The sequence below is a fragment of the Nilaparvata lugens genome, chromosome 5 (assembly GCF_014356525.2).
Source record: "Nilaparvata lugens isolate BPH chromosome 5, ASM1435652v1, whole genome shotgun sequence".
Lineage (NCBI taxonomy): Eukaryota > Metazoa > Arthropoda > Insecta > Hemiptera > Delphacidae > Nilaparvata > Nilaparvata lugens.
The window spans coordinates 43,554,829-43,673,045 of record NC_052508.1 but is presented as its reverse complement, the minus strand read 5'-3'; the positions used below and the strand labels follow the sequence as shown (position 1 = coordinate 43,673,045).

General features: G+C 34.5%; 1 protein-coding gene across 1 annotated transcript; it reads right to left on the bottom strand.

Moving 5' to 3' along the window:
- Nucleotides 1–14,918: 14,918 nt before the first annotated feature.
- Nucleotides 14,919–117,984, bottom strand: LOC111048917 (protein expanded). Its single transcript, XM_039429501.1, has 15 exons — nucleotides 117,441–117,984; nucleotides 80,519–80,677; nucleotides 57,357–57,456; nucleotides 53,874–53,953; nucleotides 52,379–52,458; nucleotides 41,072–41,282; nucleotides 39,017–39,313; nucleotides 37,691–37,862; nucleotides 26,150–26,344; nucleotides 25,469–25,665; nucleotides 23,713–23,971; nucleotides 22,538–22,887; nucleotides 20,342–21,144; nucleotides 19,564–19,708; nucleotides 14,919–18,689 (listed from the first exon to the last, which is right to left on the bottom strand). The coding sequence occupies exons 2-15, from the start codon at nucleotides 80,639–80,641 to the stop codon at nucleotides 17,985–17,987; spliced, it is 3,717 nt and encodes a 1,238-aa protein (XP_039285435.1). The 5' UTR covers nucleotides 80,642–80,677; nucleotides 117,441–117,984; the 3' UTR covers nucleotides 14,919–17,984.
- Nucleotides 117,985–118,217: the final 233 nt, after the last annotated feature.

The following is a 118,217-nucleotide window of genomic DNA, read 5'->3' as shown; positions in this document are numbered from 1 at the left end:
TAACTGTCATAAATGGAGTAAACAGTCAGTTAAAAGAGGTAGAATATGGAGTTATCCAGGGTAGCACCTTGGGTCCATTATTATTTTTAATCTATGTAAATAACCTTGCAAAAGTGAACTTAAATAGTAGGATCTACCTTTTTGCGGATGATGCTGCTGTCCTTGTTAGGGGACCTGATTGGGAAACTGTACTGCATAGAGCAAAATGTGATTTAGCCACTTTGAAGTCATGGTTTGACCATAATGTTCTAACACTAAATGTTAGCAAGACAAAGATAATGCCGATTTCCCTTCGGGACTCAAGTGACACATCAGTTGAAGGAATCAAACTCCATACATGTGGGAACATTGAAAATGACTCTTGTGCCTGTGCATCGGTTGGAAGGGTGAACTCTTACAAGTATTTGGGTGTCATTCTGGACAACAGACTTAATTGGACTGCACATGTTGCTTATCAGAACAGTAGACTGAGAAAAATGATTTATGTTTTTTGGCAACTCAGAGAATATCTGAATAGGAATGAACTCCAAACAATCTACTATGCGTTTGTACAGTCCATTATTGAAGGGGGAATTCTAGCTTATGGAGGAGGATACAGATCTATTTTGAACCCACTATTCACCACCCAGAAACTTATAATAAAATCTGCACTTGGAAGGCGTCGAGATTACCCATCCAACGCAGTGTTTGAGGATATGAAGGTGCTTGATGTCAGACAATTATATGTTAGAACCTTGGCATCGTACATATTCAGGAATCATGCTAGCATATTCAATACCATTACACATAGTCATGCAACTAGGAGAGCAGTACAGTATAATATTCAAATGCCTAGAGTAAATAGAACTATATTTACTACCAACTCCTACTATATAGCTCACGTTTTGGTGAAACATCTTCCAATAGCTCCAGCGGATTTCGCCAACTATACGATATCTTCATTTAAAATAGCTGTCAAAAGGTGGATTTCGAGTATTGGAAGAGATGAGTGCTGTGAGAGATTGATCACTTCGGAGTACAGATTCTAGATTGTAATCTAGATGAATTCAGTTTACTCTTAAAAATAATAATTGTTATTAAACAATCTTAAAAAATATTAAATTTTTTTTTTTTTATTCAAAATAATCCTATTGAGGCTTCATGTGTGTGTGTGTGTGTGTGTGTGTGTGTGTGTGTGTGTGTGTGTGTGTGTGGTGTGTGTGTGTGTGTGTGTTGTGTGTGTGTGTGTGTGTGTGTGTGTGTTGTGTGTGTGTGTGTGTGTGTGTGTGTGTTTGTGTGAATGTGTTTCGCCGAATTTTTTCTGTGTTTCTTCTTCTGCAATTGGGGTCGGGGTTTGGGGGGTTAATCGGGGACTGGGATAGAGTGGGCAGGTGATTCATTTTTAGTACAGCTTAAATATGAATAATCATTTTATTTATTAATACATATATAATATAATAATTACTGTACCATTTTATATATATTTATATATGTAAAATTACTACATATTTACGAATACAATTTTTGATAGGGAACGGTTGGGGATTGGGGCTTATTTCTTCCTTCATTTAATTTTTTATCATTTTTGTAGTTATTAGTAAATGAGTAAAAATAATAAGTTGATAAGTTAATAAGTATATATTGTACAAGAGTAACCAATAAAGATACCTACCTTGGACTCATTTTCGCACACAGGCAGCAATGCCTATGCGAAAATTTTATTTCCTATTCATATTAATTTGTATTTAATTTAAGACTCTTTTCAGTGTACCTTATTCATTGTCAAGTGTATGATTGTTTTGTACAGCTGGAATTTGTTTTTTATTATGTTTCTTTGAAATAAAATCTTTTTTGAATTGAATTGAATTGAATTGCTTTACCTGTGCGTTTGCGTTGCGAGTTCAATAGTTGACAAAACACAATCAGTCGAAATGGAATTGGTCAAGGAAATCGTAACGCTCCGCAATACTACATTATACCACAGAATTACTATAGTAATATCAATTACATATAACATAATTACATACTTAATTACTATACTTACATCAAAAGAGGAAACAAGTTCTTAACTTCTTATTGACATACCGGTATGTCTGAAAATGCTTAGTTACCAAGTCATACAGAGTGAAAGATTTCGTCTGAATTTCAGTTCTACTGCCCTACGGGTATTTGTTGGCTGTCAATTAAGACGTTAAATTCAGCGTACTTTATGTAAAATGAACTGAGAAATTGAATGAAACCGTTCCCAGACCGTTAGCTACAGTATTTTTTAAGATATGTAACGAAATACGCGAAACTTGATCTAGAAAAACAAGTTCCTTCAAGGTTTGAAGCAGATTTACCATGTTTAATGTACAATCAACACAAAATATTTTCTCACAGAAATTGTAGAACATCTAATTTCAAAGAGGAAGATATAGGATAAGTCTATGATAGACAAATGCAACCTTGAAAAAATAATCCTTAATTACATACATAACCCATAATGATAAAATAGGTGTTCAATGAATAAATTAAACCTGACAACTTGAAATATATTTCAAATTATTTAAGATTAAATTGATTCTACCTCGGTGCTAGTCAGCTTTACATTTGTACATTGTCACGCGGTATTTTATCACCACAAAATACTTTTTAAATGAACTATTGAGCTTGAATAGAATTATAAAATAGAAAGAATAGATAGCCTAGTCAAGTTACCGCTCAAGTAAAATCGAATGTTATTCATGATAAAGAGAAATCAAGTTATCTATTAAGCGATAAGAGAATCATGCAAAATTGCAATTCAACAATAATGAAAATGAAAAATTATAAAGCGGCTTATTTATTATTGGCAGATCATAAAAAATAAAAGTTTGCATGTACATTTTGAGGTTAGAATTCTTTGTTTTGTTCTAAATGAATCAATCGATCTAGGATCAATTGACAGTTCTTTGAATCGATACCTAACGAATCAGCTGATTGCTCGATCAACCAGTATGAATTGAATTATAAGTTTTACTCACAAAATAAGATATTATATACACTAGAGAAGGTTTATGTAAATAGATAAGGACAACTATTATTGTTACACAATTATTTATTGCAATCTAAAAAGGTATGAAAACCAAGATTACACAAAGCTCACATAAAAAATTAAATGTATATCATTTTATAGCATCATATATCGAGATTTAATTATTAAAATACTCTTAGTCTATCACTTAATTTATTTGTATAAAAACTTTTTATTTATCTTTGTATAACAAAGTTAGGAAAACCCTGAATTTTAAAGAACCAATTACATTGAGTCTTACTAAGATTAGAAAGCCAATCAGAAGGAAGCTTATAAATCGTTCAAGGAAGAGATGAAACTTTTCTAGAAATCACTCTCTCTGGCTTGTGATCTCGATCTGTGAGGAGCACATGGAGATTAGGGTTCTTTCTTCCTATTAAATTTTAAAATCATCAAGCCAAGCCCTTTTTAAATATGAAGTATATGTAATTAATGTTTGATTATTTGTGAACTCAGTGTTGCTAAAGAGTTCTTAATTGTAATTTATTCCCATAAATATTTTTTTTAATACTGAAAGAAATTTATGAGAAATCTGGACCATGCGCAAGCCCAGCAGAGATGGAAAGGACCTGCCTAATTAATTATTGGAAATAATTAATTTGCTCTACAAGACCTTCAAGAACATCATTATAGTGAGTGTGCAAAATTTTGTCTTAAATGAGCTCATTTTAAGAAGGCCTTTAACAGAGAATTGGGGAATTGATCAAAGCGCTATATAAATTTATTCAAGTTTAAGAAATTCGCAACGTGTTGACTATTATCATATAAGTTATAAAAACTCTTTTATGAATTTATTGATTTATGTAGGAAGCTTATTTCCATGCATGGCACGAACTCATAAACCCTGAGATTTTTAAATTGTTATTTTTATTAATTATTATTTTGTTCATTGATCAAAGTGTGTCTTGTTAAATCTACAGACCGAACAGGTATGAAGTTGTAGAATTCTGAATTGACTTGAAGTCCATGTATCAATACTAAATACACATATATATTTTTAAAGCTCACAACTGTGAATGCTAATAAACCTTGTGAGAATTGTTAAATATTAAAGAATTTATTTGTATTGAAATTATAGATATAACAATATTTTATATATATTATTTTATGGGAATATATTTTATGTTTTATGTCAGCATACAAAATCTTAGAAGTTTTTATCATATCCTAACTCATCTCGTGATATACAGTTTGAGCTGTCTTAGTACCAGGAAAAAATCTTCTGCAATATATAAAATCAATGGATTAATTAATATTGATCTTATTCAGAGCATTTACTACTTATCATCCTTTGATGATAGTAATACTATTCCGCCAGAAAAATCATACTGATAATTATATAATTAAGTCTACAGTATATCATATAAGGATCCAGAGAGCTTCAAGAACTGGCGTTGTAAGTTCCAAGGAATTTAAGAAGGGTAAATTGGTGAATACCTGTATTCATGACAAGCGTTTTAAAGATCAACTGGAAAAAACCATAGTTGGTCTTCATTATTCTTGATTGGATACATGGTTACTGATAATCAGTCACCAACTATATTTTTGACTTCCTTATTGGTATTCTTCAAGAACTTCACAGAAGCAGCAGTAAGAATTATTAATCACCAATCATTGAACCTTGTGGTGATTGATTATATTTGGAAAATTCATGTATCTACCACTGAGCTAGAGCTGTGGTCTGAACCCAGCATATTTGCAAGCTGGACGGCCTTAACTTTTTGCAAATTTATTTGCAAAATAGGGATTTTAGCAACCGCTCTTATAAATATCAAAAATACCACACCACATATGAATGGTTGGCAATTCACACCATTACATAATGGCGCCCAACATGGGGCATGATGAAAAGCTTACCTACTCAACTTTACTATCAATGCTAAATAAAACTGTTAATTAAACTGAAAGCTGCAAGAAGCACAATCTGAAGTTGATTCAACAAGGTATATCTGATGATCTATTGTAAGTTTCTGGCTAAAATAAGTGAGTTGCTCTTCAAGTTGAAATTTTTCAAGCTGCATAAATATGGACAAACTGTATCACACAAGTTTGATAACGTAATTCTCAATAATAGAGAAAAACGGGAGTTGTGATAGAGCAGTCAAAGAAAACGGTCGCAAGATTCGGTGCTCCCTTATCGCTCAACGATGATAGATTTAGCAAGTTACCGTGCGCAAATAGGCTTGTTTCGTAATATTCGGTGTTATATTGTGAATAACATAGTGTTGTATAAATTAGAACAGTGCTGCTTTTCATGGTTTATTGTACTTGCATCGTTACTAATTATTGGAGGTGTTGAGTTGAATCCTGGTCCCGAGAATGTTACCCTGGAAAATGTGTGTAAAAAGCTCGAAAAACTCGAGAATTTGGATGTTATGATGAAGGATTTGAGTGAGCTAAAAGATTCGTTTACTCAAATGTCGCGTAAAATTTATGAAGTTCAGAAAGATGCTGAGTTACAAAGTGATAAAATTGCAAACCTTGAAGTCGAGAACAGTTTCTTGCGTTATAAAGTGGACAGTCTTGAAAATCATTCCCGGCGTTCTAATTTGTTATTCTTCAACATCAAAGAAGATTATAGGGAGTCACCCACGCAAACAGAGACAATTATTACAAAAATTATTATGGAAGCGATGAGAGTTAAAATTCACCCTATGGACATTGAAAGAGTGCACAGGCTAGGCAGAAATAAAGGTAGAGATCGTCCTATTATTGTCAAATTTTTGAGCTTCAAGAAAAAGTTGGAGGTCCTTCAGGCAAAGGAAAAATTTATTTCAAACAAAAATCAGTATATCGGAGGACTATTCACAGAGAGTGAGGGAGATAAGAGAGAAGCTGAAAAAGTATGAGGAGCGGATGAGAAGAGATGGTCACTCTTCCACTATCAGATTTGATAAATTAGTGATTGACGGAAGATATTATACACTCGAAGAAACTGAAGAGATTGATCGAAAAAACGGTTTAGAGATACCTGCATTTTCCAATAGGGATTATCCAGCATCGCGTCGCCAAAGAATTCGCAATAGTTCACGTTCCAAAATCCAAGAAGCTGATAACATTGATGCAGATGCGAAAAATTCAAGTCGGCTCCCGGGCAGCTCTGGACCACGGGGATTTTCTCAGGAAAGCCAATTGCAGGAGGTTATCGCTGAGTCGAGTTCGTTGTTTTCTCAAGGCGATGAGGGCCAGTCTCAACACGAAGTTTGCACTGATGATGGCCGTTTCCAGCATGGTAATGACGATAACGGCTCCAGTGTGGTGGCATGCGCCGCGCCACCCGCGGAAAGCTGCTCACCCGATGATGAAGTTCAGCCGAGGAAAACAAAAAAGTGAGCAGCAAGCAATGCTTCACCCAATGATGACGGTCAGCTGAGAAAAACTTCGAAGCGAGCGGCAAGCAACGTATCGGGCCCGTTGGCGGGTTGGCTGGAGAGTGGCAGATTACCCAGGCAAGCAGTTTCCAATGAGAAGAATCAGTCCTAGGGGGGTGAGTTGCGGCAATCCTAGCAATCACGTCAAAGATCTCAGAACTTTATTAACTCTAATTCAAGTGATTGTATAAACTTTTTTAATGTTATCTATTGGAACAGTCATGGATTTGGAAATTTCTATAATATGCACAAATCTCAAATTAATCTGTTTAATAATTACTCTGTGATATGCATTAGTGAAACATGGCTTTTAAACTCATTACAATACATAAGAGGTTTTGATGATTATAATATTTTATCAGTTCCGGCTTTAAAATGCGATATTAGAGGTAGGCCAAGTGGAGGACTTGTAATGTTGATAAAGAATAGCTTTAAAACAAAATTGATTACTGCTACTGATTCTCTACTGCTTGTTGAGTTATCTAATGATATGCTTAGCTGTATAGCTGGTCTAATTTACATAAGGCCAAATGAGATTGAAAAATTATTGAAAGGTTTGCAGGATTGTTTCTATGAAAACGAACAATTATTCTCCACTCTACCGGTTCTAATAGGAGGAGACTTTAATTTACGTATAGGTTCTCTCAATCAACATGTAGATAGCGAAGTATTTGATAATTACTCACTGTGGGCGCGAAGAGTTGTATTAGATGAATGCTTATCACGCTATGCAGGTAGGCTTGTAGATATTATGGAAGAGAATCTGTTTATAATAGTTAACGGTAGGAGTGATAGTGATAGGCCAGCAAAATTCATTTTTCAGAACTCGAATGGCAGTAGTACTATCGATCAGATTTGGGTTAATATTCAGGGGCTCGAATGGCTGGAGGATATGATAGTGTCTGATTCTGTCTTGTCTTCCGATCATTTGCCGTTGTTTTTAAAAACTAATCGAAGAATAGCCAAGTCGTTCTTATCAACTGATAACTGTCAGTGGACGAGAGGGTATCGATGGAGAGAGGAATCTGGTGGAGTGTACTCGGCTTCCCTCTCTCTCTCTCTGAGAGAGTACATTTCCGTAGTGACTGCCCTAGCAGATTGGCTGGTAATTTAATGCAAGCCATCAAAGAAGAGACCGAATTTTCGCGAATGATTGTTTCTAAATCAAATGCTACGAATTTCAAAAATAAACCTTGGTTTGACCTATACTGTAATAATCTGAAGAGAAACCTACGTGCTGCTTACAGAACTGCAAAGGCCAAAAATGTCGATAGGGTTTCATTAAATGTATATATAGCAGCTAAGAATGAATATAAGAGTATGATTAGACAGAAAAAGGTAGATTATTACAAAAATTTGGAAAACAGATTCAGGAATATTAAAAATGGTAATGAATTTTGGAGTGCAGTTCGTTATTTTAGAAAGAAAAATACACAATTAAATATGATTTACATGGAGGATTATTTCAGAAAGAAGGGGCTCTCTGGACTTAGAATTGGCAGTGATAACGATATCATTATGCTTCAGTACGCTGATGATGTGATCCTGGCGGATAGTGTACCGGAACGCAATAAATTAAAATGTCTAGTCGAGTACAGTGAGGAATTGGGTTTGAGGTTGAATTCGGAAAAGACCAAAGTATTACCATTTCACAGGGGCAGATTGAGAGCACTTAGGCCCTTTTTTGTCAATGAATATTGTATAGAGATATGTAAAGAATATAATTATTTAGGAGTCACTTTCCAGTCATCAGGCAAATTTACAGCAATGTGTAGAAATTCCATGAATAAAGCTAAAACTGAGACAGGTGCAATGATGGCGGTTCTAGCAAAGGTGAAATCGGATGATTGGTTAGGAAAAATTAAACTATTCGATTCTGTAATTCTACCATCTGCATTGTATGGAGCTGAAGTCTGGTCCCTAGGTAGAGAGGAGGCTGTCGAGCGTGTTCAATTATTTTTTCTCAAGCGTACTCTTTTATTAAATCGCGCCGCTCCCGGGTGGGCAGTCAGGATAGAGACAAACCACTCCAGTTTGAAACTGTATCTTTTTGAGAGGCAGTTGAACTGGCTGTTGAAAATTCTAAATATGAGTGAATCAAGAATACCTTATGTATGTTACAGGGTTCTTTGCCAATCTAAATATGACAGGAGGGATAATTGGGTGCACTGTATTAGGAGACAGCTGAGGGATATTGGAGTGGAAAGACCAGGGTTTTCAGATGAGTTCGGCAATTTAAGCAACTCTTATGCTGCTATATTGAATAAATACTCATGGCTGTTGAGAGAGGTGGATAGGCAGAACGCACTGGGTTCTCTTACTTGTCAACGATATTCAAAACTGAATCCAAATTTCATAATAGCAGAGCAATTGACTGTCCCAATGCCAATAAATAGAGTGAGATGTGTTACGCAGTTGCACATACCAACGATAACTGGTGTGCATTAATTTGTTCTTTAATAATTGTAGAAAGACTAATCTCAATCCGGAGAATGGGTGCTTGGCGTGTGGCTCCGGCTTGGAGACATTGGAGCATTTTTTCATTAATTGTAGAAGATATCATAAATTGAGAATCAAGTATCTGATGAAACACATAAAAAATATTGTTAGTCCTTCAGATCAAGTGTTAGTTTCATTATCAAACCTAAATAGCAAAAAAATAAAAAACGTCTACATGTTCTGTATTGAGGCTATCGAAAAAAGATATAAGGCTATAGATAGTAATTTTATCATCTGCTTGAATATACAGGGTGATTCATAATTATGGTAAAATAATTTAATACGTGATAGTAGAGGTAAAAATAAGAAAAAAAGTTCTTATAAACATATATCCATAAACGCTTCATTAGCGATACAGGGTGAAAGATTTCGCTCGGAATTCAGTTCCTCTGGTGAAATACACCGATGCTGAATTGTTTGGGCACTAGTTTTTGAAGAACTTATGCTGGATTCATATGGTAAAATATCTGAAAAATTGAATAAAACTAGTCTGGAAGCTGCAGTGAGAGTAGTTTTTTGAGAAAAAAGTTAAAATATGCAAAAAAATCTAAGTAGAAAAACACAGACTCCTACGTTTGATGTCCAATAACTTTCTTTAATGACCAGTAAACAAATAATTTTTCGCAATGAAAATTGTAGAGAATTTAATTCTGAAAAGAATGAAGTAAGCTGTGTAAACTAAATTTAAATAAAAGTTTAATAAAATGTGTTCTTATGTAGAACATTACACCACAGAAATTTTGCTGTTTTATGAGGAGAGAACTAATAACTTATAGGTTGTAGCTGATTGCAAATAAAACATGGATTTTAATAACAGCAGTTCCAAAACAGCTGATTTATTTTGTTTTAAATAAGAAAATATTTAAAAGAAATTATTTTCAGAAATATTTTAGCTCACTGTTGAACAAAAAAACAAACTGTAAGCTGGACCTACTGTAACCGCACTGTGTTTTTTGTTTAATCTATTAACCAGTTATTTGTAACCATTTCACTTTGCTTTTGTGTTCAGTGTTAACTTTTTAGAAAATAGCAGGTAATTTTAGACATTATTCATACTCCGAATTAGCTGACATGCATTTAATGTATGGAATGGGACACTACTGTAATAGTACTGAAGCAAGACGTTTGTATCAAGAGAACTTTCCTAACTGAGTATGTCCAAGTTCAAGGTTTTTTGCCACTATTCATCAACGTCTGTCTGAAACAGATTCTTTGATATCCAAAGAGCACATTTATGCAGGCACACCTCGATCTACTATGACTGTTGAGTTAGAAGAACAAGTTCTTAATGAAATTTATGAACATTCAGAGAAGAGCACGAGAGAATTGTCAGTGCAGTTTAATGTCAATCAATCTATTTTTTGGAGGATACTAAAAGAGCAACAATTGCATCCATACCACCTCCAGAAAGTTCATACTCTATTGCCACGAGACACTATTCCCCGTGCTGGTATTGAGTAAAACTTGTTTACCCAAACTTTTTAACAACCGATTTATTTACCGACGAGGCACACTTTACAAGAACAGCTATCGTTAACGTCCACAACCAACATATTTGAGCAGCTAAGAATCCTCATGCAATCAATCCTAATCTTCCACAACATCAGTTTTCAGTAAACATTTGGGCAGGAATCATAGGAGATCATTTACTTCTGTTCGAGCTTCCTCCCAGGCTTAATGGGAGTCTACTAGTCTTTTGGTATAAGTTTAATGTCATTTAGATATGCTACTTTCATATAAAGAAAAACTTTTCATAAAAAACCGAATATTTTATTTGCAATCAGCTACAACTTATGAGTTATTAGTTCTCTCCTCATAAAACAGCAAATTTTTGTGGTGTAATGTACTACATAAGAATACATTTTATTCAACTTTTATTCAAATTTAGTGGGCATCAAACGTAGAAGTCTGTGTTTTTCTACTTAGATTTTTTGTATATTTCAATTTTTTTCTCAAAAACTACTCACACTACAGCTTCCAGAATAGTTTTATTCAATTTTTCAGATATTTTTCCATATGAATCCAGCATAAGTTTTCAAAAAGCTAGTCCCCAAACAATTCAGCATCGGTGTATTTCACCAGAGGAACTGAATTCCGGGCGAAATCTTTCATCCTGTATAGCTCGCTAATGAAGCGTTTATGGATATATGTTTATAAGAACTTTTTTCTTATTTTTACCTCTACTATCACGTATTAAATTATTTTACCATAATTATGAATCACTCTGTATATATATAGTAGGATAAGGATGCTCTGGTGTTTCCGGGCCGGGGTTGCTGGCCGCGTTCGCCTATATCAAATTACTTTTGGCAAAGTATATATCATTGTTTTAAGTTATGTTGCTTGAGTTGTTTTTGGAAAGTGATAGTCATTGATAGCCGAATTATTATTGTACTAATATAAAAAAGTTAAATTAAAAAAGTTACAAAATATATTATCATTGTGTGTAAATGATAGGTTTAATTTTTCTAGTCAATATTCACTGTTTCTGGAACAAACGAGCTTTCAATGGTGCTTGAAAACTTGTTTATATAGATTTGAACTTCTTACCTTTTTTATGTAAATTTATTGCTTCTTGTCATTATGTTATCGTACGTTTTTACAGTTTAAACTAATTGAATTAGTTACGTTAACTGAAATTGTTAAGCTTTTTGAGTTTAGTGGATTTGTTGAATGTATAAAACTTATTGGATTTGTTGAACTTATTGAATGTATTTAAGTTACTCAGTTATTTGAATGTGTGGAATCTATTTAATTTATTGATTAGAAATTACCTTGTACCTTCTAATGTGAGCTTGTTGAATGTTAGAGATTCATAGTAATAATGTTTATTGATTGTAACGTGGGTACTTTCATTGTTCGCGGTTGAATGCAAATTTATAATTGGATCTTGTTATTAGTTTGATCTATTGCCAAACATTTTGTTCATGTGGTTTAATTTAGTCATTGTTAGAATTTGTTATACTCAACTCATTTGTATGGTTATACCGTGTACAAATAAAATGATTTATTATTATTATAATAGAGAAAAACTTGGATGGAAATTTCCATGAAATTTATTGCAAAATTTTTGATCTTGATCTTTAAATCTAAATATTGTATGCTGACCAGGGTCATAGGCTATTTTAGATATAAGATTATTATTGATATTAAGGAAGATAAGACCCTATTTAAAGACTTAAGAGCTATATTAGTAGGTAGTAATTCTCTCCATGTTTACTGTCATACCTGGATCACTTTGATGATATTTGTGTATTATATGTACATGACACTTGAAACTCTTAACACCACACAATTTTATCCGAAATAGGCACTGTCAATACGTTCAGTTTAATATTCCTGAAATTTGGTAGTACACTTGGCAACTTATTCGAAGTATTCCATATATATCGTCACCATGAACCAGTCTCCAGCTAACTCACAAATTTCCTACTTTAGTGAGCATCCCCAAAACCCTACAAACATGACACCAGCTGATCAACAGCCACAGGACAATGCAGCGGAGACCCCACGGGAGAGAGAGGGAGGCAGCGTATTGCATGCAATTAAAAATCCACTCAACAGCTGAATTATTATGGATGATTCTATTCTGATTTTTACTGTAATATTGGCGTTCGAAGGAGACTTTACCTTAAAATGCAAAATTTCCAAAAACCTTGTATATACGTTGAGGCACAATTTAAAAAGAAATATACCTGTCAAATTTCATGGTAATCTATTGCTGTGTTTTGCCGTAATTGCGGAACATATAAACATAAAGAGAAATGCAAAGCCGTCGACTTGAATCTTAGAACTCACTGCGCTCGGTCAATAAATCGAAATTCTAAGAAACCACAAATATCCTGGATGAAAAGGGGAATCAATTGCCATGTGGATTTGAATCTTAATGTCTAGGATACACTAAACAGTCCACTAAATTCATCATTTTTTCTCCACAGGAGAAACGTTTAAAGCTGGCATCAAATGATGTCACCACATTATTTACATATGTAAATTATATATTTATATAGTATGTCACGTGGATTGAAGGAGCGTTGTTTGTCACGTTGTTTGTTGATTGAAGGATGATTCTATTTTACTATTTAAATAATCATGATGTAATTAAATTACGTAAATTTTACTTTTAAAGTAAATTTTACTTATCCACTTCGAGATTTACATAGTGATAATAAGTAGGAAATGAAATGTATAGCAAACACTTCAGTTGCTATGTAGGCCTACTGTATTGTATTCTGTAGTGTCTTATTTTTTACTAAAGTGATTAAGTATCAGAAAATACTATTATTCAGCATTGTTATGTATTTTTTTCAAAGTCATTTTTTTCTCTTTCTTTTCAATAATATTTGAAATTTGTTATTATTTTAAATAAGTAGATAACTTAACTATTGTTTGTTTTTAATCATATTATTTGTATTATTTTTTGTATTGTTATACTACTTGATAGAGAGTTGAGTGTAAGAGAGGGTCGACTGCGCCCTAACTTCGCTTTCTAAGAAAAATAAAGGCAGTCATTCTATTCTATTCATGTCACCATAATATATATGTATATATATTAAAAAACAGATGACATCCAATTTATTAGAGCAAATGGAATGCCTTCATCTTCATGTGTAGGCAACACACCACACCAACCTTGTTCCTGTGAGACTGACCTTGTCTCTGTGACACTCCACTTGTTCGAATGGGACTATACCCCTCTTCTTGTTCCAGTGAGACTGACCTTGTCTCTGTGAGACTGACCTTGTCTCTGTGGGAACTTGTTCCTGTGAGACTGCCATTTATAGAAATAATTTATTGTTCCTATGAAACTTGTCTCTGTGACACTAATATCGTTCAAAGACACTACTTCTGTGTGATACGGACCCATGTGTACCATATTCCTCATCTTAATAGGTAGATTTCTGTACACCATTTGGGCTTGGTAGAAAGGTGTTCTCATCTCAAATCCATGGACCATTTGAAACGCAAAGCCATTGTTCATCCTGTAACTTGGATATGTATGAATAAGTTCTGGCGAAATAATGGTTAACTCGTTCTAGAATTTCACAGTTACAGACAGAAGATGTTGAGTCCTGACATGAGTAAAATTTCAATTCTCTTGTCCCTGGATCTTATTGATTGCGGGTGACTATGGGCATGTATTTGGACTTACATCCAAACTTACATTATTTTGAACCTCATCCCAATCTTTCCCAGCCAAACCAAAATATTTCTTCAGCTATTTTTGTTCACCACCTGCTCTAGTACATGGGTTTGTTTCCCAATGTAGGTCAACTTCCGAAAAATTAAATTTATTTATATTTGTAGTAAATTTCATATATTGTATTTTTGAATATTATATACATTTTATTGATTGGATTGATTGTTTGCATATTAATGGAAATGAAATTTTTTATTTATCATCGAATGAAGCTGTCTATTATAATATTGTCAGTTTCCGTTGTAGAAAAGCCGGTTGAATTTTAATCGTGAATAATATCACGAGAATCAATCAGAGAACCGAGAGGCTCGTTGGAGTAAGTGATAACTCACCGGTCTAATAATCAAGAGAACCCGAGTTCGAAACTCGACCGGGGCATATGTATTTGACCACAGCACAGTCACAGTAGATACGGCTACCCCGTCATTCGGAGGAGACGATCATCCCTCTCACTCATTACCCACTACAAGTCCAAGAGCTTATGTGGGCATCACCCTCATTAGTATTATTATTATTAAATCACGATTAAAATTTAACCGGCTTTTGTGCAACCGGGCCTAGACATCAAAACTACGTCATCAGCATATAACAGCGTTTTGATCAGCTTCTCACAAACATAATATAGACATCCAGTTTATTCTAGACGAGCAGCTTGTGATTATGATGTTTCTCAGTCTCAATCGACTACTAATAATCTTTAATTTGAATAGCGAACCCTTCCACAAGCGGTTCTTCATCTCATAGACAATGAAAAAATATTTTTGTATAATATTAATAGGTTGACTGAATAAGGATATGATGGAAATACTGAGAACTCTATTGTATCATCGTTTATTCAACCATTCATTCTATTAAGATGACACTAGAAATCATGATATGCGAATTTTGTTTACTATTTATATACACAAGAATCTATCTCAAATTCGATTTCATTTGTAATAAATCATTTGATAACTTGGCATGATATTACTACTAAATTGTTTAAAACTATAATATTTATTACTTTTGAGTTTGCAGAGGAAGAGTGCTTAAAAAATCTGAAGATACCAGTATTACATTATGGATTTGTTTGCATGAAATGCACTATAAAGAATGAAGATGACTGTTTATCATACACTGCAATGGAATAATAATGGACCATGTTACGTGATTGATTATAATTGAATTGTAGTAAATTATAGGGCTAGAAGTGAGTTTGCTATCTAGTTGTAGATAACCTTCACAGCCTTTTAAATATGTATTGGTTTCCGGTGTTTGCAAGATAAATAGTTATTATATTTTATGGCAGACATTTTTCTTGAATAAGCATTTTGAAGGTTCTAGAAAACAACAAAGATTGGCTGACCTATTACATAACTACGGTGATGTTTAGATTTGGTCTGATAATGTGATTATATTTTTATTTACAATTTTGTGATTGCATCACTGGAATTTGATGGATAGAATATGCATTTTTTAACCAGCAATAAGATTTGTATGTGAAGGTATAGATCATGAAAGATGATTCATTCGCAACTAAATTCGATTCAAAACGAATAATTATTTTTATCTGCAATTAAAAATATACTAGAAAATCTAATAAGAAATCCTAAAAAAATCGCTTCAATAGTAATTTCTGTCCTCTTCTGACATAAATCTCATTACAAAAATGTACAATAGTGAATCAAGAGATAAATGTAATTGAAAATTCTTGAGCAAATTACCCTACAACACAATAAAGTGATAAATAAAATTGCACTTCCACTTCTGTATGCTCTGTTCTCTAACAAAATGGCATCAAAATTATTTTACATTAATTACGATAAGACAGAAATGTACAACTTATGATATCAATCTATGTATATATTTTATATTTATACTATGCTCACTTTGTAGGAAACAGAGCTTACTTCCAAACTTCTTGATAAATAAACTAGCAAATTAAACATCTAAATACACCAAAGTAGTTCATATAATATAACAACTACTCATATTATGGTTTAACAGAAACATATTTCCTTTTATGTATTATGTATAATATTAATATCTATTTAAAAAGTACAGTATATAATATATTAATGGCACCCTGAGTTGACAAAGAAATTTTCACATTAGTGAAAATTTCCAAATAAACAATATTAATATAAAATAATGTTATTTTGAGCGTTTTTGTACAAGAATAAGACCAGTACAACTACTCGAAACATTTTGAATTTTTGTCAATATTCAACTTATAAATAAATTAAAGAAGCCCAATCAATATTGTTATAGTGGTAAACACAAAACAAGTCACTGATGGGTAAATTATCTACACTAACACTTTTTAATATAGACTTGAGAGTCTACAAGTATTTTAAAAATACAATTTCCAAGTCAGAAATAGATAGATACAGGGAATTTTCTAATTGAATTCCAAGATGTGTTTGAAGGGTTGAAATTAACACAATCTACAAAATTATCTTAACTATCTTATCTAATTGAGCGTAAAAAAGTTAACAGTTGTGTTGTACAATAAGTATAATTTTGAATGAGCACCACTTTATGATAAAGTGAAACATATTGTTTTCAAATTATTTCTTCTCACAAGAATTTAACGGCTTAGCACCATTGATAATAGCAGATTTCCAATCAATCTAACTTTTTTTAAATAATCCCATGATACGAAGTTGCAGTAAGAGCTAATGCAACTTCTGATTAATTAAAATTATTTTTGCTATAAATATTTTGCCTATCTTTGATATTTGATTTTTCATCCCATAAATATAGCACCGTTACCATAATTATTTGAGTTTTCTTTATTAATATGGCAATGTAGAATGTTTCTTCATGCATTTGGCACTTCTGTAGTTTTAATAGGTTGAAAAGTATTTAGAGTTACAGAATTTATAAGAGAATCATATTATTAACGATCATTGAGCAACTCCCTTAATGTTTAAAAGTGAAGTACGGCTATAAAAGTTAATCACGGTACGAGAGAAAATGAGATAACTTCATGAAGTGGAATGTAGATGACAAATAAGGTAAGGTTATCCAAGGTACCTTGGATAAGAAATAATATGGATAATGCGAGTTCCAGTGCACTCAAATCTCTAAAGATGATATCCTCAATATAAAGATTAGAAAAGTTTGTATAAAATTATTTAAAATTAAAGCAAGGCACATCATTAGCTTGGAATGGAAGACCAATCTTTTGTCAATTCTAAAATAGAATATTTCAGTGTTCAGTTATCTTAACAAACGCTAGATAATTATTATGCTCTTGTACATAGAGTTTCTCAACACTAATAATTATTATTCTCAAATGAACTGAAACATGTTAAAACACATGTTTTCAAGTGAATTAGTTTTAAAACAGACAACAAAAGAATCATAATAAAGCATCCCTCTGATTTTAATTCGCCTAATTGATGTAAAAGTAATTTCCGTTACCCCTACAGGCACGTAACAAGTACCTGTCTTCTTTGATGTCGGAATTACTGTTAAAAATTCTTATCGACTGAAGAATTTGAAGCTGAGTAAGGATTAACGATTCATTCTTCATTATTATCATTCTTCTTAAAGTTTTCAACGTTAAGTAGAAGAAATGAGGAAGCGAAATAAATACCTCAAGTGAAACTTTCTTGAAATGAGTGCGTTAAGACTTTAATAGAAGTATGTATGAGATACAAGCGATCAGACAAAGCCTGCAAGAGCTTATACGGCAAATTGAATGATCTAAGATAACAGTTCATTAATAATTGACCAATGAATATTGGTCAAATATTATCAAATAATTGTTCAAGGAGATTCATCATAACTTACTCGTTAATTTGTACCTCATACGAATCCTCACGATTATATTCATATAATAAGTCTAAACATTGAATTAAAAACTATTCCTCGCTAGAAGGGAAAAATTGTATCAGGATAGTTTGGTGTGTGCATGGTGTTTGGAATCGGATGGATGAGTATGACAACTAGTGGCTGTTTTTCGACTGGACTTGACAATCTGATTGGTCGACAACCCAGAGACGGGGTACTTGAGTTTGCTATTGGAGGTGGTGGCGTACTTGAGAGGAACTGCAGGAACGGAGGAGGGGGACGATTTGGCCGACAGGAAGGAGGCGAACAGAGTGTTCTTTTTGGGCGAAGGATCGGTGGAGGTGCCGACACTTTCCGTGGACACGATGGCTGCCGCCTCCGATGAGCATTTCTTGGGGGATTTGACGTGCCACGACTTGGGGCGGTCGTCGCGGGGGGTGGAGGTGGAGGCGGTGGAGGCGGAAGGGTGTTTGGGCATGACGAAGGCGTTGGTCTGTTTGAGCAGTGATTTGTCGTTGCACAGTGCCGATATCAGCGGCAGATCCAGGTTTTTACTTTTCTCACGAAGGGTGCTGATGTCGAGCAATCCATCCGCTCCCGCTGCCGCTCCCGCTCCTATTCCCTTTGCCACATTGCCGTTGTTGAGTTTGCGTTGTTCTTCCAGCACTGTCTTCGATAAAGACGGCGGAAAAACAGGCTTGCTGTGAACTGCAGCTGCAGCTGAAGACAGGGATGACGTGTGCCGCACAGGCGTCGGAGGCAGAAGCGTCTTCCTCAGCTCTTCCGCTTCACACACATATTGGTTCTGTCAAATTAAATCACCATTATTAGTTTGCTAATCATTATTTGGTCATTTCTCCCTCATTACCAAAAGTTTTTAAACCAGGTCACTTTCGTCTTATCGGATGGACACAAATTGTCGGTCCCGGCTGAAGTATGACAGTCGTAAGGCCCATTGACGGTTTTAATTATATATTCAGGCGAGGTGGGGCCTTCCCGCAAGGGACTCCCCACCAAAAAAATCCATATAAATTTACTTTACTACCATTATTAGTTTACTTTTTCTTGCAACCACCTTCAAGTAGTTAGCTATGTTCCCAATTAATCTAAACTAGAATTTCTAGATTTCACCAAATAAATTACGTTAATCATTAAGATCACAAAATATGACTTATGAGATGATGTGAGCATCACAGAAAGATCGAATGAATGACTCCTAGACCATTTCATAACAAATAACAATATAGCTAAATATTTAAGGAATTCTACTAGGTATGAACTAGACAATTATTGAACGGAACGTTATGAAGATGAAATGTAGTTTGAATTATCATTATGTTATATTGTGCTGTATCAAGTAAGGGGAATGACAATTCTGATTTAGATTTGGTTTACAAAGTTTCAGTTCACCAATTCAAGATGATGAATCAATAGCATTAGATGAAATCCGATGATTTTTCTTTGTAAAAAACATTCATCATACTGAATTTTAAAGAATGTGATGTATTGTTAGGTGATAGAGATATAAAAATTATTCTTTCGGTTAAAACTGCTTATATAATTATATCAGCGTGTTTATCCCCAAATTGAAATACCAACTTGCTGTTCAAAAATATCAGGAAAAATAATCGCAAGTGATAAGAAGTTATAAGCAATAGGGAGTGAGTAGTAAGCATTACCTGCAGTTCATAAGGCGGAGGTGGAGGAGGACGCCTGAATTTTGGTTTATCGTAAACACAGTTGAGAATGTTGTCATCAGACTGTGTTCTCGTGAAACCACTACTTAATACTGAAGGCATCATCTGGAGGGTAAGAGGATCATACCTGCAAAATGGAAAATCAACCATTTCAGAATAAAAATTTAATACGTTTTTGGGGAAATTAAACAAAAAGCTTGATTATTCAAAGTCCGGAAAATTAAATTTGTACAAATTCAATCTAACATATCTATAAGTGGCTTTTATGAGAATAAGCACCTGGTTGGAAACCTAAAAGTTGAATCTTATGTTGAGCTCTAAGTTTAGAATTTCATCTCAACTTCAACAGTGGAACCTTATACCTAAAATGATACGATATAATCCCACTAGTAGCTAATGAAAAATTGCATTTCAAGAAACACATAGTTACATTTAATAATTTTCAACTCCATAATTTTTCAACTCCAAGCTAGAATATTATTTATCCTGCAAATAGAATGATGGTAGGCATATGATATTACGTCTATGTTATATTAGTGTAGCTGTGCTTTGTTAGCTTAGCTCTGTAATGACAATATTATGACAATGTCATCTATAATATAGGCTATTGTCACTCATTAACATCATTATAATCAGCATAATAATTTTCATATTGTTCTGGAATAAGAATAGACCTACTCGTTTAGTGAAAAAATTACTGAAATAGGTATTATTATTATAGGTTTAGAATGAAGCGGATTTGAATTAGAATGTGAATTACCTGAGACTATGCGTTGATGATGAAGAATAGGAGGCAGCGGCAGAGTAGGGCGAAGAAGGGTGATGAGTGGAAACGAAGGAGAGTGAGTCGGCGGTGGTGAGGTTCTGGTTGGAGGCGTAGTGATGGATGGGGGTGGTAGTGGGGGTGGGGAGGGGCAGGTAGGCGGCCACGTTCGGAGTCGACCGGTAGAGCAGGCGCGACTTGTGCGGGTAGGGCGGGGGCGGGGGGTGCTGGTAGTGGCCCAGAGCCAGCTTAGAGTCCATGTACTCCTGTTTGCTGATGGCCGGGTCCTGCATCGGGTAGATAACGTAGTCCACGTCCGAGTACAACTGCTGTTTGAACTGTTCAATCTGACCGCTGGTCACCTGACTGGTGTAGACCGTCGCCAGGGTCGGTCTGGGGGGCGGCGGAGGCGGTGGAGGCGGCGGTTGCCGAGGATGCGGCGGAGGGGGGAACTTCTGGTGATAGTGTTGCAGGAAGGCCGCACCACTACCTCTCACATCCAGATAGTTGTTACTCGTAACAATGGGAATGAGGTTTTGGGTTGTGTTAGCAGCTGCTTTCATCCTGGAGGCGGGGTCGACGGGGTACTTGCGGTGTTCAGGTAGGTGCGAGTAGGCCGACGGCAGCAGAGCGTGGTGTCTGGTGTCCGGTGGAAGGTGGAGGGGGATGCTGGCCGGGGCGGAGTTGACGAGGATGTGGTCCAGGAAGGACTGTGCCTTTGGTAACACGAGTTGTGGCGAGTACGGCGAGGCCAGGTGCTGGAATTGAATCTGCTGCTGTAGCATCTGCTCCTCCATTACCTTCACACAAATACATAAAAATCAGTCTCATCATCTCTAGAAGAAGTATAAGTTACTTTCTTGTTTCAGGTTTTTAACAAAGGCAGCTAAACATAAATCAATTATCTATTTATTGGATAGAGCAAATAATACAATAGCCAGAAAAGGAAACTGGATATTGCCCAAAACGTCTATTTCTTTAAACTTCTACTTCTAAAAAACATGAAAATTTGTTTCATCATCCCTAAAAATACAGTATAAGTTACTTTTTTGTTTCAGAATCATCTATTTATTGGATGAAGCAAACAATACAATAGTCAGAAAAGAAAAAACAGGCCATTGCCCAAAAGTTATTCTATTTCTCAATTTTGTCTCAAATCGTCCAAATATTATTAATTATGTCCATATTATTTTTCATACCAAATCATCAATCTTCAGATTACAAATCAAATAATATAGTATTATTATACTACAGTTGTCGGATGGGCATTTTAAACAGTCGGTCACTGCTAAGGCCCATTGATTAAACCCATAATCAATAAATGTTCGTATTAATTATAATGTGTTTCAATTGAGTCATCTGGAGGTTTAAACTAGAATTTCAGTTGAACTTTTTTAGAGAAAGTGGCCCTAAGTATATTAGGAGATTAGGAACCATGTTATAACAGAAATGTGAGTTGCATGTCTATTTTATATTGTAGGGATAACCATGTTTTTATTATCTTTGTGAATCCAATAAGAATTTCGTATCAAGTAAAGAATCTACATACAGTCAAGATATTAAGAAAAACTGAATCCTATTCTAGGATACCCTAAAAAGGTTAGGTTTTTTTAATAACCTTTGCTGAGGTAAAATTCTTCTAACTTACAAAATAATTCGTCACGAAGTAAACTTAATTGCACATAAGCTATCATGGATATGGATATCTTGACATTTTCAATTCTATAGCATTATTTACATTTACTTATTTTCGAAAAAAAATATCTATTTCCAAAATAATCTTATGTACTCAGTTTCAATACAAAAAAAAAAAAAACAATCTCATGAATACACTAAGCCAAATAATTTTTTAGAAAATGGTTTGACTAGGCAAATGCCTGTGTGCAAACCAGAGTTGCATACTCAGATGTTTACAAAGAGGAAGAAAACACTATAATAATTGCATTCGGAAGCTTACAATAAAATTATATTCATTAAACTATTGGATAGCTCAAAAAAAGATTAATTAGTGTAATGGTGCATACGGAATATACATATTTTAAAATACCTATTACATTATACATTGTTTGTTTATGGTTTAGCAATTTCTTCAAGGTTTTCTTAAGGTAGTTTTTTGTCTCAAAAAACGTTTTTCTATTCTATAAGTTCTTGGAACTAGTTAATGTGCGGAGAATGAATGATTTAGTAATTTACCTTGCGCGAATTAATCAAACTGTCCTCATGATACAAGGGCGACAGATGGGACTGCGGGGGTTCGGAGTCCAGGGTGCTGTAGCTGCGACTGAGGGCCTCGGAGTCGGAGCGCGGGGGCGGGAGGGGCGGAGGCGGCAGGGTGACATAGTCGGAGTCAGAGTCGAGGGTGGAGCTGACTGTGGCCCGTGACGGGTACACGCCCCGTCGCGGCTTCGGGCTGCGACCCACAATCAGGTCGGAGAGCTCTTCTGCGGTCAGCAGTGTCCCCCGACCCGCGTCCGACGGGTCGCTCCCGTCCCCGTGGAAGCTGCCCGACGCACTCACCAGCGAGCCACTTCTCGTTCTGTGACCTGCAAGTTCAAATTATTAAAATAATGACAGATGTGATTAGTCATCTAAAAACTTATGACAAATTACATATGAATGATATAATTTAAGCAGTAATTCATTTATTTGTTCTTGAATTCTTCAGTTCAAACTGTTAAATAGACTGTTACAGCCTATCGAGATTTTCACAGTTTTACACGATGAAATGAATTAATAAATAAATAGGATCTAGATGAATAATAAAAAAATAAATTAAAGATATAAGACTAAAGCTTTAACATTTCATCAATTTTTTTAAAATCAGGTGAAAAAACAAATTATTATCTGGATTATTATTTTGAATGTCAAATATGAAATAGAACCTCAAAAGATTATAGTACAATCATTTAAATACAACAACGAACTACGAAAAGAGAATTCGTATAAATATATTCGTTTTATTTGTAATACCTCGCCCATCAACATAAAACTGTCCAGAGAATTTCCAATTAAATATTAACTATAGATACATACTAGATAGAATAGTAAATATTATTTTCATGAAGAGTTGTATTTTTTCGCAATTATTATTCAATAGATGCTAAACTATCCCATAAACTTGCCATCCAATAATCGTGTATCATACACAACATCCAAATAAGAGATAATATAATCAGATGCAGTGATAATTATTTGTGAATCATGGATTGAAAATAGAAAAAAAAATAGTTCAATAAGGCACCAAGAAGCTGATTAACGAGACAATTCATTCCATTTCCGATTTGTAATTACTTGATAGGAAAGACCAGCATGAAGCCAGTGAGAATGCTACAAAAATTAATAGAATGAGAGCATAGCATGTTGGTTACCATCGCTTTCGTCGACACCAATGCCACTGGTCTCGGACGAGCAGGCCACTGTGTCTGTGTTGGTGGCGTGCGTACTGCTGCGGAGGGTGTAGACGCCCGAACTGGTGTGCGCCGACTGCACCGAGTAGTCTAACTCCAGGCAGGTCGACGTCGAATCCGAGATCACAGAGTTCTGAGCCGTGTGACTGAATCCCAGCTCCAATTCCAGACTCGATGTTGTACTGCCTCGCCTCTCAGTCATGCCGTTCCGTTCTTCCCTCTAAAACATACAATCAATATTGTTTTCCACAAAATAATAAAACATTTTATCAACTGGAATGCAAATTTGAAATTTTCAATTTATTGCAAAGTAAAAATAATCTAACAACGTAAAATGGATCGTGAACGAGCAAGATGAACTATACATTATGAGAAAAATTATGCGATACACAAAACTAATTATTTGTCTTTCTGAACTACAGCTATTAGAAGAGAGCCTTGTGTGCAAGCAGTGAGGTTCAGAATTACTCTCTTAACTAGATCGCATACAACTACAATTTTACCACAAATAGAACCGGAAATTCTATATTTAATTTTTATTTTCCTATGGCCATCTATAAAGGTATTTGGCATTTTTTTATAAATATTGTAAATACATTTTTGCAATGGTTAAGAATATGAAAAATTATACATTTATGAATATACGAGAAGATCACAAACACTAATGCCCCGTTTCACCAACCTTGATCAAATATAGCCTAGCCATGGTCAATTAGACCATAGTCAAAATTTGATCACTCGTTCAAACATACAACTGTTCCACCAACCTCGGGATTGATCAAAATTCCGTCGGTCAAATCTGAACATGGTCAACTCTTGTAGCTGTAGGCTACTTTTCTGAAGTTGGCCAACATGTTTGCTGGCTTGCTATTGGCTACATCTGATTTTTATGGATGGAAATTACTGAGATATTGCAATCTTTCAAATTCTAATGAATTAATAATTATTATTATTATTAAACGAAAATTCAAATTAAATTTTGTAATATAGTAAATATAGTAACACCTCATGATACTTAATATCAGTTTTGCTGTCAGTTTAATATCAGTCAGAGGGTGATTTGCGAAAAATTTTCAACTACTTTTTAATTATATCAGCTGAAGTTTTAGATGAATATTGCTGAGTTTGTCTGCGCTCAATGTTGAGTTGAATTTTGTTTGAGCCTGAAGTCATACACACACAGCAACAGTCGGACGGATGCAGACAGACGGAGAACAACTTCCTCCCTGCATCTTAAAACACACACAGACGTCTGTATATATGTCTGCTCACGTCTGCATGCAGACGTTTGATTTTTTTCTCCGTCTGTCTTTTGCTGTGTGCGTTTGCCTCAAGGCACTTGTGGATATCATCCACAGCTACACACTTGAATTCATATTAGTGATTCAATTGATTTATATAAGTGATATTGTGAGTTGTTTAGTTTGTTTTATAGTTTTATTTCCTATTTCATTGCGTTGCGCTCCAGGCAGTATGTTATGAAACAGTAATGTGGAGTAGATTCAAAATATGTTGTGTTTACTTAACTGGATAGTGGCACACTGGCCACGCTGTATGTAGTGGTCAGTTAATTTCCGAAAAGAATGTTTATGAAATCTATAATTGTTTTTTGTGGTGGAAATAAATTGATTATTCATTCATTGTTCAGTCGAGTGATTTTACTGCTACAAAGCGACATATATCAGCTACGGATTAGTATTTATATTGTTGAACGTACAGGTTCGGGCGCACAGCTGGCGACAACAACGGTTGAACAGGAGCTGGAGCATTGGCTGCCGTCAGTGGTGGCCGGAGTGGTAGCTCCACCAATCAGAGACGACCTCGTCTTCATCGAGTTGACGGTCAGCGCACTGCCACTAGCGCCACCACCACCACCACCACCACCACCGCCGCCGCTGTTCGTATGGCTAACATCTGCAAAAATTGCAAAAGCTTGTGAATTTCACTTGATAGATTGTACCTCAATACTCGAATCAAAAGTGAAAAGTGATATTGAACATTATTGGGCTACAATGAATATGGATCCACTATGAACACCTTTGTGTTTTTTGTTTCAAGATAAAAAACACAAATGGTTCATGTCCTTGACCAATAGCGGTACTCGACTACTAGTATAAATTCTTATGCTTTTGTATTATTTAGTTTTAGTTAAACAGAGTTTGATAATGGTGTAACAACCGAGACTGGTCCACCTACTTTTAATAAAATCTGTGTTTTTGACAGTTCAATTTTTTAGTCTTTTCATTTAAAACACAAAATGCTGTCTTTCCTACTAACATAAGCAGAAACAACAAAATCTAGTGTTTTTATTTCATTATGGATAAATTCTAAATCTTTGATAACAGTGTTCAATATTTCAATGCCCTTCAATTGATTAGTGAGGCAGATAGTTACTCACCTTGAGAAGGAAGATCAGTTTGAGGACAGGAATGTGGATGCGAGAGTGTGTGAGTGAGGGAATGTGACAGATGGGAGAAGTGGTCGCAAGTAGCTGATCTTTCTGACGTTCTCTGCGCATCACAAGCGTGTGGCAGGGACTCGACTGACGCCACTGCTGGAGGCGAATTGATCATTACTTCCAAGTCCAGATCATCTGTGCAGAACAAACCGTTATTTAAAATTACAAAATATATTATGCTTTCATTGAAAATCTTTCAATGCTATATTTTGTGGGTTATGTAGAAGAGAGATAGCCTCAAATTTACTTATAACACTTATAATGAATAATGATGAAATAATTTATTTCAATTAGTTATTCATTATCAATATTTGGGAATAGAATAGTTTTAGGCCATGCCTGTTGTTCTTTCCCGATCATATTTTTATGTTTTGTTATTATTTATCCACAAATGAAAAATAAATAATAGTGTTGATAATTTGAAGGAATTTTTAAGATAGAACCTCATGCTAATATAACAGCTGTTTAATAATAGGGGTATTTGAAGCACGATTTAGATGTAGAGTTAAGACACAAGTGAGCGAGCGTAGCGAGCGTGTTGGCAGAGCACTTGCCAACTAATATTTTTGCTTTTCAAATTTAAAAGATATTAAAAATAGATATTATTTAGATAATAATAATCTATTGAAACATTGAAATAGATTTGAATAAGATAATGGTATTACTACTGATTTATAGGTTAGAATAGATTATGTAATTGATTCGATGAGATGATATCAAAAGTTTTTGTGGATAATCCTGCATTGTGATTGGTCGACAACCCATTGCATAATGTTACAAACCGTGGCTTAATGGGAAGATTAAAGCATTGTTTTGAAAATCCATTGCGAAGAAAATTAAATATGGAATTGATTGTAATGTTCACATTATAACAATGGTCATAGATAATGTCACGATATCCTTCTTTTTAAGGAACTAAAATTGACAAATAAATTGTAGGAAAATCAAATTATAGAAAATAGAAATATTTCTATCATGAGAAGTTCTTGTAAAACAATACAAGACCTAGCTAATATAACTACTGCTATTATCTCACCTTATTATAATGTTTCACTATGTATCTTATCCTGTATGTCATTTATATATAATAATGAATTTATTGTGCACTCTTTTCCATATAAAATTATTGTTATGAATAGGAATTATTAGAAAACTAACCTTATTTAGTCAACATGTTTTTAAAATATGTCAAAGGAGCACAGCCTCATAAATTATTTACCTGTCAATAAGACGAGAAGAATGTTCTTTATTTTTCATATTTGAATTTATAAAATATCTTGAAGATGTTGAATTAGAAAATATTGAAAGACAACATGCAATAAAATAGATAAATTGAAGTTGTGTTTACTCACCGGTTGTAAATACCACATAGTTGAATTGTGGTTATAAACAGACAATCACCTGTCAAGCGCTTATCTTTGTACCGTTATTATCAAAATTAGCCTCCCTTGCTGTTGCTTTATTTTCTTTCGTAGAATTAAAATTTATTTATTGTAATTATTTTTTATTTCCTCGCACTTCACATCACTGTATCACATGGCTTGTGCCAATGTTATCGTAGGTCAGTGATTCTTGTAATCACCACGTGAATATGATGTCTGATAAGGGAGAAGCTAGCTTCATACGGTATGTTCTAGTGATAAGAGGTTCGACTTTTGTTTGTAATAAAAAATATCCCGGTTTCAAATTTATGTAAATTGCTGATTTTGAATCACTACATCTGGGAACTACTTTCTTTATTTGCAAACGTCATTGTGACGAAAGCCATTTTGAATTAGATCAACCTATCAGAAGCCCGGATTTATTTATTCAAGGGTGTATGAACTTAAGTATTTTCATGAATAACCACTTCCCAGATGATAATCTAGCGGTACACAACCATGGTTGAATGTTCCCCATTCAACTGTTTTAAATGTTAAAGTACTATATTCTTGGCTGTGGGAGTCAGCCGGAAGTGTTGAGCTTATTGATATATTCGCAAACGCCACGTTACACCACATTCCATCATTTGTGATTGGATATTATCTTTATATATATTTTTTTGAGTTCTATGAAGACGGTGTAATCGAGTTGAAAGGAGAGAATATCTACCTCCCAGACCGATTACTCCGGACTCATTCCACTCTTTCTTTGTATTGGCCTTCCTGCTCCCGGGCGGAGGTGAACCTCAAACAACGTGGAGATCATTACAAGAGGTAACCACCCAGGAAGCCCATTACAATAAATAAATGATTGATAACTGATATGTAATTCCCGTGACAGAATAAAATCTAATATGCAAAAAACATTCAAGGGAAGAGCTTTTTTGTGCAATAGCTGATAGGGTAGAAACTTCAAAGCAGCATAGAATTGATTAATTATTGATAATATCCTCACAAATATAGAAGGTTGTAATGTCAGGTTAGGTAGCTCAGATCTATCAGATCATAACTATCAAATTTTAGATGTTAAGTTGCAGGGCCAGAATCCAAGCAGAAAAAAAACTTTTGTGAAAGAAATTCAGCAATATGAGCTAGGAAATATAAATTGTTTGAAGCAGGAACTGCTTCAAGAAAATTGGAGTAGTGTTTATAACAGTTGTAACCTAAATTACAAATATAAGCAATTCATTGATACTCTAAGATTTCACATTAGTGTATGCTGTCCGATAAAAAAAGTCAAAGTAAAAAGTAAATTAAACAAAGTAGATGAATGGATAACTGAAGATATTCTTACTCAAAGAAATATTGTTAGGGAAGCTTATGAGGAATTTAAATTAGTGAGGGATGTTCCGAGTGAGGTCAAATACAAATGTCTAAAGAAAAACTATGCAAAAGAAGTGAGGAAAGCTAAGTGTAAGAAAACAGCTGAAATATTAACAACTAGTACCAATTTTAACTCTGCTGTTTGGGAGGTAATTAATAGAAATAGGAGAGCAGCTCAAAAAGATACAGTTACTAATGTCCCTAGGATAATCGATGAACATGGAAATTATATGGATGATAGTATAGACATTGTAACTTTTTCAATAAATATTATCAACAGGTTGCATATAATCTCCAAAAGTCACTGAACACTAATACTTATAATACAACTACATTAAATGCTGAGCCAATTGAAAAGGTATTTAAATTTCATACATTATCAAGAGATGAGTTGTCAAGAATAATAAAAAATTTGAATAACAAAAAAACAGTAGGATTGGATGGGGTCTCAAGCAAAATTTTAAAAGAATGTGAAAATGAATTACTGGACCCTTTATTGCATCTCCTTAATACTTCACTAGAGCAGGGTATTTTCCCTGATGATCTGAAACATCGCCTATGATCTGAAGCATGAGGAAGCCTATTTGAATTATGAAACTGATAAAGATGTATCTCTTGATTTAAACTTGTAAACAGTGACAAAAATGATAATTTGGCTAATTTTTCAACTAATGTAAGGAATCACTCTAATGTTTCAATTTATCATGCAAGTAGTATTAAACCTCTAGATAGCGTGAGATATCAGGATTCTGATGTGAATCTACTCTCCTGGAATGTTCAGGGACTAGGTAATAAAATTGATTACCTGGAAACTATTTTGCATGAGAATAATACTGAAATTGTATTGTTGAGCGAGCATTGGCTGAAAAAGGATGATATAATCTATGTAAGTGTTGATAGATTCAAGTTAGGTTCATATTTTGTTAGAAACAATAGAATTCATGGAGGGGCTGCTATCTTTTTGAGAAATGAGCTTGAATTCAGGAAAATAAGGGATTTGTCAGTGGAAATGATATGTGAAGCATGCGCTATTAGAATACCGGAATTGAATATTATTGTTGTATCTGTTTATAGGCCATATAGTGTTTCAACGAGCAATTTTAGAAAATTCCTAGAGGTGCTTAATGAAATTTTGAGTTATTTGTTTAATTTTAATTGTAATGTTATTTTGGGAGCTGATTTTAATGTCGATTTCAATGTTGAATCAGAGAACAGAGATGAACTATGTACCTTGTTGGCTAGTTTTAATATGTCTATTACAACTAAGGAAATAACCAGACCAAACATTAATAATATTAATTCACAAGGATCGTGTATAGACAACATTGCCACTGATTTACATTTCAGCCGATGGGAGAGTAAAGTATTACATACAATTTTTTCAGATCATTATGCCTTGAGTCTAAAAGTTAAAATTCAAAAAAAGTCTTGTATCGATAAAAAGAAAAAAACAATACTACTAAGACAAATTAGTGCAGATAGGACAAACCTATTCCTGGCATATCTAGAATCCTTAAACTGGATTTCAGTCTATGAGCTTGATGATATTAGTCATAAAATACAAAAATTTCAAAGCTTGTTTATGGGGGCGGTTAATATGGCTTATCCGCTAGTTAAAAGGAAGATATATCAGATTAGAGATTATAATAAATGGTATACACCTGAACTGCAAATGTTAAAAATAAAGTGTGAACAATTATTCTATTTGTATAAAGACTGCCTTAGTGACACAATAAAAGAGGAGTATAATAATAGTAAAAAGCAATATAAATTAGCAATAAAAAAAGCCAAAATTGAATTTAACAGTAAATTTATTTCAGATAGTAAAAACAAAACTAAAGCGGCTTGGGAAATAGTTAACAGACATGTTTGTAGGAATAGTAAATCTTCCAAAATTGAATGTGATATGCCAATCAATGACAAAAATAGATTTTTTATAGATAGAGTGGACAAGCAGATAGGAACCATTCCAAGAGCAATTTTGATTCCAGCTATTATGTCAAGAAAATACCACAACCAGTTACGAAGTTCAGCTTCAGTCATGTTAAAGTTGAAGAGGTATTTGCTGCTATTAATGGAATAGGTAACAGTAACTGCTTAGATGTATATGGCTTAAACTCTTTTATTTTGAAATTAGCTGCTAATAGGGTCTCTGAAGTATTGACACACTTATTCAATAAATGTATAGACTATGGCATATTCCCTGACGGCCAAAAAAAGTTAAAATGATGCCTACTCATAAGAAAGGTGACAAGTCGAAAATAGAAAATTACAGACCCATTTGCATAGTGCAGATATTTTCCAAGATATTTGAAAAGCTCCTCCACAAGCAACTAGCTGAATACTTCGAAAATAGCAAATTACTATCAAAAAATCAGTACGGATTCAGAAAAAACTTGAGTACATGCGACAATGTGTTGGATCTAGTACATGATATTATAAGTAGTTTGGAACAAAAGAGAAAAGTTAATCTAAGATCCTTTGATCTGTCACGTGCATTTGACACAGTAGAGCATGGAAAATTATGTGATAAGCTATCTTACTATGGTCTTGACAGGGCAGCAGTAAATCTCATTGACTCCTATCTCAGCAACAGGCAACAATATGTCATTGAAAATGGGGAATTCTCAAGTGGTGAGATGATAAATTTCGGGGTCCCACAGGGATCTATACTGGGACCACTTCTATTTATAATCTATATAAATGACTGAGTAACAACAACTTATCAAATTTGCTCAGCTTCGAGGATCTTGATTATTTTGAAGAAATAAACGATGAAGTGATCAACAACAGTCAACAACTTTGTGCAGCATTGAGTTCTTGTGATTTGAGCATCTTCTGTCTCAATATAAGGAGTATCAGAAGAAATTTTGATGAGCTGATGATTCAATTGTGCGACATTAATTTTTCTTTTGATGTTATTATTCTAACCGAATGCTGGATTAGGACTGAATTTGTACTCCAGTCCATTCGAGGATATGATGTATTTTCCACCATAAACAACCCATTACAAAATGATGGTGTAGTTGTTTATGTTAAAGATAGTATAAATGTACAATGTGTTGAGCTACATATTAACCAGGCAAATGTCCTACATATTCGGTTGGATGCAGCAGACAAAAAGTGGAACATCCTTGCAATATACAGATCACCGTCCTTCAATGATATTACAGATTTCCTGAGTGACTTGGAATCGATCCTGAATGAATTAAGAGGGCAAAAGTCATATGTGCCGGAGACATGAATATTAACACCCTTCAAATTCGTCCACATCATCAATTGAATGACTACTGCGATCTTCTAAGCGAGCATGGGCTCAGACTCTGCATTAAACAAGCAACCAGAACTACAACAGAAACTGCTTCTTGCATAGATCACATTGCTACCAACTCCAGAGATAATCTTTTTCCAATCATTTATGAATCAACAATAACTGACCACTTCACCACAATTCTAGGAGTGCAACATATTTCGAGAAATAGTGCAAATGAAACTGGAACACATGAAATAAACGAGAAAATAGACATTAATAGCTTGAAGAATGAACTACTGAATGAGGAGTGGATTCATGTTTTAGAAGATAATAATCCAGATACATCTTATGACACCTTCTTATCAACTCTGAGACAACATATACAAAATAATATCAAGCAGCATCGGCGGCAGAAGAAGTACAAACCCATCAACCATGGATCACCAGAGGTATAGTAGCAGCAATAAGAACCAGAAATCTACTCAACAAAAGAAGAAAGGAAGACCCAAACAACATTAACTTAACCAACTTCTATCGTCGGTATAGGAATACACTCACAGCTTTAATTCATGAAACAAAGGACCAATACTATAGAGAGAAATTGTATGAAGCTGGAAAGGATAATAAAAAAATGTGGAAAGTAATCAAAGATGCTACTGACTCTAAATCAAAAACAAAAATGAAATTGAATGCTATTAAAATAGATGATAGGATTTTCAATCTAAAGGAAAATCCAGAAACTGTGCTCAACCACATGAATAACTTTTTCACAAATGTAGGTGAAGAAATGGCGGAGACAATAATAGATTCCTTAAGAAAACCACTAGACCAAATCATATCCCAATATAAACCTGTTACAAGAACTCTACACTCCATCTACTTTCACCCAGTAACTGAAGATGAGCTTCTTGAAGCTATTAGTAGTTTGCGAAATGACAGTGCTCCAGGACTTGATGGAATCAATAATAGAACATTGAAGTCGATAAAAAATGTAATTGTAAAACCATTAATTCACATATTTAATTTAAGTCTGTCAAAAGGAATTTTTCCAAAAGCTATGAAAGAGACATGTGTTAGACCATTACATAAAGGAGGCGACAAAACAAATGCCACCAATTACAGGCCTATTTCACTTATAAGCAATATTTCTAAGATTTTGGAAAAACTGGTAAAGAAACGTCTTGTGAATTACATGGAAAAAAACAACTTACTATCTAGGAATCAATTTGGTTTTCGTGAGGGGAGGAGTACAGAAGATGCGGTATTAGAATTGTCAAATTTTGTCACAGATAAGCTAGAAAATAACAAAAAATGTGCAGCAGTGTTCCTGGACCTAGCAAAAGCTTTTGACACTGTTAATCACAGTTTGCTGCTGAAGAAATTAGAAGCCATGGGAATTAGAGGAGTTCCTCTAGCATGGTTTAGATCATACCTCTGTGACCGGCGTCAAAAAGTCAAAGTTGAAGAACATCTCAGTTCAGAGGAAACGATGAAGTTTGGGATTCCCCAAGGAACAGTTCTTGGGCCAATTCTGTATTTGGCATATGCAAATGAGCTATGTTCAATTAAGATAAGAGGAAGAGTAATAGCTTTTGCTGATGATACGTGTATACTATTTGAAGGAAACACCTGGGAGGAAGTTTTTAATCTGGCACAGGAAGAATTGATCAAAGTCGATAAATGGTTAAGAGAAAATTTGCTTACAGTAAATGCAACAAAAACGAAATTTTTAGCCTTTTCTCTGACAGAACGGACGAGACCACCGGATTCTTCAATAATCCTGCATCACTGTGGAAGCACCAACAACCCGTGTGATTGCCCTTCAATTCAACAAGTCAATGAAATAAAATATTTAGGAACAATAGTGGACAACAAATTCAAATGGGACAAGCACATTAATCTATCAATTACCCGGATCAGGAAGCTTCTCTACAAATTCTATCAACTCCGTAAAATCCTCAACTATGAGACATTAAAAACTGTTTATTTTTCTTTAGTGCAATCATTTTAAGATACGTCATAATTATCTGGGGAGCTACGAATTTTACACATGTTGAACCTCTCTATAAACTTCAAAAACGAATACTAAAAATAATAGGCTTCAAGGAGAATCAATTCCCCACGAACATTCTTTTCAAGGACAGTAAAGTACTGAGTGTAAGACAACTCTACATCCAGGCTATCATCACGCGAATGAGGAGAAACAACGAACACATAAGACTGGCAGATCATAACCATCAAACAAGGCAGAGAAACACGTATTCAATAGTACCAAGGATGAACACTACATTTGGGCAAAGAAACTACACATATTGGGACCAAAAATTTATAATTCAATACCAAGTTACATTAGGGAAGAATTCAATAGACACAGGTTCAAGAAAAGTTTATTTTCCTGGTTGGTTGATATTGGAGTGGAAAATTGTGAAAATTTAGTTAGACTGTAAATATTGAAACTATTTATTCTTCATTCCACTCTTTACTGTTTTTCATTTTTCTAAAAATAACCTTTCTTATTATTATCCTTAATAGAACATTAATATTTATTTACTAATTCCATAATTTTGTTTGTTTGTATTATACATTTTTACTAATTTTATTATAAAAAACTTTAATCCCATATCAGTGAATGAAGTTTGTAAATAGTAATTATTACACGCAATAAGCAACTAATTACTTATACCCCAACACATATAATATATAGTGGGGTGTATATTTATTCATTGAAATTATCATTTATTCATTGTTGAAACACCGCTGATTTATGTAGTTATATTACAATACTATATTATCAATATTCTAATGTTGCATTCAATCTTCATTGTAATTAATAAGTTTTCATAATATGTGAAATTTGCTGCATAATTGGCTGTTGTACTGTAATTTATTGTAGATTCGTGTATGAACCAGAATGTATTGTAACTAACTTACTTGAATAAATAAATTTGAATTTGAATTGAATTTGAATTGACTTGCCTAATTTTATCAATGAATGTTGTAATGATAGTCACCCATACCTTTTTGCAGATGATTTAGGACTAAGAGTTAGTGGTCTTAATGAAGCTTCAATCAACACTACAACTGAGAATTGCACAACAGCAATTGAAGATTGGTGTGCTTCTAACGCTCTATGTCTTAACAAGCTTAAAACAAAGGACCTGCAATTCACTTTCAGCAGAAAATCAGAAAAACTCAGTTCCTTCAAATTTCTAGGATTAACACTTGACACCAATCTTAATTGGAAAGATCATGTTCTTGATGTATGTAGTAAGCTTGCAAAGGGAATTTTCATGTTACGTAGGTTAAGAAATATTGTAAGACATGAGGTGATGATAAATGTATATTATGCTCATATTTATAGTCATTTGGCATACGGTATTCAATTGTGGGGAAATAGCTCTATGTTACCGACACTCTTCAAGCTTCAGAAGAAAGCAATAAGAATAACTTGTCATGCGCCACCACTGGCAACTTGTAAGCCCCTTTTCTTGAACTTAAAAATGTTGACTCTTCCCTCTCTATATATATTTACATGCTTGTTATATATGAGGAAGCATGTGCACAAATATACTCTGAATGCCGAGACTCACGATTACAATACAAGAAGTAGGCTAAATATAAGGATTGACTCTCACTATTGGACTACTGCTCAGAAAAATTGGCGTTACATGACTATTAAGCTGTTTAATAAATTACCATTTGAGGTTAGAATTATGGATAAAAATCATTTTAAGTCTTTTATAAAGAAAATACTGATTGAAAAGTGTTTTTACTCTATTGAAGATTATTTGAATTCTGATTTTACAATAAGTAGAGAGAGTTAGAGTGTCTTTAAGTTTGCTACTGTTACATGTTTCTTGTATCATTTGTATAATTTTAACCTTATTCTTCTGTAATTTTTTAGCTACTGTTCTGACGTTGTTATAACATTGTTAAATGTTTTCAACAATAAAGATTTTGACTTTTGACTTTTAACAAGGAAAAATTTTGCCTATTTTCAAGAGCGGTGATTCTGAAAGAGTTGAAAATTATAGACCCATTAGTATTCTAAATGTAATAAGTAAAATTTTTGAAAGAGTAGTTTTAAATAGGTTATTGATGCACCCGGAAGAAATTAATTTCATATGTGATGAACAGCATGGGTTCCAGAAAGGGAAATCTACTAAGACTGCAATAGTATCCCTTGTTGAAAGACTAATAGATATAATAGATTCAGGTGAGAAGGCAGCCGCAATATTTCTTGATTTATCCAAAGCTTTTGATTGTGTGAACCATAGAATATTATTGGAAATACTAAAAACTGTAGGTGTGAATGGTATAGAACTAAAATGGTTTGAATCATATCTCATAGGTAGAAACCAGTGTGTTGAGCTTACCAAGGTGGATGGGAATGAAATAGTAAAAATTAAATCTCAAAAACTGGAGGTCCAGGCTGGAGTACCTCAAGGCTCAATTCTGGGTCCCTTACTGTTTCTGTTGTATGTGAACCAATTACCAAAAGAGTTAAAAGATCACAGAGCTCTGTTGTTTGCTGATGACACATCGCTTATCTTTAACAATTATTTATTAGATAGTCTAGAAATAAATGCTTTTACTGGAGTACAGTCAATTGTCCAATTCTTGAAGCAAAGGCAATTAACAATAAATAGTAAGAAATGTCAATTCCTACAATTCAAAAGTAAATATAATTCAGTAGAGGATAGAGAAATAAATGTGTTTGTAGAGGAAAATGAATTAGACCAAGAAGAGAAAGTAGCATTCTTGGGAATTTTATTGGACAGGAAATTAACATGGCATCCTTACATTGAGAGGATATGTAATAAGATATCATCTGGGGTATTTGTCCTGCGGCAGCTTGCTAGGCTGAATGATAAAAAACTACTGTTAACTGCTTACCATGGACTTATACTATCTCATATTAGGTATGCTATTTTAGTATGGGGTAATTCATCTCAACAAAATATGGACAGAGTGTTTAAGATTCAAAAGAAGGCACTCAGATGTATAGAGAAAGTGAATAGGTTAGACTCTTGTAGGCCTTTATTCAAAAAGCTTGGTCTATTAACTGTGCCATCTTTGTATGTATATGAAGTTGTAATGCATGTGAAAACGAGTGGTGTGATCCAGAATTCAGATGTTCATGAGTATAATACGCGAAACAGAGCAGATTATCATATAATGGGTCACAATAGTAGGTTATTTGAACAAAAACCAGATTATATTGGTAGGAAATTTATAACAAGCTACCTCAAATCTTGAAAAGTAATGATGATTTGAAGATTTTCAAAAAACAAATGAAAAAATATTTAGTTGATAAAGCTTTTTATAGTGTACAAGAAATCCTTCCAAACCTAAACTAGGTTGAACTACTTAGTGTTAGAATTATAATGTAATAATTACAAACAATCAGTATGATAAACTGAAAATAGAAAACTAGAGAATAATACTCAGGCATGTCAAACAATAGATGCAAAACTCACTCACCTTCAGCTTCTTTTCTTCGAACTTCAGCTAATCGAGCCTGTATGCTCATGCTAAACTGATGCGTTTCTCTACAGAGTGCTAATAAGTGTTTACTTTTTTCATCGCAGCTAGTGTAATAGGTTAGTTTTTGACCAGAAGGTTGCCAGTTTGCACGGATTTCAAATTTTTTCCTCTGAAAAAGCAATACAAAACAATCGTTAAAAAATCTTTTTTAAACGTAACAAGTTGAACAAATTGAAACTGAGATGAAAAGTTGAAATTTCTATGAAAAGTTTAGAACACTAAGGAAATTTCATTTAATAGTATGTTATAAAATGGCGTATACTGAATATATACTTACATTTTTTCCATGATCACACCATATCCATAACTAATTTGATTGTATTGGAAGAGATTTTTTGGTATTTATCCATAATTGGAAGAATAAGAATTTGATATTGTCAATACCACTATATTTGTTCAGAATCAATTTTAATTATAGAACAAGGTATCATGGCAACCTTCATAAAAATGTGGCAGGTGTTGCCATGATACCTGGTTTTGTAATTTAAATTGATTTTGAACAAATATGCAGTAGTGGCATTGGCAACATCAACGTCTTATTCTTTCAAATATCTAAAATTATTTATATTACCATCCTTATAATTCTACTTTTCTCTTTCTAAGTACAACGGAATTGAGACGCATGTCTTGGCTCGATCTGCACTGTCTTGACACGCAATACAGAAAATATCCAATATATTAATTCAACAGCAGCCTACACCACTCTGCAGAATAACTGGAATTATTAAACATTATAAGTTCAAATTATCGGAAGCTTTCTTCATTATTAAATGAAAAATAGATACACTTAATACTGAATACCAGTTCAGGTAGTCGTAATCGAGGAATATCATGTTGGTGTTTAATAGCATAGGAAAAGTAAAGTAGCCTAAAACACTTGAGGTGTAAAAATGGTTTGAAAAAGGACGGAGAGGGAAAGGTAGCTGCATCATGAGCCTCTTGGCATATTTTGACCAAAACAGACGTAGGTAGTCAATTATAAATTGGTAGAAGTCTGTCATGATACACACAAAGGGTTGGGTAACATTGAGTTGTGTTGGGTGTCGTCTATTACTACCAAATAATGTATAACTCATCTTTGACCTACTAGAATCAAAAAATGTTCCAACCTATTAGACTGTCAGATATTTAACAGAAGATGGCCTAGTACTCCATCAGGGTTTGTTGATCATTAGTATTTTAAAAGATCTTGTTCGTGTAACGGGCCTCTTCGGTTAGGTTGGGTTAGGTTAGGTTAGGCACGGCTAGGATCAAGCCACTCACATCGAAATAAAGCTTTTCAATGTCGTTCCAAAGGAAGGTGCCGTTGAGCGACTTGGATGAGTTCTCCTCGTAGAGCTGTATGCCCTGAGTGCAGATGGAGAGGAGGACGCAGTTGGCCTCCTGCTTCTTGTACCTGAGCCGATAGAGGTGAGAGGCGTGCGGGAGGGGGGAGGTGTCAGCGCTGGATGCCTCACGGATGTAGTGCACCTCTGCGTCGGCGCGACTCAGGCCGCGATTCGCGCGGTGTGCGCCAATCGCCATCTGCACCAGGCGCGACTCGTTGCCGCTCTTCACCATCTACAACTCACACATTCACACATAAGTACAGGCATCAATTCATTGTCGAAATAATCAGTTTTTCATTTTATTATTATGTACAATAACTTTACTCAAGGAAAATTGAAAACACAGGTTGGTGTTTCGAGCGTTCATTATACACATGAGAAACTAGTCGAACACTAAACCCTGGTGTCTTTACACCAAAATCTGGTGTTTACAGTGTAATGAAAGCAATAAGATCAATGCCGCGCGACTTACTCGGATACTTGGTGTCCCAATGTGGATACCGTATACTAAATCTTTTATTAATGGTATCCTACTAAAAAATAAGATAAATTTTTATATTTGCCAAAAAAATGCAGAATTAATGGAGCTATGTTCTGATAGCAGCAAAGAATGAGAAAGAAAGAGGAGAGCGAAAGATTGATACATAGATAGAGTGCGGAAGAGAGAGGAAATTATATAGAAATGACAATATTATATAGAGCTATACGATTGATGACAAGTACGTGAATGTCTCCACAACATAGCTTTGATAATATTCTCCTCACAATTCCTGTGGAAGTAGCAAGTTTACAAATGATCGAAACATAAAATATCTCAGATTAGCAGTGTGCCAGGTAAGGATAACGTTCTCAACAATATTGCCAATGGCAATCGAGAACGGCGTTGCCTCCAGTATTGATTATGCAGACCTAATCGAGCTGTTTGCCGTTTGAAGCTGCCGGAAGATGATTTTAAACTACTAGAAAAATCAATTGCATAGAATTTTTCTATCTTGTAATAGTAAAACAAAACATTGAAAAGGTAATATTAACTCAATTGATTGTTCATCAACTTAGAACTTCTTTCGCGCTTGTTTCATTTTTGAGATTGTTTCTACAAGATTTTCTCTCATTATTCAATAAATAAAAATACTAATTTGACAATAGTCATAACAAGAATCATTAAGTTAATCAAATCCAACAAGAAACTTGTATCTGTATTCTGTTGCTTGTCCAAACCTCCCACTTAAGTAAACATAATCAGGAAATAAAAAGATTAGTATGATTAGGGAGCTCCGCAAATGACCTTCGCCCAGGTCCTCACAATTTCTAGGGATCTCATTGACACTGATCATCTCATCCCATTACCCATAAGCGGTCAAAAGCTTATTTGAGCAACAAATAAACAAATAAAAAGTAGCGTTTCTGTTCAGAATATAGTTCAAGACTTGAACTAGGCTACCTGGTAGTCTATATTTTTATGTACAAACGAGTTCATCCAATAGTCCGAACTTTTTGTTATTCCGAACATGCTAATCTCGTAGGAGAAGAATTAGCGAGGTTCTACTGAGCCAACAATCGTTTCTGATAAATAAATCATTATTTTATTATTTATATTGCCAATACTGATTGAAATTCTACCTTACATGTTCGTTTTTGTACAGTGTGAATTTCATTTTTTCTAGTTGAAGGTTTTTTGCCAATATGATGAAATCTCTCCCATTAAAAGCTTGTTTAATGGAAGTTGAAGTCAGATTTTATTCATTTTTTGCCATGAAAGTAATTACAAATAAAAGGTCATACACAATAAATAATATTAAATTCACTTGTATGGGCTACCTTATTAAAAATGTTAAAAACAACATGTTTTTATATTGTTATTCATAATTTTTAAATCATATTATTATGAAAACCCCTTACTTTTCTACGATCACCCAAAACTTAATGATGATGTACACTGTGATGATAGAGTAATAACATACAACTACAATTGAATGTATTAGTACAGTACCTGTTGTGGGAAATAGTCGTTGGGCTGGAAGTATGTGGTTGGGGGGGCCGTAGTGGGGGTAGGTGCCGGTGTGTAGTCGCCTTGATCGGCCTGCAGCGCGAGGCCCGCGAGCAGATAGAGTGCCTCCTCCGAGCTGCCGGCGTGAACCAGGCCGCGTTCCGCCACGTTCTGCCGCAGCTGCCGGTAGTAGTGGTGTCGCGACACCTCATCGCTACAACCAAAACAAAACTATTCATTAATCTATACTACAATAAAGGAAAGAAATGGCTTATACTCGTACGGGATATAATAAGAAAATTATGCTTGACGCATCATCACGTCTGAGCCACTGCACTGATTAATTTGAAATTTTGCATATAGGTTCTTGATCATCCGGGGATGGTTTTAGGCCTATTTCAAACTCTTCAAGATTCCACTCGGTCAAGTTTTCAGTTTGTCGAGTTTTAAAATAGATACTTGCAGAGCACGGGTTACCTCTGCTACTCTATATATATAAAAGCGAAATGGCACTCACTGACTGACTGACTGACTGACTGACTGACTGACTCACTCACTCACTCACTCGCAGAACTAAAAATCTACCGGACCAAAAACGTTCAAATTTGGTAGGTATGTTCAGTTGGCCCTTTAGAGGCGCACTAAGAAATCTTTTGGCAATATTTCAACTCAAAGGGTTGTTTTTAAGGGTTTAAAGTTCGTCTTTTAGCATGTATATTCTTCTTCTCCCAATCTCTTAATTATAATTGAAATTTCCATATCATATTTATGTTACTATAGAACTATAATCTAGATAGAGTACCTCTTCGAAACAGTTGTTAACTGGCAACTAAATTTATAATTTTGTCAGGTTGGCATTAAGTTGAGTTGACTTTGTTAGGTTGGCACCAAGTTGAAGATTTAAACTCATTAATTGCGGAAAAATTGATTGGGCACTGCTACTTCAATCCTGGGAATATCATATATCTAGCCGTCAGGCTCGCTTCGCTCGCCATATCCATTCAGCCAGACGTTTAGTCTGGACGTTTAGTCCCGACTGGATTGTCCTAACATATGATAGAAATGCTCAAATGAAAAATGCAGGCGAGCGAAGCGAGCCTGCTGATCTCATTCCTGGACGATCCAGTCGGGGGTCCAGGGGGCGGAGCCCCCTTGCTAGACGGATATGGTGAGCGAAGCGAGCCTGACGGCTAGTCATTCATAAAAACACAATAACATAGCAAACAACATCATTTGTATTTATCTCCATTTTCAAACCCTTCTCCAACCTAACCCATCTTATTTCAATTTTCCAGCCTTTTCAGTTTTTATTGCTCACAATATTTCCTTCTCTTTCCCCGCTTCTTATTTTAAACTAAATTAATAATTAATTGTAATAGGCTATTGTAGAGTGTATCACAATATTTTCTCCTCTTTCCCACTTCTTATAGTAAATTGAATAAATAATTGTAAAGTGATATAATTTAGTGGTGGAAAGTGTCCAAGTGAGTTCTTCCTGATTTCAGACAATTTTTTATACCTGCAATAAGTAGTAACATAGAGAAAAGATTAGCATAATAATAAATCTCATGATATAGGTTTTTTATGTTCCAAATTTCAAGCCGATTTCTGGTTAACTGAAGCCGATTATTGTCGACTACTGTATATTATTAGTGTATTGTTGGGGGGAGAATGTATGAACGGCACAGTTTGAGAGACCACCAATGTCACATAGCTTCACAAAAAGAAATACTAGGACTATCGGCTTGAGTTTACATTGAAATTAGGACATAAACGTCCTATACCATGGGATATCCTCTTATGCTTGAAGTCTAGACTAATATCAAGATGTACGAAAGTAAAACTATATCAAACACTTATAAGACCGGTAGTGACATACGGTTGTGAAACTTGAGTTTTCAACTCCCAAAATATGAAAACATTGAGGATTTTCGAAAGAAAAGTAATGAGAAGAATTCATGGCCCCATATGCGAAAATGAAGAGTGGAGAATCAGAAGCAATGCGGAGATAAGTAACATTCTGCGTGAAAATGACATAGTACGATTCATAAAGTCTAGTGGCCGGTTGCAGAGTCGCTATATAAAGTCACCCATAGTTAACAGAGCCATTAGTTAACAACTCGCCCATAAATAGATGTTCGTTGCAGAATCGTTTGCCAGACCCCTGTTAGCTATGGCTCTGATAAGGCACACACATAAGTCACATTGCTGCTCATACCACTTCTTTGCGTGTTATGCTTCTATTCAACTAATGTATTGGCAACGAAGAGGGAATCACTGAGAACAGTTCTTCCAAACCTCCAGTCGGATGACGTCACAACATAGCGCTTGTTTATCACAAAACTGCTGTCTGCTTATTGTGTTGTTTATGCTGGGAGGTTACAAATCAAGATCGTGAACTGCAGACTAATTTGTAATTATTATCAGTTTGATTTTATTTACTTTTATTTCAGTTTGATTTTTTTATAGCTAAATGAATGAATTATGTAAAATAAAATTAGCGGTAGAAGTAAAATAAGTGACTGGTGTATTTATTATAGTATAATATTAATAAAAAAATTTTTTGACCAGAATTATTCCATTGCCCTCTGGCATTATGATATATCTTGGAAGCAAAGCAGCCAGTTTACAAGATATATTTCTAATGACTCTGCATACGGTGCTTATTATTAAAATTAATAATAATTGATTATTTAAATTAAGTATTGAAAATTGTATTACATCTTCGTCCAAGCTACTTGAATAGTCAATGTTATTTTATTCAGTTTATTTACCCTTTTCTACAGTTTAAAATAGTTAATGTTATTATTATTATTATTAATATCAACTATTTATGATCATTTTCGTCTGTCTTTTAGAACATGCAAACAAGTCAACATAACCTTAGAATACACTTGGCGCGAATGTATAGTGGATTTATAAGCACGATTTTGGGCATTCAAATTAAGAGCACATTTTTAGTTATTGGTAGCCTCAGATGACGTCATCTGCCTGTAGGGTTTTCGTCTCTGCAACGGAAAAACCTGTTTGTTGGCGCGCTGTTACCTGTCGGCAGAGCAATAGCTAACAGAACGTCTCTGCAACGAAATTGGCCTGTTAAGCTGTTAAATAGTTGAGTCCGCTGTTAACTATGGGCGACGTTATTTGTCGATTCTGCAATCGGGCATAGAAGACTCAGCTGGCTGGGACATGTCCAAAGAATGGAGAATAATAGGATGCAGAGGCAGATGCTTGGAAGAATGGAAGGAACGAGGAAAAGAGGTCGCCCGAGAATACGTTGGCTGCAGGATGTGGAATAAGATCTAGCGTGCCTAGGAGTGAGGAACTGGAGGAGACTGGCTAATCAGAGAGATGAATAGAGGCGAATTGTTGAGGAGGCCAAGGTCCACGCAGGGCTGTAGCGCTTCGTAAGTAAGTAAGTATCTTCTTATTCTATTCTCTATGACAGTAGGTGGTTTATTATACCACATCTACAGAATGATATTATACCAATTTATTTATTACACCAATTGGACTACTACAAAAAATTGTTATGAACGTATGAAGCAAATATTGTATACATATTCAGTACCCATTCTACACATGATCAGTACCGGAGCAATTGGAATTTTTTTTTGATCCTCATTCTTAATGTATTTTATGATTTTGTAAGATCATATTTGCTTATACTTGTGAACTGGGATTAAAAGAGCTTTAAATGTTATTAAAATACTATTTGTGAAAAATACTTATTTTGAGTGATGATTATATGTGTGTATGAATTTTATGTTATTCGAATTTTCATAAGTTTTATAGCTGGGATTTTATTGACGACTAATCTACATTGAAATGTATTTATTGGTGAATTAACATATTCTATTCTATTGACATAGAATATTTTAGATGTCATACATAATTAGAATTACATACAATATTTTTTCTACAACTGCAGTATAATTTGCCCTCAAATTTGTATGATTGAATCACCTAAAAGCTAAAACCCTAATCGATGGCTGTATTGGAAAATTGAATCAGTGATCAATAAGTTGATCACAGACAAAATTAGTCTTTTTCTAAATTAATGACATCAATTAAAATAACTTAAATGCTGAGATTATTTATTGTTAGAAAATTAAATTCAACATTTTACTGCTAAAATTAATCTTTTCAATGTTATTATCAAATTCTTGAGATTTATTTTTTTAATGCTGTAAAAGTCGCTATTGCTGATGTTATGAACAATTTTATAACTTTGACAACACTGAAATAACGTATCTGCTGCCTACTGCGCATGCGTAGCAAGTGTAATGTAAAAACATACTGCGTATGCGTAGCTAGCCTAATCAGCTATTTTTCGTTAGTTTTCAGTAAGTAAAGAAGTGTTTTACGAGCAGTTGTAGAAAAATATTACAATGTAAGGGTTAAGTTATTTATGTGAAATTTTTACTTGAAAAATTTGTATTAAATTAAAGTACGAACCAATAATCATGCTATTCAATTAGTTTAAAAATAATGCCATAGTACCCTTTTGAGAACTTTCCATTTTTTGGCGTTCCTTTTGAACCTCGAACAGCGCAACACACCGCGCAATCCGCCGTGCATTGCGCCGTGAAACGAACCGCACAGCGAATTTAAACCATTTGAACCGAGAAAAAAGCTAAATGTTTTATTCTTCAATCATTTACCCGCCTTTGTGATTTCAAATTATATTGGAGAATTCATTGAAATAAATAAGAGTATGGTATTTACCGAATCTATTCCAGTCAATTTATGATTATTTAATTAAATTAATAATTAGTTAAAGACAATAAAATGTATATAATTTCAAATTGGTTAATTTGATTTAATGAATTGTCGTATTACAGAGTTCTTGGTCAATAATATTTTAATATTGGAATTTATCCATCCAAGTTATTCTATTTGAATCATCCAAAACATAAATTTAATAAAATAAGAAGAGGCCTATACTTCTGTATTTATAAAATAAATAAAAATATAAATCTAAGAACCCTTTTAAATTATTATTTATATTAAAAGTAGCCCTAAAGAAAAATACAATAAAATTCGGTATTCATGTTCAGCAGTACAGCAAACGGTTAAAAGAGCGGCGAATGGTTAACAGCTGATTTTCAACATTATGAAACATAATATGCTAATATTCGCTGTACGGCACGATGTACGTCGGATTGCGCGGTTCGCTGAGCTGTTAGAGTTTCAGTTCGGCATGTGTGGTATTTGGACATACCTTAGTATGCAAATTAATAAAAACAATATAAAAATCTTGTAGTAGGTGGTCTTTATTTTGTAAAAACTTTAAAATAGTTCAACAACTAGTTTCAACCTTGGTTATTTTCGAGTTGAAATGTAGAAAATTAAGTTTTTACGAAATAAAGGGTTAATCTTTACAAATAAACAAGATTTTTATTAATTTGTTAAAAAGTAGCCCATGTGAGTGTAGTGTTTTTCTTTATGTGCAAGTATGCTGTCAATCACTGCATTCACAGTTCGAGATTCAGTTGCTTGACTATTACAAAGTTTAACTTTAGTCTATGCTGGAATCACTGAGATGACGCCGAAAACCATCATCCTATGAACAGATGACAAAGCACCTTCCCGAGTTTCATCACTTGTTCCTAAGAATCTGTCTGCAAGCCACAGTACATTTTCTTTTTCAAAGCTGTATTGTATAATGCTTTAAATTAAGAAAAGTGCAGGTAAGCGGGTCTTGTAATACTTAACGTCCCTCACATCCACAACATCTGCCATCGCGCCGAACATCTCGAAAACAAACGTTCACTACCAAAATGAGCTATCTCTTGACCAGACTCATAATTTTTCAAGGATATGCTTTTTATGTGAAGTAAATGGTGAAGTTTATTAATACTCATTTACTTTTTCAAGAGTATAAGGATATGCTTCTGCTCTAGAAGTACAAGGTTTTTATCGAAATTATTATGAATACAAGTGGAAGGATTTCCTTCATATTTCATAAGCATATCCTTTTTTATGAATACGGCCCATTGAGAGTATGATGTATGCAGTATACAGGATTTTTTTCTAACTGGACGATGACTAAAAATTGTAAGGAAGAATTTATGAACGACGTTGGCATGACGTCATTACAAAGCTAAAATTATCTCAAAGTTGTATTACTAAAACAGCGAAATTATGCAAATGCTAGGATGCAAAACCATTTTTTCGAGCAGTTAATAGAGTACGGTAGTTGGAATAATGCACATTTCTTCCAATTAGCAGGCAAATAACGAAGCTGCTGGTGAGAGAAGTAATAATTTGTTGTTGTTACAAGACGAAACCATGCTATCATTATTGCTGTCAAGTTCACAATCCTAGTGCATTGCATTGGTCATGCTTGAAGAGCGCCAAGTGCTTCATGTTCAAGTCTGATTCCTTCCTCTAGTGTTGGACAAAAAACAAATTACCAGTGCGATTGTACTAAAAGACAATAAAATGATTCACAATCATAACAAAACAATGATGAGAATTACTTTGTTTCCCACAATCTGGTTAATGACGAGTCCAGCTGAAATGTAACACTTGTATACTGACGAGAGTTTGTTCAAACTATCCAAGTTATATTCAATAACATTATTTTCTATGTATTTTTACAAAAATTTGTAACCTTCCAGAGATATGTATTGCATAATTTTCAATAGAATGTCAAGTTCATCAATTTGAGATACAAGATTATTCTCATTCACGTTCGATGTAGAGCTATTTCCTTGCATAAAAATTTATATGATGTAGATGAAGTAATGTAGAAGAATATTTGGTTTCTGTTCAGTTATTTACCTCCTATTACTTCGGCATCTAAATTGTGTTTCCTTTTCTCAACTTTTAACCAATGTAAGGTAAAGTGGAATGTGATCTGAATTCGTGAAATTTCAATTTCCTGAATGTTTATTTGAAAAAATCCTTGTACCTCTCCAACCAGTGATACTGATCATATAGCGATAATGTTTTTTATCGAAAGTGAAGAGAACGAATTTTAAATTATTGGTAAACCTGTTCATTTCTCAATAATATTTTATATTTATCAAAAAATCATAATTGCATAAATCCTATAAAAGACAAACAAATTTTTCCAAGTCATACAACCTTCATAATTCCTCCAAGTCATAATTACTTCTGAAAAATATATTCTTGGCATTCATCGATTAGAATTTAAAAAATTACTGCACTTCTATATCGAGATTTCTATTACAATTTTTACAAGAATAATCTGGTGTGGCTCACTCACACAACTTTCCTTGCCGTTATGAAAATTTATCACCTGAGGCTAGTGTTTTTGAGGCTAGTGAGGCCGCGCAATTCAAGTCTACTATTCAAAGATCTAAGCCAGCTGGTGACAGGACTATAACGCTGGAGACACACGAGGTCTGCTATCTCTTCTTAGTGAATGATTTAATAGAATCAACAGTTGCAAACAGTTTGCAATTGAAATAATAGCATTTTTTCGAATTTCGAGCTTATTTTAAATTTTAGGTGAAAATGCTACTGAACATTAATTGTATAGATTTTCATGCTCAATCTTTTCCATTTGGAATTTTTTGTTTAAATTGTATCTGAAGCCTGATAATTATGAATCTAAAATCAAACTTTACCTAGATGGGGCGGAGCTCCTGAAATTTTTACAGATATGGGACTTGTGGCAGTTAATAGAGCTTAACTATGACTATTTTAGGTATGAATTTGATCGAAATCGTTGGAGCCATTTTTGAGAAAATCGCGAAAAACCCTGTTTTTGACAACATTTTCGCCATTTTAGCCGGCATCTTGAATTGTATTTGATCGAAATTGTTCGTGTCGGATCCTTATAGGGGAAGGAACTTAAGTTCCAAATTTCAAGTCATTCCGTTAATTGGGAGATGAGATATCGTGTACACAGACGCACATACACTCATATATATATATATATATATATATATATATATATATATATATATATATATATATATATATACACACACACACTCACACATTACCCAAAACCCACTTTTTTGGACTCAGGGGACCTCGAAACGTATAGAAATTTACAAATTGGGGTACCTTAATTTTTTTCGGAAAGCAATACTTTCCTTACCTATGGTAATAAGGCAAGGAAAGTAAAAACAATACTGATAACATATTTTAAAGAGTGAGAAAAATTACAAATACTGTACGCCTTCTCTCAAAGTTTCTACCCCCAGTTCTCAGTTTCAGGCATATCTGTTTACTTGAACATAAATTTTTCATATTCTAAAGACAAATTTTGTGAAGTTGATTGGAATCCAAATATTTTCGCTTATGAATTATTGACTGGGGATGATCCTCAATATTGAAGGATCTTCGGCATCCTTGTCTTGAAGGACATAGGTTAGCAAAGGTGATCATTTTTACAAAAAGCACGTTGAGTGAGTGAGGACTGAGCAGAAACTTATAAATAATATATGAAGTATGTATTTATATGTTTGAGTGGATGAGAGAGAAGAAAACTGGAGAAGGAAGAAGAAGAGGGGGAGTGAAGGAGAAGGAAGAAGAGGAGGGTGAAAGAGAATCGTTTGGCGTGGACATAGTCCCGCTCTTTCAGAGAGATCCGATCCCTGTGGAATGCAATAGGAATGCGGCTGCTATAGGGGAATGTGACCACATTAACCGCATTATTCAAATACCACCACAAGCTCCTTCTTATTCTTCTTCCTCCTCCTCCTCCTCATCAGTTCTTCTTTCTTCTTCTTCCTCTTATACTTCTTCCCCACCATCTCACATCACTGATCCCCACCTATGTTCATTCTCATTCTTTCTCTATCTTCCCCTCAAACCGTCGCACACTTTCTCTCTCTCTCGCATTATCTCTTTTTCTGTCTTCCAGCGTACCACATCACGCTTCCAAACGAAACCATACCCCTTTCCCCCCGACCAATCACCAATCGAAACCTCCTTCAAAACAAATCTCTATCAATCATGCCAAGCAACAACGTCATTGATCGAATCATCAAATTCTATTTTCCTGTTACTAAATGAATCTTCGCATATTGCAGAATATAGTCACTGCCACAATAGTATGAATAATATTTATATATTTATAAATAAATTTATAATACTCAGTCATTATTACTAATGAAGAAACTATAGCATTTAAAAAACTCATGGAATATGTTTGAAAAATTTCAAAAAACAATCACGGAAAAAAAATGGAGAATGGAAAATTTTTTTACAGTCCAATCACTTGTTTTATTGCTTTCGTGATTGTAAAAATATTTTTCTTCCCTTTTGACATTAAACCTTATCAAAATTGAATTTGAAGTTGTCAATAAAAAACACAGCATTGGCTCTTTGATTGAGCAACTATCGCTTGAGTTGTGATTCATCAGTTTAGAGGCGGAAATATTTTTTTATTGTCACTTTCATTATTGCAAATTTGACAGTTCAGTTTTATTTTTTATTTTCAATGTAAAATACACAGAGAGTACATTCTCTCATCATCACACATAATATGTTTGCTTTCATTTGAAAATTATTTTATAGTATGTTAAAATGAGTGGAGATTTCATACATATTTTAGTAATTAATAATTCATGTTCATCAATATGTAGTTTGAGCTTAATCGGTTCATAGGAAGGAATACAGGTTCTATAGGAATACAGGTATATCGGTTCTAAGGAAGGATTTACAATACTTGAACTTTATTATTTATAATATCTTTTAAGTACTAAATCTGAATAGATATTAGGCATGATTAATTAATTCATTGTATGACGACAGATTCATGGTTCGGGGAGCACTGCAATTTGTAATATTAACTATTTAAATTTCAATTTCTCTCATCACATTCCCTGAAACCTGATCAACAATACACAAGAAATTGAAACAATACTTGAAAGTAGAGATTGATTAATAGTTACTATATTCATGGATGCCTGGAAGACATTGCAAGTTGCCAAGCAACAGATAACGAGCAAGTTGACACATTCCTCGAATACAAATCATCAGTACTTATTTTTTATGTAAACAAATGAATTGCACAAACAATTCTCAAGGAAGGAATATTTTAAAAGTTGTGGAGAGAGAAGTTTTCACTGACCTTTCAGTGATGGTAAATTATGCACATAGAAAACTAAGCTCCGAGCTGGTAATGAATTATTCATGAGTTGAACGAAACTATCAAGCAACATCTGTCCTTCACTTGGTATCAATGAAACCATTAGATAGAGGAGGATGTATTAAGTTGAAAATTTATTGGAATTTCGTCTGGCCACGCAGTATTCATGACTCGAAAAATAGAGGAAACTGAACGTCCGACAGTAATAAAATGAAATTTAGATTTCACAAATTTAAATATCAGATACCAGTTTCTATGTTTTGTTTCTTCAGTTTCTTTTCCTCACAACAGATGGACAGAGATAGCAATCTTGAGAATATTCTTGGAATGTAACTTCCAATTACCTATGCCACTTATAAGCTTTCGATCGAGAGAGAAATCTTGTTCTCTTTTTTAAGCCTCCCAATTTTCTCCTCACTTTTATAATCATCACAGAAAACACAAGTAGCTGGTTAAATACTAGGATCCTTATTGTCATTCTGTTACTTTCCAAATTTGTGGCTTCAAACGACAGCTCAAACTTTCATAACGGTGAAGCTTCTCATAACATCCTTTACTATTATCAAAAAGATCCCATTTTAAATTAAAATAGTTAAGTTTCTATAAGAATATTAGACTAGTGATAATGTTGTCAACGTAGATGTGTGAAAATATTAGTTCCTTATATACCCAAACACGTAATATACCTTTGGGCTTTATTGTTTCTGAAGGATAATATAATTATTTTTGTAAATTTGTTATGTATTGTAAACTTATGGGATAATAAAGAAGTTTCAAAATAAAAACATATAAGTTTTGATCATCAACTGAAAACGAATAGATTCACAAGGATTGAATAATACTCCTCATAAAAAATAAATTACTTCTCAAATAATAATTTACAAAAATACGAAACCTCTGCTAAAACAACAGTTTTTTTCTAAAACTACAGATAAGAGATGAATTTAAGTTTATGCTAGTACTTACAATAGCATCCGTCTATGATATTCTTAGTAATCATATGTGTTGTCGGATTGGTACGTTAAATTGTCGGTCCCGGCTGATAACAGTCGTGAGGACCATTAACGGTTTGAATTTTATATTCAGGCAAGGTGGAACTTCCGTGAGGGACTTTCCACCAATAAAACCCAAACAAATATTTATATGTATCCTTCTATGGAAGCAGAATACAACAATTATTTAAACTTGATCATTTTGTAGAAATATCAGTAATAAAATTGAAGCATAATAACCTGAGGAGAAGGGGACTTTCCACGTAGAACTGGACTCGGAAGTGCAAGACCAGCAGTGGCTTTCCATTGTTGTCCAAGCCCTGGAAAACATATTTGGCGAGTTTTAATATATAGAGTAATAGTAAAAATATCGATTACCAATAAAAACAATTATTGTGAACTAATTTAAAATTGAATCTACAGTATATCATTAAATTCAATCAATCTAAGAGATCAAGATCAAATTAAGAAAATGCAACGAATTACCTTATACATTCTCTAGAAATTAATTTGAAGTTGAATGTATATTTTGTAATTTGAGAGATTTGAATCAGAAAACTTCAACGAATTTCATTATTTTTTCATTTCTTCAGAATAATTCCTGTACCCTTGACCAAGAGAAAATTGATTGCAATGACTACTTCTACGGTAACCTGACTTCGTTCTACTTCAAGACCAACTGTAGTGCGATTATACAAAGTACAGTTTATAACAACGGATTAACTGACACTTTGAGCACTCTGAGGCCTGTGATTATTCGGTCAATGTAACTACATTGCTTTTCTACTTGATCATCAATGATCATGTGAATGAGGTTTTCTCAATGATCCTGCACTTTATCGTCAATGATATTCCTCTTTTCCTCAATGATCTTGGATACTGTTTGTGATAATAACGTAAATCGTACAATACCAGAGTTTCTCATTGAGACTGGCAGATAGCATTGTACTCCACTGAACTGAATGATGTATAAAGGAGGTAATGAGTTTGATATTACAATATGTACAATGTTATAATGGATACTATCAATGAACAGATTAAAATATGAGATTGATTGAGTACTTTATTTATGTAGATTACAATATATACTGGCTTATACACTTATATACAATAGCTTACAATACAGCAAAATTATAGATGAATTTAAGTAATATAGACTAAGAAAATAATTATTGAACTGAATATGATATGAAAAAGCAATTTGTAATATGATAACTATAGATAATTATATTATTATGCATCTACATAAATTGGCGGAGCTTTGGACATATCAATATCCATTCTTCGGAAAGAATATTAAAAATATCCTCCCCACTAACTCTCTACAAAAAAAGAAAGTGAGAGAGCTATTATGATAAATTACTTTTACCTCCTAATCTGGATATTCTATTTTTTATTTATTTATTCATTTACGATACAAATGACACTAATGTAATAACATTGGTAAATGAGATAATAATCTAGTCTTTGAGCTATACTTCTTCCAAATTTAGATGATGATGACACAGTCCAATATAAGGTTAGTTTTTCACGTGTACAATTTCTATACAATTTTAGTCCAAAATAGATATCACTTTATATGGTCCAAAATCATTAAACCCCTTCCTGCACATTAAAATAAGGTATTATATCCAGGCAGAACTTCTCTCTGCATCGAGGTTCTCTCTGCCAATGAAAGCCACAAACATAAATAAATAAATAAACAAACAAGCTTCCGTAATATTTTCCAACTTACATGGGTAGAAGACGATCTCCAACTCTTTGGTGCATATTTTGATAGTTTATAGTCTGGATCTGCAAACAAGTACTCTCCATCTGGAAAACACAATAAATTAAATTATTTAATAATTTTAATCATCGGATTGAACGTTTTAAGAAATAACAAACTTTGTTTGCACTTGGATGGATAAAAAATGAAGCTTTAGTTCTAATTTGGCGGCAAGGATAGCCGAGACGACTAAGGCGTTGCACCCTTCAGTCTGCTAGCGCTACCTGGTCATGGGTTCGAATCCCAATGGTAGGCATGAACGTTTGATCATCTCATCAAATCACCCTCGTACTTTCTATTACCCACGGAAAAAGCTATCATGTGTGCAATATCCGCAATAATAAAAAATAATAAATTTAGTTAGCTTTATGAGGAAATACTACCTTAGAACAAACAGAGAAATGCATAGCTTACAACTGTTTAGATACATAATTGAATTCTACCAGCAATTTTCAATAGAAGATATTAGATTCTTATTTGTACGAAAATAAGATCTTATGATACAATTTTTTTTCATAAATAGTTAAGCATGGTGCTAAACAAATATAACTTGAGTATATGCGACATAATTTACAGAAATCAGTCGCTTCTGTAACTTTCATTAGTAAAGTATTTTTTGTAATATCCTGACTAAGAATCCGAGAGTTTCACGCTTATTTCGTTTATCGGGGACTCAAAATCTACCTCTGAACACATGGAATCAAGGGATAAATATAATTTGGGGGACTTTGCAATGAAACAATACTTGCATTATGCTTGATTACAATCTGAATACATTATTTATTATTGGAACATGTTTAATATTATTTAATCTGGGTTGGAGTTGAATGATTGGCATGAACATGACATACATTAAAGACTACAAACAGTGCAGGACTGGTCACAGAGTTCTTTCAAGACTAGAAAGATAAAGCTAGCCAGCGATATAAAACTTTCTGGTAATTCCACGTATCATTGAATATTTGCCAAATGCTCATTCATTATTGAATAGGAGCAACAAAAGCATGCTTTCCAGGGGCGGAAATTCCTCGCCGATGAAAGATGACGCAATCATTTTCATAATTACATAGGCTATTCAATATGTAGCATACTCAGAATCAACGTTAAAGATGATAGATATGTAGCACACTCCTTTTTCCGGATAAAAAATATTAATTCTATCTTGGAATGGAAATTCATGAGATGTAATCATGTAAAAAAAGAGTGACGCATTTCAAGTTTTTTCCATTTTATGAGGAATTTCCGTCAAAAAAGCAGACCATCATTTACATTTGTGCTATGTTATCACGAGCAACCGACTGCAAGAAAAATGATATGAATTAAATGAAGAGAAAAGATTACTTGTAGGATGAAGATTGAAAAAGCCATTACAGAATAATTGTGGAAGAGTGAGAAAGATGTAAAGGGTGATTTGGGAAGAGTGAGAAGGATGCCGGCCACGTGGCAGGGTAGAGGGTAGGGCGTTGCCATTGAATACAACATACTTGTACTCCATCCCTATCCAACTTCAACACTCGATATGCAGTCTGTCTCTGTCGGTGCGCGCGCGAGCGCATGTGTGAGAGCGCATCCCATTTTGAACAGCGTTTCATTTATCTCAACGGATGAAGGAAGCAACGAAATAATGCCCAGTAGCTGTATAACATTATAAAACACACACATACACACACTGGAGCTTTTCAGTTTTATTTTTGTTTTCTCCTTCTTAGACCAGCTATCCTTTGCCTGCTAACCGCTCACTATACATCTACTTCTACTTCAAGCACACTGGTCTATTATTTGTCTTGACATGGGGTACAGCCACAGGCAAAAGCTGATACAAAAATAATAAAAAAGAAGGACCAAGGTAGTGGAGAAAGAGGCTGCACCGCACTGCACTGCTGCTTGCCACTCGCGCCCACTCTCCTTGTCCAAAACCACTTCTGGCCCGGACTGTACACCACCACACCACACCACACCACACCGCCACTCCACCACGCGCACCACCAAAACCGACTTAATGAATGCACCAACACTATAATCAAAAACATTATCCTCATCATTATCTGAATCTGGATCTTCATCTGATCCGAGGGAATCGTGATGGACACTGGCCATCCACCAGCCACCAATGTCCTTGGCTCAAGCCACCTAACCACAGCTACCAATACACAATACACCTTTCCCTCGATTTCAACTGAAATGGCTTTGTAATCATCTTCAACTACCCTACATGTAGTCAGTCACAACCACATAATAACTGACAATCTCATAGTTCTGGAATGCAGTAGTGGATCTGTGACCCTGACGGACGAGAAACAAATCTCGAAACAGACTAGGAGATCCGATCATAACTCGATGGACATCAGTTGTTATTGTGTAACAAGATGCAGGTAGATAGGGAAATACCTTGTTGAAAAAATCTTTGAACAGTTGGAGTTGTATTTTAGCTTCAACTTAGTTGACTTTATATTCAATAGGACTAAACATGACATTTTTTAGAAGGGACTTTCTGCGGATTATGCCAAATGCCACTCACATGAAGAGGAAATGAAAAAATAGAATTATTATTATAATAGGATTATATATACAACAAGATTCACATTTTTCTAAATGTTTTCATATCCATCATCGTTTCGCTACCAAACCTTTCGGAAACCAATCTCCGCTACTATTTTCAATTAATGAGCCTGGAAGCCCAAACCTTTTTTCAATAGATTTTGAAACAACTTGTCAAGTTTTTTGCAGTTGGCAATTTAAGGTGGCCGGGCCCGGCCATAGTTGGAAGGATGGTCCAGCTGCTGGAGTCTTGGAATTCCAGTCTTCTCCAGCAGCATCTCACACACACACACACCACACACACACACACACACACACACACACACACACACACACACATGCATGCACACGCTCAGCCGCGCGCTCTCATCCGCGCCACAGGTGTGTATCGAAGCGCAAGCCCACAATCCAAGGTCAATCTCAACCCTCAAAAAGCGAAAATATTTGTCTTATTTCCTTCGCATTCTGCACAAATACATTGTTTCTCTCCTGCCTCCCGATTGTATCTATCCATTATCCTCTATTCCCTTCGATGACCACTAAAGGTGTTGTGATATATAATTCGCAGAAATGCATGAATACATTGTTTCTTATATCTGTTCGATAATACATCACCACTATTCTCTGCATATTTAGGTGTTTCCACCAATAATTCAGAGGAAAGCTCAACACATTGCTCTCTTTTATCTGACCGATTGAAAACATCCAGATCCACTCTGTTCTATCTCCTTGGAGGGATGCAAAAGATGTTTTGATGTACAATTTGAACCCTGGGTCTCTAGTATTTCTGATATAAAACACATTCATTTCTGAGAAATTCCTTCATTAAAACGCTTTGGCAATAATATATTCAACTATTTGTATACAGTATAGCCTACTTGTGAATTGAGTGTATAAAAAGTGAGAGCTCACCTGAAAGAATGGCTAGGCCGAAGAGTTTCGTGTCTATCATGCCCTTTCCAGCCAGGTGCTGACATGTCTGCTTGTAAAGTTCCCTAGTTCTTGTCTTCGGCTGCAAAACATCAAAACAATCAATTATTTTGTATAAAATGGCATACTATGAAAATTCAATAGATTCCAAATAAACAGATAAGCACCGATAAAATAATCGGTTCATCTTGAAAATGTATCTTTCCATCAACGTTGTAGACAGTAATTGCAGCCAGTCCCGATAACAGCGCTCACACTCACATTCCGGGACGACACGTCATGGTACGATAGGAAAGAAAGCTCTATGTTTATTTAGGATTTTTTCTAGACATTTTAGATGGATAAATTATTTATTAATTTTTGATAAAACATAACAGGTCAATGTAACTTACTGAGCGCGAGGTCTACTGTTCTCAGAACTACTAGTAATTTTATTATTTTAAAGAAATACAAATCAAATATTTGCAGTAGTAGACGTCTTCAGGGTGCTTGACAACATTCAATTTGGATTTTCGTCTAATATTATATTATTGTTCATTCTCACAAGTTTTTACTCCATTGAAAGGAATTTTAGTTCATTCTTAAGATTTAATCAATCAAACTATTTTCATTTTCAGAAATTTACATTTCAAATTAATTTGTACTATCCCAGAGCTAACACTAACACTCACATTCTTATTATTTAGATGATAACTTCATTCTGGAATGTTTCTACTTTTTTAGCATACACTTTCACTTGAATGATCACTTGGATCATTCTAACGTTCTTCCTAAAATAAATTTACAAAGTTCATCTGATCGGCCTCCTGCAGTTTTTATTAGTTATCTTCTTCAAACTTCTCAGTTTTTGTAATGTCCAAGTAAAGGAGAGAAGAACCTGTATTACAAATTGAAAATTATACAGTAGTTGAATAAATTGATGATAAAATAAAGATTTATGAACAGATAACACTGATAAGAGCCAGTGTCCTCGGTATTTGTTATTCTTTGTTACCAAGATTTACTTCTCGTCTCTATGTTGTTGTTCGTCTTTTTTTGTTGTGGTGGATGTTGTTGCTTTGCTCAATGAAAGTCGTCGTTGAAAATGGTGTCGTGCGAACTCTTTTCTTCTTCTCAATCGCTTTCTCGCTCTCTCTCCGACGGTGTGAAGAAGTTGAATAGTTGAAAAAAGGAATTATTCCTGGCCAGCACCAACTTTCTTCGTTCACTTCCTTTCCGGTCCTCCTGGTCTGGTCACACCGTAGGCCTACTCCAACTCTACGCTAGCCGTTGTATTATGGCTGATGCTGTGCTACTGCTATTCTCCATAATGAATGAAACAAATAGAACATTGTCAACCACTGTTCATTACTATTCTTTCCTTTCCTCTTATGAACAATCCAAAAACTGGTTTACTCACTTTTAACGTAATTCATAAATAATTATGTTGGTGGTAGAAGTGATTGAATTCAACCACAAAAAATGCTCAGCTTATTGCAGATATGGTGACAAAGTAGGGTAGTAACAGCTACATAGTGGATAATCACCATTATATAAAATGTAAGCTTAATAATCAGCTACAAAAGACGGAAATTATTGGTAAATTTCCTGGTATTAAAGAACGTTATTCATTTTTTAATAGAGTATTCCGATAGGGTTATATGAATGTTTAATTATAGAAAATTACCAGTACCCTTGTCATTTTTTATTATTTACTGTAATATGTTTTTCACTTTTAAATAATCTAAGTTGGCTTTTAAAGCAATAAAATATAAAAAATATTGAATTTATTTTTTTGTTGGAATTGAGATGATGAAGTCTAGGATAATCCTTACGATTTGGAAGTTTCCATAGAATTTGTCGTGAGTCTGTTCAAATTATGAGTTTATATAATTCCCACGAGTATTGTAAAACATCAAAAATAGATGCATACACCTGCGAAAAAAATGAGTATATTCTACACCTGAAGCACAAAAAAATCTATATGAGATGGAGCGCTCTATCTGATCTCAGATTGTAGAGCACAAAAATACGCCCAGAGGGATTTTGACTTATACATCTAAATGGTAACAATCGGAAGATATTGTTGATCGAAAACTGAAATTCTTCAAAATTGATTTTTTCTTCAAATTTCACTCATTTTTGAAAAATCATAATTCAGTACTCAGTGGAGATAGAGAGTTCCGAATGATTTCATTTTATTCAGAATTTTTTAATCTAAAAAAAGGCGAAAGCAAATTTTTCTGTCCGATTACGAGATTTGGCAGAAATAGCTGAAAACTGGAAAATTAGCCGAGAATACGAGGTTTTTGGGCCACCCTGTATCTAGCCCAAGGAAATTTTGCATGAAGAAATTGGTTCTGGACTTCTCTTATGTACCCAAATAATATATTAAAAAATCAGAACTACAATACAAATTGCAAGCACACCCCCTTTTTTATGTCTATACTAGCAGGGCACCCGTGCTTCGCTACGGGAATTGAAATATAATATTATTTTTGTGAAACATTTATAATCAAGTTCTATCAAAATTAATAGTTATAATAATTATAATAGTTTTTGAGATTAGGCCACAACTCGGCATGAAAATTATTGAGTCAAATCATTCGAATAATTAATTGATGTGTTGGAAGCGTTCTGTGGAATATTAGTCTGATTGCAGCGAATTTTGTAGAATATTACGCGAGGCTTGAAAGTCAACCTCGACTTTATTCATTGGCGATTAATATTTCCCGTTGACAGTTATCAAATTAGCAGTGATCATGTTATTTTTGATTTTGCTTGATGCAATTGAAGAATAAATTCCAAATTAAGTTGATTCGGAATTTGATGACCCTGGATCTCTTGCTTATTCCGGAATTTTTGGCATAGCCTGTCGCTTACTTTTCGTTTCACTTATCCAAAAGTGTAAAAGCAGCCAATCCACTGATTCTTTCTTACATGGAAGTTCATTCATACATAATAGTCCATTCATAATAGTTAGTATAACATTTATTGTGGCTGATTTCCCATGTCCTAAACTTTACTATCATAAATCTTAAAGTGGGATCAATTTAATATATGAATTTGCATAAATCTGAATAGAGTTTATTCACTCACTTTGTTTATTAACTACCATTTTATGAATCTTTCTTTGATCTTAGCTTGAACCAAAATATTAGGGAAGAAAATTTGGATGTAAACTAACATGTAACTCAATTTAATTTCTATCTAAATTGACAACTTTATTTTTTACTTGTGATCTATTATCAATAGATTTGTCATGTGTCATGTAATGACATTATGAAAGGAAATAGGAGCAGCTGATGGAAAATCATGTTTTTTATCGATTTAGTTTTTAGCTGATTTTGAAACACGAAAATATAAAGCCCATTAGCACAAAAGCCTGTTCGATTTCAATCAGAAATGAATTTCATGAGAATTAATCGGAGCAGGGTTTTTTTGATAGAAGGCTTATCTGATTGGTTCTCGTGGTATTTAGTCCGGATTATGAATTAACAGACAGTGCAACTGGCTCTCTCAAGGCCATGGCTGCGTAAAAGCATGGATCAACTGAGGAACGAATACAACACAAGCTGAAGAAATTAGTCGCATTTCTATCATCTCACAATCAGCATTACATTCAACTACCATAAATGTTTGGAAAGATGGAATTTAAATTTCTTTTGCTATCATCCGATCACTTTCTAAACCTATTTTTCCAGACGTTCCATGAAAACTGCAATGTTTTAAAATAAGGTCACCAAATTTTGTAACTCAACTACAGATATTATGATCTTTTTCATTTGCTCACACAATCTTACGTTTTCAACAGACTATGGAAAACTTTTTACTTTCCTTGCCCTATTACCATAGGTAAGGTACACCAATTTCAAAATTTCAATACGTTTCATGGTCCCCTGAGTCCAGTGTGTGAGTGTGTGTGTGTGTGTGTGTGTGTGTGTGTGTGTGTGTGTGTGTGTGTGTGTGTGTGTGTGTGTGTGTGTGTGTGTGTATATATTATACTTCATAATTATGTAAAAAAAATCTGGTGTGGTACACTCACACAACTTTCCTTGCTCATTGAACTGTAAGACCCATTCTTAAACGAGAATACTTTAGGGGAATAACATAATGACGATTGGCGGCAACATATTTGATTGTTACGATCAGACTACTGTATATGTGTATAAATTGTTTTCAGAGTACTTTTTACTTTCCTTGCCCTATTACCATAGGTAAGGAAAGTATTGCTTTCCGAAAAAAAATAAGGTACCCCAATTTCAAAATTTCTATAAGTTTCAAGGTCCCCTAAGTTCAAAAAAGTGGTTTTTGGGTATTGGTGTGTGTGTGTGTGTGTGTGTGTGTGTGTGTGTGTGTGTGTGTGTGTGTGTGTGTGTGTGTGTGTGTGTGTGTGTGTGTGTGTGTGTGTGTGTGTGTGTGTGTGTGTGTGTATACACATAATCTCATCTCCCAATTAACGGAATGACTTGAAATTTGGAACTTGAGGTCCTTCCCCTATAAGGATCCGACACGAACAATTTCAATCAAATGCAATTCAAGATGGTGGCTGAAATGGCGAAAATGTAGTCAAAAACAAGGTTTTTCGCGATTTTCTCAAAAACGGCTCCAACGATTTTGAATAAATTATACCTAAAATAGGCATTGATAAGCTCTATCAACTGCTACAAGTCCCATATCTTTAAAAATTTCAGGAGCATCTATGCAAAATTTGATTTTAGATTCCCTATTATCAGGCTTCAGATACAATTTGAACAAAAAATTTCAAGTGGAAAAGATGAAAATTCATTCAACACATAGTCACTCCAGCCTGGAACAAGTCCTTGTAAAAGTATAAATTACAGTAGCCGATCAGTTTTCATTGATGGTAAACAGTAGAATGCAACTACAACACCTAATCAAGGCCACACTTTGATAATTATTATAGCTGTGAATAGCAGTGCATTAATGGATGTGCAGAGGTCCACCTACACAGCTACACTTGTTTCGTTAGAACAATAGGCATACCTGCTGAATGCAAGCAAGCCAAGTGTGAAGCCTGGAGCCTCCATATTACGTGTATATTCGATCAAGTTCCGGCAAACTGAATTAAACGTACATCTCATTAAGTCATGTGAACAGAGCGGCTGCTAATTTACGATGTGAATCGAGAGTCAAGGCTAACCTGGATAGGATTTATTTGGTGGGTTCGTGAGTGGCCACTTCAGCCAGAGAGTATAGAATGTTACATTCTATTCATTCTACTTACTGCTTCCATCATACTGACTTGTTCAGGAAGAGGGGTTTGCTGAATCAATGAACAAGAATAATGGAGATCATTTAAAATAATGCATAGAAATATCAACGGCCTTGTTGGTTATATTTTAGAAAACTATTCAGTAGGCTATGCCGAATATAGGCTATGCCGAGAAAAAATGTTTTTGTTTTTTATTGTGGATGATGTCTACATGAGCTTTTTTTTCTTTGCGTGGGTAATGGGAAGTGCGAAGGTGATTTATAAGATTATTAAAGGTCCATGCCTATTCGATGGGATTCGGCGGGATTCGAACCCGCGACCAGGTAGCACTAGCAGACTGAAGGGTGCAACGTCACAATCGACTCTGCTATCCTGGCAATCTTGGTCACAATATGGCGTGTTTTGGCCACCATATGGAGTGACAAATCAATCTTTAGTTCACAAAAGACAGACAATATGAATTATTCAAGTATCCAAGAAAATATTAATTCAACACATCAAAATGATCAAATCAGTGAGGTTTTGTACATGAGAGTTGTAAGTAGGTGATCTCTTCGAAAATCATGGAGTTGGTGTAGAGAACGAATGAAATTTGGTCATCAAATAGAGTTTATGAATTGAAAGAAATTAGTGTATATTTATTTCCTAAAATAGGATACTCCTAAATAGAGTAAATATTCCTAAAATAGGACATTAGAGTAAATTCCTACAGTCTGATGATGACCAACAACAGGTCGAAACGATCGTCACTACCAATGTAAGTGGATTTTCACTCCAAAAGTGTTTTTTTTTTTAATTCAAGTTTAATTTACAACAGAGTAATCACGTCTAAAGTAAAATTAGCAAACAATAACAATAAAAAATAACCAACTGGAAAATTACGAATTATACTGTTACAAAACATAATTTAATCTCAAATAGATTAGTAAAGAAAAAACCTAAAAGATAACCTCAAAAAATTGTCTTTGAAGCATTTCATTGCGATGATACAATAATGTATTACAAATCATGTGTCATATACTATACACAACTTCATCAAGCATGTCCTGTTGTTAGTGACCAGCCTAAGATACAGTAATAATAAACAACACATTGAAAATAAATAAAAACTAAGCAGCTAATGAACTTTCAAAAGAACAAATTCCTGGCCTTGTGAAATTTACTTTCATGACCTGATTGCTAAGACAATCATCATAATTTAAAAACTTCCCAGTGTCAGATGAACATTTTATTTTATAAATATATTTATTTTTTCCATAAATATCTGAAGTAATAGTCAGATCTTGACAAAATCACTTTGGAGCTAGTTACACCGATGAGAAAATTCCTTTCAAGGCAATCTGTTCTTGGAGAATTCTATAAATAGCGCCGCATTCCATCTCATATATGAATATGAATATCATTCCAGAAGCTTGAGTTTATTTTTAGCCTGGCCATAAACTTGGAAGAAATATGTGGCTTTCTGAAGAGATGATAGTCGGGCCGGTTTCCACTTCCAGTATTAGGTTAAGTGTCACTGCTTTCCAGAATCTCCTCCACTTTTTTGTCAAATACATCAATTTGTATTCGTCATTCTACAACAGCTCACATATTCAGTATCAAATGGCGGTTTCAGATTTTCTTTTTAATTAGGCGACTCAGTGGAAAGACACTGATGTTTGATTGAAGTTTAAAGGTGCGTACAGATATACGTGCCGCGAACATGAGCAATTCACTTTTAATCAGCTGACCATATCTGTATTTTTACAGAACCGGTAAGATACAGATATAAAAGGCTTGGTATAAAGGCTGATTTAAAGTGAATTGCTCATGTTCGCGGCGCGTAAATCTGTACGCACCTTTATATTTAATACTTTGAACCAACTTTCATAACAATTAGAGAACCCTCGAATGCTATGAGAATAATTATTCATCTTTCAATTGGAATAATATTGTTGATATGAATTTGAGAAGGACTTGAAAATAGTGAAATTGTTACTAATAAAGGATTTTAAAACAGATAATGATTCTCGCTTCAAAAATAAATTTCATTATACAATATTCTTGAATGAATGTGATTCACATAACAGAGAGAAATCATTGCATGAAACGAGTTTACACCACACACAAAATTCATTTGAAATATACATTTTTAAAGACCAATCAACATTCACTTTTAGTGATAGTTTGAGCACATTCAAAAAAGATCTATCCTTCACCTTTGGTTTGAATTTCCAAATAGAAATATTGGAATCGTTCTATCAATATAACAGGCCTATAGCATAGTGTAGCTATGAAAGTTTGTTGTGTGCCCTATGCTAAGATTAAAACTCTGCACAATTACGTTCTTCCCCCCCCCCCAAATTTATTTTTCCAACGAATTCATAAACCAGTACGTGTCATGCTCCAACTATTGTGAGCCCGTCAACGCTCCTTATACCTCGTTTTTTCTTTCACTTTTGAATTCCTGCAGCGGCAAGGTGAGTGAGTGAGCGAGCGCTTATAACAAAAAGTTGTCTACACGTAGATTCGATCTGAAAATCCCTTCAAAAATACAAACAATACGAGAGCGTTGAATCGGACAGGGCAGTCAGTAGAGCACCACACACTACAAAGCCAGACAGTATGGTGCCTGGTGCCTGGTGCCTGCCTGTAGCTTGATTTTTCCCCACTTACGTATTCTGACGTGTATCCCTACTACTTTCCACGATCGTGATCAAGGATAGCATACATTTTTGTTGGGGCCCTGGTCGTAGCCTCGAAGCCTCGTAGCTGTAGTCGTCACTGTACGCTCCCTTCTCCTATTTCTCTAAAAAGAGACGAATAAAACCCACTACGTTCACTATAGATTAAGCGCACAATAGAGGTGTGAAAAGAATTACTATGCCGTAGACAAATGTCCTTTCCTTTCTTTGGGGAGAGACATCAGGCACGCTGTCAAGTTTCCATCTATACGGTCACCAGGAATTTCTTCCTAGAGACCTGTCCACGATGCCTTTTTCAGAAAGTACAAATATTCAGAGTATCCCCTTTGTCCAACAACAATAACACATCGACTGTCTCCGGTCTGGTTGATTCAAGTTTCAGGCATATTGATCGTCCCACAATGCCTTTTGTAAGCAAAGTCAAACAAAACAGAGGTGACAGTAGTCAAACTCAAAACTGTAGCTACAATAACTCAAAGTGCTCCAATAGTTACTTATTTGTGAATAAGACTTTTATGTTGTACCTATACTAAACCACTTTTCTCTGATTATCTTACCTACCAATTTAGCTTTTAGTGAAACATATATCATGTATATCGCATGTGAAAAGGGTATTATCGTTTTCACGATAACACCATAATATTATTTTTACCAGATTTTAGTTTAGAAGTATCAGCAGATGAAAAAGTGATCAATTATTTTTCCTACAGTTACCCGAAAAAGTGCTCATTCCCGCATCAATTATTATAGTACGCAAAATACCTTATTTCCACACTCAGTGCGGGAATGTAGATTTGAGAGCAAATGGAGAAAGACTTTGTCACACTCCAACTTTGCAACATAATAATTTAATAACACAAAATAGTTAACACGCTTTATGACGGTAGAGTGCGTCAAGGTAAAGGAAATGTTGGTAAACATGAATATGTTGCTTGCTGGGAATTTTTGTCGAACAGCTGATTATTACCGCGAGATATTGAATCAGTAAGTAATGTCATAGAGAAACAATAGCATAAGTAGATATCCCATGGCATAGGGCGTTTATGTCGCAACTTTTACTGTTATCTCAAGCCGATAGCCCACGTAGTTCTTTCCCGTGAAGCTTTATGACGCTGGTAGTCTCTCATATTGTGCCGTTCATACACTCTTACCCGGTCAAAACAGTAAAAATCAACAATAATCTACAGCAATCGGCTTGGGATAACAGTAAAAGTTGCGACATAAACGCCTTATACCATGGGATATCTACTTACGCTATTGTTTCTCTATGGTAATATCAATAGTATCATGCAATAATTTGAAAGTTTACAAAGCAAGATATAACGTTTAAACAATTCTAAATTATACAATTAATTTAACTGATAAATATGCGCCTGATATCTATCAAAATAACTTTTCTGGTAGCAAAATTAATAGAGGACCAGGTAGGCTGAGTCCTGAATACAACTCGTCCTACCAAAACAATAGGTAATGCGAATAATTGCAAAATCAAGTAGTGAATAATTGTTATTTTTATTGTTGAATTAATTGTGATGTAAGTTTCAAAATACATAAGTTGAATGTGATGCCAATTGTAAAGACTTTCAAATTGTGAAGAAACAAATTCAAAAAATAAAATGATTTTGTATTCAAAATTTTGAATATTATTCAATGTCCTGAAATGACAAACTCTTTGATTGCCTTTGTAGGCACAGCTCATAAGTAAGATAAATCTATATAAGTAAATGAACAATAGCAGTATGAATGATAATGAATGAATGAAAATAGACAGATGAATGAATAAGAATGGATGATATTACAAATTTATGATGAATATACAATTACTCAACCTGAGTATCTTGAGGATGTCGAAAGCTGTCGAAGATTGTAGGCATTTGTAAGAAATGCTCCGGCAATGGAAATCATCATCACCATACCGGCCAGAGAGTGGGAGGGTATATGTAACCCCAAAGTGGAATGCTAAATTGCACAGTCGACCAAGTGAGTGGGAGGGTATATGGAACCTCAAAGTGGATGCAATTTCGACTGTCAATAGAGACTGCAGACCTTTATCGGTAGATTCGATCGTAGGTAGAATTGTAGAACAGATTCGGTAGCAGATTGATTCGAGAGATGTAGAGAGATTGATTGAGTTTCCCAAAATCCAAACTGTGGACAGAGGAAAAGAAAATACCCTACGGTAAGAAAATATGTTGACTGTAGCAACAGCGCTCTGAACTACACAGAGTTCAGAGTACAAAGAGTTTGAAAACAAGAATATGAAATAAAGATTTGTAGAAACATCAAGCAATCTTGATGATCTTGGATTTTTGCAGAAATGCAATGGAATCAAAATGCTAAATTGACATTTTTTAAAAAAGATTGAAATAGATGAACAATGTAAAATTGGAAAGAGCTTTAAACTAAATTCTAAAAATTGAGTTCAAATGGAAAGTGAGGTTACACCTACCAGAAGTTTGAGATTCAAACACAATCCGTGAAGACATACAAGTTGTTTGATTGAATTAGGCCAATATTTATCGCAAATATGCCAATGAAACATGAAAGTACTGAATATTCAGCTGGAATAAATTCAAATTCGAAAATTGAAAACAAGAGCTGGCCAATTCCCACATTCCGGAATCGAGTTGAAACGAAGAAGCAGCACACCAGCGCCACACAAGCCGAGTGGAGCAAAACCTACCTACAACGATTTCCGCAAGTGAGAAATGCAAGAATAAAGATACAAAACACAAATATTATTCAAAAGCAAGTGAAAAAGGACAAATTTGAAATTAATCAAATAATACTAGACAACAAATTGAAATTATTACAAAGATACAAATATTGAAAACAATGCAGACTAAATCTGCCAAACGTTGGCTATACTGGCAACGCGCTAAGTTCAAAGATCAAAGATGATGCAAATTGAGTTTTAACATAACATATTGAAAAAATCTGGTGTGGTACACTCACACAACTTTCCTTGCTCATATTTGAAACTACGATCAGACTTCTGTATATGTGTATATATAATTGTTTTCAGAGAACTTTTTCTTTGTGTGAATTGTGAAATTCGATGATTTTTTTAGTCGTCATTTTTTTAAAGTCGTGAAAACAGCTGTTCTACAGATGAAATATCTCGACTATGTATTCTTTTTATGAACTGCGCTACCTACCTACCTCATGCACGAGAAGGAGGTTACTAAGTGCATTTCTCAAAGATGGGGTGAATTGGTTTCCCAGAAAGGAGACTCATGCCAGTTGATAGAGCTGATAAATAACTATACAGGGTATGAATTTGAAAAAAATCGGTCAATTTATATATGAGAAAATCGTGAAAAACATGTTTTTTTTTAGTAATTATCTGCCATTTTTCTCAAGAATATTACGGAGCTCCTGCAATTTTCCCAGAAATGAGACTCATGTCAGTTGATAGGGCTATCTTTGGTATAAATTTGAAAAAAATCGTTGAAGCCGTTTTCGAGAAAACCGTGAAAAACATGGTTTTTTAGTCATTATCCGCCATTTTTCTCAAGAATATTACGGAGCTCCTGGAATTTTCCCAGAAATGAGACTCATGTCAGTTGATAGGGATTATAAATAGCTATCCATGGTATAAATTTGAAAAAAATCGTTAGAGCAGTTTTCGAGAAATCGTGAAAAACATGGTTTTTTAGTAATTATCCGCCATTTTGAATTGGATTTAATTGAATTTCTTATTGTCGGATCCTTATGGTATAAGGACCTTAAGTTTAAAATTTCAAGTCAATCGGTTAATTAGGAATGGAGTTATCGTGTTCACAGACATACACACATACACACACACACATACACACACACATACACACAGACCAACATCCAAAAATCATGTTTTTGGACTCAGGGGACCTTGAAACGTATAAAAAACTTGAAATTAGGGTACCTTAATTTTTTTGGAAAGCAATACTTTCCTTACCTATGGTAATAGGGCAAGGAAAGTGAAAATGAATAGGTAGTGATAGGGATCAAGAGAACAGAACTCCAAAAAATTTAGTGGATTTAGCAAATTCAGTGTCATTGAATCTTCTACCAGAGAAGTCAAAGTTGAAATGAACTACAATACAATCTATTTTGTGGATGGTGCAAGAAGACTATTAAGGATGCTGAAGAACATTACAGAAAACGTTTTATTAGCTTACTTTCGGAGTTATAAAAAATTCAGTCTTTCTACTCTTTGGGGCATTTTTTGAATGTTAAAATCAACAATTAGTGTAAAAAATGACTTGACATTAATCGTTTTAAAAAAATAACAGCTTTTTGGAGAAACTTCTGTAGGTTCCAAATCAAAAAATCAAAAACTCTTACAAAAGATGAAATTGAAATATTCATGAAAACTGCACCATTTTTTTTATGGAAAAAGTGGTTATATGTTAATTGGAGTCGCCGGAGCGTTTAGGCGTGACAAGCTTACAAACATGCAAATAGAAGACATTGAAGATAAAGGGTCAATTCTAATAATTAGAATTGACACTTTATCTTCAATGTCTTCTATTGTGAAGATTCCAAAATACAAAATAAAACAATAAAGCCATATATTAACAGAAAACAATGATAATGTACTTAAATTATGTAGAACTTTTTAGAGAATATGTCAAATTGAGACCACAGGACATGACAACAGGTCGGTCGATCATTGTTATTGAGATAAAAAGGCATTTGCAGTAAAGGGCCCTACACACCTACAGATTTGGCTCGCGGATTTGGCCTGTGTTGGCTCGTGTCCTTGAACGACTGGGAGCAAAATCACTACACACTAGTAGTAAGCAACGCGAGCCCGGCCTGCCCTTCTTTTCAACGCTATCCAAACCATCAAAATCTAAATCGTCCAATAATGGAGATAGAGGAATTTTGATTTCAGATTTGAATTCAGCAACCACAAATTCTTTAAAGTAATTGTGCTTCATTTGTAGTTTCTTTTTATACATGTTTTACTTTTATTCTTCATCTCTTCTCTCTGCCCCCTTATTTTTCTCTATTCTCTCTTCCTCCTGGATAGAGCTTTCTGCTATTTTTCAATTATAACAATTAATCTGTCATCTTCCAATTATCTACTAATTTTTCTTTTTCTTAATTTCATTAATACCATTTTGTTCTTGTTACTATCGTTTATTTTGTTTAATTATCTGGATGTATATTTTGTAATGATGTTTTTGTGCAATGGGTCTGTCGAGACCTAGCACACCATTAATAAAATCAATCAATCTCTCTCTCTTTCTCATACAGCCACACACCAACTCTTAATTTTATTCACTAACCGTGGCAGTAGATAGAGAATTGAACCCTCTATACTTGAAATATTGTAAAGCCTCAACCAGCTCCCAATAAGTACGGTATAGAACTCTTTACATCTTATGTAAGATAGTATTTAAAATACTAAGACAATTCATCGATCGAAAAAGGTTGTCATACTCAATATTAACCTGTTAAAAAAGAGACAAAAAAATTGTGATTCAATTTCAGCTTCCTCAATAAAATTTCCCACAAGTAGACAAAAATAATATAAAAAAAAGTTCATTTTTATTGAATAAAAAATTGAAATATGTTTATTCTACAGCTAATAAATTTGTTTGGGAAACACTGGTATTATATTATTTTACAGTACTAGGCCTAGTACTTTCTTGCTATAGGTTCAACTAAATTCTTCATAGAAATAGAATTCTTTATTAATAACATTAAAGTGCTCACAGAGTTTTCATTTTCGACTATTTTAGAGCTCCCGCGAACCGATATACAATTCGAGGGCGCTGAATCCGAATCTGAAATCAAAATTTTGCTATCTCGATTTTTAGGCGATTTCGATTTTGGTAACTACACGCGCCCGGCCGGGAGAGCCTACACACTCACGGATTTCGCCCCGAGCCGAGCCGCGCCAGTAGCCCTGGACGGATTTGGCTCGGCTCGGCTCGGCCTGGCTCGGCTCGCAATTAAATCGCCTACACACTCACGGATTTCTCCCGAGCCGAGCCGAGCTGAGCCAAATCCGTAGGTGTGTAGGGCCCTTAAGAAACATGAAGGTATCAATACCATCGCCAAAATACCTTGTGATGTAGCTACGTTTTTAAAATTGAACAATCCAAATGATTATACTGGACATTGCTTTCGGAGGACGTCGACAACACTTTTAGTTGAAGGAGAATAAGAATAAGAATAAGAATGATTTTATTCCTTTAGTGCATACAAACAATGCTATCGGAAACGTCAAAATATACATTATAAATACATCATTTAATAAAATAACAGAATAATAGAATAAAAGTTTCATTCCATTCAGGACCCAAACAATACTATTGGAAACCTCTATTTAAGGTTTCCTCCATATATGTCAATAAAACAATAATATCAAGAATAAAATAATCCAACGTACATAATGTATCATTTAAATATAAACACATAAAAATATAAAATACTACAGAGTACTATCACGTATGTTTTCCAAAAAATGATTCTCTACTGGCAGCTGGAGGAAATCAGAAAGCGAGTATAGTGGGAACTGTAAGAGAAGGTTTTCAAGATTTTGTCGGAATACTGTTAAAGGCAAGTTTCTGGCTGAGTCTGGCAGAATATTAAAAAGTTTCAAGGATACATGATTAGGACTAGTTAATACTTTTTTCAGTCTTGTGTAAGGTACATCTATTTTTGTCTTATTTCGTGTATTATGACTGTGGATGTCAACTCTGCATCTATATGATCCTATATCCTTCTTTACTTGAAGTAGGAGTTTGAAAGCTACCATACTGTAAACTGTCATAACTTTTTCCTTTATAAATAATGGCCTGCAATGCTCCAAATACGCTGCACCTGATATAATTCTTATAGCCTTTTTCTGTAGTAAGAACACTCTTTGCACATCCGGGGCACAACCCCACAAGACCAATCCGTACATAAAGACACTCTGAAAAAAAGCGAAATAGCACATTCTTAAATAGTGTGCGGGTACACAATCCCTGAGCCTTCGAAGAAGGTATATAACCCTACTAAGTTTGGAGCAGACACTTTCTATATGAGGTATCCATGTGAGTTTATAATCTAGTGTAATGCCAAGAAGCTTAGCACTTTTTGCACTCTGACTGATTTGTCTCAAACCAAGCACTAGCTTCTGGGTCTTGGTTGTATTCAAAAATAGACGGTTTGCTCTAAACCAGGCTTCTGCCTCGCCCTGACATCTGGACATCTTTTGTTCAAGAGCACTGAGATCCACATCAGCAGTAACTAATGATGAATCATCAGCATAGCATACCACCTTGGATCGAATGCTAAACCAATATCGTTCATCATAACCAGAAAAAGTAGAGGCCCAAGAATGGACCCCTGAGGAACGCCATGTGGTACAGCAATTGGCTTGGAAAACTCTGAGTTAACACATACTGTCAGGATACGAGGAGATATCTGGAGGAGGAGATATCCTACAATTAAAGCTGTGCAAAGGATTGAAAAAAAAATGTTTGAAACAGAGAAAATGAATGATTGGAGTTCAGCATTTCAGGTAAATGTAATATATATTTATAATATAATTAAATAACGTTTTAAAGAATGCAGTATAACCTCACTTATACGTTCCATGCGGTACTGGGCTGAAACTATATTACTTTCCTTGCCCTATTACCATAGGTAAGGAAAGTATTGCTTTCCAAAAAAAATTAAGGTACCCTAATTTCATGTTTTCTATACGTTTCAAGGTCCCCTGAGTCCAAAAAACATGATTTTTAGGTGTTGGTCTGTGTGTATGTCTGTGAACACCGTAACTCCATTCCTAATCAACCGATTGACTTGAAATTTTAAACTTAAGGTCCTTATACCATGAGGATCCAACAATGAGAAATTCAATAAAATTCAAATCAATATGGCGGATAATGAGTGAAAAACCATGTTTTTTACGGTTTTCTCGGAAACGGCTCTAACGATTTTCTTCAAATTTATACCATGGATAGCTATTTATAAGCCCTATCAACTGACATGAGTCTCATTTCTGGGAAAATTTCAGGAGCTCCGTAATATTCTTGAGAAAAATGGCAGATAATTACTAAAAAAACCATGTTTTTCACGATTTCCTCAAAAATTACTTGACCGATTTTTTTCAAATTCATACCCTGTATAGTTATTTATCAGCTCTGCTCTATCAACTGGCTTGAGTCTCCTTTCTGTGAAACTAATGAGGGGTCCACCCCATCCTTGAGAAATTGACTTTGTAACCTCCTTCTCGTGCATGAGGTAGGTAGAGCAGTTTATAAAAATAACATATAGTCCAGATATTTCATCTATAGAACAGCTGTTTTGACAACTTTGAAAAAAATAATCGAATTTCACAATTTACAAAAGGAAAAAATCTGGTGTGGCGCACTCACACAACTTTCCTTGCCGTTATGAAAATTGATCACATGACGCTAGTGTTCCCGCGCATCTCAAGTCTACTATTCGAAGATTTGAGCCAGCTGGTGACAGGGCAATAACGCTGGAGACACACGAGGTCTGCTATGTCTTCATAGTGAATCATTTAATAGAATCAACAGTTGCCAACAGTTTGCAATTGGATAATCACATTTTCTCGAATTTCGAGCTTATTTTTAATTTTAGGTGAAAATGTTACTGAACATTATTTGTAGAGACTCTCATGCTCAATCTTTTCCACTTGAATTTTTTTGTTTAAATTGTATCTGAAGCCTGATAATTGAGAATCTAAAATCAAACTTTGCATAGATGGGGCGGAGCACCTGAAATTTTTACAGATATGGGACTTGTGGCAGTTGATAGAGCTTATCGATGACTATTTCAGGTATAACTTTAATCAAAATGGTTGGAGCCGTTTTCGAGAAAATCGCGAAAAACCCTGTTTTTGACAACGTTTTCGCCATTTTAGCCGCCATCTTGAATCGCATTTGATCGAAATTGTTCGTGTCGGATCCTTATATTGTAAGGACCTTACGATCCAAATTTCAAGTCATACCGTTAATTGGGAGTTGAGATATTGTGTACACAGACGCACATACACTCATACACACACACACACACACACACACACACACACACACATACAGACCAATACCCAAAAACCACTTTTTTGGACTCAGGACCTTGAAACTTATAGAAATTTTGAAATGGAAATTGGGGTACCTTATTTTTTTTTGGAAAGCAATACTTTCCTTACCTATGGTAATAGGGCAAGGAAAGTAAAAAATACTCTGAAAACAATTTATACACATATACAGTAGTCTGATCGTAACAATCAAATATGTTGCCGCCAATCGTCATTATGTTATTCCCCTAAAGTATTCTCGTTTAAGAATGGGTCTTACAGTTCAATGAGCAAGGAAAGTTGTGTGAGTGTACCACACCAGATTTTTTTTACATTAATATGAAGTATAATAAATTATAATATCATTCAGACTCAAACTGGTTTAAATAATACACATGAAATTTCATAGAATGGTCAGGTTAGAATTAAGTCTGAGTGCTGATCACTAGCCTAATCCTTAATCAGTCCTTGGCCTCTTAACTTGATCGCATAAATTAATTTATAAATAAATAAGTGGGCACCGTATAAGTAAGTATAAGCAAAGTTTTGCTGCAAAACTTTTGTTTTTTCAGATAGGAAAATATTAAACTGTTGGTCACGACTGAAGTATAACGTTTGTAAGGCTCATTGATGGCTCAAAAATACATATTCAGACGAATGATATGGCCATTTTCACACTTTCTGATGACTTCTTGTAGATGAAGTATTATTATAATTGAATCTCATATAACTTTATAATATTCATTCTATTGTCATTTAGACTAAAATTAAAATAATTATTTTATGGAATGGTTGCAATATTTATTATCAACATTACACCAACAAACAAACATTTGATTTATTATAGGGACATGTTCACCGCTTATTATGGACTTTTCACATTCTATGGTAACTGCAGGAAAAACTTAATGTGTAATATGTAAAGTTTCATCTGCACGCAAGAAACCAAGAAATCAAGTAAACGTTTCTTTCAGTGCAGCAGAGTGGCAATTTGCGCACTAGTTGCACAAATAACTATTTCAAATCTTCAACTGAAACACAGTCATTTATGACACACAGGATAGATCAAATAAGAATTAAAATAATAATTCCATTTAAAAAACCTGTAATTTATTAGTATAGTAGTGGATCTAGCGAGCACAATCTACATTTCTAGTGAAAAATTGATGGCCAAACGAAATAAATAGCAGGTGAGACACAGTGTGAGGCATTCTAGTAATGGCACAACCTTGGCCTGCTAATGGAGTCGGTTTATTTGGTTGCTTTAGCAGCTAGGTGTTGAACTGCTCAACCAACAATCTCCGTCTCACGATGCATGCTATAGCCTACTCAATACTATAGCACTCTATGTATAGTAATACTATAAATACAGTAGTGTAGTATGAGCGAGGAGGTCACTAGCATCTACAGTGAATTTCGCTCCAAATTGTCAGAATTGGTTGAATGGGTCGCATTGTTGTAATTTATGAGGAATGCTGACAGTTGAAGGTGAATCTCACAATAGCACCTGTATTAGGATTGGTAGCCAAGGCCTGCTTGGCCACTGTCCGGCAATGCCAACTACATTCCAAATCTGCTAATTAAATGACCTAATGCACTACTACAACCAATGATCTTGCTGTCCAAGCGAACAAAGCGAACAACTGATTTCCATTCACGCTTTTCCAACACACAACACGAGCAGGATAGGAACGAGCAAGGCAACCATCTCCAGAGTAGGTTTATGGACCTTTTTCTTCATTGTAGAAATGTTTCTGTATTTTTTTTTCAACTGTATTGTTTTGTATCAAAATTATGGAGAAGAAAAGTTTTGGACTATGTATGTTGTTCCTATCTCAATCATTTTAATGATTTTTATATAATTGGATCAATAAATGAACATCGATAAACCTCTCACCCCACCGGAAATTTGATAAAGATATTTTTTATAACACTCTAAAAAAGGAATGTAGTAGAGCAGTAAACTTCCCACAAATTACACAATGTTGTATGTATAACTTTTTCACTGGCTATTATTTGATCAAGGAGTACTGTAAATTCTAAAATCTAATATTCTAAAGAGAAAAAATGCAATTTTTCCAATATGTTTACGGGCTTTGAGGTCTCTGGTGGGTCCAACTACCTGAAGGTAGAATTGCAACAGGTTAATAGGATCGGAAATGATTGTCCTATTGTTTATAAAGGTGGCAATATTTCTTCCTTCATCCTTTTTCTATTGTTCTATAATAGTTGGCCATTTTCTCGATTTTGAGCCTTCTGTTGCTGTTGACTATAGAGAGCACGTTTCGGAGTAGATATTTTGTGGACCCATGAGAGGTCCGTACCGCTCTTATTATTCAACCCCGTACTGGCCGGTATGAAACTGCTATAAAATTAGACTTCAAACTTTCAGTACACCACAAAATTCTTATTTCAAATCAAACCTTGAGTTTCAGTACCTAGTATACTTCATTTCATGAGAAAATAAAGTAGAAGCATTAAGAAATCATACTGTCTAGAGATCTATCTGTCTACGGCACACAGATAATCTTTTACTTTTACCATACATACACACATAATCGTTTTCTTTTACCATAGACAGATAGACCTCTTGAGAGTATGATTTTTCAATGCTTTTACTTTATCTTCTCGTCAAATGAACTATAGGTAGGTTTGTAGGTAGTTATAGATGTGGATAAATTTATTACAAGATCCAAACTTTGAATCAGTGATGAACTGATTCAATTGCTTGACTAAACGTAACTCTCCTTTGAAGAAAACAATCCATTTTTAAACATAATATTTAAATTCAATTATTTGTGTTTTAGCTAAAATATTCACTTATTATCTAGGGGAGCTTTAATTATTTTTTTGAAAATAAATCATGATTCGCTTACAGTCCTCACTGATGAAGAATCAACTCAAAAGCATAGTTAGTAATCGTCATAATCATAATATATATAATTATATTTAATTTAGTAAGCTGTGTAATTTTGTATCAGTGAGTAAAGATAGATTAGGGGGGGGGGGTTTGTAATAACACTAGTAACAATTATTTTCATAGTCCTAAATCCATAGGTCTACTTGCCAATATGCATGTGTAGCCAAGTACTCCACATAACCCCAAATCGTGCTCTCTTTAGATGACAAATTACCTTTGGGTTCAACTTTCATACTAGCCACCAACAATAGGCATTCATAGACCTAGGAACAATAGCCGACCCTTTCCAACTACCTGTTGCCCTGCCAAAGGTTAAAAATAGACTTGGACCCATCACAGGCCTTGAAGCCTGTTTACGTAAACTTCGCCAGTCTTGGTGTCTAGAAAAAGGACAAAGGTAACTCTTAAAATCACTAAGACATACTGATTTCAAAGTTTTTCTGGAGGAGTGCCCCAATACAATCCTTTGAATTGTAGTTATTTCATACCCCTCAGACCCCCCAGAATATCTGATTTCCCTGAAAGTATTTTCTGGCTACCCTGTGAGAATATTTATTGACGCGAAGTGAGGTCTAAGATTCAAGTCGACGGTTTTGCATTTCTCTTTATATTTATAAAGAGTTTTCCGCATTTATGGCGAAACGCGGTAATAGATTTTCATGAAATTTGACAGGTATGCACCTCTTTGAATTTCGCGTCGACGTATATACATAAGGTTTTTTGAAATTTTAAGGATAATACAAAAGGAAAAGGAGTATTACTGTAAAAATCAGACTAAAGACTGGATTATCGACAGCTGTCGAGTGGATTATTAATTGCATGCAATGACGCATGCAATTAATATCTCAAAGTAAGTTAAGGCCTAAGGCCTACTATACACGTTTCGATCGGTCTTAAGGCCCGGACTGTTCAGTCCCGGTCTTAGGGCCGGGCCTCAATGGCGGTCTCCCCATTCACGTACCGGTCGGCCTTGCGTCCGATGCGTATCCAGTCACGCGGTGGCAACAATTCACACTGAATTATTGTATTGTGTAATAAGTCTAACGTTTTCAAATTAAGTCTATGATGCTATAAAAATATTGCTCGATAAAATAATTATGATGATTATGATCTTGAATATTTATCATATATGTTATCATACAGACAGATTTTTGAAACATGTGGTACAATTTTTGAAACAATTTGGTACACAATACTTACCATGCAGACGCTCTCCTAACTTTAAAATTCCTTGGAGACCAAAATACGACCTTCCGACTACTTTTGAAAATTGAAAAATTAATTTCAAATTAATTCTGTGAAACTTTTTCGCTTTCACCACCCACTTATCTTTCGAAACAAAAAAGTTTCCAGCATGACGAAAATTTAATGTTTTCTCATTTCTGCTCGAAATGTATCGACACATGACGAACATTATAATCATTAATTTAAAAATTATTATGGGTCGGATAAAAATCATCCAGACACCAATAGAAAGGAAACATTCTCTCCGTTAATTTGATATAAAATTATTATGCATTACGACGCCCCATGATTCTGAGAGAAGTGATATTCAAAAGAAAAACAAATCTTAGCGATGTTCTCAATTTCATGATAAAAATTTAATTACCTTTTAATCCTTCAACCCTGAAACTTTTTCAGCACTACTAGGATATCGGGGTTGATATTCTACATCCAATTACGACGTAGAATTGGAAATTTGCAAATTTACACCAATTGGCAACCTTGTAATTTTTTCGGATGTCTCAACTTATTTTACACAGACTATAACACCAGATTTTTTATAAAAGAATCAATATTGAGTTTTCAAATCACTAGACTACTATTTCTCTATCTCCTTAGACAGGTATTACACAGTAATATTTCTATTGTCATAGTTGATCATATTATCATTATTACCGTATTTGAACAGAGAGGAGAAAACGAAATCTGATTTTTATCCCATTTCATGTGATCAACTACAACTATTATAATAGGAATATTATAATATGAAAATAGGAATATGATAATCATATTATATTATCATACCAGCCTCAGCAGATAATTTATTCAGCCGAATGTGATGCCACACTCCAAAAACACAACCAAACTCTACACTCCACTACTACACACACACACACACACACACACACACTGACCCTACTGCTTGGGGGAATGTTGATTCCTCAACTATTCAACTAACTCTGAAGCAAAACTGGGGGATGATCAGTGCAGTATGCGTTACCTGAAAAAACGGGTTTATGAGACACAACTAGGGATGAAAAATGAATATCGACTTTCTCAAAAAATCGATTTTTTATTTATTTATTTATTCATTCACAATATAACATCGGAAACAACAGGTAATGACCCAAATATGTTTCCTTAACACAACAATAAGTACAGTATACAGTTCAATCAAAACAAAAAAAGATACTAAAACTAACGTTTGAAAAGAAAAAAAAAATACTTAGAAACTACTTATGTTACGATGCAAATCAAAAATCGATTTCTCAACAAATCGTTTTTAGAATAATTTTGCTATCCATAACACGTGCAAAACGTGTTGACCGAGGATAGAAAATATGGCGGAGGAGGAAGAGCGGGTGTTTTGGCCTTAAGACGAAACCAGGTTTCCCCATTCACGTTCAGTTCGGTCTCAAGAGCAATTAAAATTAATCCGTCTTGAGGCCGGGCCTCACTGGATTCCAGTGCGGCCGAAATCCGGCCTTGAGACCACTTTTCGTCTTGAGGCGACACCATACACGTTTCGATCGGCCCTAAGACCGGGACTGAACATTCCGGGCCTTAAGACCGATCGAAACGTGTATGGTAGGCCTTAGTAAGAAATCAGCTGTCGTGTGGACTATTGTATACACGCAATGATTCCATTGCAATGCGTTCATTAATGACGCATGCAATTAATAACTGAAAGTAAACATAGTATTTTTCTCTCGACCTTTCTCTGTTTTCAACTAGGGCTGCGTGTTACCAGTATGTCATGAAAGGAGATTAGCTTTTGATGTTAACATTTATTTATACACCAACCCCAACATCCATTAGCAGTTTTCACACCGACACGATATACAGACAGGATTTACTCTAATGGACAGTGTAAGAGGAGGCTGTGGTTAATAACTACGCGTGGTCTACTGTTAACAGAACTACTAGTAAGATGGATTTTTGATTATAAAAACAGACGTTAAGAGGGCAATAAGACGACAACCTCTTATCGTCAGTGAACGCTCATCAAGTAGAGGAAAAGTGTATTATGTAGCAGGTACTTGAATGAGTAAGAGAGATGTGTGTATTTACCTCGACACAAAAATAGAGAGACTGGTTGGTGAGAAGGTGAACGGCAGCGAAGCGAGTGTTGGGCGTGGACGGACTAACTGCGGTACAAGACTCGACTGGTGCACTGGTAGAGCACTGGCGCATACTGCATTACTCCTACATCCCGAATATCACCCACAACTGAAACAACCAATCAATCCATTCAAATTAATATCACATCAAAACATTACATCAACATGCCATAATCAATAATAACAATTATAGTCCGGCAATGAATCCTGCCCAATTTAAAAATTTGGTTACAGGAAACATATGAGAGATACAGGAAACATATCTCTTGACCTTAGACAGACGCGGAGTTTTTCGAAAAAATATGAGAGATACAGGGAACATTTTCAGACCTAAAACACACGGGGCGTTTTTCGCTTTGGCGTCTGACGAATCGTCGCATCACTAATGTAATTCAATGGAGTTGAACACACGGTAGTAGGAGCGGCAGCTCATGGTTTTCATTGGTCGTACAAGCGTTTGCTGGCGGTGTCGTCCAATGAGCAATCATGGGAAAAGTAGTCCAGTGAGCGATCCATTGTTTGAAATAACAATAAGGATAGGCAGACGCTATGAATAGGTGGACTTGGGCTTAATTGATCTTCTCCTCTAAGTATAGGCTACGCTAATTAGTTAATACTTATTTATTTGCAGTAGTATTACTAATTCACTAAAATAATTGTAAATTTTTTGAACGAGCGTTAGCGAGTTCTTACTTTTGACTTATTGAAGGCGAAAGTCGTTTTCCGTCTCTTTGTATGTTCGACAGTAATTTTAGAAAGAATTGATCAATCAGCTTCAGATTTTGAATACGTATTCTTCGAACCGTTTTACAGGTAAAGTTCGTTGGACAACAAAATTGACTCACTCTTCGTCTTTTTCATTGTTTGTTAAAACTAACAATGAAAATGCATGAGAAAAAATTGTTTTGATTCATCATTTAGAGAGCAAGAATTAATTGCATGCTATTTCTGTAATTTTTCCATTCATTTAAGGTGCATACAGATTTACGCGCCGCGAACATGAACAATTCACTTTTAATCAGCTGATGCCAAGCTTTTTATATCTGTATCTTACCGTTTCTGTAAAAATACAGATATAATCAGCTGATTAAAAGTTAATTGCTCATGTTCGCGGCGCGTATATCTGTACGCACCTTTAAAAAAGCTGATGCTATTTGGAAGTTGTCAGATTGACAGACTTTATGCGCCGACTCATGATTTCAGCTGAATAATTGACCGAGCGAAGTGAGGTCTAAGATTCAAGTCGACTGTTTGGCATTTCTCTTAATGTTTAAATGTTTGAATGTTTATATGTTGCGCATTTACGGCGAAACGCGGTGATAGATATTCATGAAATTTGACAGGTATGCTTCTTTTTTAATTGCGCGGCGACGTATATACAAGGTTTTGGAAATTTTGCAATTCAAGGATAATATAAAAGGAAAAAGGTGCCTCCTTCATACGCCAAAGAGTAGAAATCTGGTGTGGCGCACTCACACAACTTTCCTTGCCGTTATGAAACTTGATCACCTAGTGGACTCGCGCATCTCAAGTCTACTATTCAAAGATACAGCTAGTGATAGGCCAATAACGCTGGAGACGCACGAGGTCTGCTATCTCTTCGTAGTGAATGATTTAATAGAACCAACAGTTGCCAACAGTTTGCAATTTAATAATCACATTTCCTCGGATTTCAAGCTTATTTTCAATTTTAGGTGGAAATGTTACTGGACATTAATTGCAGAGATTTTCATGCTCAATCTTTCCCACTTGAATTTTTTTGTTTAAATTGTATCTGAAGCCTGATAATTGAGAATCTAAAATCAAACTTTGCATAGATGGGGCGGAGCTTATCAATGACTATTTCAGTTATAACTTTAATCAAAATCGTTGGAGCCGTTTTCGTGAAAATCGCAAAAAACCCTGTTTTTGACAACATTTTCGTCATTTTAGCCGCCATCTTGGATTGCATTTAATCGAAATTGTTCGAGTCGGATCCTTATAGTCTAAGGACCTTAAGTTCCAAATTTCAAGTCATTCCGTTAACTGGGAGATGAGATATCGTGTACACACACACACACATACAGACCAATACCCAAAAATCACTTTTTCGGACGCAGGGGACCTTGAAACGTATAGAAATTTAGAAATTGGGGTACCTTCATTTTTTTCGGAAAGCAATACTTTCCTTACCTATGGTTATAGGGCAAGGAAAGTAAAAATCAGACTATAGAATTATTCATCATAAATCAGCTGACAAGTGATTACACAGATGTGTGGAGAAGCCACAAATAAATATTGCTATATTTCCATAAGGTCTACAGTTTCAATCAGGTACTTGTGGATGAGAATACTGCATGAGGTCTACTGTTCACAGAACTACTAGTACACAACATATTTAATTATAGGTTCTCGCTTCCGTTAACGTCTGTCTGACTGTGTATGCCTGTATGTAACATACGCGTAATTAATAATGCTACTTGTGATAGCAGTTTGTTATGACGTTGACAAATTTGCTATGAAAAATTGTTTTTTTTTCCAAAGTGTTAAATTTACTGTATGAGTAGAAGCTACTTATAACAATTGTTCAATAACAATTGATTATCCAATGTACGTACTCATTTATTTCATTTTTGTATCATTTATTAGTATCTTCAAATTAATGTTGAGATCATTAAAACTGTTTGATATAATTATTCATGTGCGGATTTCGACATTTTGGAATTCTGAATCAAAATCATGTATTACATGACCACGTTTCCATTTCAAAAATGAACTTTGATTCAAAATGGAGTTGGATCCATATGACGAATCCAAGATAGCAGACCAAAGTTTTGAAGCGACAGAAAGTAGTTTTTTTTCTAATTGAAATAGGATCCCCATGGAACCTACTGTCTGATCATACTTGTAGAAGAGATATTTTAGCTGTTTCCATAATAATTCTTACCAACTCTATAATTACAAGTTGCGGATTTCAGAGATCAATACAACAGTTCATGAGCGAGTTCTTCAACCCAGGAGGTCGCTAGTATATATTTAGACTATAATGAAGATGAATTTGAACTATTCGAAGATGAAAGCTGTTCTCCCAAGTCCTCCCATTTATATCGTCAGCCGCTCGATGTGAAGAAGCTCAATGAGACGCTCCGTGAGTCCGTAAAAGCGTTGAAAGGAGCGGCAAACGATTAGTCTGAAAAAACGCATCGTGTGTCCCTGCCCTTATTGATGTAACTATGCCATTTTCGCATTTTGCAATATGTTGAACCAATTAAATCTGTTACATTACTTACTTCAATTTTAAAACAATCATGTAGCCTTTCCACCATGTTCTTCATAGTTTTACATGTTACTTTACTTACTTTGGAACGGCAGTCACTTCTTGGGCGATGCTTCTTCCAGTTTGTACAGATGGGTGGTGTTTGTACAGCTTTCCAGTGCCTACGACGACCTTACAATGACACACAGAACTATGGAGACCTTATAGTATTGGAAAATGCTACATGAATGTTTCATCTATACAGAACGCTATTTAAGAATTATAATTTTCAAAATAACGATGAATAACATGGTGTTCTGTGTTCATTAGTAGAGCTATGTTTATTCTCAGGCATTGTATCTCCCTTTTTTCGTTGTAACTACCTATTTTAACGATGGATATTTCATCCAAGGACAATTTATTTATTCATTTATACATTGATACATACAATATCATTTTCAACTATGAATGATTGGGAGAGGAACCGAAGGCTTAAAGCTCAAAACTGTTCCTTCTCCATATTTAGATAGAAATTGCCTAAAAATAGATTATGCTTACACTTGAAATTTTTGTAGAATTATGAGTCCAAAATATTTATAAACTAGGTATTTCTAATTTAGAAAAGTTGAAAACCAAATTTAATAAGAATAATTCACTAAATCACCACTGATACTGAAAAATATTGTAGGTATTTCTAATTTAGAAAAGTTGAAAACCAAATTTAATAAGAATAATTCACTAAATCACCACTGATACTGAAAAATATTGTATTAATAATTGATAATTTTAAAACTTGAAAAGAAACTTAAACTTACTCCTAAAACAACAGCTGTATGTAACAATGGATTGAAATAAAAATAAAATACAACTTGAAAAATAAATACTTGAACATCAAGAGATTCAGTGTTTATCGAGAAGCCAAGGAGAGTGGTCGTTCTTTTCCTAGCTCCGTTATCTGTTAGTAGATAAAGTGGAAGTTACTTTCTTACTTTCGTTTCTATTTCAATGCTGTTTGTTTGCGTAAACATGCATAAATACTGATTTTCTTCTTCTTGTGTGTTGGACCCACTTTATTAATTACGTGAGTAGATTGATAACAAATAAATTATTTTTCGTTCTTGTTGTGTGCGTGCTCCCTTATATTAACTGTTAATATGGCTGACTGCTGTAAATGTAATTCAAGTTTTGCTAATGCTGGAGAAAGCATTAAGTGTAATAAATGTGCGGGTCTGTTTCACGCGAGTTGTACAAGACTTGGAACAATTGATAAGTTCAAAAAGATGAATTCTCAAGCAAGATCAGCCTGGAAGTGTGATGAGTGTATTAACGGTACTGATAATACTAGTATAGACGCCAAGTTGAATAAAATATTGGACTCTATTACCGAACTGCGTACTGAGCTTATCAATTTGTTTGAGCCTAAGATTGTTGCACTTAGAACTGACGTCGATTCTTTGAAAAAGTCCAGTGAAGAAACCAAATCAAAATTTGAAAAACTCTCTGCGGATCACGATGAGAAGTGTATCAAGTTGGAAACGGCCATTGCAGAGCTTGAAAAAAGCAATTCCCAGCTACGAGAGGAGGTTAATTTTCTACAGCAGAGGTCGAGGATTGAAAACTTAGAAATTGGGGGTTTACCACGAACTGAAAAGGAAAACATTTATGAAATATTGGGGGCTGTTGCTAAGTTGATCGGGGTCTCATTTAAACAGGAGGACATTGCTATAGCTCATAGAGTGCCAAACGCTAGGGGTGGTAGTAATATCATCGTTAAATTTGTTGCAAGAAGAGTAAAGTTTTCGTGGCTTGAAGCGGCGAAAAAGAAAAAAGATATTAATGCAATCGATCTTGGTTTGGGGCTCCCTGGATCTTCTATATACATCAACGATCATCTGTCTCCTTACAACAAACAGCTTCTTGGAAAGGCTAAGGAATTGAAGAAAAGGGGAAAACTGGAATTTGTTTGGGTCAAGAGTGGAAAAATTTTCGTTAGGAAGGATGCTGCGTCCCCAGCCAAGCAAATAGTGCGAGAGGCTTCTTTGGAAAAGCTTAGTCAAGGATAAAGTTGTTTGAGTGTACTGAAAATGATAAACTGTGAGTAAGAACATTATGAAGTTATTTATTTTTCCTTCCATTAAGACTATGATATGTTGGTTCATTTATTTGTAAATCGGTAGTTTGAACTATAGTTGCTTTGAGTCCTCGAGGGGGAGGTGTTTCTGTTGTCATTATTTTTTCATTGAAATGTTAAGGAATATTTTTTTATTGGTTTTCGTATATTTGTTTCTTCAACTCTAATTCAGGTTGTTGCTGTTCTAAGTACTTTATTCATAAAATGAGAGTTTTATTTTAGGTATTATTGATTTTGAATATATATTTTATAATTATGCTTATCACGATCCCTTTCTAAAAGATAAAATGTATACATTGCATTTTTTGGTCATTCTCTCATTCCGGTCGTATATTGACAAAAATACTTTTCAACTGAGTTTTATTCTAATAATAAATTAAACACAACACCTTAGTCTGTGTGCTGATTACAGGTGAAAGAAAACTTTAACGCCAATATTCAGTGGTGAATCTTATGATATCATAAATAGACAAGTAGGTCTTATAAATGAATTTATTATAATTAAATAGGCAAATGGATTACGATATCACTAGATAGATGGTGTAACTTATAATTTTTAATTTTATTATTATTGTTCTCAACGTTATCAAAGCAGTGTCGTGTTTTTTTATGTGATGTTTCTCCGTGCGAATTAGTCATTTTAGGTCCTTCCTAGTAGTTTTGTTCAGTACTACATATAGTGTATTATTTTTTAATTTGAATTTATATTCTTAATCTGTAATTAATTATAGTGAGTTGAATTACTATGATAATCTATGAATTATATGTTAATATATCTAAATTTATTGTGGGTTCCTACACGCTAGTTGAGGAGAATCAATTTCTCTATTTTCTATTTCTTGTTATCTTTTTCATCTTTCATTTTCGTTTTCTTCCCATATATGCTCTTTTCTATCTCTTTTTTTAATTGTGTGTATGCGAGTGTGAATGAAGTTCCAATGAAGCCATGTGAAATCTATACTGATTTTCAATTCCTGATATGCCACCTAGTCATTAATATAAAATTTTGTATATTATATCCTATCAATTATGATGGAGGATGAAAATATATGTGTTCTATTGAGCTCTGTTGATGAAGTTAATGATTCACATATTTCATCAAGTCATAATTTTACGATCCTTCATCAAAACATTCAAGGGATTAGCAGCAATTTTGATAAGTTTGTTACATATATTAACTGCTGGAAAGTGAGGCCAGCGATAATAGCACTGACTGAGGTGTGGTTGGATACAGATGAGCAGGTGTCACAGTATTTTATTGATGGCTATGAATCATGTTCAAGTGTTTCTTCTTTCACGAGAGCCACTGGCTTGGTTGTTTATTATTCCACTGAATTAGTTGGTTTCAACTGCAGTGTGACGGAATGTAGGGTGGAGGGTGCGGATATTCTTTATCTTCATTGCACCTTATCAAACTACAAATTCAATCTCATTGTGCTTTATCGATGGCATGGCTTTGAATGCTATAGATTTCTTACTAGTCTTGATTCTATTTTAAACGTTCCTTCTGCCTGTGACACTGTTATAATAGGTGACGTCAATATCAACATTTTGGGGTCTGGTGATAACAAAGTTGATGATTATTTAGAAATACTTAGCTATTACGGCTTCGAATCAATAATAGATATACCTACCAGAGTGACTGAGACCACATCATCCTGCATTGATCACGTATTTATCAGATCTCGAAATTTTTCTCATTTTGTAAAATGCGCAGTTATTGAGGATTTAATTGGCGATCATAGAGCTGTTTCATTGACAATTCGAGCTAACTTAGAGAATAACTTAAGGAACTCTTGTCAAGATAAATATAAAATAGATTTTGATAAACTGAATAATTTCCTGCTGTCCCATGATTGGGGTGATGTTTTATTCAGTAATGATGTCAACTATAAATTTGATAAATTTCTTGAAGTCTTTGAAAATTACATTGCGTGTTCAAAAGTGAGAGTCGAATCTCAAATAAATTCAACAAATTTAAAGAAGCTTAAACCATGGATAACTGATGGTCTATGTGCAGCAATCCACTCGCGCGATAAATTATTTAAAAAAATGAAAGCTAACCCAGAAAACCTAAGGATAAAAAATAATTTAAAAACTTATTCTAGAAAAATAAAAAATTGGATTAAAATTCAAAAACAAAAGTATTATTCTACATTAGATCAAATGCCCCCTCGGAAAAAATGGCTAGTTCTAAATAAACTGTGTGGAAATCCGAGAAAAACTAGATCTCATGATGAATTGAAAATAGAACACAGGAATGAAATTGTAACGGATCCAAAAACAATAGCAAATCTATTTAATGATTTTTTTGTTAACATTGGCAGAGACGTTTTAGCTACTTCTTATGGTGCAGCTGATAATGAAAATGACTATCATAACACCTTCAAGGAAAGAAACCATCAAGCGTCTATGTTTTTTGAAGCTGTCACCTATGATGAACTGTTAATTTACATAAAACAATTAAAAAATGGTACTTCTTCTGGAGATGATCTTATATCTTCTAGAATTTTGAAGGAGGTTGCTCTGACCATTGTTCCCATTCTAGTTGATATTTTCAATTGCAGTCTATCTACAGGAATATTTCCTTCTGGGATGAAGCTAGCAAGAGTGGTGCCAATCTACAAATCCGGTTCTAGATTTAAGTTGAACAATTATAGACCTATATCTCTGCTGTCTGTCTTCTCAAAGATATTGGAAAAGATAGTGAAAAGAAGACTTCTCAATTTCCTCAACTCATATAACTTTTTCTATAATAAACAGTTTGGCTTTCGTGAACGCATGAATACTGAAATGGCTCTTGAAAGATTCATGTCGGTTGTTTTCTGTGGCTTCAACTTCAGGCCAGCGCGCTGTGTTGCAGGACTGTTTTTGGACATCAGAAAGGCATTTGACACGGTTAACCATTCAATCTTGTTGAATAAATTATCTAAGGCTGGTATCAGGGGCATGGTTCTGGATTGGTTCTCTTCATATTTGAAGGACAGGCAGCAATATGTAACTATTGGGAGAGTGAAGAGTGAGGTTCGGGGAGTGGACTGTGGTGTACCACAGGGTTCCGTCCTTGGACCAATCTTGTTTCTCATCTTTATAAATGATCTCTATTCGTGTGAGTTCAATGGTATGCCTGTGTCCTTTGCAGATGACACTGCCTTGGCATATTGTGGACTGGATGGCCCCAACTTAGAGAGAATGATGCAGGATGATTTGGATAAGCTATTGCTTTGGTTCAGGCACAATAGAATACAGCTCAATCTTACAAAAACAAAATATATATTGTTCACATTAACAACACCATGGACACTGCCTTCTGCACTGAAGTTTCATGGTGCCTGTGATCGGAATGACTGTGACTGTGAGGTCGTTGGTCAGACCAATGCCATTAAATATTTAGGTGTGATTGTTGATGAAAAGCTTAACTGGTCTCAGCATATATCTATCATAAAAAACTATCTGTTACTCGTCCTGCGAAAATTCTATTTCTTGAATAAATTTCTCCCTTTAAATGTTCTTAGGCAGTTATATTTTGCATTTGTTGATCCAAAAATAAGTTATGGTATTAATTGTTGGGGCTCCACCTATATTTGTCACTTGAAGCCATTGATAACGGTGCAGAAATCGATAGTCCGTGTTATAAATAGAAAGGGTAGATATGAACATTCTTTTCCTCTATTTCAGTGCCTTGGATGTTTGCCTCTTAGATATATGTATGTGTTTAAGGTCCTGTATATGTTCTTTGTAATGTCTGGAAACGGTGGTCATACGTTGCTCAGGGATGTTCCCAGCTATCAAACTAGGAGAGTGACAGCTGATTTACTGAGACTTCCCAAATCGTATACCACTTGTTTCCAGAAATCGTTTGTATTTCTTGGCCCCAAGTTTTTTAATAATATCCCAATTGAAATCAAGAGGCTTCAAAATCAACTTGTTTTCAAAAAAAGAATTCTTAGATGGCTCAGAGGTCTTATGCCTGACCATTTAGAATCCTTATTCAATGTTATTTCGTAGTTAAAATGTAATTTTGGTGGCTGGCAATAAGCATTAGTAAGATGAGCTGTTTTTGGAAAGTGTGCAAGGTGTGTGAATGTGAGAGTGAATGGTTGCTAGTCTTATCTTTCTCTTTTCTTTTTCTTTCTCCTTTTATTCATGCATTTAAAATTAGTTGAAGTGATATTCATTCCTGCTTGCAAACGTGGAGTATTGTATACTTCCAGCAGGTAGTATTTTTTATTCCGATTCACAAATTTACCGTATATCTAATAAAACATACCAGTATTTATTTTATTAATCTTCCATTAATTATTTTTTATCTTACTGAGCTGAGTGTTTTGTTTTTCTTATTGATTCTGAATGTGAATATTGTGAGTTTGAATAAATAAAATTTGAATTTGAAAAAATTAAAAATAATGAGTGAATTACATATTCTCAATAATAAAAAACGATAATGGCAGGAGACTTCTGCACAAAAGTGAAAGAACACAGAAGCAGTAAGTCACAATAGACAATAAGGAGGTGGTGGTATAAGTACGATCACAAACCAATATGTGAATTCCTGGACATATGCTAAGCAATAAAAATTTCCAATAGGTGTAAATTTCCAACGAATTGGTTGTTTGAATCCATAAGACATTAGATCGGATTTTCCTGTGAACCTAGACATCAAACTAGAAAAGCAAAAAACATGAGTTATGTGATGATAAGGAATACGCCATTATCAATAGTATCACTTTTATAATTTAGAAGAAATAAAGTATATCAAACATTAGTTGGGACTGATTGAATTAGTTAAATTAAAAATACAAAAGATTAAATTAAAAAAATATTGATTGAGAAGACAGTGAATATATATGAAGTTCAAATAATTCAAGTTTTGATGACTTCTTCATTGTTATATTAAAACCTATAAAACTACACAGTTTTTAATCATCAACTTGCCAATGCTAATCCATTAGTATTGTAATATCACTAAATTATATAATTGATTGAATAACATGCTCTTAAACGTTGGCCAGTTCGGCTCTAAATGGCAGTTATATTAGCAGCTGACTGGAAGCGAGCACACAGAGCCATAGCCAGATCTGGACAGACCAAGACTGGTCGGTCGGTCGCCTCTTGCAGTCCTCCAGCTCCAGAGTCTCTCCACTTGGATCCTTTCATTCCTTTTCTTGCCTCCTCAAATCCTCTTCTTCTTCTTCTTCTTCTTCACTTCTCTCAGCGTTCCGGGGTCTGGCCAATTAACACGAGTCCAGCTACTGTACGACGCACTGGTCCCCCTCCCCTCCACCACACACCGTCCACCGTTCGCGCCTACGCGCAACCACTAGCAACCGCCGCACCCTTTTCTACTATTTTTATTGTTATTTTCTCTGTCGTATATCTTCGTCGTCGTCCTTGTGTGCGTATACACTCTCACACGCGCACGCCAACATCCACACACACACACATACACACCCGAGCAGTTTCTTCTGCTGAGCGAATATTATTATTGTGGTCGTGGTCTCGTGGTAGCACGGCCGCGCGATCCATCTGAACTCGACTTGTGAGCCTTGAATCAAAAGGTTCAGTCCGTTGGCCACACTATATATCGAAGTTGAAAGTGAATTTATTATGAATACTATACTTCAATTCCATACTCCAATTATAAGACAACACTACAAGGAAAAATAGTCAGGTAGATATCCCCAATAATCTTTATCGATTAATTGGTGATTCCATGAGTTTATTAGCGACAGCTGAGTCTTGAATAGCTAACTTCACTCAATATGATTTACCAGGAAACGAGAAAACTGAATGGCAACTATTCCTTATTTTGGGAAAATTTTCAGTCTATCCTTATTTTGGGAAAAGGAGATTGACACACAAAGTCAAGACTAAGACTTATAAGCTTCAATGGAAAATTGTTCCAAGGTATGTGGAGCCAGGACCTCCCAAATTTAGGAGGTCCTGATTGGAGGTAACTAATAACTCTGTTATTATGAATTGCTGGGATCTTGCATCTTGAATCGTTAGCATATCTTGATCTCGTTTGGTGCAACCAAAGACACATCAATGTAGAAATAGTATATTTTCACATACTATTTTAGGCTGGTGAAAACTCAAAAACTGAAAGAATATTTCCTGGGCAATCCAAATAATTCATAGGTTTATTCCCAGTGTTGTTTGGGAATAATTCCAAATGAGAATTCGTCAGGAATTTCCCTCCCCTGCAGTGTCCTGCATGAATTATGCAGTGCCCTCGCCACAGTGATCAGTGATGTAGGTGATGAAATGAAAACAAACGGAAAACATAGAGAATTCAGGAGAACTGAAATACTTTAAAAGCTGGAATAATGTTACAAACATGGAGAATTCAAGAGAACTGAAATACTTTAAAAGCTGGAATAATGTTACATAGAAGATGTCATTTTTGTGTTTATTATAATATGTTGTAAAGCCCCTAAAACCCCTATAATCGAGAAAATAGAAGATATAAGAATATCATGCACGAGATAGTCAAAAGAGAAGGATCATAAATTTTCATAATTATAGGACAAACAATCAATTTAAAACAATATACTAAATTAGCGTCACTTATACAAACTCATTCATTCAACAAAAGCCTCATTGCTTCTGTAGTGAGAGGCCACCTAATAGCAATAACACCTGGTTTTCAAGTAATTTGTATATATTCCATGTGAAATATTGTATAAATGAAATAAAAAATTAATATTTTCAATGAATAAATGAAGAGAGATCATAATATGTAATCTACTATTCGAAAACCTATGCAATACAATACAAGACTACTCAAATGGATGAGAAGGACTGATCAAGCCAAATTCATTGAGCCAATAATCGGGTGAAAAGAGATGCGATAGATATCTGAAGACATACATTGTATACGGTGACTGTAGTTGAATTGGGTTGGGTTCATTTTAGACCATGTAGAGATAAGAAAACCTGCGATAAGGGAAAATAGGGAAAGAAGTACAGTAGTTTGATTCAGATTCCTTTATTCATGCGCTTAAACAAACAAAATTCAACTTACTTTCTAACATGGTGAATGATATTGAACTAAAAGAGTTCTACAATAATATTGAGCAAGAAAAATTATGAAAGTTAAAGCACTACTGTTATGTTATGTTTTCACATGAAACGGTGAAGTTTGGACCTTTAGAAGTCCATTTTCAGAGAGGGTGTCGAGGATACCCTCCCCCCTTAAGCACTTAACCGTAGATAAAGATAGTTGAAAATTCTAAACGAAATATAATGCGTAAAAAACTAAGACTGAAAATATCAATATGTAAAACCAAACCATAGAAGCAATAAATCATTCAGACTTAAATTAATGAATTAACAGTAAAGAGTAAATAATAATAATAATAATAATAATAATTAGGATAAAAATGAAGAAAAAGTTCCTAATGATGAGAAAATCTATATGATGAGAGTGAGATGTTGAGGGAGTGAAAGTTATTATTAGAAAAGAGATTTGTACATGTAAATCCTAAAATAATTTCAATATTAAAGGGAAATTATTATACAAAAGAGATTTGTTCATGTGAATAGCAAATAATATACGGTGATTATGAAAGGAAAATTATTATAAAAAAGAATGGGAAGGGGATGTTGAATAAAAATGCTAAGATCCATTAAAGGAAGATTTTGAATAAGAACTAATCTAGAATGTATACGTAATTTTTTTATGCTAAATTTACATGAATGATAATGCAAAAAAGAAAAAAACATCATTTTTACTAGGGAGTGGAGGAAAATGATTATAAAGGATTAGGATAGGGATTAAGGAAGGTTTAATTTGAATGTCATGCTGCTCAAGGGTTGGACAGTGTCAGCCATTTTTACTTTCCTTGCCCCATTACCATAGATAAGGAAAGTATTGCTTTCCGAAAAAAATTAAGGTACCCAAATTTGTAAATTTCTATACGTTTCGAGGTCCCCTGAGCCCAAAAAAGTGGTTTCTAGGTATTGGTCTGTATGTCTGTCTGTGTGTGTGTGTGTGTGTGTGTGTGGTGTGTGTGTGTGTTTGTGTATGTGTGTCTGTGTACACGATATCTCATCTCCCAATTCACGGAATAACTTGAAATTTGGAACTCAAGGTCCTTCCCCTATAAGGATCTGACACGAACAATTTCAATCAAATGTAATTCAAGATGCGGCTGAAATGGCGAAAATATTGTCAAAAACAGGGTTTTTCGCAATTTTCTCGAAAACGGCTCCAACGATTTTGATCAAATTCATACCTAAAATAGTCATCGTTAAGCTCTATCAACTGCCACAAGTCCCATATCTGTAAAAATTTCAGGAGCTCCGACCCATTTAGGTAAAGTTTGATTATAGATTCGCAATTATCAGGCTTTAGATACAATTTAAACGAAAAATTCCAAATGGAAAAGATTGAGCATGAAAATCTCTACATTTAATGTTCTGAAACATTTTCACCTATAATGTTAAATAAGCTAAGAAATTCGAGAAAATGTTATTATTTCAATTGCAAACTGTTGGCAACTGTTGATTCTATTAAATCATTCACTATGAAGAGATAGCAGACCTGGTGTGTCTCCAGCGTTATAGTCCTGACACCAGCTGGCTTAGATCTTTGAATAGTAGACTTGAGATGCGCGGGAACACTAGCGTCAGGTGATAAATTTTCATAACGGCAAGGAAAGTTGTGTGAGTGCGCCACACCAGATTTTTTCTAAAAGACAATGCCTCAATGTACGGGTGAAGCCCGCTTGACTCTCTAATTTGATTTGGGAGTGCATTTGATCATTGAGTAAAGAAGGTAACCGGTAACCTAAGTTTAATATCCACTATAAATACCACTGCGAGTTTATATTCTCATTCTCACGGTTCTCACGGATCCACACAGAATAAAATTACATAGGATATAATATATCGTATATAATGTATATATAGTGAATATAGTATATAAATAATACACTCAGACTCAATGTACAATCGAAAACAACTTTAAACAAGGTTAAATAATATACATAAAAGTGTGGCTCATCATAATGAATGGAAAAGGATAGCTAATTTTTACTAGAGAAAAAGTATTTTTTAAAATTTATTCAATTTTACAAAAAAATTCAATCTTCCTCCTTACTACCTCCTCTCACTTAATTGACTTCAAGAAAAATCAGGAAATACAGACCTACAATGTCAACAATAATAAGTAAGAATTACTTATAACCTGACCAAGAATAAGTCATAATTTTTTATCCAACATACAAGCACAAGTACAAGTTTGAGATACGTGCATACGAGACGCATTACCTTGAATGTTGCTTGGACATAGTCGGCAGAAATCAAAGCTATGACGCAACACTGAGCCGGCATGATGATGAGGAGCCAATTCAACAACATTCCGCTGACGTCATTTCAATAAAAAGCTTAAATACAATCTAATATCACGTTTAAATACTTGCTATTTACGGAAGTTCTTTTATATGTTTTTATAACTAAATCGAAGTCAATTGATTACCATTTCACAAAATGAAAACAAAAACTGTTATTATTGAATTGTTTATGAATAATATCATAAATTTCCGGTCTAGAGGGGCAAGCATGCATTGTAGAAATAAAGGGAGTACTTTGGTTTTGTCAAGATATATTGATATTCTATTGGAAATCAGTGAAGGAAATGTTTTCATAGGTATATATAAATTGGTTGGTTGTTTTATAGGTTTTTGTTCAAGAACGATTGATAGAGTCGAGTTTTAGAGTTTTTAGTTTTGAGTTTACAGTTTTTAGAGTTTTTATAAATTTAAAGATTAGATATCGTTTTATTGGACATTTCTTGGATAAGTAGATTTGTTCAATAATGAAATACAAATATTTGTATAGATGATTCGATGTCCGCCTCTCAATTGCAATAGCCTGAGTACTTTTCTAAAGAAATCTGCTTTACACATCATCCACTACCTTTGACGTTTCTGTGTAACCAGTCCATTCAATTATTCGTTAATAATGGGAAATTATAATACTTCAATTTAACATTTGAAAGTAATTGGTAAATTAAAAATTCTTTTCAATTCTCATTCAAAGAAAACTTTTTTTGCCCAAGTCTCATCCATGCAGCCAACAGTTCTGATATAGGGTATCGCTCACAGGCTGCACCCAAGGAGTCTTGCCTAGCTGCACATACTAACTGGTGTCGCTACAGAGGCCCAAATTAATTATAATTCACGAGACGACAAATGAAGCACACAATATATCTATTGACTAGAAATAGACGTTTAGAGCTGTTCTGCAGGCCGAATGTCAATGCAAAGGGAGCCTGGGGTTCGCCGCGTTCCAGAGGAACCATACCAATTACAACTGGGTGGGAAGGGGAAACCGTTGCCAACGGCGCGAACTCAAACAAAATTGGAGATAACCCCGGGGGGTGGGGGAAGGGTCTGACACTGCTTTAAAAGGTGAGCGAGTCCGGGTGGATGAGTGCGTGCGTGCGGGGGCTCGTGGAATTTGAGCCAATTTGAGAATCAATCAGACAGACGAGAAAGAGGGGTGGCAATGCATGTGGTGCGGGAGGGGAATAGTACGAAGGAATGCAGTCGTCCTTCGTTGCCTTCGCCTTACCTTTCCACCCCTCCCACTCATCATCCTGGCAACAAACTCCAAACAGTCCAAGAACTTCCAGCACACAACTTATATACTGATACCCTCTCGTTCTTTTTCGATTCTTTTTTACGCGCAACGTCTGCCTCTGGCCAACTGTTCTCCTCCTCCTCCTCCTCCATTCTACTTTGAGTGTACCAAACCTCCCCCCCTTCCCACCAACCAACCATTCGACCTCCAGCAAGGGCCTTTGCTCCAGATGACCCCAACCCCAAACCTCTTCTTCGTCTTCTAATCTCTACCTTCATCTTTTTCATAATCTTTTCCTCGCATTTTTTCTTCGTCCTCATCATCGCCGAGTCGCATTCCAAAAATAGCCAAAACCGATAATTTTCTGACAGCAGGAATTGGTGTGGAGATACGTGGTTTCCACGAAAAGAATGTACATCTTTGAATGCTTTCAGCCAGCTGAGGACATCTGGTAACCTAATATAAAGGGAAATTTAATTTCAAAAAGTTTAAATCTCGTAAGTAAAGTCCATCATAAAGATTTATAAAAATATATTATATTCTGAATAATAAATAAAATCAACTTTAATTGAGGATGTTGTCAACATGAGAGCTGTGTCTGGGTTATAATGATCACAGATGAATGCACATACTGCTTTAGGTTTTGGGTGTGAACCAAGTTATCAAGAGGTGATTTTGAATTATTCTTAAGTTCCAGTTGAAATAAAAAAAGGAAAAAACTTTTTACTGTTGATATTTTTCATTTTTTTCGATTTGTATACTATCAAGCTATCAAAATTTTTCTCAAAAAAGTTTTCTCATGATTTGAATGAGAAGTTTTCTCATGATTTGATTTCATGAGATGAATCCATGGAATTTTAAGGATACATTTTTCATGCCACCGTATTGTTGATAGAATAAAACGATAATTTCATGGAAATAATTTTTTTGAGAAAGTAATTCCATTTACAAATAATGAGCAAAAATAAATTTTTGTTGAGTTATATTTGGTCATTTTTTAAAAATGAAATAACTTTCATTGATATTTTCGGAAATTTTTGTTTCCTGAGAAAACTTGGTTGTTTTAATAGTTTGATAGTAAACAAATCGAAAAATTCAGAATATATCACCAGTAAAAGGTTTTTAGCCTGTTGTCAGAACAGTCACCCTTCCAACGGAATTACCATAACTCCAAAAGGACGCCCAATACACTGTTGGCTTGCTAGTCACTCATATAATGAGCGATTAGGTATGATGTTGGTCGCTGGGTTAACCAGTTCTCAATTGTTTCGGATTTTGGACTTTCATTATTATTTTTTTTAGGGTGATGCCCATAAGCGTGGGTAATGAGTGAGAGGGATGATGATGAGAGATGACTACTACTTTAGATAAAAGTATCTATAAAATTTGGCCGAAGTCTGCAGAAGTAGAAATTCCCTGAAAAGCAAGTTAAGTGAATCAACAAATATAAGGCGAAAGGAATTATATAGGTGAAGTAACATGATTATATGAATAGTTAATTACATTATGTATGTTTTCTGTTTTCAGTACTGTTCAGCACCATCTCCCCTCCCTTTTTATCAAGCTACTAGCAGGTAGCCCGTGCTTCGCAAGGGTCTATTTTAAAAACTTCACAAACTGGAAACTTGACGTAATGAAATCTAGAAAAATTGAAAATAGGCCTATAAGAATCCTCGGTTGATTAAGAATTTATATGCAACATTTCAAGTAAATCAGTCCAGTAGTTCAGATGTGATGATGCGTCAAACATAATTTTCCTATCCTTTACACGTGTATACGTGTTCAAGCCAGTTCTATACTATAATAAAGGAAATGAAAGAGAATAAATTTTGAAAGGTTTGAGATATCGATGTGCGTTTTTCACCATACATTTTCTCTGGAAATCGGAATCATGTATCAAATGCCCACCTTTCAATTAAAAAAAAGAAGTTGAATTCAAAATGGCGGAAAAAAATTTGCGACGGAAAACCTGTTTTTATCATAATTGATAATGATATGATATGATAATGGTATGATTACCCAATCATACCTATCTTCCAATTTCCCTTTCAAGAGAAATGTTCTGCTGCTTCCTTACAACAACTGGAAGCTTGACAAATAATTGAAAACTTGAGAAACTGAAAACTTGATGTAATCAAATCTTGAAGAATTGAAAATAGGTCTATAACCATCCTCGATTAAGCAAGAATCTATATGCAAAATTTCAAGTTAATCAGTCCAGTATTTCAGAAGTGATGATGCGTCAAACATAATTTTCCTATACTTTACACGTATATACGTGTAAAATCCAGTTCTTTCCTTTATTATAGTATGGAAGAGGATAGATGGATGGATGATCATTGTTATTTTACTAAAAGATAGAATAAGTTGAATAGTTTCCCTTTCAGAGGGAGTTTTGACAACCCACGAAACTAATTTTTCATTTGAAGATATAACGAAAGGGTGCATAGGACCTTACTTTTTTGCTCAGCTTGCCAAAATACCCCTCATTCCAATATAAAAATTTTCGACTGACTGTACAGTGAGTCAGTCATTCTATCAGGGCTCGAATAATTTTGAAATTTAAAAATTGAATAAAAATGGAAGAGAATAATTTCTTTATGTAAATTATCAGCACCTTTATACAAAGACATATTAACTGCATGTGTTTTCATATTTCCGATACAGCATTGATGAAACTGTAGACGTTTATTTAGCACTTTGTCTCAAAAAACTGTTCTAGCTGAAAAATTAATAATCCATGCCACGTGTAGGCAGCCTATACATTGCATCAGGAAAACGAAGTTTCAAAACTATCCCTCAGTTGCACGTACGTCGGTTAACGTTTAATCACGATAAAATGCTATACTTTAATCGAGATTAGCGCTAACCGATGCATTTTGGTTGCACAAAACAGAAATTTCAAGCGATAACGCAGATTAAACTAACCGGTGTAAAAAATTTTAACCAAAAAATGTTAACCCAACTAACGCCGATTATGTACCTACTGGTCTTCCAATTAGTTTTGGTAAAAAAAAAACTACAGAATTCAAAGTATAAGCTAAATACTGTATATGAATGAATTTCATCCGTTAATAAAATAGAGAAGAGCATTTAGCTGATATTGGCATTCAAAATTAGATTCTTATTTTTGACGTTAGTTTTCGATCTGGTTCGTCTGCAGATAGCACGACACTGGTGACAGACAGAACATTTTTATGGTGTATGCGTAATGAATAGTCACCGCTTCAATAACATAACCTCACTGATGTGCCATTTGTTCAGAACTTGTACTAATTATAGAATAGTAATATGAAATATAAAATAATAGAATAAGTTATAGAATAATAATAATATAAAATATAGAATGATAATTCTATAACTGGTCCAAGGTTCAGAATAATAACATCTGTCGGTTGAACTACAGTGTTGCCGGATTGTGAAACCGTTAAAATCTTGGTTAGTTTATCGGAAAACTTAATTGGGATTAAAAACTAACCGATCTTTGTGGAACAGAAATGAATCCGTAAAACTAACGCTGATTTTTTAATCGGCGTTAACGTCCATATTTAACAGGCCTACGTGCAGCAACTGGCCATAAATATGTTTTTTCTAAACAGATATTTTTGAGATAATTTCTTTGATGCAGCTGTTTCACATTCATCATATTATCAGGACCTCCTAAATACCATTTAGTATTTAGGAGGTCCTGATATTATTATACAGAGTTTGTGAAAATGAAAATATTTATTAATTATCAAAACAATACTATTATTATATTTAAAATAAAAATTTCATAATTATTATTAAAAATATTATCAATTATCAAAAAAATATTATTGAGGTTAAGTGGTATCAGGTAGAAAGCAATAATAGAACAGATATGTTCCTTTTTTAATTTCGATCATATGATTTGATGATTTTTTATGAAATCGTATGTACCATTAATGAAGTTTGAACATTAATTCTGAAAAAAGGAAAAGGAAAATTGAAATTTGGGCTTCCAGGTGCACGAGATTGATATTTTTAGAATCTTTGTGCAAAATTTGGAGATCTAAATCATTCCTGTTTTTTCGGTATGCAATCCACAAGTTGACATGTTTTGATGCGAACAAACGAACACACGAACAAACACAACCCTCCCTACTCTCTCTTATATAGAAGAAAAAGAAGATACATATTTATGTTTAGAGAAGTGGATCATTCATCCAATTCAAGTGAAATATAGAATGCAAGTGAAGACCTTATTATCTTTCAATAATTTATTTAGAAATTTCGTGGGAGAAATAAGCATCATCTTAAAATATTACTTAAACCAAGCCAGCTAACCAAATAAACAAGTAAGTACTTGATTTCATGAAAAAAATGAGGAACCAATAAGTTATTTGTCAGAAGAGAACAATAAATCATCCAAATTACTTTCTACTCTACAAAACTTCAAATTTGATGAATCAATAATTTAATAGTCAAATTTCTTTATTACAAAAAAAATTGAATAGAATTTAGTAAAAATTCTGGATTTTTCTATTTATTGAAATCAAAAAATCAATGAAATTCTTTAAAATTGTACATTTATACAATCAATAGAGAAACAGAAATTGTTTTGATAAATGAGTAGCCTAATCCATGTCAAGAAAGAGGCTCAGTGAAAGCTATTATTTCTCGAAAGACAATTTCTTGAAATATACCTGTATCACTTAATGAAATCAACAACAACATAAATAAACTACGCGTACTGTTCACTGTGAACTGTAAATACTTGAACCAAAATAGAACTATTGATTCTTGAAAATGTCAAGGCCACTTATATACTACTACTTGAGGAAAAAGTCGCCAGAGGAAGCCTATTCACCTTGTTGCTATAATAGGTCAACAGAAACCCGTTATATATCCAATATCATTCATAAACATGGTGTCACATGATATTGTGCACTGTCATAATATAATATTGCAACCTTCAATTATTTAACACTGTTGTGATTTGAGAATATTACACCCCACAGTGCCAATATCCTCCAGTGCTAAAATTTGTACTGTAGTTTTAAACATTTTTTCTCAAAAGAATTCAAATGCTTAAAATACTTAATTAAATTATTTGATCGATTATTATTGAAATAAACTTGTAAAACGGGTGAGTTTGATACTCGCAAATCATTCCCTACAAGGGAAGCGACCGATAGATGGATCACAAGTTTTATTATTGACCAATCAGGTTCCTATCCTATCAGCCAATAGTTTTTTTTTTCATTGGATTAGTGATACAGTAATAAAAAATGTTTTTTTTTATTTTTCATTTAAATTCTAGACTAATTCACAACTGACACTGAAGAGTATTGATTCATCAATCGATTAATATGCTGACTTAATACTTAATTGAAATTGCTTTGAAATTTGCATCATATTTTCGATAAGTTTCCGGTTTTGGCAAAGCAATCCCTTTAATTGAACCGAAGCTCCTTAAATGCCCAACTACTGATAAATAAGGTAGCAATGACCAAACTACACAGAAACATCGTTTCACAACTATTAGCAGTGAAACATTAATGTTTCTAAAATATTGTCGCGTCTAATCAAAGAGTGTGATTAAAGTCATTAATTGTCAGCTCATTAGAATTGTATTGGCCGGTCAATATTCAAGGCTCAAGGTTCAGCCACCAATTGCTAAGCTCCTTTTTACCATAATTGGCAGCTAAAAATGCGTCTAGTTGCAACTGAATTATCTAATAAGGAGCATTGACATTATCAAAATGGCCAGACACGGTGATTGGATTAAAATATCAACTGAACAATAATTGAATACTCTGAACCTTTGTCATAATTTGTCAAAATATGTACATCCTTCTCTAGATAGATCTGTCCTCTCCCTCTCACATCTCAATCTCATCGAATCAAATAGATTATTTCTATATTTTCCGACAATAGGCTACCTGGAAAATCTGTTTATAATGTACATTATTGATCGTAGAAATAAATTTTCCCATCTGTGTGATATCAATATTATTTTTTGGGGTTCGTTATTCATGGGGATTGATGTGTTATACGACTGATCAAAGAAACAAATAATGGAAGATTAGAAATGTCTAAGAAGGCGAACGATAGTAATTTGTCAATTACAATTCGGTAATTTCCAAGAAATCTAATATCAATAGAATTGATATATGATATATGAAAAATGATATATGATAGTATTAATATACTTTACAGCTCCAAGCACACTGATCATACGTATATTTCTCTTGAAATTTGTTGGGTAGTCTACTCAAGAATTGTCAGCCTTACCCGTGAACTCAGAATAATTATCAATTTCTAGGTGCAAAAAGTTTGTGAATCTGGTCACAGGGTTCTGACGGCAATAGAATCATAATTTTTTATTTACCACATTAGAACATAAAACCTAATTACAAAGGTGAAACACGCTTCATACCAGCTTGTGACTCGTAACTATTTATATCAATGATTGTAGAAGGAGACTTGGAGAAACCAGAAAAGAACAGATCTGTAGTGAGATTCAAGTTATGAAGTCAGCACCTGATGACTGGTGCACATTGATTCACTGATCACATTGATATCCTTGTCTGTCATTAGACAAAGCAGATAGCTCTATTTCACTATAGCTTCATATTGTCTTTGGTAAAACTCACTATCTGTACCCGAACTATTTATTTATGGAGATAGGGAGTGTCCCTACTACGGATGTGTAGTTAAGGATGAAAATGTTCAGCAAAGAAACAAAACAGCTTTTACAAGCTAGCTTCATGATACGTCCAAGAATTACGTAACTTGCATAGTATCGCTGTTAGACCGGAGACTCTACTGTATTACCGAGGATGCCAATGCAAATACCAGACAAGGCAACAACATCCACGTTTCCAATAACAGAGAGAGAGAGAGCAGACAGGGGAGTGAGAGAGAGAGAGTGACAATGATGCGACGGCAGAGAATCAAATTCCAATTGCAAGTTGGAATTGATGGGTAGGTGCGGTGCGGTGGATGGAAGGGGTTATGAAAGAAATATTTTTCGCTGGTAGCAGTTTGGTATCTGGTATGGCCCCGCCCTGGCATGGCCGAACAGAAAGAGAAAACGATAAAAAAAAGAGAGCGCAGGAGGTGCTGAAGAATCCAGCCATGAAATCAGTCTGAAAGCGCACAGAACTTCATTGAGTCGATCCCTGCCTGCTTCATGTGCCAAATCCTTCCTGCTCCTCCACAGCAGAGCACAACCGCCTTCCTTTACACGAGGACAGCCGCTCTCCAAACTAATCAAGTCCTCTCATTAATATCCATTATTATATATTATATTAAAAAATCATTCTGAATATTGAATCAATCTCAAATGTTCAATGCTGTTCTTATAGTTCCTCATAGTGTTCTATAGTGTTCTTATAGTTCCCTATAATAAGTGTTCTATAGTGTTCTTATAGTTCCCTATAATAAAAGTTCTATAGTGCTCTTATACAGTAGTTCCCTATAAGAAGTGTTCTATAATAATGGAACTATGATAATGGTTCTATGTTCCTATAGTGCTCTTATAGTTCCCTGAAAGAACAGCAAGCCTGCAACCCTTGAGTGATGCATGTTGAGTGATACTTCAGCGTGATTCTATAGAAGTTTAAGCCAATGGAAATGGCCAAATTTATTGAATTACTCCATACCTAATTAAGAAAAATCGATTATTTCAATTTAATGGAGATAAGAGACATTTTTTGAACTATGAGAAGACAATATTGATATCACTACTTCATAAGAGAGCTTTATATCAGACAAAGTTTGAAATATAAAATATGTTAAATTTTACCATTCTCATTAACATTATTTCGATTTTATAAAAAGGGAACATCGTCAGTAATCTGGATTAGTAATCATGAATTACATAGGAGCACCATAGTGGAGGATAGCATGGACGGTATAGGGACGGGAGTAAGGACATGAGAGGTGAGAATTAACTATTAAGGCTTATCAATTATCATGGGGGACAAGATTAAGGAGAAGGCTATTGTATGAAAAAGAAGAGTGAGCCTATCCTGACAGTGTAACTTGCGAAATTGGTATGGCTGCAACTCCGAGCTGCAATTAATAAAGTAGAAATTGTTATGAAGTGAAATTCAACAAACATAAGAAAGAGATTGTGGATTGAGATCATCATGAAAAAGTTGTAAGTTTCACAGCTAAATCTGAAGTTTAATGGATCATTGGTTAAAGAACGACATTAAGATTGAATGGAGTTGAAATGTCAAGTACCTGATCAATGAGTATGATAAACAAAAAATATATCTCAGAATAATACCATTTTGCATTTAGTACCAAAAGTCTGACAAACTAAGAAGTGCGATATCTCTTCGTATGTATTGAACTTCCAACGAGTACATTAAAATATTCTTATCGAGGATATTATTTGTGGTCATTTATGAATATCATAGTTCACATCAATAGTGGAAGCAGAACTTGGGCAGAGATAACTTATAAGATTGTTTTATTCTATGATGACTTGGGCTAAAAAACGAAGAATAGGATTATATTCAGAGTGGGGATACAATGAATAGACAAACCTATCGCTGAATTTAATCTTCTTATACTTCAAATGACACCTTGACAAGGACCTGATTCCTGAGTAGGATTGAAGGAGTCAATGAACACTTCAAGGGTTGAATGGGAGAGACCTTTCGTGAGAAGGATAATCAAGAAATAGAAGTAATCCTTGATTTTGAATTATGAAATTTTCCGCTTTTTTCGTATTCTGGTCTATTGGCGCCACCGCCTCTTAGTGCCCTAGACACGAGCTACCTTGGTTGTAGAAGTGTATTGGTTGAACGGAGCAAGATTGATTGTAGAGATTAGAAAATATTACTCTTCCATATTATGAAATCTCACGAATATGCAGGATGTTAAGTATAGTATAGCATTGTGAACATGTCTTTTCAAGATTTTTTAGGATTTAATAAAATCTATTCTACCAATGGTCAAGAAATTAATTCAATTGAGGTCATATGAAATCGAAAAAAATGAGGAAAAATAAAGCAGATGATAAAATTATGAAAACTACACTAAATTATGATAAACAATGACGAGCTTACAGAAATATCATGAAATACAAATGAGAAATTTTCTTTCAAATGAAAGAAAATTAAACGATGTTCTTGAAACTTACAAACTTACATTGCAGACATCGACATATTTTAAATAGTCAAGTCAGGTGAGCTGATACGTGATAAAAAAGGCGTTGTACGCTAAAAGAGAAAGTACATCAAATACAATTGACAAAAGTGACGTGACAGACTGACACCTCATAGCACATATTTCATAATAGATGCTATTGAGTTAATGTCTTAAAATATTTGGCACGTCCGTTCTTCCTGTCTACTTACATAATGGTTTATCTGGAATACCATAACTTTAAAAGCGAAGAAATTACTGACTCAGCTTTGGTATGCGAATGACAAATACCGGAAACAATAATTGCTCATTTAGAAATTGCAGTCATAACTACTGCAGCAGTCCATTCCAAGTGTATTAGATAGTAGAAGTTACAAGAACCTCATATCTGATGAGTCTGTCGAGTGGATTATTTCTTATGAGATTTTAATTTGGGGTTTACATCAAATTTATAATATTCACTGGCACACAAAACTGAATATTCAAGTTAAAATGCAAAATTTAAATAATATTATTTTAGAGAAAACTCGGGTCAAACTGTATGATAGTTGGATGAATCAGATGGAAGTTTTCCATTTATTCATAAATAATGCAGGTAATTGATAACAGCATCCACATCTTACTCTGTCAATATAAATATACAGAAGAGAATACCTCAATTGTCCTGTCCTTCCCCATGTATTTGAACATGCATTATATTGGTAAGAATATTAATTATATCTTCATTGAGTAGGTATATATATATTTTTTTTGTTAATCTAGTACTACCACTGAAATAGTTAATGTAATTAGCTGTATGAATAATGAATACTAATATTACAACTTCAAAGCAAACAAAAAAGAATAAAATAGGAATTATAACCATCAACAAACTGGACATGTTTGACCACTTTTTAACAAGACTAGGACCATTCTTCAACTTTGTTTATGTTAGAATTGATTTGTATCCTACAATTAAAATTATCATAAAGGCACGTTAAACTGTCGGTCCCGGCTGAAGTATGAAAGTCGTAAGGCCCATTGACGGCTTAAATGATATATAAGCAAGGTGGAACTTCCGTCAGGAACTCCCCACCAATAAAAGCGAATATTCATTTTATAAAAATTATCTAAACTTCTTGTTAAAAATGTATGCAGCTTTTCATGAATAAGTTAATAAACATGATAGATACGAAGAATCATATTTTTTGTTAACTCAAAATATTCATAATATTTGGTTATACTTATTCATACTCGGTTGGTAGTACTGGTACTACTAGTGATTGTTTTCAAAAAATAGTCTCGTAAAAGTTATAGATATTTGGAAAATACTGATGAGTATTCGTCTCTGTTTTGTATTAGAGTGAAAGTGTACATTACATAGTTGTGTTCTATGATAGTGAATTGAGAGGGAAGATCTATCACAATTTCTTTACTGCAGTTTATCATTTCCTAACCTAAGAAAAAGCATAGAGAATTGTCTGTTTTCTGTCATTCGGCACCTGTCGATGAACTTAGAACTCAGTGGATACAACGTGATAAACGGAAATTGCACTAAACTTCTACCAAAACTTATGGATCTGAATCGAAGAAACCCAGAAATTCGGGATACATAGTGGAGGAGGGATACGGAATTATTTGTACTGTGTATCAAAGTCTGCTCATTTAGTGACAACAGAAGAATTTGAGATTACTGTGTCTATCTTATCTCTTGCTTTTAAAATCTGTTAAGCTCTACGGTTTTCCATTATCTCATCAGGACGAGTTAAATTCAATATCAGAAAGACAGAGTGTTATCACACAAATCAATTCAACACTAAAACGTCACCTACTCTATACCATTTTATCTCACCTAGTGTGAAAAATAATAAATACCGCTTTATACCACACGTTAACCTAGTAAGTCCAGAATGGATGCAGACAGCTTCAAAGATATGCTCAACTCATTTAGAACGGAGATGAGTCAGGACTTTAAGAAAGAAATGAACGAAAGATTTAATACCTTCACATATAGGTTCGGAGCAATGTTGAAAAATCATTTAAGTAGTCTTGAAGAAAAATTGAAGGAGCAAGAAGAGAAGATATCGCAACTAGAAAAAGATAAGAGGAAAAACTTAATTATCCATGATGTTGAGGAGAAAACCAATGAAAATCTAGAAGATCGGTTTTTCAGACTTATAAGACACGAAATAGGAGTGGAAATCGAGAATTGGGAGCTAGATTTTATCAGACGTTTGGGGAAGAAAACAGGGAATACCAAAAGACCAATTGTAATCGGATTAACAACGTGGAGGAAGAAGATGGAAATTTTGAGAAATAAACATTAAAAGGTAAAGAGGTGTTCATTACAGAAGATTTTCCTCGGGATATGTTACAGAAGAGGAAGGAGCTATAAGAAGATATGTTTGAAGCAAGAAAACAAGGAAAGTACGCCGTATTGAAATATGACAAGTTATTTATAAGCAGTGAGAATGGAAAAACAAAGAAGAAGAGAGAATTGAGTATTTCACCGCAAAAAGAAGAGAAAAATACCAAGCCAGCGAAGAAACGAGATGGTAAGCAAGGCAATTTTCATCTTGGAAAAGGCTCTTTGGATGGATACTTCAAAAATAGGAACAAGGACTCACAAGTAATCGGGCGATCTACTGACACATCTGCAGAAAATAGAGAATAGGACTTACCGGAAACTAGGCTACCAACCAACGGAAACTATTATGGAAAGAAGAACAAAAGAAATATAAATAAAAATGTGTTTTCCCCAGAAAGGCTGGTCACCGAGGGGAAGTGTGACCGAAACCCCCCAGGTTTGATGATTGGTACACTGAATGTAAGAACACTTCGTACAGAAGATCGAGTCTGTGAATTGGAAGATGCATTACTAGACAGACACAAATATAGACATTCTTGGTTTAGCAGAAGTAAGAAGAAACTCTGAAAAAATCATTTTCAGAAAGAGCGACTTCATTTTCTATCATTTCGGCGAGACTGAGGGTCAAAGAGGAGTTGAATTTTTAATCAGGAAACATTTAAAAGGAAAAATACTCGAACTTAGAGGTTTCTCAGAAAGAATCGCAGTCTTGAGGCTAAGAGTGGGAAGCTCTAAAACGTTGAATATTTATCAAGTCTACTCTCCCACAGCAGAATCGGATGTAATCGAGCGAGAACTGTTTTATGAATCTCTTACTACTATTCTGTCCCAAGATAAGAACAATAATTGGAAAAATTCGACAATAATACTCGGCGACTTTAATGCACAGGTTGGTGTACAGGAAGACAACGAGGCGAATGTTGTGGGAAAATATGGATACGGGAGGAGAAACGAGGCAACCCAAATGCTAGTGGATTTCTGTTTTCAACAGGGCATGAAGGTGATAGATACATTTTTCAAGAAAAGAATTGGGAAAAGTGGACATGGATCTCACCGAATCAGCATACAAGAACTGAAATCGACTATATTCTAACAACATGCAGAGGCCTCATAAGCCTCATTAGTTCGAGGTAACTGGAAAAATTAAATTCTTCACAGACCATAGACACACATTGTCTAAAGAATGGGCTTCAATGAGACCGAGGCGTGTTTGGAATGGAAATGTTATTAGAACGCTGGAATTGGATGAAAGAGAGACACAAAAGTTAGCGACCAATGTACAACACATTATTAAAAATGAATCGCACCTGACATTGCAGGAGACCTACGATATGATGGAATTTCTTGTTGTAAGATCATTCAAACAATCAGCTTCAAGCAAACCAACAAAAATTTCACAGAACACGAAAGATTTAATATGTATTAGAGAGGCTTTGAAGAGGAAGAATCCAATAAGTTCAGAAGAAAAAATTGAATACAACCTTCTATGTAGAATAACGAGATTTCATATTAGAAAAGACCTAAAAATTCATGAGGACCGAATCATTTCAGAAGCCTTAGAATCAACTGGTTCAATAAAACAAATGAAGAAGGATCTATCACATGGTCTTCAATGGAACACAGGACTGAAAGATAAACGTGGAATAATAGATAGGAATAGACACGGAATAATTGAGAAAGCTACACTATTCTACAAAAAATTATTCAAATGCTCTGAGAATACAACATTTGTAATTTCAAATACTATTACAGATACAGATATTACAGTTTTCCAAGATCAAGAAGTAATGAATTGTGTACAATCATTAAAGAAAAACAAAATGGCTGGTAACGATAAAATCACAAATGAAATGATTCAGACTCTTACTCCAGTGATTATAACCCTGATGACGAATATATTCAATAGAGTATTGAGAGAGCAGCAGGTACCTCATCAGTGGAAATCAGCCGATATTATACTTCTGTACAAAAAAGGAGACATATAAGATATAAATAACTTCCGCCCCATCAGTATCACGTCAACCATCGGAAAATTATTCATGAGACTGCATTTGTTGCAGGAATTATAACAAGAATCCAAAAGTTTTGATCCGTACGGTAAGGTATCTTCTTTTTCGAAAGATGAAACTTTGAAACGAGAATGGATACGAGCGATAAGAAGAAAGAACTTCAATTCTACAAAACAACGGTTTACATGAAGTTTAGAAGAACAGTGTAAATAAAGTGTGAGTGGAAAATTTAATTAAAGTGTGAAATAACAGTGTAATTAGAGTGTGGAAGAACAGTTTAAATAAAGTGTGTGAGAGAACTTTTGAACTGATAAATTAAAAAGTAAATGCAAAGTGTTGGAACTGTCCATAACATCATAATATTAAAGGTTTTACCTAACTGAAAAACAGTCTCCTAATGGGTTTCTTTGTACCACAGATTTATTGTGATCAAGTTTGTGGGAGCCTCTTTCCTAAAAAAGAGTTACATCAAATTTGGTTTATCTTTGATTTACCTCTCCTTCGATTCTGATACAGGCTATTATTAAGTATTTTTGGTTGAGATGAATTTTATCAATAGCTCTATCACTGAATCGAGTAGCCTAGGCCTATGTCCATCAAGCTGAAAGTATGGATAAATTATTGCATTTGTGGAATAAAGTGTTTTTATCTCAATAAGGGCCGTTTGCACAGTGTAAGTTTAAGCTAAAGCTTAAACCAAATCTGGATTTTTTTTGGTTTAAACTAAAATTCCGTTTGCACAGTATCAGTTTAAACTCTGTATTGAGTTTAAACTCTGGGAAAGTCAAACCTCCAAAGCAGGAGGTTTAAACCAAATAATTTGGATTAACTTGACATCTGTAAAGATTTGATGGGGAAATAGCTAATAGTAAATTATTTTTCGACGGTTGTTTTAATGCTTCTGTAGACGATAATAATTATTTAGGTTATAGTGAATCATTATTGATAGAAGTTTTTAATGCGATTGATAGAGATGACTGCGAAGAAATTTTGGAACTGAGAAAAATTGGGCAAAAAACGAATCATTTATATTTCTGGGATGATAGAGAATTTTTTAACGGTTTTGCTTGAGTACAGCAACTGCCAATTTATTATTTTGATTGAATAAACCACTTGATAGAAAATGAGACAATTTTTTTTTTAACAGTGGTCTTCGATTGGAAAACATGTTTTTAATAACACATAAATGAGATATTGCTTTCGAGAGATTTCTAATAAACGAGGAAGTCCATAGTAGATTCAAGCGTAACAAAATAACTTTTTTATCTTACATTCTAAAATATATTTTCTGGTGCCAACTAAACATAATTTTTAAAAGAATTTCTTGATCGCTTTTCACTTTTAGAACCGTACAGCTTACAACTCTGTGGATTTTGAACAAGAACAAGAAAATACTAAAATAGTATTTTAATGAGATTAATACTCATAGTATTTAATGGTATAAAATACCTCAAATTACTGATGGTTTGTAAACAAATAACAAATTTCCTGTAAAAATCAGGACATTCTATTACCAACTTAACGCTAAACTAGTTTAACTTAAACTGGATTAGTAAATGCACTGAGAAAACCGATTCAAGTTTAAACTTTTGGATTAACTTAAACTCGTAGCAATCTATACTGTCCAAACTGCCCTAAAATTTATATTTGATAAAATACAAGTGTCTTTAATCTGAAATTTAGATAGTAGGCTATTCCATCCAAAAAAATCGATACAGTAACAAAAGTTACATTGATAAGCTAGTAGAAACTACTATGATCTAAAAAGAATCAATCTACATGTTATGACGTCATTAATTAGTTGTGGGGCCTGAAGTAATATTAGGTACATTGACTGAGGTCCCTTCCTCAACCGAGCAGACTGAAGTTTTCATCTCTGAAGTCTGCTCGGTTGAGGAAGGGAAAAATTTCCCCCATTTCTAATGTAAGTTTTTAAGTGTTTTCAATCTATTTATGTCTTATGTCTCCTGTTTTTATTCATATTACAAACTTCAAAGTTTGTAATATATACATGACGTATTTATATACTGTTTATATATATATATATATATATATATATATATTATATATATATATATATATATATATAAACAGGATACACACGACACGGATATATATATATTACAAACTATTCCAAGTAATTCCAGTGCTTTGGCTAGTTTCATTTTCCCATTAATTTTTCATACAATTAATTTTTTCTACCAACAGAAGTATGTCCGAAAAATTATCATCCGATAAAAACCATTCTCAATTACTAAGAGAGTAAATAATCGATTTATTTCAAAACAAAAGCTTTGTTGGAAGCGAATATTGTTGACATGCACAGCCACCACACTTGGTCAACCACAGAGGACAGATATAGCCTGCAACATTGCAATGTTTGCAATTCATTGTGTAGATGCAGGTAAATTGGAGAAACGATGGAAATTCTGAACAAATATCCCAACGTGGACAAGGTTACATTTCTCCGCATTGGAATAATTGCTTCCGAACAAAACAACGAAGACAACGATCCAATGTAGCAATGGATATGAATAATGCCGTCGTGCCGACCGTGAGATTCTAGCTTCCACACCGTCGCCAGTGATATCAAGTAAACAACAGTAAGGTAATGGAGTAACTAAGTTAGTTAGTAACTAACTTACTCAAATGAATTCCAAACAGGACGAACGAGTATTGTGAAAATGAAGAGTCTCGTAACTTGGCTACCAAGAGAGACAAAGTAAAAAGTCAAGCAGTAAAAATATTAGAGGGTGAAGAAACTGGTTTACGGCCTGGAAAGAATGTTAAATGCTGCGGTTAAGTAACTCTGTAGTAATTGACAGTCTTCCGAAAGCATTTATTCACCGTCACTGCAGATAATTACTGAAGACAAATTCATACAAAGGAGAGAGACGTTGAATGCCATGCAAATGCCAAAGGTGAAGCTCCTCTTGTTAGCAAGTTTTATGAATAACAATGTAAAACCCAGCACCTCAACCCTTCAAAATACTTCACCTTAGAAAGAAGCAACACATCTCATCCGGTAAAATCAGAATAAAACTTCAAGACCTTTTCGAGAGTGAAAATGTGATAGACTTTCACTGATTCATCTTATCCTAGGTTTGAGGATTTGTTAGGATAACTTCAAACGTTCATCTCTCATGTCAAAGGTTCATCATTCCTCCCATTCCACATCTACGACTCTACTCATCTATGACATCTTTATCTTGTACTCACTCACAAAAAAGCCATTCTATCCTCTTCCACATTGCTGAGTAGAATTGAAATGAAGAGTTTAGTACTTCTCTAATTGAGGGATATGTATCATTTATATATTTTTTTGTGGAATAGACCTATATCTGATTGTTGTGGAAAATAATTATGAATATAGCAAAGTATTAAAAAAACTAAGGATTATGTCAGACTGATATTATGGATAACACAATATCATCTCCACTACTATGCCTACACAGAAGAGAGAATATTTATTATTCTACGAATTTTTCCAAATATAAGTTGAAGAATTATTCAACGTTAGAGTATACGAAATTTGAAGGGGATGATAGAATTGGACTGATTACAAAGAGACGGGGAAATTTTAATGCATTAACATAATGTATTTTCTTGGAGAGAGAGAGAGAGTGAGATTAGATTAGAGAGATTGATTGATTGATTGAGTACTTTATTTATGTAGATTACAATATACTGGCTTATACACTTATATACAATAGCTTACAATACAGCAAAATTATAGATGAATTTACATAATATAGACTAAGAAAATAATTATTGAACTGTATATGATATGAAAAAGTAATTTGTAATATAATAACTATAGATATTATATTGTTATGCATCTACATAAATTGGCGGAGCTTTGGACATATCAATGTCCATTCTTCGGAAAGAATATTAAAAATATCCTTCCCACTAACTCTCTACCAAAAGGTAGAGAGAGAGATCGGTTCCGTTTGTGAGTATCTTGAGTTCAGTGTCCTTTTCTCTGTAAACAACATATAGAATATGAACTGAGACTGACCTGTCGTATGCCAAAGAGGAGGCGGTGGTGGACAGGAGAAGAGAGATTAGAATGATGGGGTGAAACTGGTAAGTAAGTAAGTAAGTAAGTAACTGAAAGCAAGTACTATAGTAGTACGTATATTAGCCAAGATTCCATGACCGTATAGTAATGGGTGGCCACTAAAAGCTGCTATTGTAAGATTCACTTAAACTGTCAGCATTGCAAACATGACAGCTTTCCATTGAACCAATGCTGACCAATGTAGGCCGAGTGAGTGGAGCTGCTCCGGTTATCTTTTGCAGCGTTTTACTGGAGAGACGTCGAGGTGTTGAGTGTTGAGTGTTGAGAGTGTAGCAGCTTCAGCCGGCCGGCCGGCCATGCTACAAGCAGTCAATGGCAGTACAGAGTACTCAGTCACGTGTGCTTTTAGCTGGACGCAATCCAACCAACAGATAGTCTCAGCACAACGGTTCCACATATTATTTTTACTTCAGAGACACTGTACAATTGAAATGATTGTGGACCATCTTGGGTAAATTGTATTTCAGTGACAGTGTTGTTTTGAAATGATGTTGGGTTTGAAAAAATATTGTGATGTTTACTCTGCAAAATGTTTGTCTTAAGAGTGTTAGGATATAAGTGATTTGACAAAATATTCTACCATAATCATTTCGACGATCGAATTTCATCTTATATGAAAATAGTAGATAGATAGATTGGAATGTCGATGCTTGAGACGATGAGACCATTATTGTAAAAATAATTTGAACTTTTGAACCACTAATTTTTGATCGCAACTAATCAATCTATTATCCATAAGTTCTCTAATCTATTTTGAAATTTGAGATTCGTCTTGAATTTGAAATCACTTTTATCTTATTATTTTGCACTTTCCACACATCAATAAGTAGGCCTATTAGAAAATGAGAGGATATATATTTTTTGCTGATGATGCGCAAATAAATCTACGAATTGGGTGTGGGATGAATAAAATAAGATGAATGAAATAGGTAATGCGAATCGAACTCGTCGGCGATGCATCAATAACAAACAGAAGCTGCAACAATCTTGTAATTGACCACTAAGCAGTGGCGTAAATAACGCCAATGCAACCAATGTGGTGCATTGGGGCGCAGTCCTTCAGGGGGCGCAGGCCAGGGGGGCGTGAAAAACTGATATTCTAGAAAATTATCACAAAAAATGTAGCAAAACTCTTAGTAGTTTATCGAAAATTTGGCCACGCAGTTGTATTCATTATACCATAGAGAAAGAATAGATTTAGTTCATATCTGGTTTTACTAGCAATACCATACCATGAACTCTTATATTCGATAATAATGATTAAACTAATTATATTTATTTGACCCTAAACAGAACTGCAAGTTCAAAAATTGTCTTTCAAAATTTTCCCTCTCCACAGTAGTCACATTAGTTTCGTATGAGAGGTTTTTATTTTTGGTGGAGTGGTGGGGGGGGGGTATGAGTGTGTGTGAATGAATCTACGAATAGGGGCGCAAAGGATTACTAGCATGCATTGGGGCGCAGTCAGACTGGTTACGCCACTGCCACTAAACTACACCAACTTGTCAATATCCACTTGAAAACTTTAATGTTACAATTTGAGTAGTTTTAGATTATAGTTTTGATTTCGATTTCATTTGATTGCATTAATTGATCATGGGCCTGAACCCTGAATTATGAGTTCTTTTCATAATTTTATCAGATCAATAAATCAATAGACATAGATTATGAGAAATATAATTTTGATCACTGACAGTGACACCATCTTGAATACTCAAATTTTTCGTAAATCAGACAATGTATTAGTGAGAGATTTATTATCAGTGATTGATTCAGTTTATTTCAAACATGCTTTCCTCTCACTTTGAAAGGAAGATAGGAAATTCCTACTCTTGTTCTCAAAACCGACGCTTTTCATGCTTATGAACTGAGGGTCATTATTTCATGAATGTTAGACTAGGTGGAAAATTACCCTTATGACTACCATGTCATACTTTCGGATTAAGACAGTATAGCTTCAATCTTATCAGCTACAGTAATTGTCCCCATGACACATGATTTTATTCAATTCAGATAGATGCTTGATGTTTTGAAATAATATACTTCTTTCAGAATCCACCTACAAAGCCTGTTACTTGTTAGATATTATGCAATATTTCATTGTCATAGCTTTTCTCATAATTGTCCAGATGTTCATGATACAAATTTGATAACCTATTTAAAACAACATCAAAACTTACATCATAAGTCAATATTTTTAAAAATTCTACTGACCAGCAAGGAAGAGCTCAATTTTAATTCATCAAGAGTGATCGTTTTCTCTGTAGTCAAACAGGAGGAACTGCATCAATAAAGAAAAGTACAGACATCACTCATCATTCTCTCTCTCTCTCTCTCTCTCTTTTATCCACTCAAACATTTAGAGAAAATAATAACAAATAAGGGAAAATCAATTTTCTAATTCAACATTTGAGGTATCTAAAAGTTATAAAAAAGTAATTTCCTAAAACCACAATACCGAGATAGTAATGATAAGACGACCATAAACACGTTTAGTGTAAAAAACAGCCTTCGAGTTGGTTACCGGTACCATACCACCCTTAGTAATGGTACCGTACCTATCAACTAAAATCAATGACAGGTGTAATGATTGCTAAGCACGCTACGTAATCCAACTACCACATTAATGAGAATGCTGTTGTTTTATTTCTCCTCTACAGTTTTCATCCATGGTAAGCCTTATGCACTGTAAGCCAGAATGTAGGCCTCAGCCTACAATATAAAATACCAGTATTTCCATGCTTCAACAAATAAATGCAAGGATGATTTTAAGTTAATCCAAATCACAAAGATGACGAAGCCCCATAGTGAATACCATATTTTATTGGCAAGAGTGAACTTAGCTCCCTACTCGAAAGGATAAACAAGAGGAGTTCAACTGAAGTGACATGCCGGCTTCACCTACTGGTCTGGAGCGCGCAGCTTTAATGCAGCCTACAACCGCTGCATCCGTCCAGAATTTTATCTCGTTCTGTCTGGCATTTAGTTAGACCTCAACTCATTACTCTTACGCATGGGGAGGGGAAAGATCTGTCTCCAATCTCTAACCATTAACTGAGAGAATTACCAAACCTAACTGAGTTTCTAACCATTGATTTCAAGAGATAAGGAAGCTGTTAACTGAGTTTAGTTTTAGTTAACAGCTTGGTTACCCCATACAAGCGCCGGCCGACTTGGGTACTGTGGCATTCAAGAAAACATGCTCCCCCCTTCCCACCACTCTGCTATCGACGACTTGACGCAACGACTGGATCTTGGAAGATATCATTCGATGAATGACTTAAGCTTAAAGCGCGACTTGTGATTTGAACTGCAGAACATACTGGAGAAAAGAAAGTGCCAGTTACCTTTCATGTGCTATCCTGTACAGCAGTTTGTAGCTGGAATTCCACGTGAATGAGCATGATATAAGTATCCACAAACACAACCGAACAAACAGTAAGTATGTGCGTAGACAAGTAATATTAATTCACAACAATTTCACACACACAGACAGACAGACCAACAACACCCACCGCATTCCACAGCTCAATTTCACTTCACAAGACACGGCACACTTTTATCATGAACTCGGCGCGTTGTTGCCACCACACGACACCACAGACAATACACTCGCTAAATTGTGTCGTAGACTGTTGACAATTTGTCTGATTTGACAGAAAAACAATGAATAATTGTTGAAAAAGGCGCAATCACAGAGAGCGGCACACGGCAATCACCTACTACACTGGACATTGGACTGCTGGACTAGCGACTGACACTCGAGCGAGGCAAGGAATCGGGTGGAGTGGAGGGGGAAACAGCTACTGTTCGGCGATGCCAGCGCTGCGGCGCGGGGGACAAGCCAACCACTCACCGCATTCCTCTGTCTGATACCTGCAGCAAGGCAGCAAGGCTACATTCTTTATGAACCCCGTCAAACATGTTGGAATTCCTCGGCCAAACTAGTCTCTCACCAGGGCCGTAGAAATAGTTACACATACACACATACCATTTCCCCTCTTAATCATTCAACACGACATTCCAGCACTGTTACGGACACCGACCAATCACAACGAGGCAATCATCGCGCCAACACGTCCTGCCGTCGTCTATCAAATGCGCCCATCAAAATTAAACTACAC

Bases quoted from the DNA above. Each gene is read 5' to 3' on its own strand.
- LOC111048917 (XM_039429501.1), bottom strand. From the start codon at position 80,641: ATGCGCCAGTGCTCTACCAGTGCACCAGTCGAGTCTTGTACCGCAGTT. The intron at 25,666-26,149 runs GTGAGTAACTAT...CAATTTTTGCAG, and splicing joins AACTGATCTTCCTTCTCAAG to ATGTTAGCCATACGAACAGC. The intron at 19,709-20,341 runs GTAATTCACATT...TCCATTTTGCAG, and splicing joins TCATCAACGCATAGTCTCAG to GTATGATCCTCTTACCCTCC.